The 144,179-nt window shown below is 48.9% G+C and overlaps 2 protein-coding genes across 6 annotated transcripts in view; both read right to left on the bottom strand.

Annotated features, from left to right (window-relative positions):
- Positions 1-10,878, bottom strand: part of LOC309826116 (F-actin-monooxygenase MICAL2-like) — a gene marked incomplete at its 5' end in the record, with an annotated part of 54,239 nt that extends 43,361 nt beyond the window's left edge. Inside the window, 2 exons of the mRNA XM_082660095.1 lie at positions 8,240-9,581; positions 10,771-10,878. Of these exons, the coding sequence (XP_082516221.1) occupies positions 8,240-9,581; positions 10,771-10,878 (1,450 nt within the window). The remainder of the gene's footprint in view (positions 1-8,239; positions 9,582-10,770) is intronic.
- A 20,226-nt stretch (positions 10,879-31,104) lies between these two features.
- MICAL2 (microtubule associated monooxygenase, calponin and LIM domain containing 2) lies at positions 31,105-119,454 on the bottom strand (the record flags this gene model as incomplete). Of its 5 annotated transcripts, XM_082660242.1 has the most annotated exons (26): positions 31,105-31,252; positions 32,248-32,305; positions 34,904-35,006; positions 36,454-36,542; positions 37,899-38,085; positions 39,100-39,207; positions 44,104-44,166; positions 49,021-49,146; positions 50,365-50,466; positions 50,680-50,898; positions 52,137-52,259; positions 53,694-53,837; positions 56,749-56,817; positions 64,159-64,265; positions 64,663-64,862; positions 65,913-66,060; positions 67,200-67,290; positions 67,932-68,058; positions 68,904-69,019; positions 70,190-70,447; positions 74,748-74,848; positions 78,389-78,544; positions 82,374-82,475; positions 83,855-83,971; positions 87,868-88,075; positions 119,191-119,454. In XM_082660242.1, 25 exons carry the CDS (start codon positions 119,452-119,454, stop codon positions 32,265-32,267), a joined length of 3,369 nt encoding a protein of 1,122 aa, XP_082516368.1. In that variant the 3' UTR covers positions 31,105-31,252; positions 32,248-32,264. The 5 variants fall into 5 exon arrangements, with proteins under 5 accessions (XP_082516368.1, XP_082516367.1, XP_082516369.1 ...); XM_082660241.1 differs by having other exon boundaries at positions 31,105-32,305; XM_082660243.1 differs by lacking the exon at positions 44,104-44,166 and having other exon boundaries at positions 31,105-32,305.
- Between the last annotated feature and the right edge of the window lie 24,725 nt (positions 119,455-144,179).

Genomic DNA, 144,179 nt, shown 5'->3' with positions numbered 1-144,179 from the left:
TGACAAAAGTGTCACTGCAATGAAGTGGGGGAAAGAGATGGCTTTTTAAATAAATGCTGCTGAATCAACTGGATAACAACATGGAAAAAAAATAAACACTCACCCTACCTCACAGAATATACAAAAATCTATCTTACATTGGTCATAGACTTAATTATGAAAGATAAAATAATAAAGCTTCTATAACAGTGTTGTACAATAGAAATCCAACATGAGCCATGTATGTCATTTATAATTTTCTAGTAGCCACATTAAAAAATGTAAAAACAGACAGATGAAATTAGTCTTAATCATATGTTTAGCTCAAATTTCAAAAATATTATCATTTCAATGTGTAATCAAATATAAAAATATTAATGAGATCTTTTACATTATTTCATTCAAACTAAGTCTTCAGAATCTGGTGCATATTTTATACTTACAGAACATCTTGTTTCTTGTTTTTTTTTTTTTCATATATAGCTCCTTTATTTGTGGAAAAGATTTGTGGAAAACAAGGTAAATTTTATAAAAATTACATGCACTCCCAAAATGAAACTCATCACTGGTGATAAATAAGTGACTGAAGTAATAACCAGTTTACCTGGGATGATTTGCCGGGATGCTAAAGGGGAGAGATTACTTGGTACAGCCCGCTATATGCACCAAAATAATAGTTACTGACCTTTGAAATTTATGGAAAGAACCATACAAATGGTTTTCAGATATAACTTTAATATTTTGGAAGTATTTGTATGGTTTTTTAAAATTTTAAAATATTTATTTATTTATTTTTGGCTGCGTTGGGTCTTTGTTGCTGTGCACGGGCTTTCTCTAGTTGCAGTGAGCAGGGCCTACTCTTTGTTGCGGTGAGTGGGCTTCTCATTGCGGTGGCTTTTCTTGTTACAGACCACGGGCTGCAGAGCACAGGCTTAGTAGTTGTGGTGCATGGGCTTAGCTGCTTCGCAGCATGTGGGATCTTCCCAGACCAGGGCTCAAACCCGTGTCCCCTGCATTGGCAGGTGGATTCTTAACCACTGTGCCACCAGGGAAGCCCTTGAATGGTTTTAAACATGGGCTTGAATTTGTAAACATCTACAACTTTCCCCCACAAGGACTCCCAGCCCAAGAGTAAGCTGTGGCTTAACCAAACGGGAATGTCTGTGCTGTTGAAGGCCAGTGCTACTTTCCACGGAGGGGAACATCAACCCTTTTCTGGCTTGTTAGAACTTTCAAGGCCCTTATGTCTTTGATGCTGAGCATCTGGCCAGGGGCATTTTGTGAACCAGACAATGAGAGCTTCTTGGAATGAGCACATCTTGGTTTAGACAATACATTTTCAATAATTAAAGTGAAATGTAATCCTATCAAAAGAGAAAAGTTGAGTTGAATAGAAAAATATTTTATACAGCTTCAGTTTTAAAATTTAAATCCATTAACATAAATAAAATTAAAAATTCAATTCCTTACTCACACTAGCCCTATCTCAAGTGTGAAATAGTGGCTACCCTATTGGGCAGTGCAATTCCAGAAGGTAACACACAACAGTATCTTTGTGACCTCAGGATAGGGAAGATCTCATAAACAGGATGCAAAAATCAACAACAATAAGGGAAAATATTGATAAATTTGGCTTTATTAAAATAAGTGCCTTTGTTTATCAAAAACACCTTTAGAGTGAAAAAGTTAGTGGAAGAGTGGGAGAAGATGTTTTATATATACATATATCTGACAAAGGACTTATATCCAGAATCTACACAGATTACAAACCAATAAGGAAAGCGCTGACTACATAATGAAAGTATGGACAAAAGACTTGAATAGAGATATCATACAAGAAAATATCTACATAAGCATGTGAACAGTAGTGCAACATCATTATCAGGTAAATGCCAATTAAAACCATAAGATACCACCACACGCCCATAAAAATGGTGACATCAACAAAACAAAACAAAACTGAAACTATGGAGTGTTCTCAAGGATGTAGGTCAAGGGGAGCTCTCGGTTCCTGCTGGAGGGTATACACATTGGCACAACCACTTTGGAAAACCATTTGACAGTACCTACTAAAGCAAACCAATCACGCCTAACCCCAGGACCTAGCAATTCACTCCCAGGTACGTACTGACAGAGATTCTCTCTTCGCCCATACTCTAGCCAAGCTCACCTGAGCCCCCTCGACTAGACCTCAAACTTGGCCCGTAGCAACTAGGCTCTCAACACAAATAGTTTAGCCCACCCTCTTCTTCCTACACTGAAAGACTTAAACACTGGCAGTTTCTAACAGTTCAAGGCCACATCCCTAGGATGACCCAGTCCCCCTTAAAGTACCTGCCTGAGAAAACTCAAGACTGACAAATGAATTTACTGTTTGTTTTAGCCAACACCTGTCTATAGGCTCCTGACCACACTTTCTTAGAGCCTTTACTAAAAAGGGCTTACAACTGTCAATGCTTCTTCCGTCCCTTTGAGATGTATATGTATCTCCTACCACTCAGGAGGACCAGAAAGCCAGTCCTTTCAAATGCAATCACCAGGAAGGATAGGGCCTCAGTCTCCCAGTTTCTGGGGGAGGATAGAATCCTAACTTCAATCACTGCCAGCTAACAGACCCAGCTGACCTAACCAGCATTTACACTAACCGACCGTGTAGAACTTTTCACTTCCCTGACTCTACTGAGACCCCACTCACCCCTCTCCCTATTCCCTCATTCTCCCGTTCAAACACCCAGCCACCTCTGGCAAAATCGAAGCTGAGTTCAGTTCATACTGAACTCTCTTACCTACTGTAACAATAAATTACTAATTAAACTCTGTCTTTACCACTTTAACTAGTATCTGGCTTTGTTTATCTTTGACAATACCCAACAGAAGCACTATGTATAAGGGTGCTGAAAGCAGCATTCTTCACAATAAAAACAACTGAAAACAACCTAAGTGCCCAGCGTCAGAATGCACCAGTAAAGAGTGTCATATTCATACAAGCGAATAAAATGAGGTGGTGGAAAAGAGGAAACCACTGCTACGCATATGGACGTGGATACATCCCCCTTAACGTTTAGTGAAAGAAGCCAGGCACAAAAGAGCACGTACTTGTATTAGTTTTCTATTGTTGTGGGAGCAGTGAACACCATAGCAGCTTACAATAGCACCTACTGATTATCTCATAGTCATGTAGGTCAGAAGTGCAGGCCTGGCTCCACTGGGTCCTCTGCTCAGTGTCTCCCAAAGCTGCAGTCAAGGTGTCCACTGGGTTGGGGTCTCATTTGCAGCTAAGGGTTCTCTTCCAGCTCATTCAGATTGTTGGCAGAATTCAGTTTCTAGTGGTTGTAGGACACGGGGTCCGTTTTCTTGCTGGCTGTCAGCTGGTTGTAGCTCCTAGAAGCCTCCTGCTCATAAGTTCTCTCACTGCATGACAGGTAACTCCTTTGAGGCCAGCAGGACCATGTTTTTCTCATGCTTTGAATTTCTGACTTCGGGAAGGGCCCAGTCCTTGTTAAGGGCTCACCCGATTACGTTAGGCCTACCCATTTCCCTTTTGATGAACTCAAACTCAGTTGTCTTGGAACTTAATTACAATTGCAAAACCCCATACCCTAAGCACAGGAGTGAGAGCCACCATATTCACATTCCACCATACTCAAGAGGACGAGAGTACACAGGGCAAGAACATGGGAGGCAGGCAGCATGGGGTCCTCTCAGAATTTTGCCTACCACAAGACTGAATGATTCAAATTTATAAAGTCAAAAAATTGCAAAAATAATCTAAGATGACAGAAGTCAGATGGTACGCACTTTTGTTGGGTGGCACATATATTTGGGAGGAAGCATGAGGGAGTCTTCTGAATGCTGGTAGTGTTCTATATCTTGATCTCCAAGGTGATTACACAAATGTGCACTTTGCAAAAATTCATCAGTTTTGTACTTAATATTTGTGCATGTATTTTATACTGCAATAAATATTTTACACAAAAATTTTAAAAGAGAGGTTCTCAGGGTGCTTTGTTTAACTACATAGAGGAGCAATAATTAGCATTAAAATTGTTGGTATAAAATTGGCACTGGTAAGTGCTTGAAGTCAGTTTATGCCCCCAAGTAAAAGACTCTGAGAAGTTTATGTTTACCAATAATTTACCTGGCAAGGTGTGTTGTAAAAATGAGAAAAATTAAATTTCAGCTGGCTCTTTATTCAAGTGATCATAAATCTGAGGTATTTCCATTTGAATAAATTTTGAAAGTTTCTCACTCTCCGTTTCAATACTGTTTTCTCTCTCCATTGCACGGAAGTGTGCAGGAAGTTAAGTGAGCTCTGTGTGTGTGTGTGTGTGTGTGTGTGTGTGTGTGTGTATTTGTGATTGGTAGGCTGGGCGAGGGCAGGGAAATACAAGGAAACTAATGGGCCTTATCTGATAGGGTAGGTAAAATCTTTACATTCTTAGGATACTGACTTAAGAACACCTCAGAAACACAAAGCTCTTCTATGCGATGGGTCCAGGTACTATTTTCAGAGCTGGTCAGCTTTAACCTAATTCCATTCTGCACTCCCATTCTGTTCCAAGCTAAGGAAGTCACACCACTTCCTAATGAATATAAATGAAGGCAGCCCTCCGTGGAAAATAAATCAGGAAAACACATTTACCCCAACTTATTCTAATCAGCACATACAGAAGTCATATAAATAGGATGTAAGTAAACTAAAGGCTAATCTCACTATGAATTTGATGCAAAAATCTTAAATAAAATATCAGCAAACAGAACAGAAAAGTATATTAAATAATAAGACACCATGACTGAGTGGTATTTATTTCAGCAATACAAGGATGGTTCAGTATCAGCGAATCCATTACACAATTCATACTATTAATTAAACTATGGAGCAAAAATCATGCAGTCATCTCAAACTGTGCTAACATTTAAAAAAATTCAACATCCATTCATGATTTAAAACAGGACTAGATGGGTATTTTCTCAAAATATATCTGGGTCAACCCAGAAGCCAGCACCATGCTTAAATGGGAAAACATTTAATGAGATGCATTCTCATTAAAGTTCAGAATACAATATAGAAACCATTATCACTACCTTAATATTGTTCTAGAGATGGTGGAAACCAAAGAAACTAGGAAACAAAATAAGTTAGTGCTACACAACTTAAAAACAAGAGGTAAAATTATCATTATTTGTAGATGTTATGACTGTATATTTGGGGAGGACCTAGGAGAAGTCATTGAAAAACATTTACAAGCAAAGAGAATTTAGTAAAAATGGATGGGTCAAAAATTACTATACAGAAATCAATAAATTTCATATACACAACAGTAGGAGGATAAAATGGAAAATATCTTATTTATAACAGCAACAAAAACAAACATATCTAGTAATAAACTTAACAATAAATATGCAAGATCTGTATGATATAAACTTTAGAATATTCCAGAGGGTCACAAAAAAAGATATGGGCAAATGGAAAGGCAATTCATATCATAAGGTTGTAAATTCTCACCGAGTTAGTTTGTAAACTTAATCCCATAAAAGTACTCACAGCATTTTGGGGGTACATAGGCAAGCTAATGCTAAGTCCATATAGAATATCAAAGAAGCAAGAAGAGCCAGGAAAGTTTTGAAAGAGAAGATCAATAATGAAATACTCTTCCTACCAGATGGTAAAATACAGAATTTTTTAAATATATAAAGGAAAATAATCAAAACAGTATGGAACTGATACATAACAGACAACTCAATAGAATATAATAGATGGTGTGGAAATCAGTCCAAGTACAGGAATCTGATCTATGATAAAGATGTCATCTCACATAAGAGAAGAAAAGATGAATATTCACTAAATTATTTTAGGATAACCAAAGAGACATCTAAAAAAAGAAGGTTGGATCCATAGCTCACATTTTATACTAGGGTAATTTCTTGATATAAACATATAAATGTAAAAAAATAAGAAACTTTGTCCATAAACTTAGAAAAAGTTCTTTCTGAATTATATTGTACAAAGCCCAGAAGCCATAAAATGGAAAATTGCTAAAACTATTATATAAAAGTAAAATTTTATGTGGCAAAAATCACCATAAACAAAGTTAAACGCAAACAAGAAGCTGGAAAAAGTATTTGTAATTTATATCACAAGAAAAAAGCTAAGTTTCCCTTTTACAAGAGTCCCTACATATTATCAAGAAAAATACCAACAACCCAACAGAAAACTAGATAAAGACAGAAACAACAGTTCACAGAAAAGGAAATACAAATGACTCTTCAATGTATGAAGAGATGCTCAATCTGTAATCAGGCTGGTAAAGATTTTTTTTTAAAGTTGGGTAGCGCACTGCAGTGTAGAAATAGCACTCTCATACTTTGCTGCTGGGGAGGGTGAAGCAGCACCACTTTGATGGAGGACCATTTGGCAATATCTATCAAAATTCTCAATTCACATGTACTGTGTTCCAGCACTTCCACTTCTAGGAATTTATCTCAGAGGTAAATTCACACATATGCCAAATGGCCCAAGTTCTTCATTATTGTAGCACTGTTTGCAATAACAAAATTTTGAAATACTTAAGCTTTCCATCACAGGGGACTGACTGGCTACGTAAATTATGGTACATCTGCACAATGGAATACCATGGAGCTATGAAATGAAGGAGAAAGTTCTTTATGTACTAACACAGAATGATCTCCAAAATAAAATTAAAAGTTCAAAAAAAGTATGTACAATATGCTAGCTTGTTATTATTTGTTCAAAAAAGAAAGAATATGATATGTAAATTTTCTCATATATTCATAAATTTTGTCTGGAAGAATGCCCAAGAACCTGATAATAGTATCTGTCATCAGGGATAGGACCTGGACGGCTCAGGGACAGACAGGGACAGGGATGGGAGATAGGACTATTCATTTTGTGCCTTTTGTACCCTTTTATTTTGAGCCATGTGAATGTATTATCTATCAAAAAATGCACAGCATGATTAAACTTTATGATGTAATAAAAAGGGTGTAGGTATACACCAGCCTGTCCATGCTAGTCCTGAATTGGCTGAAAATAAAGTCTCTCGTTAATCTGTATAGCTTTTTGAGTAAAGCACCAAAAGAGAGAAATAATTTTTTGCTTGAAAACTGAAGTTTCAAAATAAAAGTTAAATGTTTTTAAAGTTTAAAGAAATAAAGAAAAAGTTCTCAACAATAGGGATGGTAGAATCAGTTTGTTTAAAGCAATCAAACAAATAGCAACAACAAAAAAGTGTTTACACTGTCTCTAAGGATATGAGAGATTGTTACTTTTAAAAAATATTTCCTTATTGTTGAATTATTCTGATCTCTTGATATATTAATTAATTTTGTAATTTGAAAAATTATAATCGGATTTAAATATAAAAAAGCCTTAGGTCCCATTGGTAGCCAAATATACATACGTGTGTTTAACCTAGTAATAAAAAAAATACAAGTTTAAAAGAGACACCATTTTCTTGACTAGTAAAATAGCAACACTGAAAAAATATGATACTGAATGCAGGTAACAGTGTGGTGAAAAGGGTACTCTCATTAATGGTGAAATATAAACTGGTACCTTCCCCTTGTTTTAATTGAAATTTACAACACGCCGTTGTAAGAAATAACACAGAAAGAACCTATATAGTCTTTACCCGTACAATTCTCTTTTAAAAAACAATTTGTCAGTGTCAGTTAAGAATCTTAAAAAACTCACACTTTTCAACTAGTAATTCCATTTCTTAGAACCTATCCTAAAAAAATATAACTCAAAGAAGAGAAAAAGCTATATGCATAAAAATGTTCATTCAATACCATATATAAAATATAAATATATTCATATATATATGTGTTAAACGATAAGAAAATAGTTCATTAAATAATAACATAAACACTAGACAGAATATCCTACAGCCATTATATCACATTTCTGTAGACTATGAGGTAACTGGCTTAATAGCTATGATATAATGTTGCTTTAAAAGATAAAATTTTATGTATAATAGTGAAAAATATTCATATGGTCAATGAGTGGGAAAGTAGCGGAATTATGGTTGATTCTTTGCCTCTTCCAAAACTTTCTAGAACGTAATTTCACATTTAATTTTTTCAGACTTTTTTCAAATTTTCTAAATTCAAGTTTTCCTACTTTTGTCAGAATTTAATTTGAGAAGCAAAAAGAGATGAAAGATGCCTGCTTGTTAACCCAATAACTAATTGCCCGGCATGAACGGTAGACTTTTGTTAGGAGAGAGCCACTTACTTGCATCTTTCTCTGGAGAAGGAGGAGGGACCCCCTGCCCCAGACAGGTGCCATTGACCAGCTTCTCTGGGGGCTGGGCATTGCCCACGGGCGGCACCTTCCCCTTGGGGCTGCTGAAGAGGTCTTGCAGGTCCTTTCTTGGTCTGGATTCTCGGAGGAAACTCTCAAAAGATTTGTCTTTGAGTCTGAGGGAGGAAAAGAGTGAGGTCTTTTTCTTGGGATCCCTGGAAGCATCTGGGACGGTCTCTTGCAAACTCACTTTCTCCAGGAGGGTGGGGACATCTTCGATCTTGCTGCAGGGTGGGGACACGAGTGCAGGAAATGTCTTGGATGACTGGTTGGGCAAACTGTGGGTGCGGAGGGCAGGGTCAGGAGGGCTCGGGGCTGAGGGCTGGGCAGCCCTGGCGGCTGGGGGGCCCAGGGAGAAGAAGGCTGAGGCCCTGCTCGCTATGTCTCTCTTGGGGGACCGTTGGTCCCAGTCTTTACTGGAGCTGCTTTTCCGAAGGTTGAATGAGCGAGTGCAAGCGTGGGGTGGGCTGGTGGGCAAAGTCTTTGACTCTAGCTTGGCCCAGGCCTTTCTGCCATTGTCGGAATTGGGGAGGAGCGGCTCCAGGGACCTCCGGATGGCGTTGGCTATGAGCCGCAGCGGGGACTTGGGCGGGGCCACGCTTTGCTCCCTGGGAGTCCGTTCAGCTGGGGTCCTCATCTTCTCCTGAGCCTCTCTCTGGGCTGGTAAGGTCTCTCTCACTGCCCGAGGGAGCAGCAAGGGGCGGACTGGTTTCAGCACACCTCCTCCTCGGCCATTCTCGGGGCTTTTCTGGGAAAGTCGCACCCTGGCTTCCAGGCGCAAGCTCTTAGGGTTGGAGTCATTCCAATCTAGCAACCTAGTCTTCTGCTCCCGAGTGAGAAGCAGCTTCTTTAAGCCCGACTTCTTCTCCTCTGCCAGCTCTGACCTACCCTCCTCTCCCCTCCTGGGTCTGGTACTCCCTTCTCCAGGGTCCTCTCCAGCCCTGGGAGACAGCTGTTGGTCTGGCGAGCACCTGTCCTTCCCTCCAGTGGGGTGTGGGCCTCTGTGGGTGCTTCTGGTACCCACAGGAGGGGCCTCTGCTTCCTGACTCCCATCAGAAGCCATCTCTGCAGGGCCGGATGGCCTCGAGCTTTCGAGGCCGTCTCCACCAGGCCTCACCAGGCAGTATTCTGTCTGCTCCAGCACCTGGCCATGAGGGATATGCAGGGGGATTTCCTTGGGTGGTCCTTGGGTTCTGGCTTGCCTCAGAAAGCCTGGGGTGGAAGGACTGAAATGACCTCTCGAGACCTGAGAAGGAGGGTTGCAAACTGTCACCTGGAAGGGACAGGCAAAAAGGAGCAGTGATTTTTAGAAGTTCCCAGCATTTATTTATATGAGGAACGCACATCTCAGTCTATAGCCCCCTCCCTTCCTCTCTCGGATACCCAAAGTCAAAAAGAATTCTGCCTACGATGATTTCAGAGGGCCACTCTTCCTTCTAAGTGGCTGCCTTGGGATGGGCTGGAATTGGCCCAGAGCCCCCATATCACTGACCAGTCTTTCCTGAGCCTTAGATTAGGTGGGTAGGAAGCTAGAAAGGAAAGCAAAGTCACTGACAAGCTCCTGGGCCAGTGAGGGGACGGCTGGCCTGGTCCCTGTGGGTGGCCAGGCACGTAAGGAAGCTCAGCCATGGCCCCTACTAAAGGGCACATTCCACCCATAGGTATGTTCCTCCAACAACCGAGAAACCAAGGCTTCTTCTTTGGAGACCATTAAGGTAAGGTAGACAGCTACCCTTCTGGCTTGGAGCTGTGGTGGCAGGATAGCCTTTAGGATCTTCCAGTGACCCTTCAAAACCTGACTCATGCCTCTCACCACTGAGAAAGCAGCCATGTCTAGCATGCAGGAGCTTGGCCCTTGGCAAAGGGAGAATATAGAAGACTGGAGAAGCAGTGACTGTGCCCTGCCAAGAGCTCTGGTCATGGGAGCTTCACAAGAGTCTGTACTTTTCTGTCTTAGATCTTCTACTTCCCAGAGCCTAGAACAAGGTCTGGCAGGTAATAGAGGCTTGATAAACCCATATTGAAGGAAAGAGTCCAACCATGACTGTCTCGGTGATGCCATTTTCTATTCAAGGGGGTGTTGCTTCCAAGGTCCTCAGCTGCTACCAAAGGTACCCTGCGTTCTGTGCCTGCCATCCTACAGCTGCCAGCTCCTCTACCCCCTCTGTGAGGCCCTCAAGGGCAGAGCACAAGCCCTAGCAGCTCTCAGATCCCATGCCCTGTAAAGTCTGCTGAACGAGTGGGTGGCTGTGCCCTCCGTGGCTGAGAAGGAGCAGGGTGCACTTTCGTGGAATGGACGAGTGAAGAGGTGTGGGGTGGACTCCTGACAGAGCATCCCTCTGGCCCTGGCTGTGCACCTGGGGTGACCCAAGGGTGCTGGGAATCCAGAGCTCAGTGTGGAAGTGGGAGGAGTACAGGCAGCTTGTCGTCCTCCACCTGCGCAGGGCCCTGAGGGCACTTACCTGAGGCGGGGAGAAGCTATCCAGAGCGTGTGGGACGCCAGCTGAAGAAGAAGACGGCAGAGAAGGCGAAGGCGAAGGGGAAGGAGAAGCTTCCTTTGGAGGCGCCATAGGTCTTTTGTTGTTCACTGGTGTCATATCTACCAAGGACAGAACACGCTCTCCATTACAGACTTGTAGCTTCCTTATTTTATCAGGAAAAGAGGAGGTTTTCAGTGAAGCTCCTCTCTATAGAGTCAGAAGGAGGAAGATGCCAGAGACGGATTCAGAGGCCCCGGAGCCCACTGCTTGGGACTTGGAAGAACAGGCATAGGAGTGTTGAACAGGCTCCTGCGGGGGAAGTAGGTCCCAGGACGAAAAGTCCAAGAACCACTGTGTCTCACACACACGTGAGAATGTCCCCGAGAGTGAGAACAGGGGTCTCCAGGCTGTTTCCGGGAAACGGACATCTACCTCTAAGGTTTGCCCTAGAGCCATCGTGGTGGGGAGCTGGGGCTGCATTAAATCACTTAGTCGATAAACCACCTGAGGCCTCTTCCCGTAAGATGCACGCTGGACCATTCGCCACGGGCATAGACAGGAGAGGCAGTCACCGCCCAGGAAACGGGCTCTTCCTCCCACATGTGTATCACGGGGCTCTCAGACGAGATGGTTAGTTTGAGATTTTAAGAGAACACAAGGGAGGGAGGTTATAATCAAATCATTTGAAGCATATGGAGTGGAGTTCGTGCCAAGCTCCTGTGGGTCAGGGAACAAATGAGAGCCAGTGCATGTGCTGTCCTTCTCGACGGGAGAAAGGAGTGTGGCCAGGGCCGAGGACGAACCTCATCCTGAACTGTGGGAGCTGAACCCAATTAGTCTAGTTACAGCAGAATTCCGACAGATGTCGCCTATAAGATCAATCTCATTCCCTCTCTCATGAGTGCACACACACACGTGCGCACACAGGCCCCCCTAGTAACCTTAATCTAAACTCTCGAGCATTTTGTTTCCCTCTTGGACCGTTTCAATAATAGGTCCTCAAAGGGATTCAGGAGACACCATCCTCACTTCTGGATTTGCCCACTCAATGTCTGACCCTTCAGCCCAGCCAGCTCTCCTGTTAGCCTTCCTGGCACATAAAGGCTGTTCCACAGAGACTTCCCAGGACCACTGTCTCTAACGACCCACTCCTGTCAGACTTCCTGCTTCTGGCGGCTCAGCTGACCCACTTCCCTTTCCCTCCAAGGTGTCCAGCCTTCAGATTTCAGCTTGTCTCTAAACACAATCCCCTGGCCTCAGTTTCCCCAAAGCTTTGGCTGAGAGGTTCCTCCTCTGGGACCCACCCAGGCCAGGCTAAACCCAGGCCTCACTCCAAGAGGAGTTCCTTCCAGACCCGTGTGCACAGCGGAGCCACACAGGGGGTTGTCAGTACTCCGTCCTGCTTTCCTCTTACAAATGCAAGCACGTTAGAGCTTGCGTCCCAGGCCCGGGCTCTGAAAAGCTGGCCACACACACCATCGGCAAGCTCCCCAAGGGAAGCGCTCCAGGGGAAAAGGTAACTTGGGGGAACAGATCTGAGGGCGGCAGGAAGGAGCTGCTGGGGACAAAGGCTACTGGCTGCCAGGAGCTGACGCTGGGTGGGGGGTGGGGGCGGCTGGCCGGCCTGCCTGTCACCCGAACCCCCTTCTCAGCCCCCAATTAGATGGTTCGAGCCTAAAAAGGGAAAAGTTGTGAGCCAGTTGTTGCCTTGCTTCCTGTCCTCAGCTTGCCAAATTCCTGCTGAATTCCTTCTCCTCCTCTTCCTGGCCCCCTCATTCTCCTCTCTCTGCCACCTCCTGAATCAAACTCCTGAACTTGTCCCAAAGTCCCCTCAGCTCCACAGACTGCCTTTTTGTTCCCCCGAGGAGCGATCCGGGAACCCTGCGACACAGAGCCAGGACACCTTGGGAGCCAAGCTGATAGGAAAGCCTTGGGGTTCTCAAGGTCATGACCTGGGAGCTGCCCCCCTCTCCTGTGTCTAATCCCCAACCCCACCCAGCAAGTGGGATCTCTCTCCACACGTGAGCCTCAAGACTGTCTTCAGGATAGAAATTGGGGGCAGGGGGCTTGAGGAGGTGGGGGAAGCAAAACACCTGCCATTCAAGCCACTGCCTGGGAGGTGGGCAGTGCCTAGGAATGGAAGGGGAGGCCGGAGCCCAGCTGACAGGTGATGGGAAATTTCACCCACCTGAGGCCTTTGGCTTCCCTCAGAGGATGGTAAAGGGGAGCCTGGGACCCCCACCCCTGTCACACCCACACCAGCCACCTGACACATTGAGTTACGTAACCCCTCAGTTTCATCTGAAAAATGGGAACCCTAGTGCTGTTTCATGCGGAAGCTAAAGAAATAAAATGGGATAAAAAGAGGTGCCCAGTGCAAAGCACAAAGTAAATGCCACATGCTAGCTAAATATTCATTCCATCCCCTTCCTTTCCTCCCATGCACGTGAGTGGTGTCCAATAAAGGCACCGCTAAACGGCTGACCTGTTCCGGGGGGTAGGAGGTGCTGCACATCCACCCTGGCCAGGATTCCTCTAACTCACGGCCCACAGGCTTGGTTCTCATTGACCAACTCAGGTCCTTCTCGCCCTGTCTTGTTTTGCTTGAAACCTCAGCATGGTCCAGCCAGGTCTGCCCTGCCCTCTGCAGGAACCTCAGTCCTGGGTGCCACTGGCCCTTCCAGTCCCATTGTGCAAAGGAGGTCGATGAACAGATCAGGGTCTGGATTACAGCTCCTCCCATATCCCTCCTGGGTCAGCTGCCTCTTCTCTGGGCCCTCTGGCAATGGAGGCCTTTCCCTTGATCCTAGAGGTCATTCCGGTGAGTATGGTCAGCTGGGTGAGGGCGATAAGGGCAGGCACGCAGCCCCCTCCATCCTCTTGCCTGGGGCTGGGGCCAGAGCCAGCCTTAACAGGGCAGTGAAGGAATAGAGGAGTTGGTGTGCCCCAAGCTCTGCTCCCTCCCACAGGACCAGCCTTGCCCAATGGGTTTCCTTTTGGGCAAAATGAAGATGACCAAAAAGATGGCTCTGAGGGTTTTCACAAAGACTGGGATTCCAGGGTGCAGCTCCCCAGAACTTGGAGCTTAGGCAATACTCAAATCCTCCCAAAGTCTTGGAACACCCTCTAGGGGCTGCAGCCTGCTCAGGCCTAACCCACGTTCTCTATTTGTTCCTGCACTGAGTTCAACTCAGTTCAGCCAGCTTGGTTCCTGGTTCTTTAGTTTGTTCATTCATTTGTTCGTTCATTCATTCATGCATTCATTCATCCACTTATTCATTCGTTCTGCAAGCAAGGACTGGGTGCCCCTTCTGCACCAGGCTCATGCTAGGCACTAAGCCCATAGAAATGATTCAAACTCAAGGCCTGCCCTCATACCAGCTTTTACATGCACTTGAGAACCCACGCCTGATACTCCTGGGGTAACTAAAGACACAGCTGAGAAACCAGGCCGCTGGTTAGCAGCCCCCTCTCTCCTGTGCCTCCTCCAGCGCCCACACCCTGCTGTGAGGGTCCCCCGCCAGACTCCCTGCTCTCACTCCAGATCAGGAACTTCTTGAGGGCGGGGCTGGGCCCCTTGCACTGGTGGCACTCAGTGAAGTCGGCTGGAAGCACTGGATGGAATCTGCACCCAAATGGACCCATCCACAGAAGCAGAATTCCCATGACTGGGGAGGGGCTGAGGTGCGGAGTAAATGAGACGCGTGGGAAAGGCCTGCCCCAGGCCTTCGGGAAACGGTGATTCCCTCCTTCCCCTCGCCTTCGCTGCCTGGGATCACACAATGGTTCAAGAGTCATTTTAGGTGGTCCCCAGGTGAAGTGGCCGACTCAGGTGTGCCCTGGTCCTGTTCCAGAAGTGCCCATTGTCCCAGCCTGGCCCGAGTGAAAAGGGCCGCAGGTCTAGGGGTTGCAGAGAATGACTCACTGGCCAGGAGTCAGCGTTGACTCAGCAGGCAGGAGTCAACTAAATTAGCACGCTATTCCATCTCCAGTGTTTCTTTTAAGAAGCCTTCATCTAACCCCAGGTTTTCCTGGGTCTACCCCTCCTACAGCAAGGTCCGGAGAGGGAGCATGGGGGCAGGAGGAGGTGGAAGGCAGCGATGGACTTGGGATCAGATGAAGAGCCCCTGCCCCCTCTCAGGATTGGAGAGATGGAATCTCTGCTCTGTAACTGGGGCAGCGCCAGGAACATGCTGGCCCTGGGACGCTGCGCAACCGGGCACGCGGTCACTGCGCCCCCTAGTGGGAGTCCACTGCCTTGGCACCCGCCGCGGGCCCTGGTCCTCACCCACCTGCTCTTCCCTGGGATGCGGGACCATAACCTGCTCAGAAAAAGGAGCAGCGCGGTGTGTATTTGTGCGTTTGTGTATGTGCGTGTGTGCGATGTGTGTGTGTCTTCGGATTCCTTCACTGCTTTGCCCACTACTGCAGGAAGTCAAGCTGATGCCCCCAGCCCAACTCCAGTGTACTGAATCAAAGTGTATAGAGCCCTCAGGTCTCAGTTTCCTCATCTGCGTTTCAAGAAGATTGGAGCGGATGGCTGCTAAGGTCCCTTTCAAGTGCAATTGTAGAGTTCTAAGGCCCTGTGACTCCAGAGTGGGGAGCTGGGGAGGCAGCAGAAAAAGTAGCAAATCCCTTGGAAAGTGCCTCCTCTAGTGAGCAGTGGAAATAGTCCCACAGTACATTTCTTTCCTTGCCCCTCACATCCAGGAGGCCAGTTCAGAGAGGACATGTGAGGAGTGAGAGCAGCTGCCCCTGGGAATTCATCAGACAGCTCCTGCCCCCTCCCACCCCCCAGGGAGCTCATGACTCACTCGACTGGAATTTTCTTCTCCCGATCTGGTATTTGCTGGGAGTTGGAAACTGGAAGCTGTTGGCCCTCTGCAGAACTGTGGTGGGAAAAAGAAAGAGGGAGAGAAGATGGGGAGGGAGGAAGAGTCTGTTAAACGGGTAGGATAAACAGGGAGTTTTTTCTTATGGCCCAGTTACCAAAAGTTAGTAGACTAATGGTCATAATTGACTGAGCCCCTTCCTTTCCTCAGACCGAACCATCCTGTCCCTATGACACACACTTCCAACTTTTCATTCATTCACTCATCAAATTGTTTTGAGACCCTGCTATGGGCCAGGTACTGCCCTCTTTCAGAAAATATCTCAAATTATGAGCCATCATTCTAACTCACCCATTGTTAATAAGCATGTGTGCATGCATGTTTATATGCATACATGTATATACATATGTCCGTATATACACAAGCATATACGACACGTTCATTTTAAGCAGAGCAGCTCTTTGGAGCTGAAGTCTCCCATCAAAGCCCCAAATGTGTCATAGATGAACCAGAGCTGCTCTCATCGAAGCCTGGAAGCTTCAGAAAGCTCCACCCTCTCTCTACCCCCAGAGCCCCCAAAACCCTTTGGGAACAAGTTTTAACTGAACTCCTGGACACTCCATGGCCACAACCCCTCCTCTTGGCCTGCTTCCGATGGAAACACATTTGCAGGATGCCGTGGGCTGCGTTATGAAGACCCTTTGCCCAGCTGGGCCTTGAGAATCAGCTGAGCAAAATTAACATCACAGGCAGAAGAAATGGGTCTTAGCCATTTGGGACCTACGAGTGGGGTGTAAATGTACCCCGCTCCCACACTGGGCCCTCAGATTTGGCCTCAGGCTCCAGGTCTCCGTGGTGGTTCCATCACGGCCGGAGAGAAAGACGGGGCAAGGCACACCTGAACGGCTCCCACACGTGGGACCAGGAGGTGTGGAAGGAAAGGAAGCCCGCAGGACTGATGTGGGCGTGGAGAGTGGGTGGGGAAGCTTTGAACACAGCTGGCCCTGCCCGCCCTCTGTCTGCAGGAAGTCCTAGATTCCACTCCCCGCCAGGGCTCAGAGCTGCTGTCAGCTCTTACCAGCCAGGCTGTGGAGCACAGGCGTCCACCCGACCTGGGGGCTTCCTTTCCTCAGCAGGAGGTCGTTCAGCTCCTGAGCTCCTTGGCTCCCCTCCCTTATCAATTTGGAGAGCTTTGCTCCTGCTGTGTCTGGTCTGGCGGTTCCCCATCCCACAGGTCTGCAGTCATAATCAAGCTCACGGGTTTGAGGGGGAGGAGCCTATGTGGATAGGTGAGGGTGCCATCTCCCTGTCTCCCCACTGCAGCATGAACAGTCTACGTACAATGTAGGGCCACTTCCCCCTGCCAAGTGCAAGTCATGGATGTTTTACATAAGGAACAAGCACAGCTGATTCCTGCAGACCAGAGTTAACCTCTTCATCACCTAATGGAGAAATTACTCAAGAAACACAGAAGAGTGCCAGAAGCTCTTACTGCTTCTCCTCGGCTCTTAACTTTGTGGAATGGGATTTATTAGAAATGGTTAAAATTCATGAGAGGTTTTCCATCACTGGTGTTTATAGGGCGTCCATGCACACATTTTTACCACAATAGGAATAGAGTGGGTAGTCATGATTTGATCCGGTAATTTTGAGCAGAGTAAAGCAGGGCTGTTCCCTTCTTTTTAGTTTATAGTATATTTATTTAATGTGTTTATATTTGTTTTAAGGGAGTACTTTTGGAGATCTTAGTGTATGACTCTCTGCAAAAGGAGTAAGAGGGTAAGTATTGTGACACAGGGTGCTGATGACATCATTTTATTAACAATAAATGTCCTCCATAGGCCATTGGACCATCCTGTTATCAAATTATTGCCAGAAAAAAAACGGATAAATACCGATTTTTCTAAATCAGAATAATTTGAGGGCAGATTCCCTCCTAACTGTAACTGGTTTATGTCCAAGAACCCAGTGCACTAGATCAATTCGTTTAGTTGTTTAGGCGTGCATTTTATAACTAATGCATTCAAGCAGGCCTCTAGGAAGCTGCTCTTCTGCGATTCCCAAAGCGCAGGACGTGGCCCTCCTGCCTGGAGGCATCTGGGGTGCTTCCATAAACGCAGATACTGGTCCCCACTCTAGACCCAAGGCATCTGAATCTCTGAAGGAGGGAACCTAGGGATCTGCCTCTTAAGCAGGATTTTTACGAACCACTAAACTAGGTGTTTTAGGGGAGCATTACTGAACATTTTCTATGGCCTCTATTACACAGGGCTCAGTTTCTGTTTTAAACCATCATGGTGGGCATGCTCTATGCTAAAGAACTTTGAGGAGGGGATACGTTCCTTGATGAGCTGTGGCAGTCCCGGAGTCTTTTCAAAGGTGGTAAAACATATACAATATAAAAATCACCATTGTAACCACCTTTAAGTATAGGGTTGAATGGCATTAAGTACATTCACGTTGTTGTGCAAACAGTAATTCCATCCATCTCCGGAACTTCTTCATCCCACTGAAACTCTGTCCCCATTAAACAATAATCCCCATCCACTCTCTTCCCCCAGCCCCTGGTTATCACTTTTCTATACTTTCTGCCTCTGTGACTTTAACTATTCTGGGTGCCTCATAGAAGTGGGATCATACAATACTTGTCCTGGCTTAGTTCACAGTTCACTTAGCATAGTAACTTCAAGTTTCATCCATGTTGTAGCATGTGTCACAACTTCATTCCTTTTTAATGCTGAATAACATTCCATTGTGTGGATATAGCACAATTTGTTTATCCATTCACCTGTTGATGGACATTTGGGTCACTTCTCCTTTCGGCAATTGTGAAAAATGCTGTTATGAGCACGATGTACAAACCAGGCATCTTTTTAAAGCAACATCCTGGTCTTTTTCGGCATGCCCTCGGCTAAGCTCCGAGTCATTTATCCAGGTGAAAATAGTGATTAACAAAGCTCCGTGACACCCACAACATGATGTCAACCCTACACTATCTGGTAAAGTGATGGACTCACCACAACCAGCAACATGAAACACAGAGCTTAGACTATGCCAGCGATTGTAGCCTTACAATGTGGTCTGCTTGGCAGTGATGGAAATCATGATGGATAAAGACAAAACCAACAGAAGATTGCTTGAAAGTCGTGAGGTCTATTCACTTCTCTGTCTACTATGTTTCTTATTCTGGAATTAAACTGGACTGTGAAACAAAATGCTTTAGCCACACGGCCTTGATCTCTCTACCTAACCCCATCCTCCTGGGAGAAGTTCTCTAGCTGAGTCATGTTTTGCTGTCATGCTCTCACCTGCCAGCAAAGGATGCTGCACGAAACAGCCTTGGGAAAACTATTGCTGCATTTTCTGCAGACCCCATTGTTCAAGACACGACCAAACACACCTCTCAATATCATCTATTTGACATGAGCTGGAAGATTTCCATAGGGTGAAGCATTAGGAAAAGTGGTACCGGCTCTGAGACCTGCTGCAAACCAATGTATTTTTTTTCCTTGTGAACAGTCAGAAGTAATTGTCTGTTTCCATTTGAACTCTAGCTGCCAGAAAACTCAGAATCAAATTTATGATTCCACTAGAGCAACTGTTTAGGATCATGGTTTGCCTCTCTGAGGTCTATACCTCCTAAACTGGTTTTCCCTTTCATGTATATATCTTTAGGCTTTATCTTTCATATATATAGACACACAATTTTGTTTTATGTCTTTCTTGTAAGTTGCCTAAAATCCTCTGACAGTTTGAGGAGAAAGGAGAAATGGAGGGAAGGGATGAAAGGTGGGCAGTCTTCGTATCTATAAATGAGGAGGCTGGAGCCCAGGGTGATGGAGAGGCCAGCAGTACCCAAGACTCTGTACACTGCCTGTGCTAAGCCTCTCTGGACAGCACTACAAACGGTACTTAGCAAATGTGTTTTAATGGCAATTTGTCCTTTTTAAAACAGCTCACATGAGAGGGTAAATCCAGAGTTTACAGGATTCTGGCCCCAGCCCTGGTCTTCCTGTGAAACCATCACTCGTAAGAACATTTCTAGGTTCATGTGGCAGTTCTGCTCTCGGCCACCAGAGGGAAGCGCAGGACAAGTAGAGCTGCGGCTTTCCCCGGGCAGCTAAGGCCATTGGTCCTGATGATGGCAAGCTGCTATTAGCCTGTTTCTTCCCACCCACAGGTCACTAGTTGCCCTTGACTAAATCAAAACATTCAGTTCAAGGCCCTTTATTAAAACAAGCCGGAATGCTAAAGACAATGGCTTCTTTGGGTGTGCAGCATCCAGCACTGGGCCACACCACTTACTAAGCTGTGTGAGTCCTTGGGAAAACACTCAGTCCATTTGAACACCTGTAAAATGGGCTTCATGCTACTTACCTCACATGGTCATCCTGAGGATGAAATGGGGCCGTGTACAGGGAAAGCCCTGGCCAATACAGGCACTCAGTGATACGGCATTTGTTACTGCGCATTCCACAAGTCACCAAGCACTGGTAGTGGCCCTGTGCTGCCCCCTGGTGGCACTAGAGAAACTGTGCTGCTCAGAGAGGTGTGTGGTCCAACAGCAGCTGAGCCCACCTCCTTTTCCCTCACGGGCTATGGAATGCCAGAGGGCCCCTCACAGATATTCAGAGGACGCTGCTCCAGGAAAGAGGGTGCTGGGGCCCCCTTATCTCTGCCTGTGACACATAGCCAGCCAGCCCCCTCCGCCTCCTTCCCACTTGAGATTCCAAAGCTGCCCATGGAGAGGGAGGCTGGGCCTGGGTCCAGTCCCCTCACCCCCCCTTGTACCCCGGCCCCCAAAGGTCTCAGCTCCACTGCCTCTGAGCCTGAGGGCCAGGCCTACTGTCACGTGGTCCTCCATGAGGAAAAACCGTCCATGGGGGTCCCTGTCTCCCCTGCCCCCTTCCACCCCCATGTCCCAGGATCACGCAAGCCCGTCTGTCTGTCCCGCCCAGGCAGGCTCTCTGCTCACCACACACAGCTTCAGGCTCCTCGAGGCCACGTGGAGAGACTGCCCTGGGCAGGGCCTCCCTCAGGGAGCTGTGCTGGGCGAGGGGCTTCAGGAGGGGTGAGGGTCGGGGTCCCTGTCGCCGGGGTCTTTCGTCCCAGGGCTCTGCACTGGAGGCCTCACTGCCACCACGGTCTACCTCTTCGTCCGAGCTGGGAGGAGGAAGGAAAGAGCAGGTGAGCAAGGAAGCCTGCCATCCCGGCCGCACTGTGCCCTGCCCGTCGCTGCCCTCCAGCAGGCAAAGGGGTTCTAGGGCAAGGGCCACAGGTTAGTTACCTCTATGCCTGGCACCCAGTCTCTGGCTTTGTAAGGGCTGACCCATGCCCCGCCCCCCAAATTCACATGAAGTCCTAACGCCTAGTACCTCAGAATGTGACTGCTTTGAGAAACAGGGTCTTTAAAGAGGTAATTAGATTAAAACGAGGTCATTAGGGTGGGCGCTAATCCAATCTGACTGGTGTCCTTACAATTTTCCTTACAAGGAAATTTAGACACAGGCATACGTACGAGGAAAATGCCACATAAACGAGAAGACCACCATCTACAAGCTGAGGAGAGGGGCCTGGAACAGAATCTTCCCTCATGGTCCTCAGAAGGAACCAACCCTGCTGACACCTTGATCTTGAACTTCTAGAACCGTGAGAAAAGAAATCTCTGCTGTTTAAGCCACCCGTCTGTGGTTCTTCATGGCAGCCCTAGCACGCGAATGCAGGCAAGTTCAGATCAGAGCAGGTGAAAGAGGCCCAGAGATGTACAATGAAGTATTCATGCGAAGGCTGGTCCTCTCACCCTCACCGTCCCCGAGCAGGACTCCTGAGCTCTCTGGGGTAGAATGAGCTCATCATTAGGACTTGGGCCTAAAACGTCAGGCATTTAAATACTGCTTGCTTCCCTTGGGAACAGATGAGGGAATGGAAAAGACTACAGAAAAGAATGCGTGGGGGGATATTTAACCTGGGTCTGAAATAGCCATCAGGAATTCAGGTGGTGTGGGAGTGGAAGCGGGGTGTCCTAGGTAGTGGGGACAGCTCAGCACAGTCCTGGGGTGGGGAAGCACAGAACCTATTGGCTAGTGACATTTTCATGAATATGTATATTTCTCTCTCTTTCTCTCTCTTCCTCTCTATGTCCAGCATGCTTCTTTGTGTGAGGGCACTGCCCCTTGTCCATCTGTGAGCTTTGGTGGGCCATCTGTCCATCAGCCTGCCCAAGCCTGCCACTCACAACAGCACCCCGGGCCAGTTCATCGATTAGCCCTAATGTAATGTTAGTACCAGTTGGAGCCCAACCTTGAAATCTTGATATGTGGACATGAATCTGTGGATGTAGGCTGAGGCCCCCAGCAGCCAAGAGTTCCACATACGGGCCTCTCCGTGGATGGCTATAGATCCAACATATTTGCCTTTGTTACTTAAGCTTCTTTGGGTTGTTCTACACCCTTGACATGTTAATTCTTCGATCCTGACAACTCCCTACGGATTATCCCATCTTACAGATGGGGAAATGGAGGCACAGAGAGGTCACACTGCAAGTGAGTGGGGGTAAGACCAGTTCCCGAATGCTGTCCCCTTGCCCAACCCATCCTGCCCCCGTCCTGCAGCAGCAGGAACGTACCTGCTGTCGTCACTGGTGACCAGGACACGCACAGCCAGCACGTCCTGCCCAACCACTTCCTCCCCGGGGCTGATCCTCACTGACGTCCACTCAGAGGGCAGGGGGGAGGCGACTCCGCCAGCCACATCCCCGTGCTCGAGCTCCGGGACACTCTTGGGCTTCTTGGGGGAGGTTGGTTCATCTGTTGAGAGGAGAAGAGGGTCTAGAGAGATGGTGGGAATGGACCGCCCCAAAGGGCGCCTGCCCTTCCTCCAGAGGCTTGGGTGGACACTCTAAGATGGACCTCATCCACTGTGCCATCACTGGATCCCCACCACTTAGCCCACCGGACACCCCAGCATTTAGAGCACATGTCTTGGGTGCAGGGCACGAACGTACACGCTGTCTGACTTAAGAGTATAGGAGGGTCTGTAATGTCCATAGGTCCCACCCCAGGTCCACCAGCCTCTGCATTGCTGTTATCAGAATCACAATGTCCAATGTGTCACTAAACCCAGTGGTAACTTCTCATTTCTCATCTTACTTGACACACCAGAAGCCTCTGACCCCGCTGATCACTCCTTCCTTCTAGAAACAGCCCTTCTCTCAGCTTCCAGGACAGCACAACCTGGCTCCCTCCTCCCCACTGGCTACCTCCTTCTCCCTTTGTTTCTTTCACTGGTTGCCCCCGCCCCACCCCGTGACCTCTGAGCACTGGAAGGTCCCAGGACTGTCTTTGAACCTCTTCTCTTCTCATCTCCACTCATGTCCTTGATGATCTCATCTGGTTTCAGCCTTAAATAACCCTAGACAACAATGACTCACACATCTCTCTCTCCAGCCTGGACATTCCCCTGAATCTAGACGCGTATATGCCACCGCTTACTTGGCATCTCCAGGTGGATGTCCAGTAGACACATCACGCTCATGCCCATGGAATTCTCCATCTCTGCCTCTCCCCAAGCCTGCCTCCCGCATGGCCCTCCCATCTTGGTAAATGGCAACTTGGGCCTTCAGGTTGCTCCAGGCAACACTTCAGTGTTATCCTTGACTCCTTTAGTTCTTTCACTCTTCACTCAAGCTATCAGCAAATCCAGTTGGCTCTACCTTGAAAATACGTCAGGAATCCAGGCACCTGTCACCACCTCTTCTGCTGCCACCCTGGCCCCAGCCACCATCACCTCTTGTCTGGGTTACAGAAACGGCCTCTACTGGCCTCCCTGCTTTCCCTCTGGTCATGCTCCACCCCTCAGTCTATTCTCAACACAGCTGCCGAGTGCCTGTTCACATGTAAGTCAGATCACGCCACCCCCTGTCACAATCCTCCAGGGCCCCTGTGACCTCAACTCCCAGTGCTGTCCCCGGCTCTCTGCTCTGACCACGTGACCGCTGTGCTGTCCCGCCGCACGCAGCACGCCCCCCATCTCAGCCCCGGCTCAGAGGCTCTTGCCTCTTTCTTGGAGACACTGCCCCCAGAGGGCAGGGCTCGCTCACCCGCCTCCTTCAAACCTTTGTTGCCTTCTCAAGGAGGTGACCCTGACCGTCCTCCTGAAACTGCAACCCACACCCTCAGCACTTTCCTTTCCTCTTTATTTTTATTCATAGCACATCGCACCTTCTAATAAACTATACACTTTTCCCATTTATTTTGTTTGTTATTTCTCTCCCATGCCTAGAATAAAAGCAGTGATTTTCGCCTTTCATTTCTTGCTAGAATGGTGCCTGGTGAAGAGTAGATGCTCAATAATAAATACCTGTTAAATGAATCAATGAATCAATGAATGAATAAATGAGCAAGACAGGCAGCCCAAGTCCCAGATCCCTCTTGGCCACTAACTGGCTCCACGACCCCCTCTCTGGTCACAGCGGGGTAGGAGTCCTTTCTCCTCTCTAAGGCTGACATTGCACTTGAACTTGGCTCCTCCTACACCGCCCCTACACTGCCCCCCCCCCGCCCCCCTGCCCCGGTTAAGGACCATTATCTCCTCTTCCCTGTGTCATTAATTCTTTGTCTACTGGATCTTTTCCATCAGTATTAACATATGCTGAAACCTCTCTGGTTTTAAGAAGGCCATTTTTAATCCCAGTTCCCCCCTCCCCCCACTCCCCAGCCAACTCTTCTTCCCCCTTCCCAGCCAATCTTCTGGGAAGACTTTGCTGCACTTTCTCCACTTCCTCACCTCCCAGCACTCACTCCTCAATCCCCTATGATCCTGCCTATGCCTCCACTACCCGAACTGCCCCCAGCAAAGTCCCTAGTGCCCTCCCTGTTGTTGCTAAATCCAATTCACAAGGCTTTGGGGTCCTCCTGCAGCTCTTGCCCTCTGAGCCCTCCCTGCTCCCAGGGCGCTTACTCTCCCTGCCTAGCTGACCGTTCCATCTCAGCCATCCCGACTTCTAGCCAACGCTTAAGTCCCGGGTTCTTCATGCTTCTACCTGGGCCCTCTCATTTTTTTCACCACACACACTCTTTCTGGGAGATGTTATCTACTCTTTACTTATCATCTGCAAAGGTAACTCGAGAAATTTTGATTTTTATGTGCAATGCCTCACATTTTAAAATACTATACACACAGGTCCAACGCGACACGTCTACAGCCAGATGCAGCCAGTGGTTTGCCAGTTTGCAAGCCCTGGTACAGGGCATGCTTGCTGCGAGGACATGTATGCACCCTTCTGCACTGGGGCGGCTGTGGACAGAGGAGGAGCATCTGGGAGCAGGTATCATAACTGGATGCTTGACTGTGTCGTTATTATAATGGCAGCAGCTTACTTTTATCAAGGATTGTTTAAGTGTTTAACATGTAATAAGTCTATTAAATTCCACACAAGCTTCCGAGAAAAGTAGTATTATCCCCATTTTGTTGCTGAGGAAACAGGTGAACAGAGAGGTTAAGACACCAGCACTCGGTCGGACATTTCGTCAAAGGACGGGGACCAGTCTGTATGTCTGTGAGCACAACCAAGCCACAAATGGACAGCAGTGCACGTGGCCATGATTCTGGGAGTTTGGACTGGAAGACGTCCCCAGTTCTTCACTTCTTCCCCATAACAGAGTTGTGGTTTGTCCTATGACCTTGCGGTCCTTCCCACTGGAGTAGATGGGGTGAGCTTCCCTGCTCAGTTGACATGAGGCTTGGCCGTGAGACTTGCTTCGACCAGTGGAAATCAGTGGGTGTGACATGAGCAGCGGCTTTCAATGGCCTTGCTGTCTGGCTAGTCCACTCACACTCCTGCTCGCTGGCCATGAGAAGAGTTCGTCCCAGATGGCTGCTGCCCCTTCAGCAGCCTAGGTGCCCGACTGTGGGCACATGGAACAGATCTGGAGCCAACCTATGGTCTAGCCGATCCCATGAGAGCCCAGGTCACCCTTACACCTGCAGCCTGAAGCAGAGCCACTCAGCCAACCCACAGACCCACGAGCAAGAAAAATGATGTTACAAGCTACTAAGATTTGGGAGACTTGTTACACAGAATTGCTGTAGCAGAGACCCGGCTCTATACCTGGTTTATATCTGAGTATAGGCGTATGTGCCTGTGAGCTCTGTGCACAGATACTTATAGGGTCAGCAGAAGCTACTGTGCCCTCCTCTGATCCAGGCTTGTGCTGGAGATTTGGAGATAAATCAGCCATGGGTCTCCTTCTGCCTTCAAGGGTCTCTTTCTGCCCCACAGGGGAAAGAAGGTCTGTTGACAAATATCTGCATTAGAAGGTAGACCACAAAGAGTGAGGCCAGGACGAGGTGGGAGGGGAGGGAGATCTGACTTCCAAGCAATAAAGACTTTGGGTAGAAGGCACCGTTTTAATGGGGCTTGAGGATGCGTAGGATTTGAACAGGGAAGGGAGGTGGCAGACCCCTGGGAGCAAGAGCAAAGTGGGAAAGCACTGCCAACTGCATGGGAACAGAAAATAAGTCCATGCGACTGTACAGACAGGGGAAAACCAGTGGGAAACTGGTCAAACCAGTGGGAAATGATTGCTTTGACATCAAACCAGGAAGGGCCTTGAATGGAGCCCCATTTCTGCTGGTGAACTTGTTCCTGTTTTCTCCCCAAGTCCGGAGGCCCTTCCACTCTCCCCCAGAACCCAGGGAGACAACAAAACATGTTCTCCTATATACAGTTTTTAAGCCCATTTTACAGATGAGGAAACCGAAGCTCAGAGGTGTTATCTCACTTGTCCGGGGTCACACAGCTCCTAACTGCCAGAGCCACTTTTGCCTCTGGGCTTGGAAAAGCTCCCTCTGCTGTCTTGCCCACAGTTCTCTTGGAAGAAAACAGTTTAACAAGAGCAATGGAACTAAGTTTACCAGTCAGGAAAATAGAACCCAAGCCAGGGAGTTCAACAGAGTAAAGTTAATACAGGAAGCTAATAACGATGGTATTGGATGAGTTGAAAAGCCAAATGGGGAACGTGAGGCAACCCAGAGATGAGTAATGGCAGGAAGCCACTGGCTAGGGGGACACCGGAAGGAGCTGGTGCTATGAGTCCAGAGGCCAGGGCCATGCAGTAGGAGGCGGGTACCACAAAAAAGACACAGCACTGCCCAGGATGCAGAGGGACAGGAGGAATACCCTGGCTTCTCCCTCAATTCCACCCTGCACTCTCCCACTCGTGCGTCCTAATGGTCAAACTTAGTAGGAAACCAGTTCGCAAGACAGCTTGGGAAATGTCTTTTGCAAGGGTTACACCTCTCTAATACAGAGCGGAGCAGGGGAAGGGCAGGGAGTGTATCTGAGAGCAAATAGGCAGATGTCCAGGGTACTAAGCATAGTGCAGTCTCCTTGCCCTCTTTCAAGGTGGATGAGTGAGGGGACACTGACAAGCCCTCAGCAGGATGGAGGAGGGACCTGGGAAGGGGTCTGTGTCAGGTGTTCCCTCCACCTAATTGCTCTAGGAGGGACATAGGTCTATCCAGTACCAAGGTCCTTTGCAGTGCATGTCCCTTTAAAAGATAAAAGCACAGGTGCCTAAAGACAGCACAGTTGCCATCCCGGGGCTTCTGAGAGTGTACTACTGGGAATGCCAGTTTCTAGGGGGTCTTCAGGCGATGAGTAAATTGATAGGTAGCCCTGGGCCCCAGGCCTGCCTGCCATACTGGGGCATGGCTGTCCTGCCCGACTGCACTTACCAGGAGTCCCCACTGTATGCCTTTGGCTTTCACGCTAAGTGAGCTGGGGAGCTGCTGGAGTTTGGAGCAGAGGAGAGATCAGACTTAAGTTCTCACAAGATTCCTCTAGCTGTTGTGTTGAAAATAGGTTGAATGGAGTAAGGAGAACTCTCTAGAAGGAGAGCTTAGAGGAGGTTACCGGAATAACACAAGAAGAGATGACAGTGGCTGGGGCCAGGCGGTAGCATGGAGGTGGTGGGATGTGGACAGACTCTGGCTGTACTTAGAATTCACAGATGGACTGGACATGGGGCCAAGAAAAGAAGAGCCAAGAATGGCTCCAGCCAAGGCTCTGAGCTGAGCAACAAGAATGGAACTGCCGTGCCCAGAGACTGCAAAGGCCAAGGGCAGTGTCTGTCTCCGGGGAAGACCAGGAGTTGGGGGTGGACGTGTAAGTTGGAGCCTCTCAGTAGACAGCTAAGTGGAGATGGTGAGCAGGTAGCCCGAGCCAGAGCTCGAGGAGGCTCCCTGTGCTGAGACTCAGGCACTCACTACAGCAAAACTGAAGTGCTGCTAGCAGGTGGCAGGAGAGAAGGGGCTCAAGCTGAGGCCAGCGTGTCTAAAGGGAGATAACCAGTCACCTTCAAGAGAGCTGGGGGACCAGAAAACTAGAAAACAATAGATGTTGCCACTCCATGTGAATCGAGACCTGTTTAGTCCCCAACCAGAAGATGTCCCGTCAGACTCTGAGCCCCAGCTGACCTAGAATGCCTCCCTCAGGGCACTCGCTGCTGCACGAAACCAGGAAGGTACTCCCCAGAACTCAGCAAGAGCTCTTGCTGGGCACACTCGGCTCACTGACTCTGCCTTCCCCAAACCCTCTGCCAGAGGCACGGTTAGCCCCGTTCACAGAAGGGACTCGCCCGGTGCCTCTGAGTCAATACGATGTCCTGGGGCCAAAGCCGGTCTTCGGCCAAGTCCAGGGCCTTCCCCTGTGCCAAGAGTCTCCTGAGAGCAGCATCTGATTCCTGGCCTGGGCTCCTCAACAGTTGAAGATGCTGCTCTAGGTCACCTCTAGCATCAGTGAACTTTAATGTCAGTGCCAACTCAAGGTTGCCACCAGGAGGTGAAAAGCTAATGAGGGACCGCACAGAAAGCCTTTGGCCCCGTGGAAACAGTCGCCTTGGGGCAGTGAAAGTGGCAGTCACTTCTTTTACTTATTTAAGGGATGAAAGAAAAAGCTCTGAAAGTGAATGAGTTCTCAGAAATAGAGGAGAACGGCTCACCCCCACCCGCTTTGCTTGACCCCCTTACTCTACTCAATATTCAGGTTGCAGGGATTTCCTTTCTTTGGCTGGATTATTTCTTTAGGATCAGTTCCTGGGGTGTGATTACTGGGCCAAGGTCAGAATCCCTTTAATGGGTCATAATACTCGTTGCCATATTGCTTTCCAGAAAAGATGGTCCCCATGTAACTTTACACTTAATACTAGTGATTAAGTTCATATTTTTTCTTACAATCTACTTCACTATTCCTTTACTTATTCAGTGGGTGCAGCATAATTAATTTACATTCCTTTGAAAGCCAAGTTAGAACATTTTTGGAAATGCTGTTGTTTAAGTGTTTTCTTTTAAAATTTGCTTGAGTGTGAACAGTCCATGCATAACCTTTGCCCATTTATTATGGGGTCTTTAATCAACAAATATCATGTGCAAGGCACCTGAGACCATCGCTTTGCAGGAACCTTCTAAATGCCACAGCAATGAACATCTTTGTCATCACATCGAATTCAGATTTTTCCCCAGTCTGACTGCCTGTTGAATATTTTCATTTTTATTTTTATATGTTAAGTTTTAAAAATGTTTGTAAGTCAGATTTGGGCTATGTTTTTCCTCTGTAATTTTTTTCCATCAGAGGTTTTAAAGTTTAGAAAGTTACCACTCCATTATTTCACCAGTACTTAATTCTATTTAATACCTAATTCTATTATTTACATTTTTTATTTTAATTCTTCCATCCAGTGTTTTTGGATAAAGAATATTCTACCAAACTCTTAATGTAGAATGTAACATGCAAAACAAAAACTGCCCCTAAACAAACAAAAAACTCACTTCAAAGAGGTACGGGAAAGCCCACTTCAGCAAAGTTAATTAGGCTTCTTCACTGGAGGACTCCTCAGACTTCAATACGCTAATGAATCTTGTGGATCGCCAAGATTTGGGAGGACTGGCATGATTAGTATACAACACTTCTCAGACTCTGTGACCACAGAACCCTTTTTTCACAAAGCACCTCTTGAAGCTAGTGTTCCATTGTCACACTTTGGAAAATGTTGTTTTAACCCAACTTCAGATCAAAAATCAAAACCAAACTATAAGCTCCATGAGGATGAGGATTTTTGCCTGTTTCACTCCCTGCTATATTCCCAACATACTACTGCTCAGTACATATTAGGTGAGTAAACAAATGTGTACATGAACAAGTGAACAAATAAGTGCACGCACAGCTAAGCAAAACACATCAAGTCTAGGACAACACCGAGATGCGTGCAGGCTAGGATGCAGGGAGGGGCAGGAATTCTGTGTGGTTCACTGCTGCATCTCTAGGACCTAGAATATGCCTAGGGCATGGCAGGCATTCAACAAACACTTGAATAGATGAATGGATAAAGGAATGAGTCACTTGTCTAACCCAGCTCCTGACCTCAGTCCCTAACACCCTTCCTTTTAGGGAAGGGAAAGAGTATCTCACCTGGGTAGGAGTACAGACACTTCGTCATGACCACAGACAGCTCTGGAGGCAGTTCCAGGCACCAGCAACTGTGCTCAGAGGCCCAGGGCCTCAGAAGTGCCCCTTTAGAGATACAACGGCCCGCATGCAGTTCACAGATGAGTTTTCATGCCAGCATCAGAAGCTCAGCCACATCCAGCATGGCAAAGGGACGTATCCCACCCTAGGGAGGTTGAGGACCAGATTTCTTTGACACTGTCCAGACTAGTTGAGTGAAAACTTCAAATCCTTCCCTTAAAGACAAGTGGAATTTGGCCAGAGCCTGCCATGGTGCTGTCCTCAGACTGGCCCTGTGGGCAGAGCCTTGCAGCCTAAGACACTGAGTGACCTGAGTCTTTGGGGGCAAGGCAGGTCTCTTAGCATCACAAATGGCTCTGCATCTGGAGGAGCACACCTGCCACATTCACTGCCATCCTGAAACCAATGTCCAGTCCTTCCTCCTTACCTTTCACCCATCACTCAGCTAGACCAGCACAAAACTTTCAAGACCAACCTCTATCACATGGGAACCTAAGTCACAGCAAGGTTCCCAAGTAAAGCGCTCCTGCGGGTCCACTGCTTGGATGTGTGTGGGAAACGGCTGCAAGCAGCTGTCAATACAGCCTGTTCCTGACAGCCGAGGTGACTCTGACCTTCAGCCAGTCATGCCCAGCACCTACAGCGGGAGAGCACGACGAGTTTTCAAGGAACAGTCCCCAAAGCCTGGCCCCGGAGCATGGGTGATATTTTCCAAATATTACCCCTGGGTAATATTTCCTCTCAGAGTACCCAGCACAGCCCCAGAAAGTCCCATGTCACCACAAGTGAAGCCCCCCCCCACTCCGTTTAGGGAAGGCTGACCCCTTCAACCAACCCCTGTGTTTGAGGTTTGAGCAGCTTCCGTGGCAAAGAAGAGAGGAAACAATGAGCTTTATAAAGAACCATATTTATTTTCATTTACAGCATCAAATACCATAAATAAAGCTAAACATTGTCCGCCGTGTGCAAAATACAGCGTTCCATGTGGCACTGTAATGACTACCAAAGGTCACAAACATGCGTGGTGATGATATGGGGAGGCTAGCTAGGGAGGAGGCTGGAGGGAGGAGGGCACTCTTTGGTTGACATTCTAAAAAGGGGGGAGACTCTGCAAGAGAAGATAAGACAAGAAGGGTGACTTGGTCCTGGCTAGGATCTGCACCAACGAGGGAGCCATGCAGCATGCGGGGCTGTGCAGACAGGCGAGGGTCAGCATGGCTCTGGGCCGCATGCAGGACGCACACCACCTGCGGCCCGAGACTGCGAGGCCTGGCCTTCAGCAGCCCCACTGTACTTGGCGCGGTGTTTCTCTTTAAAAGCACTCTGAGCGTCCTGCTGCTCCAGCTAAAGGCTCGTGGGGGCATTGAAATGCGCTGCTCCAGACCTGGGGCCCAACTGAGTCATCTCTCAAAGGCTTCCCTGGTCTGTGACAATGACTGCTCTAGTTGAAGCTTCTGTATCATCCAGGGCTTTACGAGCCCAGAGCGATCAGAAGAGCCACAGCAAAGCCCTTGGAGGTAAAGTATGGGCTGCAGTGGAGAAAGGATTTGCTAGGAAAATTGTGATTGTGTGTTCAAGATACAGAGTCTGGGTCAAGCTTGTGATGAAGCCTGGGAGTATTTTTTTTTTAAAATCCTTCTGAAAAGAGTCACCTATGGTTTTCATCGATAACCTTTATACTAGAACCAACTGAAGATGCTGGTATGCATGTGCTTTTTCAGAGGCTGAGAGGTGAAAGAGTTCTTTTCAAAGGTGAAGCGCCCTCTCTATGGTACTGTCTCACATTCGGGGTTAACCCTCCCAGGAAGGTGAGGGGCTTTGTACGTGCAACCAGAAAAGCATGCACGCAGGCCGCAGAGGGGAGGCGGGGCAGGCACTTGGGGTGGACCAGGCAGCTGGCTCAGAGGGATGGAATCAGAAACGGCTTTCACTTTTGAGCTGAACACCACCCCATGCTGTTCACCAACCATGCCACTGAATGAGCGCATTAGTATGCAAGACACTCGCAGTTAGCTCAACCAAGGCCACGGCGGGGGCATGGGGTACGGAAAGCGGGTCAGGGGTTAGTACCACTCTCTGAAAATTGGCAAGAAAACCAGTCACCTCAGAGCAGAATTGTGTCAGCCAAGAAGTGGGTGTAGCACCGGAAGGCTGAAATGAACTGACGGCCACAGTGTAAGGTTGGAAAGAGAGAGACAGAAAAGAGAATTTACTTGCGGGGCACAAGGCAACACAAGAAGGCACGGGAATTGAAAACGAGGCAACCATTAAAAAAAGAGAAACTTCCCCAAACAAGTTACGGTTTGCTTAGGACGGATGAACCTTGCTGGCAGTGAGCAGCCACTTATCTGCAAGAGTGAATCCGTGCAATTGGCTGACACTCCTCTGTCCTCCACAGCCCTCCACATCCTCTCTGCCCCGATTTTACTCTCGAGCCCCACGTTCATTCTTGAATATGTTGTGGAGGCTTAGAGACATCCGCCCCCCCCTCCAGGACCCACCTTTGTGTTTTGGTGCTGCCCCACCAGGAAGGTTCAAAGTCTCAGAACATACAAACAACTCAGGCTTCTGACAGGCACGCCCTGTCTCGCCAGAGTAATTCAAACCAGTCTCCTTATGGCCAAAAGTGACATTCTCAGAGATCCTAACTGGCTTCACGGAGCATCCCACAAAGCATCTCGCCCTGCCCTGAGCTGACGGGAATAACAATGACAGCTGTGCATGTGTTTATGTCGTGACTTTCAGAATCAAACATAAAATGAATCAAGGGCTCCTCCCACCGTGCGGAACATTAAAATACCAGCAGAAATTTGGAAAAACACAATGCAAGTCATAGGACGAGAACAGTTCCAACAAGGACAGAGGCGCCAGTTCCCACGAACTTGGCCGCAGCCATGTCCCTGATTTGCCCAAGGACTTAGGGAAGTGTTTATAGAAATGCCTCCCCACTTCTTCCCACCCTAGAGAACTTGGCATCTCAAAGGCCTCAAGAGCTCTGGCTCCTAACCTACCGGGCTCCATCCTTATTTAACCTAGAGGATCTTTCTAGTGTAACACGCGGAGAGCCGTCTCTGGCCCAGCCACTCTAGATACACTGAACACACTGCAGAAGGCCTTTCTCTATCAGCCATCTCCACTGTTCAGCCAGACTCAGCAGCCGTGCATGTCCAGGCAAGTGGAGTCGGGAGAGCTGAGGCCTCTTCCAGATGCCCAGAGAGAAGAATGCAGGTGGGCCCAAGGCCTGTTTTGCCCTAAATAGGGTGTATTTCTTTTGCATGAGTCAGTAATAGCGTCCACTCCCAGCCTCCCCTGACAGTCAAGACACAGGGGAGCTTCCCCCTGGAGGTCAGACGCATTCCTTTGCTAGGACAGCGTGAAAATAAATGGCTTCTGACTGTTTGACCAAATATGCATGGCAGCCGAGCGGCTAAGAAGCCGGGACGTCTGCAAGCCACGCTCACGGGGCAGCCGCACTTCCCAGAAATAATACCCTGAGGTGCTAACAAATGCCCTCGGTCCCAAAGGACGTTATGCGAAAGGGCAATTTCTTCCCTCAGCCTCATGGCTGTGGACCCTGAGTGGCCTTGGCTCGGACTGCAGTCTGGGCTGGGGACCTCCTAAGGAGGGCTTAAAATGCCACCAGCGGACATAACTCCTCTTCAACACTGCAACAGTTTGATGGAGCTCCACGTGGTCGGGGCCAGTGGGCTTTCGCTGCCGCGCTCATTAGCGGGAAGGGAACGTGTATTTGTAGCAATCTGCTTGAGACCCTGTGGTTCTACATCATTTGGCTGTGATGGGGTTCTGAGCGAGGAACCTTTACGCTACTCGTTTACATCCAAACAAGCGAGCAAAACAGTCCTCTGCCCTCTGGGAGGACAGACAACAGGCGACTACACACTGCCACGTGCTTCTGTAGGTTTAATTCTCTTCTGCCCTTTCTATTTTTTTCTCCTAAAGTATTATGCTTTCATGTTACAAACAACTGTCCGTTGTTGAAAAGTGGTATCCAGGCACATAAATCAAAAGGCACTGGTTCTGGTTTACAGAGAAGCCCAAATCATTCATGTTGCAGGCAGCAGCGATTACAACTGACCACAACGTGGGAAGGGTTTGTAATACCAGTTACAAACGTCAAACCCGTGTCTAGAAAAACTGACACTCATAGAAAAAGATGCTTTCTCTTGGCTTATTAAAAGTTAAAAATTGAAATGTAAACCTAGAAATATGGCTCGCTTTGGTATAAAAGTACAAAGGTATAAAAACATATCCTTCATGTCGTGCTGGCCTGGGCACCGGGAGCAGATGTTCACTGCGACCAGGCCAGGTGCAGGTGGCCGACGGGAAACTCTTTGGCTTTGAACTAACTGGTTAAAGGGCGTGGGGCTCCCTGGCCAGCGCCTGGGCTGGCTGCACATGCTGCCATCTACACGGGAAATGTTAAGGCACTTTGGGGCTGGGCTTCAGTGCAGCTTGGCCGGGAAGCATCTGAGCAGCCAGTCGCGGATGCCCTCGAGGGACTCCTCGGTCTCCCGGTACATGGAAGCCAGGACCTCGGAGAACACCCAGAGCAGGGGCAGCCCGAGGCTCAGGAGCTCGTACGTGTAGCAGTAGTTGTAAGCATTGTCCCTGATATGCAGACTGGCAGCACGCAGCAGTCCCTGAATCCAGTTAAGCAGCCTCCGGGGAAGGTGAAGCAGGCCCCACGGCAGCCTGAGGGGCCAGCTTAGCACCTTCCTAAGGAAGGAATTGGGGGTACCTGGGGGGCTGCCTTCCGGCGTGCCGATGGCGGCGGCAGCGCAAGAACTTTCCGCGGGAGGGTCTCGCCTAGAGGCTTCTTGCTCTTTCCACATTCCCTCCTCCTGAGAAAGACATCAAGGTGAGGGCATTTAGTCCATGACGCTTAGAGACGACGCCTCCAATGAAGCAGAGGAAGAGAGCCAGTAAATAGAGAACGTGGCAGACCCTGCAATTTGCAACCAGTCCCCCTCCCCCAAATCTCCGCCCCCATGCACTGCTGAAGGGCAGGCTGAACATGGGCATGACTTTCCTGGGGGGTGGCAAACTGATCACAGGGGTCAGTTTTGTTTGGAGCCTTCAAAACATACCCGCCCTTTGACTCAGCAATCTCATTTCTCATGACTGATCCTAAGTAAACTATTTGAAATATGGAGAAAGATGTGGGTACAAAGACATTCACCGTAAAAATATTTATAAGGTAAAAATAGTAAACAACATAAATGTCCAACAATATAGGACGCAAATAAATTATCAACCATCTTTTACAGGCATCAAAAATTAGGCTCCAAAAGCATTTTTAATGTCATGGGAAACTGTTCTTAATATAGTGTTAGTGAGAAAAGACGACTATGAAACTGTAGACATGGGATTCCCACTGGGTTAGAACATGCAGTTGACCCTTGAACAATGCAGGTTTGAACTGCATGGGTCCACCTAAATGCAGAGTTTTTTCAATAGTAAATACTACAGTTCCACCCGATCCACGGTTGGTTGAATCTACGGATGTGGAGGAACCGCCGATACGGTGGGCTGACTATCAGTTATATGCGGATTTTCGACCCTGTGGAGAGTCAGAGCTCCTGACCTCCACACTGTTCAAGGATCAACTGTACTCATATAGAAAAAAGTCTGCAAGGAAATGTTCCAAAATGTTAATTATGATTTTCTCAGGATAGAGTGGGGATGGGTGATTTCACTTTCCTTCTTTATACACTTTTGTTTATTATATTTACCCGTTTTTCTATGTTGAGCCTATATTACTTGTATAATTAGAAAAAAGCTGAAGTTGTGGGTCTTGCTGGAGGTGGGTGATTAATCAAGCCATAGAGAAGGTACGAGGGGGCCCTATCATAAGCCATCCACAAATTCAGTGGGCCAGTCACTTTGCTGACATCCAAGAGCCTGGGGAAAGGACTTGGAAACCACAGAGGGTTGGCTCTATACCAGGCATCCCTGCTAACAGTGCCCCTGTGGTCATGGGGGCCCCAGGCACCGGGGGCTACATGGCTTTGCATGGCTAAGCATATAGCCCCATCCGTGGCACATGGGAAAGCTCTTCTGGGCTTCTCGTGAGAAGCAGCAGTCATTCCCCCGGGACAGGTCATAGCCCAGAGGCAAGCTGAACAGACTAAGGCAGAGGGACCCTCCATGCCAGGGAGCAGAGCCCTCTTCACCTGAGTTTCAATCCCCCAAAGCCAGAAACATTGGCTGAACTTGCAGGAACCCTTGAACACCTTCTCCTATCAGGGGCCTTCCCTGTTTCACCACCACTTTCAAGACAAAACGTACTTCTCTTTGTTGCTTCAACTCTGCCCGTCTCTTCCGTTGCTGACTGTTGGTTTTACAGTGAATGAAATGAGGCTTGCAGAAAAACTTGCCTGTAAAGAGACACACACACACACACACACACACACACAGAGAGAGAGAGAGAGAGAGAGAGAGAGAGAGAGAGAGAGAGAGAGAGAGAGAGAGAGTGAGAGAGGTTTTTCTCCTGTAAACCAGAACCACACAGCAGGACATGAGCCAAGTGCCTGCCACCATCTAGGTCAGAAAACGCTGCTACTGAAAACAAGGCCAGGAAGGCGCAAACTTGGGAAATGGTTTCCATCACCTGCCTTAAGGAAATGGCTCAGACGGGGGGGCAGGCTGCAGCAACAGGCGGGGCTCCCGGGATGGGGCTGAAACCCTCAGATAATCCCCCAGGCCAAGTCCCTTCCCAAGGCAAGTTGCCAGGCTGCAAAATGGACCGCCCAGAATAGCAGCTCTGTTTCTAGTTCCTCTTGCTTCTGGGACCCCTGGGGGTGGGAAAGGAGCAGAACAGGCTGTGGCAGTGTTGGAGAGGAAAACTCAGTGAGGCACACACTGGGCCACTGGCCACTGCCCAGGACTACCGGGTGCCTTCCAGAAAAGCCTTCTCTGCTCACTGTTACAATAGTGACAATAGTGATGGGAATAATGATAACAGCAGAAAAATCTTGTGTAGGACTCAATATACCAGACACTATCATCCCGGGAATTAACCCAGCAACCCTCATAACGACCTTATGAGCTAAGTAGTATCATCCTCATTTTATAAGTAAGGAAACGGAGGGACCAAGAGGTTACGTAACAGGCCCAAGGTTATATGGCTAGAAGTGGCATAGTCTGGATTTGAACCCAGGCAGTTAGTTTGAGGGTATGGAATCACAAGCGCTGTCATTACATGACCGTGCAAACATCAAGTGCTGGAAATTAGAAAATAATCACTCATTCCAATGAGTGCAATTCTTTCACTGATGACGCCGGCAGGCCACTTATCAGAGGGCATGTTGCGGTTACTGCCATTTTTACAATGCGTACTTTATACATAATAACACGAATATGCCATCATTTACTGAACCCCTATTACATGTCAGGTGTGGTGTCGAGCATGTGACATAGGTTATCAGGTTTGATTCTCTCAGCCACACAGGGGCAATTGAAGGTGGTGAGACTGAGTAAGAAAACATTCATAAGGCACTCGTCGCCTGGTAGGTGCCCCCCACGCTGATGCACCCCTGGTGCTGACAGCTCCCCTTCCCTCAGGACCCCTGCTCACCACAGGCGGCCTCTCTCTTTAGCAGGGGATCCCTGCTCCCTGAAGAGCTTTCCTGATGACACCAAAACTCCCTGGGAAGTGCTGCCTGTCCCAGAGCCTCCAAAGGGACTGAAGCCCAGGCCAGAGATGAGTGCTGCCCTGGCCCCTGGGGGTTTACCTTCGTCACTGTCGAAGGCATAGGCGGCCAGGCGCAAGGTGGTGGCACAGACGCTGCAGCGGAAACACTCCCGGTGAAAGAAGTGGCCCTCCGCGCTCAGCCGCTCCATCACGTACACGCGCTTCTTGCAGAAATAACAGGTGTCGCTGCCACCCAGGTTCAGGGGAAACGCCTTCCGTATGGACTCCTGGGAGACACAGGGCATCGGGAGAGAAGAGCAGTGTGTTAGGGCGTACACCGCACCTTCAGCTGTGAGGCTGGCCTTGTAGAGATGCCGGCCTGCATCGTGGGGCCTCACAGGCTAGGTGCTGCTTTTGTCACTGCAGGCGCTGACTGCGGGCACTTCAGCAGAGAATGAGGGTGGGAAGGTACACAGACCCCAGCCCTGCAAGGGCAGCTGTTAACTGTACTCCCAGGCAGGCTGGCCATTCTGGTTTCAGGGTGAGAGTGACATCTCCTGGTCTGATGGAGCGGGCATCCCTCACAAACATGCTGCCCAGCGATGCTGTCTCCAGGAATCTGACCCAGGGGTTACGTACTGCCTGCATCTAGAGTGAGGTCCCTGAAAGAATGTTTTACACATCCTTGTCTCCCTGCAGTGACCTAGGTCAGGCAGGGAAAGCTCATGGTAATAAAACTGTTCAAGAGAACTGCAGAGAAGGGGCAGTCCTTTTCTGTGTGTTGAAGTTGGCTGCCAGTCAACTTCCTAAATGCAAGAGGGGAGAGGAGAGGGCAAGGGCAAGGGCCAGGGCAGAAGGGGCACACCTGGGTGATTCCAGGGGAGTGTACCAAAAGGAAACCAAAATGAGCGGAGTCACTGGAGAAGGGGAGAATTCAGAGGAAAAGGGTGTTTTCTCCATTACTTAATTCTCAATCCAATCCAGATTGGATGCTAAACATTGGCAGTAAGTGTTGTCCACCTCTGCGGACGGCCCCTCCTGGACTTTGCACTGAGTTCTCTAGAGCCCCAGCCGGCAGGGAAGATGCTCTGCTTTGTGAAATGAGCCACAAGGGGGCTGAGTGAGGTTTGTCTAAAAGGAAGAACAGCCTCCCGCTAACCTCTGCTCTGATCCAGCCCGGTCTCAGCCCCTCTCGTCCCATGAGAAGAGGGGCCAGGCAATCCTCTCTGCGTCCCATGCACCCTCCCTGGGAGGCCAGAGCCAGTGTCTGTGGGTGAAGGCTGTGGGGTGTACATCCTTACCAGGTCTGGAGAGATGGCCTGAGTCTTAGGTCTGTGATCATTCATGTACAGATTGACCAGAACTTCAGCTGCAGCCCCTATTCCGCTGGACACTTTCCCTACTGTCAGCTACCCAAGAGCAGAGATAGAGTAGACAGAGACAAAGGTAGAGGCCAGTTAGCACCGAGAAGGAAGACACGAACAAGCTGGAGGTGGGAGAGGGCTCCACACCCACATGCAAACGGCACCCAACGTCCCAGGAGAGGCCTAACCAGCCCAGAGTAGGCAGTGGGCACTCTGCAGATGGAGAAAAGAGAGATGGAGGCCTGCAGGGTACATGGTCTTCAGGAGTTTGAGTTGCTTGGTTCACAGGTAGGGGGAATAAATACCAGAGGAAGGGATCTGTCCAAGCCCACTTAGAAAGAAATGCAAGAAGAGCCAGGACTCTGCTGTCTCTTGAGCCCAAGCCCGGGAGGCCTTCACAGTAAGAAAACAAGCCAGCTGCATTGCGGCCGCCCTCCCCAAGACCCCTCCTCTCTGGAGGGCCGGGAGCTACTGTTTAGTGAGAACTGCCCCAGACCCCCCACTCCCAGACCTGGAGGGTTAGGACCCTGCTCCACCACTAACCAGTTCTGAGATGGGGCGCCAAGTCCTCAACTTCTGAGCCCAGCATCCTCATTTAGTGAAATGGGGATAAACGGTGCCTGCCTCACGGAGCTGTGGCAGGAACTGAGTGAGAGAGCGTGTGTGTGAGTGCCTGGCACTTGGCAGGGCTGGACCAAGATGAACTTGACTCCACCCTCCCTTCTCCCTCTGAATTCATCTTGCCTTGCAGCTCCCGTGTCCCATAGGGAGCTATGGCTACGTCTAACCTGAGTCCTGTCAGGTCAGCATGCAGACCACCTTGCCGACAAAAACACGACCGAAATGGGAGTGAATGCTGGTCCCTACTGGGCAGGTACAGGGAGAAGGATGGGGAGCTCCAGGCGGCAGTGCCCAGGGCCCCAGAGATGGTGCTGGGCAAGTCAGCTCCACGCTGGCTCTGGGGATCACAGCCTGACAGGTTGTGGGTGTCTGTGCTCCCAAGGACATGATGGTCCATGCCTACCCATGAATGCATGGAACCCCACCGGCGTGTCATGGAGCTGCGGAAGGGGTGGGAGCTGACAGCCCAAGCAGACATAGCACAATCACACATACACCCCTGGGCAAACCCCGACTTGCTCCCTCTTTCCATACCAGCTCTGAAAGGCCAGCCTGGTAATACTGCAGTCTCCCCTGCAGGGGGACAAAAATGCACAATATGAGATTATATCTATAAACACTGTTCCTGATCCCAAGACCCTGGAGGGAGGGAGGCTCCAGACGCTCCCCCAGCCTCTGAATCCAGCTTCTGGGAGGTGTGGCCATGGAGAGCAACAATTTAGGCGGAAGGCCCTTGGACACAGGTTGATAGCCATCTTGATGGCGAGTAACAGTGACTCGTGCAGGGGCGAAGGAAGGCCCTCCATCGAAACCCAAGACCGCTCCTGGAAGGCCACATCGAATCTGCTGTGCAAGCCTCAAGTACCAAGCAGGAAGTTCAGGGGACAGCAAAGCAAGTGGCAGCTGGCGTCCCCAGCCCCCGACTCCTGGGAGCAGGGCCCACCCTCAGGACCTGAGGCTAGCACATCGGGTGCCCGCAAAGGCACAAGCACCAAGAGAGGATGAAGACAGAAGGGACGCCAAGCAGGCTGGGGAGAAAGGCAGGACCCGGGACACATATACACACGACCAAACGCAAGGCAGACAGCTAGTGGGCAGCAGCCGCATAGCACAGGGAGATCAGCTCCGTGCTTTGGGACCACCTGGAGGGGTGGGATAGGGAGGGTGGGAGGGAGGGAGCCGCAAGAGGGAAGAGATATGGGAACATATGTATATGTATAACTGATTCACTTTGTTACAAAGCAGAAACTAACACACCATTGTAAAGCAATTATACTCTAATAAAGATGTAAAAAAAAAAAAAGACCCAGGAGACGCCTGCCCCCTTTCTCATTGAGGAAGTCCCAACACCAGTAGCTACTCTGGATCAGTCACGCCAGACCACGTGCAGGGCTCTGGGGGACTATGGAAAATGTGGCCGGGGGCCTGCTGGGGTGTCTGATCCCAGGACTCAGACAGACAGGACCTCCTCAGACCTGACAAAGCTCACTCCTTCTCCGTGGCAGCAGCTGCCAGGCCAGTTATCCACCCCCCCCCCGCCCCGCAACCCAACATTGGCCCCACCTGGGAGAGATGAGGATTCTGCTTCCAAGCATACATTCTGCCATTTTCAGGATTTCACAAATGCCAAGAAACTTGGCTCCTGCTTCTAAGAGAGGTTCAGGTGCGCTGGCTCAGGACAATATGCCATTACTTGCCTAATGTTCCATCCCCTGCTGGGGCCCCCGACACAGGCCCCTCGGATAGGAGCTGTAGAATACCAGGTCCTTCCTGGGTTTACAGCAAAATAAAGAGGGGAGGTCAGATTTACCTCCCTGCGCACACTCCCCTTGTGTGGCTGCCTCCCCGACCCAGTGTGTGCACTGGCTCCGAGGCGCTCTCCCAGGAAGGCACCATGTGATGTCACAGACCCACGCGCAAGTATTGCCTCCCCTGAGCGAGCAGAGATTAAGACCGTACTTTCTGGGGCTTTAACTACAGGTCCCTGATGAGACCTTAGTAACCACTTAGCTAATAAGCACTTTGTGCCGCTGAGCTCCTGTGCAACCCTGACTTTGGGAGCAGTTACAGAAGAAGCAAGCAGAGGGCCCTGAGGTTGCTGGGGGTGCAGTCTCGGGCCGGCTCGGTTGTTCTATCAGCACAGGTCCCGGCCAGGGGATCCAAGCCTGGTCCTTCCTCTCATTATGGGCCCTTATTTACATAAGGCTCCTTTCTCCCAGGTGCATCCACATTGCCACCTGTGACAGAGGCTTTCTTACAACCGAATGGAAACCATGCCCAGGATCATCACCAAGACCAAGAGGTAGACCAGGACTTGTGGATGGTCACAAGGAGACCAGGTGATGAAGAGCTTGTCTCAAGGGGTGAGAGGGGGCCTTTGAAGCTCATCCCAAAGACTGGTGTGAAAGCGGACGTTGCCCTGGGGTCTTGGGTCATCTCCTCTTTCCTGACAGCAGGATGCCTCATTGGCTCCAAGACAGTGAGGACATGACCAGATGGATTGCTAACTCAAATTATCGGTGGCGAATGACCAGGTTTTGCTTTTTCCTTTTAAATCTCGAATCCACCGTGGCCTCATACTTCTGGATTCAATAAAATGAATTACTAGAAGTACGATCACCCGCTTGGATGTGTGGCAATGTCAAACTGCTCTACAAGTGTTTAATGCTTACTCCCACTTGCTGTGCTCCTTGGGTCACAAACCAGTGCCTGCCCGTGGACCACACCTCGGCATCCTGAGGAAGAAAGGAAACTCCGCTCATGGAGAAACCTCCAGAAAACTCATCCTGGTTTGACCTCAGAGTAAGAGCCAGAGGTTCTCAACAAGGAGATTATTGCACCGAAAGGCAAAAGCACGTATGCTCCTGGGGTGCTGGTCAAGAGGAGAGCTTACAATTTGGCTGGGAATCATTTGTCCAAATGCAAAGTTGGGCAATCCGATGATCTGGCCAGAAATACACTGGTCGCAGTCACTAGTGTTTTGAGAATTGGTAGTTTTGGAGGGCCATGGGACTGCTTTTGCAACCCTTTATGTATCTTCAATATTTATGTAACTTTTGAAGAACTGGGGTGTTTTTCACTACCTCTTTCCCCTTTGAATTCTAGTTATTTTCAGCTAGTTAATTAGAACAAGCTGGAACGGTTGGAGACTTCAGGTGGGCCATCATCTAACATTACATTAGATTAACCTCACAGACTTCATTTCCCTTCTGTGAGCCTCAGCTTCCTCATCTGTAAAATGGGGAGACCACTGCCATCCTCACAGGGCTGTGACAGAGTCATCAAAGAATCTGGGCTGCACGTCACGTGGTGCTGGGCTCCCAAGAACCGCCTGGCAGATGGTTTATGAGTCCAAAGCATCGCAATTGGTGCAGCTTCAAATTTCCACTTTCTGGAACTTCTTTCTTTTCTCCTCTTCTCGGTGGCCTTCACTCGGGGGGACTTGCAGTTGCTTGGGGTCCCTCCTCTGTGTTAGTATGGATAACGTGGCCCACACAGATGAAGACACTGGCTTCTCTCCCCCGAGTCAACTGAGATTCACACATGGTGACATGAGCTGTCGTCGCGAGCACCATCGCCAAGCATGGTCCCCATCTGGATGCTGGAGCCTTTCTCACCCTGCTCCATGCTGGGAGATCGGTCATCTCCCCTCCGGTTTGCACAGTCATGTCATGACTGTGTCTTTCTCATGGTTACGCTCCCAGCGCAGGGCAGATGCTCCCCTGAATGAAGGAGGAAGCAGGCTCTTGGGCCTGCTTGTGTCCAAACAATGGTGACATCCCCCCTTGGGCCTGGAACTCAGCCAGGAACACCAGGTGTCTGGCCTGTGCTTCCTCACAGAACTGGGCCTCCTGTGGCCACCTGGCCTGCTGTGGGGATAAGGAAGCCCATACAGGTCAGGCAGGGCTGGGAGCAGAGCTTCCAGGGCCTCGGGGCTGAGGGCTCGAGGGAAGGGGAAGTTTCGACGTAGGGCTAGAGGAAGTCGTCTCCTGGGCCCACTTGAGCAAATATATTCCTCACTGAGGAGTCCCTGGATGAGAAACATCAGAGGACAGGCTGGTGGGCCTGAGTCCTCAGCCATATATGCTCAGGGCAAGGATTGAAACTGCCTTATTTGAGGGGCTCTGGAAATGATACCCTCAGGGCTGAGATGCAGGCAAGTCTTTGGGGCTATGACCTCCCAGTGGACGGCCATGTCTGCACCTACGTCCCCTGGTGCCAGGCGCTGAGCTGTGTTGAACCCTCACAGCCTTGCGAGGTGGGTCTGATAATCTCCCTTTGAGGCCGGGGCAGCTGAGGTTCAGGGAGGCTCTAACTCACCTGAGGCCACAGCGCTCCTAAGTGGCTGGGATGGAAATGGAAGCCTGAAGGTGACTTCTTTGCCTTTAGAAAGAGAGGAATCAACATGCCTTTTAGGTAAGTGAGCTTTCTTCTGGAATTCTCCTCCACTGGGGAGAAAGCACATTTGCTGGATACTTGGGGCATTCGATATATGCTAGGTGTTTGCATTACTCCAGTCATCCTCAGGAGTAGCTGCTGTCACCACCATTTTTTTTTTTTTTTTTTGGTGGTACGCGGGCCTCTCACTGCTGTGGCCTCTCCCGTTGCGGAGCACAGGCTCCGGACGCGCAGGCTCAGCGGCCATGGCTCACGGGCCCAGCCGCTCCGTAGCATGTGGGATCTTCCCGAACAGGGGCACGAACCCGTGTCCCCTGCATCAGCAGGCAGACTCTCAACCACTGCGCCACCAGGGAAGCCCTGCCACCTCCATTTTATAGGTTAGGATAATGAGGTGCTGAGAGGTCCACTAGCTCATCCAAGGACACACAGCGAGTAATCAAGTAATCGGTGCTCTGAACCCAAGCGTGACTCCAAGCCTATACCCTTCTCACTACTGCACCCTGCTTCCCTGACACACCAGCATTCTGCCAGTTAAAATCCCCCAGGCTGGGATGCACACAGGTTACCTCCAAAGCACTGCCTAGCTCTAGCCCCAGAACAGAGAGAACAATGAGTTTGGAGCAGCCTTGAGATCTACCCTTGTATCAGATGAAACACTGGCAGATTGCCCAGCCAAGACTCACCCAGCTTCTCTCTAATATGCAAATCTCTAGAGTAAACCCTGCAAATCCAGTTTTAAAACAAACACCTCCAGGGGTAGAGAGAGCTCCTTTTGCAATGCACATTGCTCTTCTGACCCAGGAGGACTTAACCACAGCACCCAGCCCCGTGAGGCCCTCCCTCTGGCTCAGCTGTGCAAACACTCAGCTGCCTCTTGATCTTGCAAGAGCTCACCAGCCTTGGTAAATGGCTAGCAGCCATGCTAAAGGCTGAATTGGCAGTGGTCTCCTGCCTTGAAGAAAGAAGTTAGCTAAGGGTTGATGGGAGCTGATAGAGCTACCGGAGGGCTGGTTTGATGGGATGATCAGACTGGGCATGATCCCATAGCCCACGGTCTTAAAAGATAAGACTCCTATAAGAATTTGGGCCCTAAACGAGAGGGCCTCAAGGTTCCCTGTGACTATTCAGGCCAAAACCCCAGCTGCATCACTGAAATGTAAGGCAACATGCCAATCTGAGAGGGCAGGCAAGTGTAGTCTGAATGAAGGTAGAGCCCTGGCTACATCTCCTGGAACTGGTAACCCAAGTTTTCATCCCTGTCAGTAGCACGTGATCCTCATGACATGTTTGACTATGTCTGTTCCTCTGAGGAGGTGATTAACCCTGGATCCTCAGAATTAAGGTGTAGGGCTCCAGGGCAGGAAGAGAAACAGGCTGCCTGCCAGGAGGTTGCTAAGAACTCAGCATCAGTTTCCAAGCGCATCCTCCTTCCTCTGGCTCCCCTGAATGAGGCAAACTTGAGTCACTGGGCAATCAGAGCAGCCCATAATCTTCTGGGAAGAAGCATTAAGGCCCCAGGCTCTCTCCAGGGAAGAGGCTCTCAGAGCTCCACCAGGACTGAATGAAAATTGTTTGTCACCAGGCTGTCACCTACTTTAAGGGGCAGCTAATTCTCTCCTCAGAGGAGGCCATCACTCTCTCAGATTCTGCAATGTGCAAAGCCCAGTGTGGAATCAATGCTGGGGTGGGGTCCGGGAGAGGTAGGAAAGTTGCAGGTGGGGCAGGGGAGCAGTGCAGCTGGCAATATCCTTTCCAAAACTGCTTGAAGCTGGAAATTCACCACTCTGTGCTTAACTGCCTACAGTGGCTTCATGGTGAGATCTGGAGGGGTCTGGGGGTGTCAGGTCCAAGCTGGGTCCTTTTTACAAATGGAGAAACAAAGGCACAGACAGAGTAAGTGTCCTAGGGTGGCCTTTTCTGAGAGCTCCCCAATCATTCCCAGCCACACAGTGAAAAGCTCATCAGCCTGTAATTAGTAAGTCAGAAGCTATTAACATAGCCCAATTACACCATTATCTGATGGCCTAGGCTGGCTTGGGAGATGGGATTTAAAAAAAAAAAACAAAAAACAGGGAGCAATTGTTCTACCCCAACCTGGGAGAAACAAAGAACAAACCTGTAGCGGTGGGGACCAGAGGACCTGGGATTGGCCATCCTGAAGCCCACCCACCCCATTTGCAGCCCTCCTTGAGCCTGGGCTTGGGGCTCTACACACACATAACCTCTGGGCTGGTCCCCCGACGAGGCCTCCATTCATACTTGGCTGCTGTGGCACAGAGGAGAGAACATGGGCTGGAGTCAGGAGCCCTGGGAACTAGTCTCCTCCCTGGACCTTTGTCTTCCTCTCTGAGGCTCTGCTTCTGCTCAATTCTCTTTCCCAGGAAGAGCCCTCCTGCTACCCCATTGGAAACTGCTACCCTTCCCCAGCATGCCAGGTCCCTGCTACCTGCTCTAATTTTTCCAGGGGAAAAACTGCCTTCTGATATGTCATGTAATTTACCTATATATTATATTATTGCTGATTATTTACCTCCCTCTATTAGAATGCAAGCCTCATCAGGGCAGGAAGGTAACTACTGATCATTGATGTGTATCCCAAGAGTGAAGGGCCTGACACCAGCTGTCATTCAATAAATATTCATTGGATGAATGAATGCTCACTCAATGGCTTAATGAGTGACATTGGTTTAAAGCTGCTTGAAGAGCCCAGTGGAGAAGCAGCCAAGGGCTGCAGTGGAGTGTGATGATGATGTGACAGGATAGGCTCACGATGAGAAGTGTCTCTGCCAGGCCCCGGCAGCCCCACGTGTACCTGGGCAGGCTGCCTCTTGCCATCACCTAGAGAACTAATACCTATTGGAAACTAAGTCAGGGGACTTGGGATGTGTGGTGGCTTCTCTTGTCCCACCTCTGCTCTCAACTCTAGAGGGCAGTGACCAAGTCAGGACTTCCTAAGGACAAAAGAAAAGCAGAGGTGAGAGAGGGCATGCCCGGGGCTAGCCGGAAAGGGGCTGGGCCAGAGGGAAGCAAGGTGTGGGCCTGGCTGCCCAGCCAGGAGCACCAGCCACTGCCTGCCTATGCCCAGGTGCCCTTGCCCCTCCCATCAGCCTGTCAAGGGTGCCAGTGATCTTTTTCCACAGCAGGAAGTACCCCCCAGGGAAGGCTCTTCTCCCAAGCTGGACACAAAGGCTACTCTGAAGCTTTGGTGATGGTGATGACAAATATGCCAGTCTTCACCCACAGAGCTCACTATCACGTGAGCCAAGAATCACTCTCTTGTTGATGAGAAAATGGAGGCCCAGACAAGTCTCCCAAGGTCAATGTTTAAGGTCAAACGGCTAAGCAAAGCTGACCTGGAACAAGATGCCAGGCATGTCAGCCATGGCTGTGTTCAGTAGAGTTGAAGACGGGAGGTGTTTGTGCTTCCCCGCATCACCTCCTGCTGCCCTTCCAGGGATGCTTCTCATCCACACTGGGGACCCTGGAGCGGGCGGGGCTCCTAATATTCCTTGCTCCTTTCTTGGAGACCCTGCCTGCACTCCTCTCCCCACAGCAGTGGAGGTCAGTGGGGGTGGGACTCCCAGGAGGCAGCGCCTAACTTCTCCCTAATGCACCAGCAGGTGGCTGGTTTGTGCTTTGGTCTAACGGGGTGGAAACGAACAAGCAGTGACTCTGACAGGGGCACACTCAGCACCGCACGTGGAGACGGGCCCAGGTGGGAACAGACGGAACGGAGGTGTTCAGGGGAACACAGTCTTCCAGAAAGAGGCTCCAACCTACTCCCATGGTTGCAACAGCTAACCAAGCGGGCTTCACGTCCATTTTTAGGCTCATCCATTCCAGGGGCTAAGCTTCTCCGGAGACTGCCCGCCTCCTACACCAGCCTGGTAATGTTCTTGGCATATTAGGTAACAGCATGACAAGTAAAAAACATGAAAAGTGCTCCAGAACCCAAACTTAATCATTGCTCACGGATGCATTTCATCATCTACTCAACCAACGTCAGCTCCCCACCAACTCTCCACCCTCTACACTGCTACCTGCGCTATCCTCCTAGAACGCAGAGCAGATCCTTCCGTGCCTCTTTACAAGAGGGCAGAGTGAGTTCCCTTAACGCAAAAAGAGCGGGCTGGCTCTCACCTTCATTCTCTGCACTCCCATAAATACCTTTACCTGAAAATCAAGTTGCACCAGAAATGTCTTTTGATTCATGCAAGTCCTACCTGACTTCCTTACCACGTGCCAGATCCTTTCTAAAATGCCCTTCCCCTACACTTCTTTCTAGCCAAATCCCTCCATATAATCTTTAACACTCGGCTCCCATATTACCTCTGCTGTGAAGCCTTCCCAGGCTTCTCCCTTCTGGGTTCCTAGAATCTTGCCTCTTAAACCTCTCATAGAATTAATGAAGTTCACCACGTGAGACTGCCATTTTGTTAGGCCAAAACCAGCCAAATTTGGCAATATCGTATGGTAAAATGTGACACATTTCTATGCTGAGGTGCTGTTTGCCATCTACACCGTATAAGAGAACTGTACCTCCCTCCGCTTTGTTTTCTCAGTATCTGGCATGGTGGTTGGCGTATGGTGGGTGCCCAGCGAGGGCGTGCTGACAAGCAAGCACCATTTGATAAGGTTTTGTGTGCTGCCTCTTCTGCTTTGTTTCGTGCTCCAGCACAAAACCAAAACCAAACCCAGGACCGTTGTAAAGTATCTTATAAATTTTCCTCCCGGCCAAGCCAAGATTCAGATGGTTGTCTGTGTAGGTGGAGCAGAGCCGGAGAATATCTCAGAACATGCAGGGAGTGGGGGAAGCTAATTGTTCAGGACAACTACCTTTCTGGCTGGAGAAACAGAGTCAACACTCGATGGAGAGGAAGTAGCAGCTGAATCAGGAGATGGAAGGCAGGAGGGAGTAGACGGAGGATGAGTATGAGACAGGCTTTTAGAGAGTAGTTTATTCTGCACAGAACAGAAACAGAGGAAACTATGATTATCCCCAGGGAGATGCACAGTGAAGCTCGTCTCGATGATGCAGCCCCCAAGCCTACACATCCAAGGAGGGGAAAGGACATCCAGGCCCACGTCTCAGGACAAAAAGGTAGCCTGTGTCTTTGGAGCCCGGCAGGACCATCTGACTGCTGGTTACACTTCACTCTGCTACAACTTTTCTGGCTCCTTCGTCAAATCAAAATAGCTGGAGTAGAACCATCCTGCTCCTGCCTACGTCTGCTGCCGACACCAGCACTAACTCCTGAAGGCCTCACTCTGGAGCCTGGCATGAAGCAGTAGTTGCAAGCTTAGGAAAGGACAAGCCCAGGCTACCCTGGGGTAGATGCTCCAGCAGGGACCTCTGCAGCCACATGGAACCCTAAAAATGCACTGAAGGCAAAGTATCCTTCCCACGTCTATGACTTCTGCCAAGTAGCAGAGGACACGGGTCTGGAGGAGGCTGGGTGAAAGCAGCAGAGGCGGTATGTTCTAGAGACCAGGCTTGCTGTAGGCAAGGGAGCACCTTACACGTACAAGCGCCGTGGGGCCTCATCCTCAATTCTGTCATCTCCTTGTGAGCACACCCTCTTCTTCTCAGCAAGTTTCTAAATAAGTGCCTGGCCGGGGGTGGGGGCTGTGCTTTCTATCCTGAGGCAAGGCCATTCTTCTGGCTGGTGCTGCCTTTCACAAAAGCAGAGCACAGGTTACAGCACGTGGTTGACCTCGACATTCATGGTCTCTCTAATGATGGCCATGGGGGCATCTCTCCACCCTGTCCCCAGACTTCATGAGCAACTGGCTTGCTTTCACCTTAAAGGCACTGTGATGTGATTCCCGCAGTTGACCAGCTTTCCCTCTTTGTGTTGACCCCTAGGAAGCTCAGCCTACTCAGAAGCTGTCTAAGATCTGACAGCACACGTTTCTGTTCAGTAATGTTTTCCTATGACCTGAGCCCGCTTTTCTGCCTTGGTTTTCCCTTTGTCACGATTTGTCTAATTATTTTGAATCTTCTCATTTGGAGCTTTTTTAGACGCCAGTCCAAATCCTTTGGTGACTTAAAAAGTGAATAGCTTTTCAGGCTATAGAGGGAGAAGGAAGGAAGAAATGAATCTCCAGAGACTGATTCAAGTAACCTCCCTGGATGTCCAACACCTGGGTTCCTGGGGGCTCTGAAAGCCCCGCATTTACCTGCGGGAAATCCCCGTGTCCAAACATAGAGGCAAGGTGAGCCGCCTTCTCCTTAATGTTCTTTTTGTGAAATTCTCTGTTGGCCAAATTCTGAGCCCTTTTCTGCAGCCAAGGTGAGAAAGGAGAAAGAAAAAAGAGATAGAGACAGACACTGTGAGGGGAGAGGCGGGGAGGCAGCCAGGTGGGCTTGTGGCCCTCAGCACACACGGCAGGATGGGAGACGGCACCCGCCCTGGACAGGAGGAGGGAGGGGAGGAAAGGAAGGCACCCTAGACACAGGCAGGGCAGAGACAGGGCAAAGAGCAAGGCTTTCACCTGGAGAACCTTTTCTTCCACTTCCTGCAGCCGCCGCAGCACCCCGGAGAGGGCCAGCGCTCCCTGGCAGGTGGCAGGCAGGCCGGCGGGATTTTCTGGCCCGCCCAGCTGCAGGTCAGACTTGGCTCGGGCTCTCCAGGGCCTGCTCGGGCACTCGCCGCCAGCAGACACTTGCTTTAGCTCTCGGAGCACATGCCCCGTGACAACCACCAAGGGAAACTGGGGGAGAAGGAAAATCAAGCTTCCTTCCCAACTGTGGCCCTCCCATGGATGCCCCGCCACTGTGAGGAATCCCCATGAGGACCAGGGACAAGGGCACGCCAGATGCCACCTTGAGTCAGATTCCAAACTAACCTTGGGTGTTGACTTTCCACCAACTGCATCAGTATCACCTGACATCCTCCTTAACAATACCGTCTTGTTATTAACAACACTCCAGACCCACTGAATCAGAGCCTGTACCACCCTGGTTCCCAAAGTCTGGGCCCAATCCCCAGATATTCAGGTTTAATTGGTCAGGGGGTGGGTACCAGAGATTGATTTTTTTTTTTTTTGCGGTATGCAGGCTTCTCACTGTTGTGGCCTCTCCCGTTGCGGAGCACAGGCTCCAGACGCACAGGCTCAGCGGCCATGGCTCAAGGGCCCAGCCGCTCCGCGGCATGTGGGATCTTCCCGGACCGGGGCACGAACCCGTGTCCCCTGCATCGGCAGGCGGACTCTCAACCACTGTGCCACCAGGGAAGCCCGAGATTGCTATTTTTAATAAATCTCTCTAGATGATTCTTACACACACAGACATAGAATCACTGCAATATGTCCACACTGACCTCCTTTGACCTCCACTCCCCGAGAAGCAATACCAAATTTCTAATGCTGACCGGGCACTTTTGAGTGCTGTGGTCAATAATAGTGATTCTATTCAAATTCCAAACCCAGAGATATTAGCTGGAAAAAGCCTCAGCCCATGGCTCCTGGCTGCCTCCCTGCCCACTGGGCAGGTCCTCATCTGCTCAGACACCAGGGGAGGTCTAACCACATCCCAGTCTTACCCCTTCAATGGCATGCGGCCAGCTGGCCACCTGAGCCCATTCCACCATCACTGTCACTTCTCCACTGATTTTAGAAATCACCCTACTCAAGAGGTCTGCAAATAAGCTAAGTGTCCCAGGGGCATCACACAAAATACCCTGTGTGTTGTGGTCTGTTTTTCCCCAAGCAAATAAAGCACCAAGAGCCTGGTAGTTGGTCAGTCGATACCCCTGACTGGCATGTATTTTAAGATGCTGCATACTTGGTTATTCCTACCTATAAGGGTGGTAACCTCAAGTTGTGTTTGCCTTCCCAGAGAATCTACAATCAGCCCTATGTGGGCTGTAGAGACAGCCACGGACCCCACCCCTCTGGATCAAAGTTCCCTCTGGTTTCACCAAGACAGCATCCACTGGAAGGAGCCCTACCTGCCTTTTCAGAGTTGGTGATGGGCTGGGTGTGGGCTCCTCTGGCTTGGGACGGCGAGAGTTAACAGGAGGGTCAGAGGGAGAGCGCAGTATGGGCTTACCTATCCCTGAGACACGGTGCTCCTGGGAGGAGGAAGGTGAGTCCGAAAAAGCAGCCGCAGGAAATAGGAAGGAAAAGGCGAGTCAGACAGACACTTGGAGGGAGGAGAGGAGGAGAGTCAGGGAGAGAGAGTTTGCAGATGCTGAGCGAGCCCTGGGCTGAGCTCTGACAAGCTGGGCCCAGCTAGGAAACTTGAACCCCGGCCCTCTGTCCGTGTGAACAGCAAGTCCCATGGTCCCCTTCTCTTGGACAATGTGTGAATCCCCAGGAGGCTGTGCTTTTGGCTCAGACCCGGGGCACTGGGCAGGCACATACCAGGCCAGGGTGGCAAGTCCCAAAGTCCTTCCTGCCCACTAGATGAAAGGGATGCTACAGTCCTTCTGAAGGAAGAAAGCCCTCATCAATACCTGGGGGCTGCAAGGGGCCAAGCCTCCAGGAGGGACAGTTGAGAAAATAACTCAGACAGTTACAAGTCTTAGGAACATGGCCCCCTTATAATAAAACCTGGCTTCCTGGGGAAGGTCGGTTTGTCCAGGAGGGGCATGGTCTACATCAAGACTAGGAAGATGTCTATAACTGCCTCTAAACAGAATTAACCAATTGTTTGTCTTTCTCCTGAGAGGAGCCTAATTCTGTCATGTGACAGATGTTCTCCAAAGAAAAACTGAACCCCTTGTCCCAAGCTTTTGTAATGTGACAGTGGTGCCCCAAAGGAATTCGGGGGAGCAAATAAAACCATCCAAGTGCAGACTCCAAGTCAGAGTCCAAGAGAAGTCAGCCGGGTCTGCAGCCTGACCCACAGCATCCCACCTCCTTCAGCCTCACATGGACCCTGGTCAGACACAACAGCTCTGCCAGCCTGACCCAAGGGAACAAGGAGAGGGGGGCAGCAGGGGACACTCTCGAGGTTGGTCCCCATTCCTATGGGCCCACATGGAGCTAAGACCTTGGTTCGGACAGGTGTTCTCACCACGGACTGGGCAATCAGCATCTCTAAAGCTCCCTCCAGCTGCACCATCTCAAAGATGGCTGCAAAACAAGTCATGGTTGCAAAGCAAAACAAAATCGGGGCAAGGATTTCTTCCCCAGTGCAGAATAGGCATCAGCAAACTACAGTCCTCGGGCCAAATCCTGCCTGCTGCCTGTTTTTATAAATACGGTTTTATTGGCACACGGCCACGTGCATTTGTTTACAGATTGTCCATGGCTGCTTTCATGCTATAATGGCAGAATTGAGTCATTGCAAGAGACCGGATGGTCCCCAAAGTTTAAAATATTTGCTCTCCAGCCCCTTTTAGAAAAGTCTGACTCCAAATCTAGAAGAAGCTTGAGACTCCTTTTGAGCCAGGTCTGGCTGGCACACCTGAGATCCAGTGCTAGCCTGACATTGCTGCTGGCTTCTCAGAGGGTTCTGTTCACCAGGTAGGCAGGGTCAGTGAACATCTGACAGGACTCACCTGCCTCAGGAGTGAGGGGTTCCGAGAGTTCTCCTCGAACTTGGCCAGCAGCTGACTTGCCATGGACTTGACTTTGTTCTGATTTCCACCTTCTTTACAGCCCTCTTGATTGGAGCCCAAGCTCTGGCTAGGAAAGGCTGAAGGCTGCAAAAGCCAAATCAATGCATTGGTTGTTGGTTCTGGAACCCAGGTATCAAGGAGGGGGCCTGGGGGCTCAGGACAAGGACAGTTTCCTGAAGAAGGACACCCTCTGTGGTCTGAGGAAGTGAGGCAAAAGCAGGAGGCAATGCCCACTCTGGAGACAATGCTCACAGGTGGGACGAGTCTTCTCAAAGACGGGCACAGCTAGGCTTGGGAGCCAGACACTTAGTGTTTGAATTCTGACTCTTTCACCTCCCAGCCCAGTGACCTTGGCAATTTACTTCTCTGAAGTTTCCTAATCTATAAAATGCGAGCAATAACCCACCTTCATGTGACTGTTGAAAAAGTCAAATACAATAATGAAATGATGAGCGGAATAGTTTTCAAAATATATCATGTAGCTGACAAAGGGTGAAGAATTGGGGGGTGAAGGAAGCAAGAGGGGATGTCAATGAGGCAAGGCACAGGCTCTGGGCTTCCCTTCTCTCCTCTGCGCCCCACTCCCAGTGGCAACGAGTCCTGCTCTGTTGTTGCTATCTTTAAAAAAAAAATCATTTAATTTTGAGATAATTTTAGATTGACAGAAAACTTACAAAGACAGCACAGATAGTTCCTGCGTACCGTAGACCCAGCTGCACCTAACGTTAACATCTGGAATAATTATGACACTGTTATCAAAACTAAGAAATTAACACCGGCACAATACCATTAACAGAACTATAGACTTGATTCAGATCGGGCCAGTTTCCCACTAATGTCCTTTTAGGTTCCAGGACATAATCCAGGATCCCACATTGCATTTAGTCATCATGCCTCCTCAGCCTCCTCCCATCTGTAATGGTTTCTCCACCTTTCACTGTCTTTCATGACCTTGACAGTTCTGAAGGGGACTGGTCAGCTATTTTGTGCAAAGTCCCTCCATCTGGGTCGGGCTGATGTTTGCTCATGATTAGCCCAGAGTTAGGGATTTTGGAGAAGGATGTAACGGAGGTGAAGGGCCCTTCTCATTGCTTTGTTTCGGGACACGTGATATCGACACGACTTGTGACTGTTTAGATGTTGACCGTGACCAGTTGGTTATGCTGTTTTAGGAAATGGAATTCTATGTAAGATTTTCTTAGCTCATCTGCTCAAATAAAACTTTAAAAATGATGGGTGTCCAGTGAATGTCTGTTCCGCGGTACCACAGATCTGCTCCCATCAGCCTCAGAAATACAAATGGCATTGTCACCTCAAGAGGGTAGTCAGTTTTCCTGAGGAGACAATGAATTTCCCTCCCAGGAACAGATGTTCTCAAAACAAAGATATGTTCACTTAGAAGAAATTCATGGGAAGAGGCAAGCTGTAGTCAACTGTTTTTTGGGTTTTTTTAAGATTCTCTAAGAGTAGCAGCCCCACGGGAAACCTTGTATGCACAGCCACTCTGAAGAGTTGGACAAACACAAGCCAAAGAGTCACTCCCTACTTCAAAGTGGGAACTAACTCTGCATAGCAACCCAGGCTTGAGTGTGAATAGGGCAAGTTTGCTAGGCTGGTCACTGTTTGTACAGGCCAAAGTAGGCCAGGACAGTGGGTCGTGCAGAGCGGCCCTTTGCAGACATTCATGTGCACGTGAATCACTGGCGGGTCTCCTTCAAAACCAGATTTGGATTCAAGAGGTCTGGGGTAGGCCCTGAGAGTCCGCATTTCTAACCAGCTGCCAGGTGATACTGGTGCCCTTGTTCTTGGCCCACACTTTATGAGTAGCAAGAATTTAGAGAGAATCATTGCTTGGTTAAATCTGACTTAAGCAAAACAGCTGGCCCAGAAGACAGAGCCATTTCAGAAGGGGCAGGTGCAACCAGATTTCTTCCCACACTCTAAATCTTGTGCTGCCAACAACAGAAACAGCACAAACACCCCCTCAAATAAGCCACAGATGAAAGGCAGGAGAAGACTTCCCCGCAGGGATAAAATGTATCCAAGGGAAACTTCTTGGGAGGAGGCGGGAGCGAATCACAGGCACTTAAGGCAGAGCCAATACCCGTAACTGGGGAATGGGATGCTTCTCCAGCCCAGTTCATCAGCCACGGCTTCTTCCTCTCAACTGTCTCCCTGTTCACTGGCTTCTTGCTCATGCCAGAGCCAAGAGCAGCAGTTCTTCAACCATATAAGATAAAAGAAGTTTCTTTCTAAGTCCTATAAATGAAGTATGAATGCATCCTACAAATGATCCCCCTTGCTTCTATGTCATCATTTTGGTATCAGCCAGCAGGCTAGCTAAAGCTGATAGCCTACAGTTCACAGACAGTATCTAAGCTTGCTTTTGTGGAATTAGAATGGCTTTTTGGAATGAGCTATATATCTCAGGTCTCTTTACAGAGCTGCCTGGGGAAGCAAGAACTGATACTCTTTTTCTGATCAATTTTTTAGTAGCAGGAGAGAGACTCATGCTTGGCTTTGACAAAGTAGCCTGAAACTTTCTTCTCTCACCAGAAGGTGGCATTTGTGGGCGCTGGGACATCTGCTTTACAGAAAACACAAAAGGTAGAAACTAGGACTGGGAGAAAAGTGGGACTGCTGGTGCCTCTTTACTACTTACTATTAATAGTGATTATATCTTGATTACCCTAGGTGCCAAAGACCACGATTGGCATGTTATACACGTCCTCTTACTTAATCTTTAAAAATTCTGCAAAATGTCATCCATTGCAAATGCATCATCTGTGTTTTACAGATATAAGCCACACCCTGGGAGGGTGACATAGCTAGTGACCAGACCCAACTTTTTCCCATCAAGCCAAGCTTGGAACCCAGTGGTTCATGAGAGAGGAAAGAAAGAAGGGCAGGGCGACTGCCACGGTCAGGTGGGCGGGCTGTGGCCACTGGCTGTCAGGAAACGGGCTTTGTGTAAACCGACACTGAGCACACGCACCTCGTCCAGGTTGTTGAAGCCTTTCCGCCTCCGCTTGCTCATGTCATTCTCTTCGGTTCGGCTGTCCACCTGTGATGGCCAAGAAAGCATGGTGAGCTCAGGGCTGTCAAGGGCTGCGATGCCAGCACTGGGGATCCAGCCCTACCTACCACAGCTGCCGGCCCAGGAAACAGATGGGCAGAAATTACCCTGCACCGTGACACATGCTTTCGGCTCTGTTCAGGCACAGAGGAGGGAGCCTTCCCCAACCTCGGGAGCCAGGGCTTCTGTCAGAAGGGGGTGGGAACACAGCCCCCAAAATCATGTCAAAACATTCCGAAGCACAAAGAATCCCTATGACATGGGCAGGGAATGTCTCCTTGTCAATGACCTTGGACTCAGAGTGGTCCCAGCTGGGCCTGCTGATGCTGCCCCGTGGAGATCACCTCCTACGAAGAGGTGCCACTGGCTCCCCTCACAGGCGGGGATTCTCGGGACTTAGATCAGCTGTCCAGGAATTTGATGGCAAATTACGCCTGCCATTAAGCCACCACTGCAGCTACTGGTAAATGACATTATGTTAACTTCAAAGTAGCATCAGATATGGCCTGAAAACTATGGTGACCATACAGCCCAGTTTGCCCAGGACAGTTTGATGTATTGCTTTTTCTCCCAGCATAATTATGAATAGTGCCCCCTTTCATTTGCAAAAATATCCTGGTTTAGACAACAAATTGCATGGTTGTCCCATAGATAACCCCTTACAGCCTACTTTCTTCTTCCAAAATCTGGACATTTAAATCCAGAGAACCCTGCCCTACCTAAGCCCATTGCATGACCCTTGCAAAGGCCACCCAAGGGCGCACTTGTGGTCTGACTTATCTCCTCAAGGGAAGGAGGGGGACTGCACAGGTTGAGCTGATGCCACGAGCTGGGATGGGGCTGCAGGCTGGATTTAGTGCCTCGCCATGCACCCTGCTGGGTTAGCCTCTCCTTGACACTAGGGTTAGACCTCGAGCTGGGACCTTCCCCAAACGGCCAGCCCACTGAGGACCATGGAGCCGTCCCCACCGACTATGCGTGTCCCTCCCTGGGGGAGCCTCCGACACCCTCAGCGGGGCCCTCCATAGCAGGGCCAGATTAAATCCCAGCCTTTGTTCCACACTGGATGCAGCCGAAAGGGCTGCTGGCTACCCTCTCCTCTCAAACCCAGGCATGCTGCCCAGTCAGCCCCACACATTCTCACCTTGCCCCATCACAGAGGATCCTTCACCTCCTGGTTGTTCTAAATCAACAGTAATGCCCAAAGCCCCCAGCACGCAGTCTAGTGTGTATTCAACTTACTTCCACAGGCAAGCACCTGCTCCCCTGCACTTACACTCCCCATCACCCCACCCCTCCTCCTATTTACCAGCACCTTAAAAAAATTTTAAGACAAAATTAACGACAGTTTAGTCACTGATATTTGTTCAAAAATGTGACCCTTCCCTTGCTCAGGCAGCATAAAACAACAGATCAAAGGGCCTCGCCTTCCCTTCAACATTTTCCTCAGCTTCTAATAAATCATTATTCTGTGAATGGAAATGATTTCAACCCAAATGTTTGGGCAAACACCAAGAGAAACAGATGACCTTATTTACAGCATCGGGTCCTAGAGGCCCAGGCTGTCTGGGTGCCTGGCTCCACAGCCTGTGAGCCCTGCACTGGCCTGGAGACGTGCCTGTGAAAGTACAGGGTTTCCTCCCAACAAGAACACTTCATGCATCGTCTTGTTCTTCTTGTTTCCACCTTAAATGAGGACTTGGCTTTTCCCTCAAAGAGCAACACATCTTACTCTCTTGCATTCAGCAGCCCTGGCTGTGACTGGTCCAACTGAGCCTGCCTGGATCCAAACTCAGTACGTTAGCCGCAGGCTCACAGAAAACACTCCTGGGGGGAGGGTACCCAGCAGCAGCACCTAAGAAGACCCCCAAATCCTTGCGGGGAGGGGTGAAAGGAAGTGGGTGGGGCAACATCAGCTCCTCTGATTCAGCCGGACCCATGGGACAATAAAATGCAGTCTATGTGGTTAGCAACACACAAATCCACAGGGTCTCTGTTCTTCCTTCTGGATTTATCACGGAAGCACTGATTCTCAGATAAGAGCTAGGTTAAAACAAAAAGCTTGAGAAAACACAAATCTAGAGATTTATCTAATTTTTTTCTTGTCTGTATATCACTATTGGGCAGCCAAAAATGCCTCTGTAATGCCCTCTCCTTGGTCTCTGCTTAGCACTGTAGAGAACTGGGGTAGAAGGGCGAAGAAAATACTTATTGTGCCCCAAGAGAGTATGAGAATAAACAAATAACTCACTTTCTTATTAATTTTTCCTGCCCTTTCACCCTAAGATACTTTCTTGTCATTATTTCCCAATGATTTGAAAGATTCTATATACCAAAAGGCATTCATTAAACTACTTGGTGTTCTCCATTAAAAAAAAAATCAAAGACATATGTCTATCAATCTCATCATTTATTTGATCAGCACAAGATAATCACGTTCCCATACTGCCTGACTTAAGGTGATTTTAGCTCCAACTTTATATTTAGTTAGCTGGTGGAGAAATTCAGATCCAGGTCATAGGAAGAGAGGTTGGCCATTGTAGGCAGTGTCCTGAGAGTATACTGGCCACCATGATATTTAGAAAGATGGTCAGTGACACTGGCAAGAGAGCTCTTCCCTTCAATGGCAGAGCAGTATGGAGCCATGGGTTCGAGTTCTGACATGAATTACTTCCCGGCTAAGTGACCTTAGGAAAAATCACCCAACTCTTCTGACTTTAGTTTCCTCACTTCTAAGCTACTATACTACCTAGCTCATAAGTAAGTTATTGTAAGGATGAACAAATTCATGTATATAAGACACTTCTTCTCCTCTGAAGTGCTATATAAGTGTTAGACATTTTAAGTTAGGTTAGTGCTATTCACAGAATTAGAAAGTCTGAATTCTAGCTCTGGCTTTGACATTGACCACCTATACGGCACTGCATTATAATCTCCCTAAGACCAAGTTTCCCCATCTCTTAAACTGGGATGAGAACATGTCCCATGCCTTCCTCAAAATGTAACAAGAGGAGCAAATGCGCTATGACACTGTAAAATGCTGGATCCATCATGGTTGCAGTACGGAAGCCAGTGGTCAACCCAACTAGTTTTACCGTTTTCAGAAAAAGAGCATCTTCATTTAGTCAGTATGGGATGGGGACCGTCATTTACAGAGCCCCTTCCATGTGCCAGAGAAGGAGCTCAGACCTACAGCTCACACTTGTTCAATGTTGTCTTCGCAGCAATGCAATGTTTATGTTATTACGATATTTTGCAGACAAGCTGAGGAACTTTGAGAGGTTTGAACACGTGCTGAATCCCCACCAGACCCAAATACGTATTTGTCGTCTGGGCTTCAGCTTGCATCCCCATTCTATAAGTCAGCGCAGAATCCCAGGCTGCAGTTACACAGAGAACAGGAGAGCGATCACCCTCAGCAGCGACCTGCAGACCACAGGTGCCCAGGGTGGGATGGGGGTGGGCACGTTGCTTAAGCCCTGTGCTAACTGACCCGGGCAGCATCAGTACCTGGGATGACTCCCTAAGCCATCTTCAAGTCTCTGAAGACTCGTACTGAGAAGTACGAGAACCCTAGTGGGAGTTTTGGCTGCTGGGTGGGTGGTTCTGTGAAAAGAGCTGGAGAAGGGGAGTGAGAGGAACTCAGGAAGTCACACTGGAAGGTCAGCTCCCTCCAGCAGAGAACTTGGCCCTCTTTGTTCACTGCTGTGCCCCCAGCACTGAGAACTCAGCATAATACGGGGACTCAGTAAATCTGTGTTGAATGATTGGGTGAATGGAGGAAGCACTTTCTTATGTAACTGCCCCTGGATCTTTGGAAAGTGTCTGTGCAGGAGGGTCAAGGAGAAGAGCTGGGAGGGGGACCCTCCAGCTCAGACCAGACACTGATCTGAGTCATGCTTTGTGAACCCCACTCCACCAGGGTCAGCGCTAGAGGAGGACCTGGGTCAGAATCAGCCAGCCGAGCAGGATAAATCCTGGGGCCACCCACCTGTCTTCTAGGATGGGCTTTCCAGGGACAAATGACAACTTCTGTGTTGTGTTGTCCCTCAAGGAATGTGCCCAGAATGGGGAAAAGAAAGATCAGACACCTCGACCATGTATGTAATATAATATGTGTCATAACTGAAGTGGACATAAATCTAGGCATTACCCACGTGTGGTAAGATGAGGTGAGCACAGACAGGTTGTGTGTGTGTGTGTGTGTGTGTGTGTGTATGCACTCACATGCACACACAGGAGACAGAGACCACATATGTGTGATCAGATGTCACCTGTGAGCCTGGTGACAAGAGCTTTGGAGTCTCTAGGAACTGTCCCATGCTACAAGGCTTCTAGCTGCTGACTGGGACAGAGGCAGATCTGCAGCAGACCAAGGGCTTTTCTTTAAGAGGAAAACAGAATCCCTAAGCTCTTCTCCTCCTCCCCAGGCGTGGGCCATCCAGTCTTCAGAGATAACCAACCCCAGTAGGTTACCACTCACCAGAGGCACGACCCTCTTGGCGTGGAATGGGAAAGTCATTTTCTCTAAAATAAACAAGTTTCTGGATGGAGGAAGAGCCTTCAATTTTGCCCAAAGTTGTTCTCTTTTGCTGGAGTTTGGATGTTATCAGGAAAATAAGATTAGGGAGGAAAAAAGAATTTAACACCAACATCAAAAACCAGGAGGGAGAGAGACTGTAAGACTGGCTCAGGAGAGAAACAAGGAGCCCTCTTCAGATTAAGAGGCCACATGCGAACAAAGGTGGGCTGCTCAATCCCCGTATCAAGATGGTCCTCTGAAGTCAGTGAGGGGGAGGGAGGGGAATGGAGGGACGAGAGGAGGGGGCGAGGTCAAATACAGATGCACCTGTACATACAGATCGTGTGTCTGAGCTCTGGTGTACAAAATCACGCAAGCGCAGCCTAGCCTGCATCTCCAGTCCGTAGGGGCGCGTGAACCAGGGCAGTGAAAACTGCGTGTCTAATTGCATTGACATCTTCTTGTATAACTGCGGGGGAGCCCCGTGTACGTGTGCAGTTTTCAGTCTCCTGTGCAGACCTCCTCTGTGCGTGTCCAGGGGCAACCTGGAGTGGACTCAGGACTCTTTGGTCATGAGACATGTTAAGACCAAAGAGCATTGCAAACAGATTTCTCCAGACCAAAAAAGGATCCAGACATAAGAAGAAGACACATGATAGAAAGGGGAGAAGGTACTTTGCACGTGGTCGGACCATTGCACTGGTGATGCGTGGTGGACAGTATATGCTGGGGTGTTTTAGTGCCAGGGCAGAATGTTACCCAGTGGCCCTGCAAACCCACCAACCCACCAGTTTGAGGAAAAAGGGTGGGACAACGAATGCCCACACCAGGCACTTACTTCAATGACCTAATCTCTCTACCCATCCGAGAAGCAGGGCAAACTTTAGACATTAACTGGGGCCACGGGAGGGAATCAGCTCTGTGGATTTTAACCACTCTCAAGATGGGCAGCCAAGGAGCACACCCTGGAGGCGACGGGACGTGGGCCAAAGTCAGCCAGGGCTGGGCCGGGCAGAGCCCACGCATCCCCGCTGCATTTGCTAGCAGAGCCAGGACGAGGTGGAGTGCCGCTCCAGCGCCCTCAGAGGGCCTGGAGGGCCTGGCTGACGGCTGACTTTTGACCATTCCCACCTCCTGAGCCAGAGCTGGCCAGGCTGTTTCAATTCGGTCACTCTGTAAACAGAGGTGTGGTGAGTGAAAGGTTTAAACATGCCTCCCCAGTTCCCAGCTGTGGGCTAAGTGGTGGAAGGAAAGTGGGTGAACGGAGAAAAGTGATAAATGTTGGGCTCAGAGAGCTTCCAGAAAGGCTGCACTGGCTTGCCTGGGATGCAGTAGCCCAAAGCAGGGGTCCTCGGTCATCAGAGGAAAAGCAGCTGGGCTGAGGTGGGGCAAGCCGACGACTGGGCTCCGGAAGACAGCTTTCGCTCAGTGTGACCTACGGTGGGTCACGGCATCTCCCACAGAGGCTCTGAGTGGGGCAGCTCGGGGAGCAGAGGGGCACAGGGCAGTGGCGTTGCAGCTCAGCTTTTCAGCTGCTCTGCTTACACCCGAGCTGACCCGCACACCCGCCCTCCCCAGCCCCCGAGCCTGTCCCTTCCTAGAGACAGGGCGTGTAGAACACTAAGTACCGAGTTCCTAGAGTCAGCACAACCGGTGCTGCCTTCCAGGGAGCACAGCCCTCAGGGGAAAAAGTGACCACTGATCACATAGTCCAGGGAAAGAAAGGAGGCCATGGGGCCCCAGCCCCACCCTGGGCGAAGGGGTTGGCAGGACAAGTCATGACTGGCCAGCGGTTAAGAGCCTGTGGCAACCCAGAGACACTGAGACGCACGCAGAGGCCTGCAGCCCTCTGCCGAGTCAGTGGAGGGAAGGCAAGCTCTGTGCGAGCCCCTGCAGCCTAACATCTCTGGGCCTCCACTTTTTATCTGTAAAATGAGCGCATCAAGCAAGGCAACTTGTATTACACCTTCCATGGAGATGTCGTCATTCCTATTACCCTGTAATTTCTCATTAGGCCTGTGGTTTCCAAACTGCGTCCCAAGGCACCCCGTGGCACCAGAGTGAACTCAGAGAGGAGCCGCAGGAGAGTTTAGATTTTCTAGGGAAGCACGGTGATGTCTGTCACACACCTTGCAAAATTCCCCTACCAAGTTATTTGGATATAACTACTTAACAAATGAAAATTTTAGGCATTTCTTTTGATCTGGGGGCAGTGTGAAAAAGAATTACTAAGACACTAAAGGTGCCATAAGTTGGGAAAATTTGGGCATCTCTTTATTAGGTTCTGAGCTCCTCAAAGCCAAGGTCCAGATATTACTCACCTCTGTATATTTGCTCCCCTCATCAAAAACAAACAAAACACTCAGCCTTAAAGTTGGCATGAACAGGGCCCAGTAAACATTGTTGAATGAATGAATAAAAAAAATGAATGGAACAGAATATGTGAATGTAGCCTCATCATCCACTTCTGCTACTAAACGGCCATCGTGTTCTGGATCTAAATTGCTTAACGAAGTGAGATATCGTGTCCATCTCCCTGCTTAGGAGGCAGAGACAATCTGACTTACTTTTAAAAATACTCACCAGCATGTCCTCTTTGCTCTCTACCCTGCCCTTCCTATAACCACATTGAAGGCACTGAAGCTGGCTACATGGTGCAGGGGAACTTGACTGAGTTCTACTCATGTCTTCCTGAGCACTCGATCTGGGTAATTTATCAGCATAAACAGACCCAGCACGTGGCATCTCCCTTCCCCTCACCCATCCACGTGTAAGAAGAAATTAAACAAACCCAGGCCGAAACTTACTCGTGGAGTTCTCTTCCTTGGAAACGTGAGGTTGAGATAGTTATGAGAAATGGATGATTTGGCCATGCCAAGGTCAGCATTCTCTCCGTAGTTTTTGCGCCAAGCATCTGTTAGGAAATAAAAGTAAGACTGAGATCCAGATCCTTCCACTGCTCCCCCACAGCTCACGGGGTGTCACTGAGACAAGGCCCCTCCAAAATAATTCCCTCACCCCCAAGTGAAGCTGTCAGTGGCCTGCACAGAGGGCTGGTGCCACTCTGTCAGTGATCTCCCAGTGACAAGGGCAGATGCAGGCCAGCCCCATGTGGCACCTGCCACACAGGACCCACTTACATACATGGGTCTGGGTGCGTGGGGTCCACCCTTGTTTGGGCTCAAAGGCAAAGGGAGGGCAGGGGTCAGCCCCAGAACAGAGGACATCAGTGTGAAGAGCAGCCAGATGTGGGCACAGGGCAGAGACGGCTCAGGGGCTGGCAAAGCCTCATCCTGAAAGCAGGTCCTTACCCACGGGCCTCAGCGGGGTGCCCCGGAAGAGCTCATAGAACTTGGAGAGGTACATGACCATGCTGAGCTTGTCGGGCTGCGGGGCTGAGGCCATCTCTTTGCCCGTGGTCACTGGGGGGATGCCAAACTCACGCTCGGCCACGTCAAATGCCAGCTGGTTGTTCTCCACAGTGTCATCTTCATTCAAAGAGTCAAAGTTGCTGGAGAATCAGAACAAGGTGAAGTTTTCAGAGAGGATGCAGAGGGGTGAAGAGCTGAGCAAACTTAGCCATAAGGAGCACTGCAAGTGACAATGTCCTTGCTCCAATCCCTCCACCACTACCCCCCACCCCTCAGGGGGGCTCAGCCAGAAGACGCTAACCCTGTCCTCACTCAGGGTAGAACCAACCAGATCTGGGCCATGAAAATGTCATCTGCTACCTGGGATGAAAAAAATCAGAAAATAATTGGAAAATTTACGAACTACTTTACTTTTAAATAGTTCCCATTCGTTCTTTTCCTTTTAATTACAAAAGTGATATGGGCTTCTTGTAAATAAAAGAATCAAGTTATATAAAGTAAGAGGTGAGAGCCTCATCCCCTTCTCAAGGCAACCTCATTTCCTAAAGGTACCAGTTGATAAACTTTACTAGGTTTCCATCCAGCCTTCTGGATGGATTTGCTCCTGGGTGTGAGGTTACACTGCAGTTGATTTAAACACAACATAATAGATGTATTGTGCTTTCAACATCACAAAGCATTTCCACAAACAGAATCCAATCTTCCTAATGACCCTGCCATGATTCCTGATTTATAGATGAAGACGGCAAACTCAGAGAAGATATGGGGCTTGCCCAACAGTATACAGCTAACGGATCTGGGTCACAAATCTAATTCTTTTGGCTGTAAAACCCTCAAGCTGGTCCCCAGAATTAGATCTCGCCCATAAGTCCTCTCTTGAGGGTAGGGCTCCAAGGTGTGAACACTCAAATTTCCCAGATGAAAGGGGTTTGGTGTATGAGTGCAATCGATCACCGAGCCTGAGTCATTCTGCTCCTTACATAGAAGGAACGCAGATCCAACAAGTTGCTGGCAGAATAATCAGTGCAAAGGAAAAAGAACAAGTCAAAGCAAAAATTCAAAGTATGCAAAGAGAAATGCTGATCTACGTGCTGAAGATTCTGTATCTAGAACAGCCCTGGTCTCCCTTGTCTCCAGGGTACCCTTGGGCCATGAGGGGCTCGCCAGGTCCAGCTGGGCCCCAAACTCACATCAGCTCAGGCCGGAAGCGGTGGATGACGGCACACAGGGCCAGGCCACTCCGCCAGGACGTGGTCAGGTCTGTGACGTTGACATGCTGGTAGCCCTTGGTCTGCTGCTGGCACCAGGTTAAGAGCTTGCTGGGCCGGATGTCTGACTCTGCAGCAAGAGGAGATGGACAGTGGTGAAGCGCTCTACGGAAATCTCAGCAGCTCCCCTGGGGACCCGCTCTGTCGGCCACCACGGGTGGGGACCAGGAGGAACAGCACTGAGGCAGGGGCTGTGGGCACAGCTGCAGCCCCATGAGGGGGTCCTGTCGAGAGCATGCAGGAGGGCAGGATGTTGGGACAGGAAGCATGCTCTCCTGCAGGAAAGAGTTCCTGAGACGCCCTCTGGCCAGGTCCTGGTTAGAGGCTAGGAACAAAGAGGTGAGGGTGACATGGACTCTGCCAACAACATGCTTATCTTGTGGGGAAGACAGACACAGAAGTGGGTGACAATAACAGAGAAACCCAATGCCAGGGTAGCACATGAGTGGGTTTGCCAGAGTCTACCAGGGCAGGGGAACTCGCCAAAGAAAGGGTCATGGAGGAGGTGCATTTGACTGCTTCTAGAAGAGTGTCTAGGACACAAGGAGATCTCCAGGAAAGCAGAAAGGACTGTGCCGTGGCAAAGAATCTAGAGAAACCTGCCATGTTATGTGACATGGTTTATTAAAGGCCGGCAGCAGCAGGGCGTGTGGGTGTGGAAGGCAGGGAGGGGTGGCTGGTGAGGCTGAGTTTGCCCGATGGCGGGCAGGATGCAAAGTCTGGGCAGGCAGTGGAAGCCAGGTGTGTCTTTAAGCAGGATGGTGACCTGAGCACAGCCAGGTGGACGCTGGGAAGCTGGTCACTTAATCACCCCTTCCCTCCACACTGAGCACCAGCCTTGTGCACAGCACTGTGCCAGGCCCTGGAAGCCCAGGAAGCGTGAAGCACATGGAGCTTGTTATCCAGCTGGAGAGACAAGACTCCTCATGCTGGAAACAACAGGAGAAGAAAAGCAAGTCCCAGGGAAGTCAGTCCGGTTCACTTTAATGTGTCAAGCGCTCGCCTCTAACCCACTCAGTGATCCTATGGTTGGTATTGTCCTTGTCCCGGTTTTACAGATGAGGAAACTGAAGTGCAGAGAGCAGAGGCACCTGGCCAAGGTCATGCAGGTCACTGGATCAGAGCCAGGCTGGCTGCAGGGCCTGTGCCCCAGTGGCCACCCAGCAGGCATCCTCCTTGCAAAGCTGGGGTCCCAGGAGGGCCACTTACCCCGCCTGGAGAGGCCAACGGATCTCCTCACTGAGCCCAGCCTCTCAAGAGGGCACTGGTGCAACTCTTTAGTGATGTACAATTGCTTCACCTAGGAGTGAGAGAGGACACACAGCTGTCTGCTAGTTTTCCCCCAAACCCTAGTCGTTGCAGGGCCGCTGAACCCACCCCACCCTCTCATCGACAATGGCTGCCCTTTTCCTCTCTCGCCGAAGGACATGACCTTCAGCAAGGGAACCAGCAACTTGAGACAGAGCTGTGGATCTGTCATCCACCCAAACGTGGGGGAACTCAAGTGTGAATATATGTAATTGGCTGATTTTTAAAATTCACACTATTCTTTGTGCTATTGACTGAAGAGGTCAGAGCTTGTGTGACTCTTAAGTCGATGGGAGAAAAAATAGACTCTAGGACCTCGGATGGAAAGAACTTGATATTTGATCAAGTAGATTATTTGAGAGAGGTATGCTCAGCAATGCATATGCTCAGTGACAAATAAACATACGTAAATACAGGTACATATGTGGACACACACTTACATGTGTTCTAGTTCTCTCCTGTTGGCTAGAGAGATGCTGACTCTACTCTGTGGCTTTCCCAGAGAGAGGAACTGGCCTCACCTTTGGGCCAAGAGGCAATGGGTCCCAAAGATGTGCCAAGATTTTAGGTGACCCCCCACTTCTCACCGCTCAGTGCCTGGTGACCCACACAGGACTCCAGGCAAGGCCTTACCTGATGGGGCCTGACGCAGTTTGAGTTGAGGTTTGGGTACCGCGTCCCCGGGTCCAACGTGTACTGCTCAAAGTTCTTGTTGATGTTCTCTGGGGTCGTTTGAGGTAACAGCCGGTAAAGACTTTCTCTGGAGGAAGGCAGAGCAGGGAGGTCAAGGATTGCTCTTGCAGCCTCCGGTCTTCTCTCCACTCCTCCCCTCCACCCACCTTCCCCTGCTCCCAAGAGCTTCTTAGATCTGTGTTTGCATAACCCTTCCCAGCAATGCCTGGCCCTCCTGGTTCTCGAGATCTGCAAAGCGGGGGAGGGTCAACACGGTCAAGGGGAAGCAGGAGGGACCCTGGGAGATGGTGAGGCTGGCCTCCTCCCCAGGGCAGAGGGCAGGGACTCAGAGCTGGCAGCCCAGAGACCTGCGGTTTTGCTATAACTGCCACTCAGCCACCCTGCCTCCTGTGGCTGGTCCCCCATGACCACAGGTCTCCACACCCAAGACCAGCAGAGGCCCGTCCGCACCCGCCAGCCCTGACTTATCCTGGTCCACCAGCTGTCACAGCCACGTGGCCAGCAGCAGGAGTCTGGGAGGAAGCCCAGGATCTCAGCAGCAGAAGAGGCCTGGGAGGCGAGAGCACCCAGCCCCCAACAGAGTGGGACTCAGTGCTGCAATGGAAGCTTCCCCTAAACCTCTTCTGGTTCCTCAGTGTCCGAGCAGTGCCAAGAACCCCAACTTCAGGGCCGCCCTGATGATTTCTCTTTGGCATCAGGGCTTAAGGGCCTGGCCCCCACGGAAAGTCACTGGGGGAGGGAGATCATGACAGAGAACGCTTCCTTGGGGACTCCAATGATGAAATCAGGCCACATGTGGGAAGGCAGATGAGAGGGGGCAGAGGCTCCAGGTTCATCCAGCCTCACTCCCTCTCCTGCCTGAGTTTTGACCCGGCCCTGCCTCCAGCTGAGGGGCCTGCTGTTAATATTCACCTTTCAGCCAGCAGCTCCAGGGGAGGAGTGCCCTGGTCCCAGCTCTTCACCATCCACGCCGTGTCAAAGGCTGCCAGGAAGCCGCGGGCACAGCCGGTGCCCATCGGCCAGAACGGCTGCAAAGGACACATGCAAAGTTCTAGTTGATTCCAGTGATCCCCAGAATGCCATCCCATTCTATCCAGCACTTGGTGTTTGCCAGGCCTGTGCGAGGCACTGGGGGGACAGAGAGGTGACAGGCAGTCCACTGGGACTCACCACAAACACCAATAGCTGTAGCACAAAGTCATATGCAAGAGTGCTATGACACGGGAACAGCAAAATTGCTTTGGGGGCTCAAAAAGGCAGAGGCAAAACCACCCTGAGGGAGGGAGATAGAAATCAAGGAATGCTTCAGGGAAGAGTTGCATTCGTGCTGATTTTAAAGTATGAAAAGGATTCTGATCTTGATCCGTTCAGAACAGTGTGGGCGAAGACTTGGTGGCGGGAAAATGACAGAGCTGGATGGAAAAACAGCCCGTCTGGTTTGGGTGCAGCAGAGAGCACGGGTGGGAAGTACCGGGAGAGAGAAAGCTGGGAGGGAGGATTGGGACAGAAGCAGGGGAGGTGCTGAGTGCTTAAGCAAGGAGCTTAGGTTAGAGTCCGCACACAGTGGTGAGCAAGCATCGATTCACCAAGCTAAGTTCTAACTAAACTGTTCCACGTGCACCCAAAGCGTGGTTTGAAATTTGATGCTAACTTCGGATAAATACATCAACATTTTTTGGTCAGTGCTTACATTAAGGTAAGAATTTACCCTTTCTGAAATCATTCATTTAATGTAAGAATCCTAGCATCTGCACATTTTCTGGGAAGAATTTTGAGCAGGGAGGCCACGGACTTTGGGGCCCCCACTCCTTTCTTGCTCCTATTCGAACTCGATGCTGACAGGCTACAGAAATCCACCCAGAGGAGGAAGAAGTCTCCAACCAGCTGCGGATCTGCATGCTCTGGGAAGGATGGCCTGACCCGGGCCGCTTAATTTTGTACTTCAACCGAGAAGTCAGCCCAGAAAAACCCAGAGGGGCAAGAGAAAGTGTTCCTGCCTGTATACAGGCAGAACTGACCCCTCTAAATTTCGTCAAAGGTCAGGCTCTGAGGCCAGGACGGGCTCGGCAGAGTCCTGCCAGTTGGCTGAGAGCCTGTCCTTCCGTTGGGCTGCAGGACAGCAGATGCTGCCAGTTAGAATAGCAATGTGGGGATCTGTCTTCCAGCAGGAATGAGGGGGCTCCAAAAGCAGGCGGTACCTCAAGCAAGCTGTCGCCCACCAGGGCCACGAGCAGCTGGTGTGACTGTCGCTCGCGCACCAGGGCTGCATTCTCGGAGGCGTACATGGAGGTGAAATCGAACATGGCCACGTCGGGTTGTCCGTAATGGTTCATGGCAAAGTCTAAAGACGGCAGCTGGTAATTGGTGGCGAAGTCTGCAGCTTCGCGTGCATAGGAAAGCAGGTTGTCCTGGTTCACGTTCTCTGCACACAGCAGCATCTCTGTGTCGATATAGTCCTGGGAGAAAGAACAAGAGCACAGTGTAACAACCTGCCCCTCAAAAGGGCAAGGAGTCATACCTACTTCTTTGTAAAAGGACACGGAATGGATTTGCAGAGAGGTGAATCAAAACAGAAATAGAAAATGGGGGCCGAGGGAATAAAGAGGAACCAAATCAGCCATCTGTGAACATTAACAGAGTTATGATTAAGCATCAAATTTGGCTTTGAGCTTCCTGGCATCCAAGGCAAGAGGGAAATGTGATATATTACAGGGCTTTCCTTATCAGAAAGAAGGAAGCATAGAAATTCCTAGGGGAGGAAATTTTTTCCTGGCACTAAATTCTAAAAGAACTGTCGGACATAGGAATTTTGACAGAGAACATGGTGTTGTCATGAACAGTCTACTCAGTAATGATCCCGCAGCAAACACAGAAGCATGTTTCATATGGCTGGTTCTTGTGATAACTTTCAGTGAAACTAAAAGACAAAAGAGCAAATGAGTAAGATTGATTTTATAATGGACGAAGCTAAGCTAATGTGGTCCAGAAATGCTGCAGCTAGCGGTCAGACAAGCCTGAAAAAGAAGTGGGTAATTGGCATAACTCTCAAACTTTCTCTCCAAGATCAGTTACCCCTTTTCTCAACAGGCTGAGGGCTCCTCGGGGCTCTGCTTTGCTGTTACAGTGTTAATTGTTACATTTCCCTGCTGGGAGGTAGAGAACCCTGAGCTTAGAGGACTAGTGTATCCACCCTGGAGGGACACTGGCAGTGAACTATAGGATGTCTCCCAGAGTCCAATCTGCTCATTGTGTGGCTACAGAAACTAAAAGACTATCTTTCTCTGAAGGTGACACAGAAAATGCAAGTCCCTTGGGGCAGGGGGCAGGGCCTAGTGTATAAGACCAACAGGCCTTGGGTCAGTGAGATCAACAGGTCAAATTCCATCTCTGTTCACTGACTGCATAAATTTGGGCAAGTTATTGAACTTTTCTGAGTCTCCATATTCTCACTTGTAAAGTGTGAATTTGTAAAATGAGACTAACAAAATCTACTCCCTATATAGGACCATGTGAGGACTGAATGAGACCGTGGACATGACTCGCTAGCCCAAAGCCTAGGAATTGGGAAGTTCTCAATGATTGGGAATTCCTGTCCCTAATAAATCAGGATGACACAAACCACACCATATGGTGAAGTGATCCCAGACCCACCGAGTGCAGCAGCAAGGGCATTTAGAAAGGTCTAAGAAGGCACATCCTCAACTACAAACAGTGACCTACTGTGGCAATTTTCCCAACAGCCACGATTTCCCAGAAATTCTAATATTTCCACATCCAAGCCACGTCAACTAAATGGAACCCAGCGCTGGCCCAAGAGCCCTTTGTCAGGTCGTGGCGTCCAGGCTGGAGCTCCTATTATTCGCTTTCCTTTCTCTTACCTATTCTTACATCACATAATCACTCTCCTTCTTGAAGGTGTGGAAGAGTGAATGGAGAGATCTCAAAAATACCCCCTCTTCAAAACATGCCACAACAACCCCTGCGGAGGACCGGGTGACGGATGAATGTGGACACTGTATGATGAAGGCGGCACCTGGTGCTGAAACCACACGCAGCACTGTGGGTACCTGGCCAAGGGGCAGACCCCCCGGCTGTGCCGGGATGACAGGCACCTGGCCCAGGGCTGCTGGGAGGAGCCATAGGGCCTTGCAAGGCAGGAGGTCCCAGGTGAGCAGGCGGATGGCAGAACAGACTTGTAGAGAACAGATGAAAGCAAGGATGAGAGAGAAAAAGTGGGAACGGGGCTGTAATAAAGTGGGCAGAGCTGAGGAAGGAGCGCTAAATGAAGATAAAGGCAGGGGGTGAATTTGGACCAGGCCCAGTTCTGGACAGAGGTGGGGAAGGAGAGAGGGAAGCAGTAAACATGAGAGAAGGGTGGGGAATCCAACAGGAAGACTAGTCACCCCAAGTGACAAGCTGGAAAGAAGCGGTAGACCAGAAGAGAAGGTCAGACAATGTCTGTTCACTGCTTCAAATGAGGGTGGACTCGGCATTGAGAGACCAGCTGTGATGTGTATACGTCCACCTCACACACCTGGCAACCAAGCTCCCTCCTACTGCGGTAAGACCAAGCCTGTGTGTGCATGGACCAGCAGAGGCAGGGGCCAGGAAGGACGGACACAGCTGGGAGCCCAGAGGCAGGGTTTCCAGAGGAGAAAATTTACTCTCCCTTAAGTAGTCATAGAAAGAGGCCCAGAGATCAGCAGGAATAGATGGGGAAGCAGGTCAGTCAGTCATTCAACAAACATTCACTCAGCACCTTGTGCGTCTCGAGGAAGACACTGACCCATACAGGGACAGGAAAACAGGGGACTTGCCGTTCCTCTGGGAGCGAGAGAAGAATGGTAATTTAAGTAGCTCGGGGTAGACGGGTCAGCTCCCAGCTTATGCAAATGCTATAGAGCTTGGCTCGACACCTGGAGGCTCAAGCCAGGGCTCCTGAACCAAATGGTGTCCAGTTCTCCCACGTCCAGCCATGGCCTCCAATTTCTAGAGTTCATGTCTTATACCTAGAGGGCCCTCTGCACCAGCTCAGCTGATACTCCCAGATTCTCTGAGGGAGAAGGAAGGCCTTGATGAGGACAACTGTGGGCCTGGGATCTGCTCCCAGCTCCTGCAATAATTATCGGACCACAGCGAGGAGCTCCCACCCACCTGTGCCATGACACAGAGCCTGAGAGGGGAGCATGGAGGGGCTTTGACAACTGCCAAAAAATCAAGTCACCATGAGCAACATGTTGTGGCCAGGACAAATACCCTGGGATGACCTGGGGGAACCTTAGCATCTCAGCAGGCCGGAGTACTCAGCCAGTGAAATAGGAACCCCAAGTCAAACTTGGCCTGACTTTCCAGGGGTGGGATAAACAAGAGTCTCCCTAGACCCTCCCCTGCAAAGGTACCCTCTGCGCCTGCACCCTGGACCTCAAATAGTCCTTCACTATCTGACACAGGCATCTCAATAGGGGAGGTAACTTTGGGAGGGACACCTGTGGAACAGAGGGAAAATGGGGACATGGCCTCACCTCCCCCAGACCAGATCAGCAGTGGGGCACCAGACGTTGAAACGCACTGCTCGCACATCTGCTGACTGTGCTAAGTAGGCTTCATTCAACCCCACCCTCGCTCCCCCCCACTCCCCTGCCAATTCCCAGCCTTCTGTCCAGCAGCTCGGGCTCTCAGCAAAGCCCTGAGCTGATGTGGAGGAGGCCCAGGGGAGGGCTGGGTTACTAAAGCTGTCCAGCCGGCTGCCAGCACAAGCTGGCGTGAGGATAGGCACATTCTTCTCTGACAAGCAGCAATGAATGGTCACCGTGCTGCCTGGGCTACAGGCCGACACCCCAAGAGCAGGCTGACCTTGGACTGCATGATCCTTATCTTAAGGGTACAGCAGCAGCGGCAGCTGCAGGAACAGGGTCTCTGGAGGGGTTGAAACCTGACCAAAGAAGGTGCCAGCCTGGTGCTGGCCACTCCATGTGCTCCTTCCTTGCAGCCCTGCTCTCTGTATAAGCATGAAGGTGCAAAGGTAGGAAGCAGGGGCCAGGAAGCCAGCAGGACAAAAAAGCAAGTGTCCAAACCAGGCAGAGAAGTTATGGAGGGAATCTACCAACTTGCTACATGCCAAGCGCTCTGTATACATTTTAAAATTTATTCCTCTGAACAATCATTTTAGATAGAAACTATTATTCCTATTCTGCAGACAAGAAGACTGAGGTTCAGAGAAGGCAAACAGCTTAGTCACAGTCCTGAGTTAATACGTGGCAGAGCGAAGATTCAACTGGAGTCTTCTTGACTGCAATAGGGCTTTCCCCCATACCATGACAAGGGGGCCGCAGCGTGAAACTCACTAGTGAAACTGCCTGGATCCCACTAGGACTAGGAGCCCCCATCTGCCTCCAAAGTATGTGTGTGACCTCCCAGAGAAGGAGGCAGGGATGAGACACTTGAAAGGAAAAGACTCAGCTGATCTCTCAGTGGTTAAGAACCCACACTAACACCTGGGTAAGAATTTCAGCATTTCCCCCTCCCGCACCAGCCCAGCTCGCTGCAGAAACACCTCTGCCTCTATTGTTCGTGTGGGCTCCTCCACCCAACACACTCACGCACCACCAAGGAGAAGGGCGTGGTGGATGGTGGTCCCTTCCCTCTTCCCCCCATTACTCAGTTTGTGGCAGGATGACATATGCTCCCGCACTCGCTGATGCTGCCAGCCCAGGTCACAAAGGGAAAGACAGGACATCGTGGCCAAGCGATACGTACATTAATGATGACACCTTTGTCAAGCAAGCTCTGCTTCTTGGCAGTCATGACAAAATAGTGGGTGCAGTCCTTGTAGTAAACAATGTTCTCAAGATCAATCCCTGAAAAGAGAAGGTTCATGGACTCAGTATTATTTCCTCAGCGCCTACTGTGTGTCAGGAGCCCTGCTTTGCCTCATTACAGGTCTCACTATTTACCTGCAGAATACTGGCGTTAGACAAGTTTTTAAGACATACAGGGCGAGCAAAGATAAGATCAAGTTCCAGAATTTACCCTAGTCACCACAGTCCCACAAAGATACTATTTCTTTTCTTTTTAAATTGAGATATAACATTGTGTAAGTTTGTGTACAACATGTTGATTTGACACATTTATTAAAAAAAAATTTTTATACTAATTTTTTTTTATTTTTGGCTGCGTTGGGTCTTCGTTGCCACGAGCAGGCTTTCTCTAGTTGCGGCGAGCAGAGGCTGCTCTTTGTTGCTGTGCGCAGGCTTCTCATTGTGGTGGCTTCTCTTGTTGCGGGGCACGGGCTCTAGGCATGCGGGCTCAGTAGTTGTGGCGCATGGGCTTCGTTGCTCCGCGGTATGTGGGATCTTCCCGGGCCAGGGCTCGAACCCGTGTCACCGGCATTGGCAGGCGGATTCTTAACCACTGCGCTATATTGCAATATGATTAAGCCACTGTTTTTCTTTTCTTTTTTTTTAAATAAATTTATTTATCTATTTAATTATTTTTGGCTGCATTGGGTCTTATGCACAGACTTCTCACTGCGGTGGCTTCTCTTGTTGCGCAGCAGGGCTCTAGGCCACGTGGGCTTCAGCAGTTGTGGTTCATGGGCTCTAGGGCACAGGCTCAGTAGCTGTAGCGCACGGATTTAGTTGCTCCGCGGCATGTGGGATCTTCCTGGACCAGGGCCCGAACCTGTGTCCACTGCATTGGCAGGCGGATTCTTAACCACCTCGCCACCAGGGAAGTCCCCTAGACAGTTTCTTTTAGAACTCATAAAGCCCTTTGGGGCTGTAGACCAGTATTTCCAAGTCACAGCTGAGTACGTGCTGCAGGAAGGCACAGTGCTGTCTGTGGCATGGCAGCTAAGTGGCAACAGAACCAGGATTTGAACCCCAGCCTGTCTGATTCCAAGTCCCATCCACCATTTCCTCCATGTGACCAGAGATGTAAAGAGCTGTGTGAATTCTCCAAAGACTGCTAAGGGACATTTCTACCATCCCCCTGTTATGTGTGAAAACCCAGGTGCCCTGGTAGAAAAACTCAGTCAGAGGACTGGGTTGTATCTTTCTGTGCTTTCCACCAATTGCAAAAGACTTTATAGACTAGGTTTCTGCCTTTAAAACAAATGCCGTAAAATGACAGCTTAGCTCAGTGTTTCTCAAAGTAGGATCCCTAGCCAGCAGCGCCAGCAGCATCACCTGAGGACTTATTAGAAATGCAAATAACTGGAGCCCAACCCCAGGCCTACAGAATGGGAAACTCTGGGGGTCTGGCCAGCAATCTGTGCTCGAACAGGCCGTACAGGTGATTCTGATTCACACTCAAGTTTGATAACCACTGGTTTGGTTTCTTTGAAGGGAGAGAAAGGAAAAGAGGCAAGGCAACTTATCAGCAGTTATCACAGAGGCTGCTGGGTAACCATGGAAACCCCTTTATGACCGTTAAATAGGAAACAGCCATCAATGCACAGGGCCCCCCAGAGGATCCGAGGAAATACATCCCTCTCATTCTGTGAAGGGCATTGTTGTCGAACAATGGCCAAAGGTGATGACCTTTGCAAAGTGCAAAGGAAGCTCATTGAAACATTTGGAAAAACAGACTTGATGTCCTGTCATAATTTATATTTGGTGGTTTATTTAAACATTTATTTTCTTGGTTTTTGAGGTGAAGAGAGGGCTGGAGAATTCTTAAATCGTTCAAAAGGACATAATATGCTGGAAGGAAATACTTTTTTTTTTATATAAAATAATGCCACCATAGTGACACTCAGAGGGTCATGCAGTGGACACACATTGCTGTGGCCAGTAAGAAGCAGAGTCTGGCTCAATAACTAATCCCATTCCTAGAAAGCTATCTTACGGAAATATAATCCAAAGGAAGTAGTTTTATTGGTAACAGTAAATAACTGAAAGGTTTAAATCAGAAGTCTGCAAACTTTTTCGTAAAGGGCCAGAGAGTAAACATTTTGGGCTTTGTGGGCCATCCAGTCTGTGTCGAAAGCCCTCATGGCAATAAGGTAAACAAACCGGCCTGGCTGCGTTCTAATAAACCTCTATTTATGGACTATAAAATCTGAATTTCATAAATTTTCAATTTGTCCCCAAAATTTCTTCTTTTGATTTTTCTGCAGCCATTCAAAATATATTAAAAACCATCCTTAGCTTGAAGGCAATACAAAAACACATGGTAAGTTTGCCAACCCCTGGTTTAAATGCTTCAGCAGTGGGTGACAATATATCCACTTCAAGAGCTATTCCGACAAACCTGACCATCAGTAGGACTGGGCACAATGGACAGTATTTAAAATGTGAGGCTGAATGAGAAATGGAGACTAACGGGATTGACACTATGGTAAAAGCTCTAGCCATGTAAAAAGGAAGGATGCAGGTGGAGAATTACCGTAAAGGACTACATGAAAATGAGGACTGTTCCTGTGCTAGGTGGTGCTGGGTGTTAATGATTTATTTTTAGTACAAAACTTCTATTTAACATTGTTACATTGCCTTTTCAATGAGAAATATATATATTTCCAAATCAGGTTAAAAAGAAAGGGAAAAAATCTTAAATTTACTTAATTGGGAGCAGGAATTTCATCCCTCTTCGCCCTCACCCTGCTTTATTTTTTCTCCACTATCCTTATAGACCACCTGACATGTTATTTGATTATTTTTGGTCCCTCCGCAACCCATAGAATATAAGCTCCAAGAGAGGGGGTTTGCTTGTTTTGTCCACTGCTCTATCTCACGCCCTTGAACAGCATTTGGCACATAGTAGGTGTTCAATAAATATCTGTTGAGTAAATGAATGAATCCCTTCTTTCTTCAAGTCCCATGGTTTGGGGACAACTGATGCCCCTGGGTGAGTGTCGTGCCCCACCCCCGCCCTGGCATCTGTGACTGTTCCTGAGGGAAAGGGCAGCGGGTGCACTGATAAAAGCACCTATGCTTCTTCAGGGACCACCCACAGGTTACTGGCTCCCCCTCAGAGCACTCCGGGATCTCCACATTGGCGTCGGGCCTAGATTCACCAGCCTGCATTAGGATGGTTTCCGTGGCTGTCCCTCCCTAGACAAGGAGCCACTATTGGGAGGGTACCGTGTCAACCTCGACTGTGTATCCCATGACATTGAGTGCGGGCATTCAATGGGCACTCAGTAAATGTCTCCTGAGTAAATAAATGTTTATCTATTTTCATGTACAACATCTAGAACTTTCCCTCAAGAATCCCTCTTGTCCCCGAAGGAATCCTGCCCATTATTAATCCTAAAGAGAAATCCCTGCTTCCACTTTATCAGCGTGAGTCTCCCGTTCCCAAGAGCTGGGAAAGCTGAGTGCCCTCCTCCCCCAAGCCCTGTACGCTACAGAGAAGCATGGACGATGGCCTGGTTTGGAGAAAGGTGAGGGTCCCACCTGTTTCTTCTTTAAGATCCTGAAAAAATTTCTGATTGAAGATGAAAGCCACGCCGCTAATCTCTTCCACCTTGGCCTCAGCTGTGCTGTTTCTGTTTATGAAGTTGGCGGTGATCGCAATAGCCAGCTTCCCACGGAATTCTTTTCTTCTGAACCCTGTGGGAGGAAAATGGGAAAAGTGGGTCTTTCTTCTGGATTTGGTGTGAAAACTGGAAAAGATTACTGAGAAAGCTATTCTCAGATGGCTGACAGGCCAGTGAAACCAGAACTTTGGATCTAGAGAACAGGCGGCAGGCAGAAATGCTGAGGTTTGTCCCCGAGGAGAAAACCCGTTGGAGGCCTTTCAAAGTCTGTGGGACTTTTTCCTTTTCTAAAATCTATAGGACCAATTATCCTGGTTAGGCTTCCACAAACAAAAGGCTAAACTGTGCTTCTCCCATGGGCAATCACAGGGCTCATCCTTTAGAGGATGTGTTAGGCATTGCTGCAAGGAAGTCTCATGAAAGACTCATCTGCACTTTAAACTTATACAATTGAAACTACGTTGTCAGCATTTCTCACGGTTTCTTTTTTTCCCCCTTTAAACAGTAGAATTATGAGATTGAATTCCTGTGCAACAGAGATTTTAACAAATTTTCTTTCTACCTCCAGTCCATAGTGACTGGCACTTAGTACACAGTCAATAAATGTACAATGAATAGATGGAACTCTAACTTGCAATTATTTTAGTTCAGTGATTAATCGAGGCTCTTACAGTTTTCAACGGTATACATTGAAATCGCTTTTTAATGGCCGTAAGAATTCTGCACCCAATTATAATGTGGGGTTTTTTTTCCTCCCACGCCGACAGGCAATTCCAGGACAGCGGCTGGGTGTCCTACACTTCAACTCAATTCTGACACATCTACTCAGAGATGGCATCAGATCCCACAGGTTAAGGGCTCAGTCCCACCAGATTGCCCCCCACTTCAGATGCCAATTATAAGCCCATGTTGTCACCTGTGCTTCTGACTAACCAGCTATAGATTGTAGGTTCAAGGACTCCCTCCTTGGATTTGATTAATTTTCTAGAGTGGCTCTCAGAACTCAGAGAACATTTTACTTCCTAAACAACTCGGGAACAGCCAGCTGGAAGAGATGCTTAGAACAAGTTATGGGGAAAGGGCATGGAGCTTTCACGCCCTCTCCAAACAACGTGTTCACCAACCCGGAAACTCTCCACACCATCTCCTTTGGGTTTTTGTGGAGGCTTCATTACAGATGTCGGATTGATTAAATCACTGGCCATTGGTGACTGAACTCAATCTCCAGCCCCTCTCCCCTCCCAGGAGGTCAGAGGGTGGGACTGAAAGTTCCAACCCTCTAATCACTTGTTTGGCGCCCCTGGCAACCAGTCCCCTCCCTTCCTTAGGTGCTTTCCAAAACTCTCTTCATTAACATAAACTCGGTGTGAAAAGAAGCTTGTTATGAATAACAAGACACCCATTTCACCCTTATGGCTCTGAACTGATTTCAGGAACCACGGACAAGAGGCCAAATATCATAACAAAAAATGCTCCTATTTGCCCTTATCGCTCAGGAAATTCCAAGGGTTTGGGTAGCTGTGCCAGAAAGGGGACGAAGACCAAATATAATTGCCTTATTATAAACCACACTATCACAGGCAGTTGCCCAGAGGATCACAAGCAGGTGGTCCCATTTCAGTGGACCACCTCCTCCGAATCCCTTTTCTTTTTAGCATCTGTCTTTTCCTGTAGCCCTGAACTTCCCCTCCATCCCAGGTACTGCTGTTTACTTTGCTTAATGCAAGGCATTTGTCTTGCTAGCAGACAGAACCATTGGCTTCAGCACCTGTGGGAATTCCCCTCACATTGGCTTACCAGACACTGAAGCCTCTTGGCGATTCCCACACTTCTTTGTCAAAAATCCCTTTGACTAAAAAACTTGGGTTGGGATTCCCTGGTGGCGCAGTGGTTAAGAATCCGTCTGCCAGTGCAGGGTACACGGTTTCGAGCCCTGGTCCGGGAAGATCCCACATGCCGCGGAGCAACTAAGCCCGTGCGCCACAACTACTGAGCCTGCGCTCTAGAGCCCATCAGCCACAATTACTGACCCTGTGTGCCACAAGTGCCAAAGCCCGCGTGCTTAGAGCCCATGCTCCGCAACAAGAAGCCACCGCTATGAGAAGCCCGCACACCGAAACGGAGAGTAGCCCCCGCTCGCCATGACTAGAGAAAGCCCGCGCGCAGCAACGAAGATCCAACACAGCCAAAAATAAAATAAATTAATTTAAAAAAATAACCTTGGGTTTCTATACATTACTCCCTCATTTTGGTTCTTCATTAGACCTTTGTGGAAATGGTCAAAATGGCCACTAGTCTCTAGTATCTAACTGGGGTGATTCTGCCCCCCAGGGGCATTTGGCCAAGTGTGGAAATGGTTCTGGTCGCCACAACTGAGGGTGCCGCTAAGCATCCTACAACGCACAGGACAGTCCCCACCACAAAAACTGGCCCCCAATTGCCAATAGCGCCCATTGAGAACCCTGCTCTAGTCTGCTTACCTGGTCCTCAGTTGCTCAAGTGGTTCTCCCCCTTCCTGCCCTGCTTTTCATGTTCACAAAATATCAAACCATCCCTCAAGGTGATCATGGATCCTGGATTTTTATATTCACACTTACAGTTTTCTCAAACCATCAGAATGGGCTCAAAAATTCTAATAGTACAGCATTCAGGTTGGCAGCTTAAAAGTTTTGTTTGATATCCGTTATTGATTGCTTGGGGCGAGGGAGTGGGTATGGAAGTGAAGAAAGAGGAAAGGAGCAGCGGGTGTATAGCAGGTGGGAAGTGCCTCAGCTAGGCAGACTACGTATGCATCCTGAGTTCTGTGAGATCAGCCCTAGTTTAGGGAGGGTGTTCTGTCCTCAGAGAAGGTGCCCTCCCCAGCAGACATCTGCAGCCTGCAGCCCTTGAGCAGGACAAGCTCAAAATGCAGACCTGTCGGGCTTCCCTGGTGGCACAGTGGTTGAGAGTCCGCCTGCCGATGCAGGGGACACGGGTTCGTGCCCCGGTCCGGGAAGATCCCACATGCCGCGGAGTGGCTGGGCCCGTGAGCCATGGCCACTGGGCCTGCGTGTCCAGAGCCTGTGCTCCGCAGCAGGAGAGGCCACAACAGTGAGAGGCCCGAATACCGGGAAAAAAAAAAAAAAAAAAAGCACACCTGTCCCCAGCGCAAGAGATGCCATGTGGGACCACTTTGTCCTCAACCCAGGGTCTTAAATTAGTACAGCTGGTGCAAGTTAGTATAACCTGTGCACCAATTAACCTTGGGGCTGGGGTGGAGGTGATTGAAGGCATTTCTCCACAATGGCATTTCTTCCTCTCTCAGCCGGAATAGATTCTTCCCTAAAAACATGTTAACACTTCCAAATTTAGAAGTAGAGAGGCACTGTTTTGTTCTTTGACAGTTTGGGCAAAACTTATCTTACTGCCCAGCAGTGAGCATGCTTTAAAGTTATGAGAAGAGATGGGGTTCTCCTTCTGGGGTATTATACTTCACAGTAAACCAGAACCATGAAGAGTATGAAAATGGTTCTCTTAGTTGGAAGAAGTAAGTATGAAAGCGCTTAGCACCATGGCTTTCACACTGGCAGATGCTTAGTAAATGTATGTTGATTTTTTCTTTTAATTTCCGTGGTGCTTTTCTTTTATAAAACATTTTTACATTTTCCCAGCCCTTATAGCAATCTTCTGAGAGGTTCTATTATCCATATTTTATAGTTGGGAAAACAGAGGTTCAGAAAGTATTAAATGGCTGTTCTCTAAACACGCAGCCTCACGCACAGCAGGGCAGTCTGGCCTTCTATCAAGACCCCCATCAGCTTTGGCACCTGCCATCTTGCCCCCCTTCTCCACACCCTTCCTGATATACCCTTTCCCACTCCCATCCCTCCATCCTCAGCCCCAGGAAGAAGAAGAGTCTTCACCTTCCAGCGTGTTCCTGCGGCCATCAGCTCCAATGATGACATCAAACTCAAACTCTGACAGAGAGTGGTCTCCAGGGAGAAATTCTGCCCGCCAGCCAATTTCTGCCAGGACAGAAAAATGAGATGAGTTGGCAGTGAGAGATGGCAGGACAGAGTGATTACATGCCCTCTGTGTTGGTCGTGAGAAATGGATAACGCCACAGGTACGGGCACCCCAGACAGAGGCTCCAGCGGAAAGACCCAAGCTGTCCAGATTCACACTTGAATTTGGAGTCCTTCTGGCTTTAGCTTCAGTTCAATTCAGGACAAGGTAAACCAGCAGTGCTAACTCCACGCCTGGTTTTACTGGTTTCTATAAAGGGTGGGAGTCTATCCTAACGATCCTCACACCAGTCTCACTTGCACCTTATTTATCTCAACAGATTCTACCATGTTCTCTCTGTATCCCCCCATTCCTTGGTCCCCTCCCATTGCTAAACAGAACTAAAAGCTTGTGCAGGGTATAATGAAACCAGCGTGAATTACTACTTTATTATGCTCAAACGTTCTTGTTGGGCAATACACAGTCTTTTATGAAACCATTTTCAGGTGCAATCTTGCTGGTTACCCATAATTAGGATTTAACACCCACTAGGGGTCTGGGAAAGGTTAAGAGCACACAGGTCTCAAAGTTAAATTACAGCTGCTGTCCTGCCGCAAAAGCCAACTAACATCTCCCCTAAATTCTCAATATTCTGGGCAGAGGATGGGAGAAATCAGAGTTGTAACCTGCATGTGAAACTATGAGGTCCCTGACATGAAGCTGGACCAAAAACTGAAAGCCCGGCCCAGCAGCAGAAGAGTTTGATAGTAAGCAAGATACAGAGGCATCATGAACAAGCTCTCTCACCATGATGTATATAAAAGATCAGAATTTATATAAATATACTAATAGGAACAAGAGATGAATTACTAAATAAGACATACCTACAATGGGTGAATTTTGTGGTTTGTAAATTATTCTTCAATAAAGCTCAAAAATATTATATACTAAATAATATTTTGAACATTTATTTCATATTTGCTCTAGAAACTTCACTTTCTTTACTGGATTTTAAAATATCATGTGGGTATAATAAGTGTATCCACATATCTATGTGTGTATACGCACAGCTTGAAGAGTATGCGAATGAACTTTACCAGACAACCGAATCTGTGTCTTTTTCCTACTTACTACTTAGACTTCATCTGTCAAACTACCGCCTCGTAGTGACAGGGTAACCAAATTATATGTTAAATACTTAATAATAAATCCCCTGGGAGCTGAAGAGCAAAGCTCAAGTGACAGCAATGGTCCACAAAGGTAAAAGATCCTTTGATGAAATTATGCCAAACGGCTCTCAGTAAGAATAACCTTAACAGGAACGTCCTCTAGGAGCTGCAAATATGATTTCCGTTTTGCAATATCTGATTTCTAGACCAAAAGGAAAATTATACTGTACTTTGATTTTCTTGATCTTCAGGAGGCTCTAGGACCTTCACGAACTCCACATTCACATGGATTTCAACCCCCAATATCAAGGCCACCTTGAACAGGATGAGCTGCAACTGACGAATACCTGAGGGGAAGAGATGAACTGTCAGTAGCAATGTCTGAGTGCCTCCTGTATACAGAACACTGTATTATCACTGTCAGTGATTTCTGAGCATAGCAATATAGAGGCATGCCTCCTTTTATTGCACTTTGCTTTATTGCACTTCCCAGATATTACATTTTTTACAAATCGAAGGTTTAAGGCAACCCTGCATCAAAGCAAGTACTCCCGGTGTCATTTTGCCAACAGCATTTGCTCATTTTGTATCTCTGTGTCACGTTTTGGCAATTCTAGCAATATTTCAAACTTTTTCATTATTATTATGCTTGTTATGGTGATCTGTTATCAGTGATCTTTGATGTTACTATTACAAGAAGATTACAACTCACTGAAGGCTCAGATGATGGTTCGCATTTTTTAGCAATAAAGCATTTTAAAGTTAAGGTATTTACATTGTTTTTTAGACATAATTCTGTTATGTGTATATACTGAAAAGACTATAGTATAGTGTAAATATCACTTTTATATGCACTGTAATTCATGTAACTCACTTTATTGGGATATTCGCTTTATTGCGATGGTCTAGAACTGAACCTGCAATTTCTCCAAGGTATGCCTGTACCAATAACGATCATTACTGAGCACTGATTATGTGCTAAGCACTCTGTGTTCTCTCATTTAACCCTTACAGTGCTTTCTCATTTAACCCTTACAGTGGCCCTTCGGAGTAATTATTCTCGTTTTATTTTTTTTCTAATGAAAAAAAAATTTTTTTTTTTTGGCTTGCCGGATCTTAGTTCCCCAATCAGGGATTGAACCCGGGCCCTTAGCAGTGAAAACGTGGAGTCCTAACCACTGGTCACCAGGGAATTCTCTATTCTCATTTTAGAGGTGAGAAATTAAGGCTCAACAAGCCTAAGTGACTTGCTCAAGCTCACACAGGAACAAAACTGGAATGTGGACCCAGATCTGTTTCCGAGACTGTGCTCTAGCTGTTAGGTAATCCTCTAATGATGGTGGCTCTCTCTTTCCTGCCTCCTTCCTGAACCGGGCTGTGGGTGTGATAAAGTGAAGATGGAAAGAGGCGTAAACAGAGAGACAGCAAAGAGCCAATACGTAAAGTCAGAGAGCAAACGGCTCACCCTGTGGGGGACTCTACCTAAGCTCTCAGCCATCCAGGGTAAGGGGTGGGGTGGTGACTCCTCCCCACAAAGCTGGGCTCATGGTTTCCCACCTCCTACCCACTCTCCTAAACTCCCCCAAGGAGTGGCTCCTTGTTTCTCTATTTTGTTCCTGCCATTGAGCACAAATGGGCATGCCTTCAAATACATTTCTGAGAGCATAAAGTTTCAAATTATCTGTGGGTCCCTCTGTATTTTGTGGGCTTCGCTCATTTAACATTTATTGAACAGCTACCATGTGTCGGGTGCCATGCTAGGCCCAGGAGACATGGAACACTGTCTAACAGAGGAAACATGTGTAAACAGAATGGGGCAGGGCTTGGGGGCTGGGGGCAAGGTGGGTTGCAGAACAGGCCCTGAGCTGCAGTCCTGAAAGCCAAGGGAGGAGGGACCAAGATACCAGATCCCATGGAGAGATTAAGAAAATGAAGACTACAGGAGGCCAGGGCACGGGAGGTTGGGAAGCGTCTGGAATTTCTTTAGCACAGTGGCGGGAAGAAATCAGACCGCAATGGAAGGTGGCATGAGTAGAAAGTATAGGCAAAGTCTATGTCGCCTCTTTCTAGAATAAACACTTTGAGATGAAGAAAAGTAATGGGCTCTATCAGAGGACTGGAGGGCAGTGTGAGGTAAGGGCAGGTGAAAGGAGGGAAGGAAAGCAAGAGGGCCTAGAGTTGGAGAGGAAGTGGCCAGCTCGGCCTCTGACCTCAGGGTGGGAGGAAGGAATGGGTACTGGGGAGAGGCGAGGGCAGGAGGAAGGAGAGGGGGCTGGGATGGGGAGTGCCCGTCAGCACTGGGAACTGGAGGAGGATGCCGACACAGGACAAGTGGGGAATTGCGGAGCAGTGCCGAGGACCAGGTCACAGCTGGGGCTGGAGACCATGGGTCAGTCTGAAAGGAAGCCGATCAGCTGGGGCTTAAAGAACCCAACCCACCTCCTGCCTGGAAACAGGCCGTGGGGGAGGCCTGGCCTCCCTTCATAGTTTCAACGTTCTTCGTCTGTCTGGTTTTGGCACCCAGTAGGTGCTCAATAAATTCTCCCTGCCTCTCTTCTCACAGGTATTAGAGCTGCCCTTGACAATGATCACTCTGAACGTTCCAGTCTCCGTTCCAGTCCTGCCAGTGCTTCTGCATGCTGGCATATTTCCAAGGACTAGGGGTTAAATGGGGCCCCCATTAATGAGGCAGTGAGGGGCTCCCGGCCGTCAAGGCAGCCTGGCAGCCTGGGACCTCCCAAGACCTCCTGATGCCCGGCTCTGCCTCTCAGCAAGGCTCGATGGGAAAGTGGTGCATAATGCTGTCATTCTAGATTGGTACCAATATACATTCTTCTGTGGGTGGTAAGGAATATCTGGAAAGCTGACACTGCAGCTTTCTGGGCAAATCCAAATTTCTTTCCAACGGACTCTTGGAATTTTCTCATCCCGGAGTGGGAACAAACCCTGGGCCACTGCTGGTAAGTTCTCCTGTATCTGACTGAATCACACCCTGTCTGGCTGATAATTCCCTCCAGTTGTTCCCGCCCTAACCCTACACCCTTTTCCCATCAGTGCCTGTGCTCATAAGAACATGGCTCTCAGGGTTCTCCTTCCACTCACTGGTTGAGAGATTGCAGCTCTGAATTAATTCTGGTTTAGGGATCCCGACTGCTTCTTGCTCACTGTACCCCATTGAATGCAAAGCACTTCCTGAGCACCTACGACCTGCCAGGCACAGACACAGCACATTTCACACGTGACCTCATTTAATCCTCTCGGCCCTCCTGGTAGGCAGGCATCAATCACATTTAGGGGAGACAAAACTGGGGCTGGGAGAAGATAAAGAATCTGAGCCAAGTCACACAGAAAACGGACAAGACAGATTTTGGACCCAAATCTGTTCAAATGCTTGAACTCTCTTTAACTTCCCTTTTATGAGTCATGATTGCTGTATATAAAATGGCTCAAGACCTCCTCCCTGCAGAGCATGAGGAGGGAGGCTGCTCTTCCAAAGCCTGTCTGCACAGATCTTGCCTCGAGAGACCCAGGCCTAAGTAACGTCAGAGCGGGAGGCCTCGGTGCTCACCTTGCCCCACCTAAGCATTCAGGGATGGCCCGGGACCTGAAATCCACGCTCCCAATTCCCTTTCTTTTCTGGGTGAACCCCCATCACGATGGCCTCTCTCTTTTTAAAGTTCAAGGAAACCTGGTACAGGATCTGTCAATGGTGGCATTCCTCTGTTCTAAAACCTGCCCTGGTTCCCCAAACAGGCAACACGGTGTCCCAACTCCTTTACCCAAGAGGTCACTGACAACCTGGCCCACTGAATGGTTTTACGTGGCTCCCTCTTCTGAGCTCCTTTAGCAAGTCTGACTGCTCTGTTAAAGCACATTTTATTATTGACAGAATCTCAGTGAGTTCTCTGAGGGTGCAGACTCTGTTACTTACCTCTGCCTCTGTTTCCCATATTTCATTCATTCATTCAACAGAAGTCTATTGAGCATCTACTATGTGTTAAGTACTCTTTTATGCCCTGGAGATACTCTGGTGAATGAGACATACCATGATCCCTGGCCTCATGGTGCTTCCAGCCTAGTGGGGCACAGCACAGGGCCTGGAATTAAATGTCTGCCAGTTGGATGTGTGGAGCCCCCAGAGACCTGCAAGATGAAATATCCTGGGGTCTCCACAATGTGGAGATATACCCCACCCAGGGTCAGCCCCCTCCCCACATGGGGTATCACCAGTGGCTCCACTCACTGATATGGTCGATGGAGCCGGCACAGAACTTCCCATAGAACTTCTTGGCTCCCAGGCCTCGCAGGTCATGGATGGTGAAAGGCCAGAGGTGCAGCACGTTATTCCGGGAGAAGGTGTCCCTCTTCTCCACCACGACCACTTTGGCCCCCAGGTAGGCAAGTTCAATGGCAGTGCGCAAACCACATGGTCCTCCTCCAATGATGAGACACTGCAGAGGGGAGAGAGGAGAAAGGCACTCAGCAACCTCTAGCCTTGCAGACACAAGCCTCTAGTCAGCAGTGTAACTGGGGAGCAAACCCCCATCCACCCAAATCAACCAGTGAGTGCAAACCGAGCACCTGTTAGGACCCGCCATTCATCCATCCGATGTACATTACCTGTGGGCCTACCACACACCAGGCACTGTGCCAGACCCCGTGAGGGACACAGAGGTAAAAGGATTCGGGGGAGGCACAGTAAGATACACGTGAGGTTCAGAGTTAAACTGAACTGGGCTTAAATTCCAGCTCTGGCATTTAACCTCTTAGTTCAAGGTGGATGGAGAAAAGGACACTTTGGGGGAAAGGAGGGAAAGGAGAGAAAAGAGACAAGGGTTGGTCTGGAACTAGACGGCGAGAGTCTGAAGTGTCAAGTGAAAGAGTATATGGTCTTGGCCCTGTAGGCAATGGGGCCATGTGGGCAGAGGTGACAAAACAGGACTCTGTTCAAGTCCCATGCTAGGTCTCAACGGACCCTGTCACGCTGAACAAGACAAGAGTCCTTCCCCAAGGAAGCTACAGCCACTTAGGAAAGAAGGGAAGACACATAATGACCTACCGAACTAGTTATGCTGGGCAAAAGTCCTTCCATTCAAATAAAGTCTTATGTGCAGCACCAATCCAATAAAAACGGGAAAAGGGTGACATTCTGGCTGAGAGACATCCCCATGCAGCAGCCTGCCCTACTCCCAGGCAATTCCTGAACCACCTTCAAGAGGCAGGAGTTCAACTGGGGGGTCTAACTAACTGGGGATACCCCAGCAAAGTCACAGGGAAGGAGATCTGCATCCACACCCCACTGCTTGACATTGCACAGGCATCTGGAAACATCCCTTCTGCTTGGGATCAAAACTTATCTTAAAAAAATGCATTCCCCTTCCCCTAGCTATATTCCATCATCCAGTTGTCACTCATCTGGGGCCTCCAGACTCCCAAAGGGGAACTGCAAATAAGCATATCAGAAGCTCCCACACCACAATCAGTGTGGCTTACTTGTTGGAACCTCCCAGAGAGCTGGTGGAAACTCTGTTAGGGGAAATGAAGTCACCGCTGAGATACAATTCACTCCAGAGACAGGGAGCGGGTATGCAAATCCTTTTGCTTCCTTTCTGGTTGGAGCTGACTGCAGAGAACCAACTCCCCCAAGCACAGCTTCCCTCTTTATCTCACACCCCAAACAGCTCCTCTGGCTCAGACATCGCCAGACCATGACGGGCATTTCAAAGCAAGACTCCAAACCCCGACACTCTGAGGTTGGCTTCGGGGTTAAGTCTAGATTCACTGCATTTCTTTGCAGTTAGCGCATCTTTTCCTGTTTGCTGAGTTCTGTCACTCCCGGGCCAGGGATGGAGTGGGGTGGGAGGATGTGGGGTGAAGAAGGGCAGGAAGGGCAGGAGGGCAGGAGGGGAGCCCTCCTGCATCCTTCTATCATCCACCAGGCCTGACCCAGCACCGCTCCCGGGGCCAGGCAGGGGATCCCATTCCCACCAGTTGGGGGTCTGCTGTACATTTCTCACGCAAACAGTAGCTGGCGTACCATTTCTGACCCTCCCAGCTAAACCTGAAATCCCACTGATGAAAGCTCAGTTTTCCCACCACCCTGGGCGCCAGCTCATACTTCGGGCCTGAAATTTCAGAGACGCCAGTCATACCCAAAGCAAATACCAATGGGCCTAATTACATAAAGGGAGAAAATTCGGTACAGATGTTATCAAGACAGGAGAGAAGGCTTGTTGGCCGAGGCCAGGCCCGTTCCTCTAGGAGCACACTTGTTATGATTAACATGGGAACTCGGAGTTCTGACAAGAAGCCGAAAACCGCGGCTGCTACGTGCCTGGGCAGAGGAGCGGGCAAGAAGAGGGCTCCCCTGGCCTGCCCATGGTTGACGCTCTGGATGGCGAGCATAGTGCAAACAGACCACGAACGCAAAGCATTGCGATAACTCAATCCAGAGGAACTCTCCACCTTTCCCAGACGCATCCGGGCTTCACTGCTAAGGACTCGGTGCCAAGGAACAAAAATTTTTCATTAAAACTCAGCCTTGAGGCCGAGCCCCAAATTAGATTATACATTCCTCCCACAGGCTCTGTCCTTAGTGCTACCCCAGAACTAAGCTCCACGTGTTATAATTATCTGCATCTGATTCCCAGGCCAGTGCAAAAGCTCCTCAAAAGCTGTCCTCATGTCCAGTACAGGGCCTGGCACACAGGAGGCCTCAATAAAGAACTGATGGATGAAGGAACGTCCCACACCCTCACGGCCCACCCAGTTCTTGCTGTCCGACTGTAACAAGGATGTTCGGTTCACGTCAGCTAGGGTTTATGTCTGCATTTCCCACCCAGGCTGGGGGAGCTGGAGTCTGCCAAGGCCACCAGGATCACGGATGTCAGCAGATCTGTGTGCTCAGGCGACATAAATTTATTACGCAGTGGGGAGCAGGGCAGATCCAACACCAGCAGGAAGTCCACTGTATAGATAAGCTTGGCAGTGCTTAGACCTCCACATTCGTGGAGAGAGACAAACACCACATGGAAAGATCATCTCTTTATTTATCAAAGGGTGGGAAGAGGGGATGAGGGGCCTCACCCACTGTCAAGGCACAGGGCTGGGGCAGCCCCATCTCACACAGGACCCCTGTGCTCTCCCAGGGGAGCCCTACAAGCACTACCCACTTCTTGGTGACACGGTGCATCTTCCAACCCCTAAATGGGTAGGTGTGCTGGGACTGGTGCCAGGAATTCTAGAAGGATCGGTCCCCGGAGGGAGCCGCTGAGTGGAGCAGGGGCTAAGCCAGGGTTAGCCGTCCGGAGGCTTGATTTCCACTTCTGAATTCTGCCTCCAGTTTCCTTGGGGGCTCCGTGTGCAGACAGCCCAGTGGGGTGGGGCAGAGAAAGCCAGCAAGCACTTGCAGGCAGCTGGCAGACCAGGGTCTGCCATTCACAAGCTCACTCACCCAGGCTCTGCCCCTCACTGAAAAGGATGATTATAGGATCTAAACTATACCACACTCAGCATTTTCTACTTGCGAGGCACTGTCCTAATCATTTCATGTATTTCATCCTTCCAACTGCCCTATCTGTGAGATAACTGTCATCACCGTCTCCACTTTGTACGTGAGGATACTGAGGCATCGAAAAGTTAAGCAACTTGCTCCAGGTACTGTTATTACCCCCATATTTGAGCTAAGAAATGGAGGCAAAAGAGGGTCAGAAATTGCTCTAAGGTGGGTCACCTAATGAGGAAGTGGTCAAGTTTGGACACGAACCCAGGCAGTGTGGGTCCAAAGCCTGTGCTCTGAACTGCTTGTCTAACCAGGAGGATGGACCACAGAGGGTGCGGTCAGGATGAAGGGAGGCCAGTTTTCGCTCCTTCCCTGCACCCAGCACACGTGGGCCTCCTGAATGGAGCTGTGTTCAGTCTGAGTGCACAGGGCCTCTGCATGGAAGGCCTGAGCCTGCGTCTGAGCTGAGCTTCCCTGGGATGGAAATTTATAGGCTGGACGAAGCTAGAGCCCCTGCAAGTCCTCGGAAGCCACTCAGGCAGGTGCCACAGCAGTGGTGGTTTGGGCATGGACAGTGGCAGCCTCTCTAGTGCCTCCGGAGACCTGGAAGCGAGCTGAGTGACACAAGGTCACGTGTGGTGTCGTCTCCCTGGTAGCGGCAGCCCTCCTGGCATGCTGACCCACAGGCCAGCTCCCCGGGCAGTGCTCTGGTTCCAGGGACGTGCCCTCGCGTTTCCTGGCGTGGCTTCGCAGGCTCACCAGCTCTTAGGGCAGGCCACTTATCTAAACCCAGGCAGGAAGGCCCTGACTATTACTGGGTTACCACAAGTAAAAACAGCTCATTCAGAATCGCAGGACAGAGAGTCATCAGGTCCTAGGTGCCTTCCACATGCTAATCCGGGGGCCTGGCCTCACAGCCTCACAGTGCTAAGTAAGGAGGGCTTAAGAGAGATGCAGCCCACTTGCGGCTCGAGCCGAGGATGGAGAAATCTCTGTGACCTGACTCTTCACAGCAACTTCAAGGGCCACTCTGGTGAGGAGCCAACCCTCATCTGACTTGACACGGCCCTGCCCCTGCCCTGGTCTGACTCTCCTGTATCTGGGTCACACCCAGTTATTTCTGGGTAACAATTACCACCACTTACTAACCTCAGAAATTTACAGAGAGGAAATGAAGAAAGATATCCTGTCCTCCCTGCCTGCTCTCAAAACAATAATATGAATTGCTCTGAGAAACATTCCATTCCTCTCTGTCCCTCCCTTTCAGCCTGAGCCGGTGCTCTAACCCTTGTATGAGCAACTATAACCAGTGACCACGGGGTCTGGATTTTCAGGGACAGTTTCATTTGCAAACGTCCTGTCCCTGGGCCTTGTGAGTACACTCAGATTGGACCCCCTGTTTGGGAATCAGAAGTACAATCATCAAGGCTGTGCTTCCTGCCTCTGGGTGCTGTTCATACCTCCTGTATCTCCCCCCCATCTAAGGCATGAGTTCCCAGGAATTTCCCCCACCAACGGAAGAGATCAGCAGCCCACGACTCCTTTCATTTCAGATGCCAAAGTGTGTCATCAACAGTGCCAACTCTGTCCCACCTTTGCACGTGCCTGGCCATCCCATATTGGGAAGAGAAAGAGTAGTGACAGTATTGATAATAGCAATAATAAAACTCAGAGCTCCCACTTACTGCCTGCTTCTACTGTGCAAGAACTGTGCTAAGCACTTTGTAACACAGGCACCTCATTTCCTTCCTACAATAACCCTGAACCGGGCATAATTCGTCACCATTTGGCAGATGAGAAAATTGGAGTCTAGGAAGGTTAAATGACTTAACCGTGGTCACAGGACTAGGTTGACAACTAACCTCGGATCCCAGAGTTTGTACTTGAAATCACAATCCTATATAAATTCTTCCAGGTTACCTTGGGCCTTGTGTGGTAGTGTTAGCATGTTCCCTCCTCAACTAGATAGGTAAGACCATTGAGACCGCTCTGTGGGATGGCAGAGGATGCAAGAGAAGGTTCCCAAACCTCAGGAGGCTGTCTGGTTGGGAACTAGAGAAAGAGAAACAGAGACCGAGAATGCTAGATGGTTTGGGACCACCTGTGACTACTGGAGACATTTGTGGAAGGGACAGATTTGGTCAAGAAAGGGTCCCTCCAGGACACAGCCCATGAGACAACCAACCGCAATGAGAAGCCCGCGCACCGCAACGAAGAGTAGCCCCCACTCGCCGCAACCAGAGAAAAGCCCGCGTGCAGCAACGAAGACCCAACACAGCCAAAAATAAAATAAATAAATTTATTTAAAAAAAAGACCCTACGTGACACTGCCCTCCAATTTCCCTTCTGTTCAGCTCCTACCCACCGCCCTCCCTCTCTGCACTCCAGCCGTAAAGGTCTCCCTAAGCACACACAGGGTCTTTTCGCTTGCTTTGCACTCTGCCTGCGACATTCATATATATATATGGCTATTTTATAATACAAAAAAGGGAATATATTGCAGAAAATATATAGGACTAGTTTTATTTTTCTTCATATTAACATCCAGCCTTCCAGCATTTTAAACGTTTGTAAATATTCCAAGCATCTACTTGTATATTTTTCCATGATGGATTTTTTTTCCCTGTTTTCAATCAAGTAGCTTTACAATATTTTTTGCAATATCTTATTATAAAAATTTTCAAATAAATAGAAAAGTTGAAAGCATTTTAGTGCACACCCAAATACCCACCACCTAGATTCTATGATTAGATTTTAGTCTCCTTGGTTTATCATATATCTATTCATCCATCCACCTCTCTACCCATTCATCAATTTAGCTTATTTTTTGGTGCATTTCAATGAAATTGCTGAATCAGTACATTCCTTCCCGAATACTTCAGGATACAAATCGAATTAACTAGAGTTCAATAATTATTAAAGTTCTTCACACCCTCTCAACATACACAAAAATACACTCAGAATGGTTTAAAGACTTAAACATAAGACATGGCACCATAAAACTCCTAAAAGAGAACATAGGCAAAACATTCTCTGACATAAATCATACCAACGTTTTCATAGGTCAGTCTCCCAAGAAAATAGAAATGAAAATGAAAATAAACAAATGGGACCTAATCAAACTTACAAGCTTTTGCACAGCAAAGGAAACCATAAACAAAACAAAAAGACAACCTACAGAATGGGAAAAAATATTGCAAATGATGCAACTGACAGGGCTTAATTTCCAAGATATACAAAATAGTTCATGCAACTCAACAACTAAAAAACAATCCAACTGAAAAATGGTCAGAAGACCTAAAGAGACACTTCTCCAAAGAAGACATACAGATGGTCAATGGGCACATGAAAAGATGCTCAACTTCACTAGTTATTAGGGAAATTAAAATCAAAACTACAGTGAGCTACCACCTCACACTGGTCAGAATGGCCATCATTAAAAAGTCTACAGGGCTTCCCTGGTGGCGCAGTGGTTGAGAGTCCGCCTGCCGATACAGGGGACACGGGTTCGTGCCCTGGTCTGGGAAGATCCCACATGCCGCGGAGCGGCTAGGCCCGTAAGCCATGGCCGCTGGGCCTGCGCGTCCGGAACCTGTGCTCCGCAATGGGAGAGGCCACAACAGTGAGAGGACTGCGTACCGCAAAAAAAAAAAAAAAAAAAAAGTCTACAAATAACAAATGCTGGAGAAGGTGTGGAGAAAAGGGAACCCTCCTACAGTGTTGGTGGGAATGTAAATTGGTGCATCCATTATGGAAAACAGTATGGAGGTTCCCCCCAAAAATAAAAATAGAGCTACCATATGATCCAGCAGTCCCACTCCTGGGCATATATGCAGACCAAACTATAATTCAAAAAGATACATGCACCCCTATGTTCATAGCAGCACTATTCACGATAGCCAAGACATAGAAACGACCTAAATGTCCATTGACAGATGAATGGATAGAGAAGATGTGGTACATGTATACAATGGAATATTACTCAGCCATAAAAAAGAATGAAATAATACCATTTGTAGCAACATGGATGCAACTAGAGATTATCATACTAAGTGAAGTAAGTCAGAAAGAGAAAGACAAATACCATATGATATCACTTGTATGTGGAATCTAAAATATGACACAAACCTATCTATGAAACAGAAACAGAATCAGGGACATAGAGAATAGTCTGGTGGTTGCCAAGGGGAGGGGGATGAGAGAGGGATGGATTGGGAGTTTGAGCTTAGCAGATGCAAACTGGTATATATAGAATGGATAAACAACAAGGTCCTACTGTACAGCACAGGAAACTATATTCAATACCTTGTGATAAACCATAATGGAAAAGAATATGAAAAAGAATGTATTGGGTTGGCCCAAAAGTTCGTTCGGGTTTTTCCATAAGATGTTATAGCAAAACCCAAACGAACTTTTGGGCCAACCCAATATATATATATGTATAACTGAGTCACTTTGCTGTACAGCAGTAATTAACACAACATTGTAAATCAACTATACTTCAATAAAAAATAAAAAAGGAATACATTATTCAAGTTTTTTCTTTTCAGGTAAAATTTACATACAAAAAATGTACACATCTAAACATACCATTTGCTGTGACAACATACGATACGTGTTGCTTCTTATAGCATCGGTTTTCTCCCCATCAATGGTCTTTCTTTAGTGGACCTGGTGAGTTCTTGTCCCTGGGCTCTGGTGCTGACATTTTGGTGTACACTGTTATCAGCAAGGAGCTTCTAGTCACAGGGGAGGGCTTGACCAGCCAGCTGCCTTGACTCCCTTTCCTCCCTTTGGGAGAGCAGAAGCCACAGGCCCTTCTAAGACGCACCCCCCCGCCCCGCCCCGAAAAAAGGGTGTGGAGGAATCTCACATTCCTTTAGGAGAAATAAGGGAAAGAGACTTCTGAGACGGGCTGAGTCTAGATATATTCAAAGTTAAAACTCTAGGGCCAAAGCGAGACAGTGGCATGGACATATATACACTACCAAACGTAAAATAGCTAGCTAGTGGGAAGCAGCCACATAGCACAGGGAGATCAGCTTGGTGCTTTGTGTCCACCTAGAGGGGTGGGAAAGGGAGGGTGAGAGGGAGGGAGACGCAAGAGGGAAGAGATATGGGGACACATGTATATGTATAAACTGATTCACTTTGTTATAAAGCAGAAACTAACACACCATTGTAAAGCAATTATACTCCAATAAAGATGTAAAAAAAAAAACAAAATAAAAAACCTCTAGGTTTTTTAATCCATATGTAGAGAAAAAAGTAGAGCTAAGATACACAAACAATCTAGCCTCCAGAAAGATACACAAGTTCATATTTATCACTTTCTCTCTTTCTTTTCAGTTACTTAGTGAGCTTTTGCTTTTAAACATTACAATGATAATAGCCAGCACTCAAAGTCCTTTATTCTCAACAACGCACACCCATCCTGCCAATTTCCCAGCTGTAACTTTTAAGTGCTGGAGCCAGAATTCAAACCCAGGTGCCTGGCTCCAGGAATCCTTCCTGCCTTTAACCACTGCTCTAGAGACCATTGCAGGGAGTTAGGGAGAGGGAGGTGGCAAGTGAGGAATCCCCACACCCTCCATTGCTCCATTTCTTAGTGATTTTTAATTCTTTTTCAAGTGTGTCTATCTGACCTCCTGTAACCTCTTCAAAAGTAGAGGTATGTCTGGCTCATTTTTGCATCCCAAGCAACTAGCCTGACCCAGGTTAAGTGTTCAGTGATGATTAGAAAAAAGGGAGGTGAGAGTACTCAGCAAGGCCCTGGGTGGACCAGTCTGGTGTGGTGGCAGTGACAGCAGCAGGCACTGGCAGGATCCAGTAGGAAAACTACAGCAATGGCAAGACACCCCTTCCCATCCAGGACTTAGTTACTTCTGAAAGGGGCCAACGTCATGGGTAACTCAATCCAATGAGAAAGGAGAACACAGGCTGAGTACCCACCTACACTTTCCCAGCCCAGAGAACCCAGCCAGGGCTGTGACCAGCAGCTGTCAAAATCCATCCAATGTCAAACATTTCCACTCAACAAGTGCCAAGACTGGGGGCCACTTAATGTCAGGAGAAGCATCTCCCGAGTATCTCACGTATGCCAGACCTGCAGCAGATGCTTTCTTTAAATCAACCAGCTCATTTCCATAGTGAAAGTGGCATTGCTTTTCCCGGTATATAGTTAAGAAACTGAGACTCAGAGGTGCTGTGACTGAGTAAAGCTGGCATTTGTTGAAGCCTAACTCTGTATCAAGTACTGACCTGAGTGCTTCAGATGTATTAACTTACTCAAACCTCACAATAACCCAAGATTAAGAAACCGAGGCACATAATGGTTAACTGGAGTGCCCAAGGTCACGTCGCAGGTAGGAAGGAGGAACTGGCATTCAGACGCAGGCTTCTAGCTCCGGAGCACAAACTCAGATCCACAGTGTTACACTGGCCTAAGATCACAGGGCTAATAAAAGGCAGAGCCAGGACTCACTACCAGATCCTCGTGACTCTGGCATTTGGCTCTTTCTTTTACATTGCCCTCGCTGCCACTTTTCTCCCAAGCGTTAGCGCCCGCTGCCCCTTTCTGGCCCCTCTTCTCTCCCTGGTGAGACTCCTCCACTGGTGCCACCTCATCCTATGACCACTCATGGCCACAGGCAAGGCTGACCCTATCGGGGGCAGCAGCCTTGTCCCAGGCTGGCCTCTACAGAAAGGCCACTGTGGGCCTGGTAACGGATCTGCATGAGAAGAGGCCAGGTGTTCGTTCCACGTTCACCGACTCCTATTGCTCTGAGGTCAGCAAAGGAGAGACTGTTTACCTGAGCCCAGCAGCTGTTTCTGCAGCCAGCTCAGAGCTGGGCTGAGAGTCCGAGGAGCACAAGGCCACCCCTGCCACTCCACAGCCATATCGGGACCAGCTAACCACCCCTCCAAGAGCCCTGGCATATTCCCCAAGAAGGAGGCAGCAGGTAAGAATACACTTATGAATATGCTGTAAGGATGTGCTGGCCTCCTTCTTATTCTCCTTTTGTAGGGTCTCTAGCCCCATAGGTAGGTGCTGAATGAATATGGCTGAGGGGTCTAAGCATGCCCTAGTTCAGGCATGCAAACAGGTCAAGACTTACCAGCCCTTGGATGGAACACCACCGAGAAACAGCATATATGGGTAGCGAAGTAAGGGACAGGTTCTGAAGCTGGCAGGCCATTTGCCAGCTGTGTGCCTTCGAGCACAGCAGCTTACTACACTCATTTCTCTTGACCTCAGTTTCCTCAACCCTAAAAGAGGAATAGGGTATTGCCTACCAACTACAGTTGTTATGGGGATGGAATTAGTAAACTGTAGAATTGTTCACAAAAGAGCCTAGCCTAGCACAGGAGAAGCAGTCAATAAACAATAGCAGTGGCTGACAGCTCCTCTCCTCCCTCCCTTCTTCCTGAGGAGCAGTCCTAGAATGAAATCAGCACTTGGATCCCTAAGAGATGTGGTCCAGTCCATCCAGGGATACGGATGCTGCGATCCCACCAGTTCAAAGGTTGGGAGTGGTTTGCATCCCTTGGGGCAGGCATACTGCCTTTATCAGGGCATCTTCAGCAAGTGGATGAACCTCACTTGTAGCCTGGGCACCCAAGAGGCAGCCGGGCTGCTGTCCCCTGCACTGGCGAGTTGCCCTGTGCCCCCTGAGCTCACAGGTACGTGCACCGTCTGACCTGGAAGGGACTTTAGATCACAAGTCAGTGCACTTTCTCTGTAATGAGCCAGATAGTAAATATTTTAGACATTTTTGTCAACCGCTGGCTTAGATCATCCTGTCTGACACTTCCTTCCCTACCGCTGCCTTCCCCTTAGGGGGCCCAAGAAAATATTCATGAGAGCCCAGAGGCCATTTTCAGATGGGTTCCCCTTGCCACTCCTGGGATGCCCTCCCGAAGATCTCTGCGTTCAGGTCTCAGCCCTAACATCACATTCCTCGGTAATACCTTCCCAGCCCCACCTCGTTTAATCCAACACATCTCCCTGTTTATTTTCTGCACAGTGCTTATCACAACCCTAAAGCTCTTTTTTATTTATTAACTAGTTCATTGTGTGTCTCTCCCTCTGGAATGTAAGCTCCACCAAAGCAGGGGCCTTTTCTCCCTCACTCATGCTGTATCCACAGGGGCCAGAATAGTCCCTGACCCATAGGAGGTGCCATGAAATATTTGCCAAATGAAGAAATGCATCAAATCATGCCTTTACCCCAAATCAGGATGCACACAGAGGCTAACGGAAGTGTCATAGCCAATATTTACTGAGACACTGTCTCAGGGGCTTTACATATAGTATCTTATTAAATGAGTCAGAAACTAACTTATGAGACAGCAACTATTTTCTCTCCCCATTTCTGATGAAGCTAAGGTCCCACGGCTCAAAGGCATGTATCTGGTAAGAGGCAAAGCTAAATTTCAAACCAAGGGGTCCAACTTTCAAATCTGGGGCCCAAACTATTAACTACCACCATTGCTTATTTTACCTGGGATTATATCAAGTTAGTATGTACACAGATTGTCTGCAGCTGATTAGACACGCTAATGGGCAGTGAAGTGTCTTTCGACTTGTCAAAAGTGGAGGGAAGACATTATTATCTAATATATGCAGTATATGGGACTTTTCTCATATTTACCGATGAAATAGCTAGGCTCAGATAGAGGGAACAACGTCAGATGTGACAAAGCTAGAGGTGACAGCAAATCTTAACATTTCCCAAGGGAAAATCCATCTGGTCAGTCGCACCTTGATCCACCTCCTGGAGGTGGGATATACGTCTGGTACCCAACCCACAGAAGACGGCTATACAGAAAAGTCCCATATCCCAATGTGGATCACCAGCTCCAGGAGACAAACCCTAGTGTATTTACGTTTAGAAGGCTATAGCATCTCACACGCCTTCCAGTCCAGGGAACCCCTTCTCACCAGTGTAATACAGTTTCGACTCCGTTTGCAACTGCTACAAAAGAAGTGAGCAGACTTACTCAGAGGCTCTTGACAGCTTCCAAGTGGGTCACTTTACAGTATAAAGTGGCTTGTAATTAAAGTGTTTTCAAAACTGTGAATAGATCACAGTGTCTAGACATTGGGAGACTCCAATGTTACTTACACCATCCTGCCCACCCATGTCTACAACCTGCCAAAGAACACACTATGTTTTCTTTATCAGAGCATCTTTAAGGACATGTTTCTGGAAAGCCTCTCCTCTCAGCCTGCTGGGAGCTGCTTGGGAATTCTTTCTGCCACCAAAAGGAAGGCATGCCTGGGCATCTAGGGCACCTGCTCTCTGGAGGCAGGCCTGGACCAGTGGAAGGACTGTGGCATCACCCCTCAGGGTGGCTGAGGAAGTCCACATATGGAAGGTGGGATTTCCGGGATCCGGATGTACTGTGTCATGGCTGTAACCCTCCAGGTAGAACAAACAAAGTGCTTCCCCAGCTTAAACACTGGGTGGGTGGGGTGGGGTAGAGGGGGAGCAAAGAGGTAGATGAGGTCATGGGTTACGCTCTGCTGAACTATTAAAAGGAAAATAAGGCATTTGGAAACCACTCTCCTAGCTCCCTGTAGTACCTGATCCTATCAAGAATAAACCAAGGAGAAAAGGATATCTATCATACATTTGGTCATTCATTCATTCAGAAAACACTCAAGGAACACCTTTTCTTAGGCGTCACGTTGGGTACTAAGGAAATGGGCTAGGAGATGGGCATGTCACATTTCCTGCCCACAGGTACTCCCACTTCAGCAAAAACAAAACAAAACAACAAACCACTGAGGGTTTCTGAGCAAGATGGAGTTCACTAACCACACACAGAGGGAAGAGGAAAGAGCAGAGGCAGGACCTAGAAGGCAGCCACTCTCAGGCTGGGTGAAGAGGTCCTGCTAGGTGGGATCGGAGAGGTGGGGTGGAGGAGACAAACCTACCCCAGAGAGGTTAACAAATTATAAATTCAGGTTTGAGGGGGTAGAAGGAGGAAGTGAAACTGACTCAGATTCTAAGACTGGGAGGGTGGTGCCAGTGTGAACTAAGACTGAAAGTCAGAAAGAAGAATACATTTAGGGAGTGGGAGGGAAGAGGAAGAGTGAAATTATGAATTTAGTTTCCAAGTTGTTGAGTGTCAGGTATCATAGAAAAATCCAGGCGGCATGGAGAAATCCCCATAGTTGATCCAGAGAGTAAAAGATACAGGTTTTTTAATAATAGTAACTTCTATTTAGTGGCGGTTTACTATGTAACAGGTATGGTACATGTCAATCTCATTTAATCCTAGCTGGAAACCTGTAAAGTGGGTATTATTATTATGCTCATTTTACAGATGAGGAAATGGAGGCTCTGAAATGTTAACTAACCTGCCCATGGTTGCAGGTATCTGACACCGGCCATTTATGCTCTTTCTACTATGCCTAGGGCCTCTGATTTTGGAGTCATTGCCCATAAGACAAGACTACATCATCCAAAGTAAGAGTGTCCAATAGAACCGAGTTTCTCAACTTTGGCACGATGGACATTTTGGGCTGCATCATTTTTTATAGTTGGGGGTGGGGACTGTCCTGTGAATTGCAGGGTGCTTAGCAGCAACCCTGGCCTTTCCCAACTAGATCACCTTCTCCCCCGAGCATGGCAATCAGAACCGTCTCTAAATATTGCCAAGTGTCCCTGGGGAGGCAAAATCACCACCAGTTAAGAACCACTGCAACAGAAATATAATGTGAGCCACACATTTAATTTTAAATTATCAGGTAGCCACAGTAAAATTAATTTTAATAATGTAATTTATTTAGTTCAATATATCTAAAATATTATTATTGCAACATGTAATCCATATGAAAAGTACTAATAAGCTATTATTATGCAACCTTTTTTTCATACTAAGTCTTTGAAATCAGGTGTGTATTTTACACTTACAGCACATCTCAGTTTGGACTTGTCACATGTCACATGTCCAAGCCACGTGGCTAGTGGCACCTATACTGGACAGCACAGATCTAGAGGAAAGAAGAAGGGGCTCACTAACCCACATTTATGAACGGTGGAGACAGAGGGACAAAAGGCAACACTGAACAACGGTCAGAGGGCAGAAAAGACAACTTCTGGGGATGCTGGCAGCTCAAGCTTTTCCTTTCCCTTTCGAGAACAGTCCCTGCCCACCAGCAACCCATCTACCCCATGGGATGGCGTGGGGCAAGTGGGGAGAGTGGAGGCAGGTACCTGGTAAAGAGAGATGGAGGGAAAACAGAGAGAGACCAGGGGAGGGGGCCCTGGGAAGCCCACCCACGCGGACAGTGGGAATCATTGAGGCTTTCAGGGAGGCAGCCACCGGAGGAGCAAGACAGAGACAGACAACTCATCCACAATCGGGAGACACCTAGTCACCTCTACCAGCAGCTGCTGACCCAGGGCTGATTCCAGCCCAAGTAACTCCTGAAACAAAGCCCTCAAAACCACAGCATCTGAGTCAATCTTGAGTCAGATACAGAAAAACCAAGACCCTCGCCTGGGACCACTCAGTAACGATCAACACATCTTTGGGGTAATTCAAATGGAAGGGCTGGGGGCTTGCCACTGTCTGGACTTCATTTATTCACTCAGTAAGCCACTACTACCCTCTGAGGGGCATTACTGTCCCCACTGTACAGATGGAGACACAAGACCACACTGCTGGAGAGGGCCAGGGCCAGGATGTGTCACTAATTATTTAAAGGAAAAAAAAAAAAAAAAACTGAAGCACATAATTCAAAAATAAAATTTAGAGATGGTCCCCGCTTGAATTTGAAATCAGTTAACTCATCAATGTTTTATACAGGGAACAAGAAACAAAAAACCCTTTACAATTAAAAAGAAAACAGCTCCATGGGATTAAAGAGAGGAAGGAAGAAGATAAATGGAACAGGAGTAAGACAGAGGAAAACAAACAAAGGAACAAGAGGACCTGGATCCCCCCAGCGGAGGAGAGCAGAGGGGGACGGCAGAGATGATGCTCTTGGGCGGAGAGCAGGGAAGCGCCGTCCACCTCTGCTCTCTGAGTCTGGGTTCTGCATAAGTCATCACTGCTCTCTCCCATTCTCTGAGGAGAAACACTACTCATCCCTCAGAGACTCTACCTGATGAGGAGTAGCATGGTGGTGGAGCAGCGACCCCATCAGATCACCTTGAGGACAGGTTGAGAGGGCAGCCTGGGTACAGTGCCCACGGGCCTTGGGGCCTAAGCCTCTCCTACCCGCCTCCAAGAAAAGGCAAATCCCCCCTTCTGAGTCAGTGGCTCCAGAAGAGAACCTCCCCTTAGCTCATGCCCAGGGTTCCCACCACCTGCAGCGGGCACCCCTGAACTGCCCAGCACTCTCAGAGCCAATCAGCTCCTGCTCTCCACACTCCTACGCGGCACCGAGCCAGCGATAGTCACATCCCTGTACCATCTCTCCCAGTCAGGGATCCCCCAATCATCTCATTTTGCAGATGGGTAAACTGAGGCCCAGAAACTGCAAGCCAGCCCGGGTTCTTTCCACTATGTGACAGACAGAATGAAGAGAGGTGTGTGTGTGTGTGTGTGTGTGTGTGTTCAATAACATTAAATGGGAAGGTTACATATAGTATTTACACACACATACAGTGCATGTAAAAAGGGCTTTATAAATTATAAAGCGTTTTTACAAATGATAGTTGTTACCATAAATCTACTCAATACGGAGTGCATATTGTTCTCTAGACAAGCTTATGGACCTGCTTACAGAGTTCCTTCTAGTCTGTTATTCAGCTAAGCCCCACCCCACCCCCAAAAAAGCCACGTCTAACCTCTGCTTCATCCCTGTGTAGGCAAGGTTTGTTTTTCAAAACCCACTTTGTAAGCACTTGAGAGCTTTTCACGCTTCCCACAGTTTCCAGCAAAAGTGCAGGTCCCAGTTAATCCCATAAAGGAGAGCCTCCCCCTGCCGCTGGCTAGAGGGCCTCCACCTCCCTCCCAAGTAAAGAAGAAAGGAAGCCCTTAACGGCGCCAGGAACCGTGGCCCCAGTCAGAACCGCTGGGCCCACCTTCTAGTTCCAGGGCAGCTGTGCTAAGCACCCACTATGTGCCTGGCAGGCATCCGGGTTAGGCTGAAGGAGGTACAGAATTTCCACGTCTTTGGTGGTGGTGTGGAAATGTGACCGCAGGCGGGGTTGGGCTTCAATGTGAATCCTGCCAGGGTACAGGGGTGTCAGCCCAGTTTCACCCAGGCTTCCAGAGGTCTTACAGCTTCTCCTTTCACACTTTATATGGGCTGGGCCATCCTCGTAGCCTCCCCGTGGAGAGCTGAGCATGGCCATGCAGTCAAGGAACACTAAGAACTGGCACTGAGACTGGCAGGGCTCCTGCACTTGGGGGCCCTGGTCTCCTCTGGCCTCAATGTGCTCATCCATTGAATTGGTACCTATGACATCTGCACATGTCAGAGAGCTGCCGGGAGGCTCAGACTCCACCCTCTACCACCACCACAGCAGGGGGAGGCTCGGAGATGGCCAGACTGTCATCTGGACTGAAAGGAAGCATGAGAAGCTTAGAACAAGGGGAAGGGATGTGGGCAAGGAGGGCCTTCTGTGTGGAAAAGGGCTCTAGAACCGGGGAAGTGAGGCATATTTCTTCCCTATGCCCTCCAGCACTAGATAATAGCAATGGTTTTTATTCTAGCGGCAATCATTTCTGGAGTGCTCACTGCTTTATCCCCAGCCTCTAGAACACCGCCATCATGACACAAAATATATGTATGTGTTGAACTGAAGCTAATCATTGCTGTGAGCCCAGCACCTCAAATAAATAGGAGGAATCTTGGGGGTTGTAGGTGAGGAGCCCCTCCTGTGGCCGTCAGCTTTTTGATGACTTTCTAGGCCACGTGAAGCCTCACTTCCTCCCCTCCAGCTCTGCGAACTCCTAAGGCAGGAAGATTCAGGAGACTCAGCTAACTGGAGAGATTCTGAGCACCTAGGGGCTGAGAGATGGAGATAACCTCATCAGTCCCTAAGGCTTGAAGGCGGAAATGAAAACAACAGGGCCCACTAAGGGTTAGTTACCACTGTTGCTATTAACCACCAAAGTGAACCCCACCCCAATCCCCCTCCCCCAGAAGACTGAAGAGAGGGATCCCAGAAATTATTGCCCCAAGCTCATTCTTGTCTTAGTAAAAATACAGAAAGGCCTGGTTTACTACAATGTCTGGAATCTATTTGTGAAACCTCTCAGGGAGGCCAGACAATTTCATCACAAAACCCAAATGTCAGACATTCTCTGGGACAGATAAAAGGGCAGGACATTCAGGAGTTAGGTGCCCTGCCGACAGACTGGAGGCTGGCGCTGTCCCCAGTTCACCTCTCCTGGGCTGGAGCTTCAGAGAAGCCGGGAGCACCAACTCTGCAGCCTCCATGGGCAGTAAGTCCAGTGGTTAGAGTCCGTAGTGGAGCCCTCCCTCCTCTGGGAAACAGACACCCAAACTTAATCCCTGGGGGAAAGGAGAACAAGGAACAGCTCCCAAGAAGGGAGGCAGCCAGGGATAAAGATCCTCACTGTTCAGATCCCGTTCACCCTGACAAACAGTAATAATCACCAAGGCAATAACTTATTCTGTGTCTGACACTGTTTTAAGTGCTCTACATATATTAATTTATGTAGGTCTCATAGTCACCCTGTGAGCTGAGTACTATTATCCCCAGTTTACAAGTGAGGAAATGGAGGCCCAGAGAGGTTAAGTAAGATGCCAGAGGTCACACAGCTAAAAATGAGATGTAAACCCAGGTTGGTCTGAACCCAAAGACCATGCTCTCAGGCACAGCACCACACCCACACCACTCTCACTTCTTGGCATGAAGAAGTGAGAGCCTAGAGGGCCGTCTATCTCAGTGGAGCCCCTGGTGTACCTAACTCTCCTACGTGCTGGGGCAGGAAGGCCCCTCTCACCTCAACAGTCCCCAGCCAGCATCTTCCCAGTGGTATTTAAGAGACAAGACACACCATCAGCCCCTCCTGGCTCAGCTCAGTCTCAGAAACTCCGTCACACTCAATTCTCCTGCAGGCTTATGGCGAGCAGAGGTGGTTAGTTCTGGGCTCTGAGCTGGAGTGGAGGTTCCACATCTAGTCTGCAACAGGGAGGAGGACATGTAGAGTATGGGTGATGGTCCTCCCCTGCTGTGCTCCAAGTGGGTGCCCACTGGTGCCCATCTAGCAATCATTCTAACGAATAGAGCAGCGCTCAGCTGGGCACACCATACATTTTCACCTACTCTGAAAACTGGGTCTGATTAGAACATGGTTCCAAGGCCCAGGACAGTTCAACAACCGAAAAACAAAACCACAATACGTGTCATCTGAACCCAGTGACCATAAAGCCTTTTTTGATTCAGAGCCTAATTAAGAAAAAAAAAGGAGCAGGATACGGTTCCATGATGGCATCGAGCCACCTTCCCCACATACTCCTCACTTCCTGTACAGAGAAGCGTTTTGTCACTTTAGCACCTTCTCACCAAGGCAACAATAGGCTACATTTTTTCCATCTAAGAACAGTCAGCTTGAAACAACAGATGGAGAAGCAGGGAGAGTGGTCGTGGGTCTGCTGAGCCACTGAGGATGATGATTAATGGGTTTCCCAGGTCTGCTATCAGCGGTCCCAGACATGAAGTGGAGAGAATGCTCTTAGAACATGTTCCACCATCGGCCCTCTCTCAGGCGCTCAGGGAGCAGCTCGGCCTATGCATTCTTAACCCATGAGCTCAGCCTGGAGGGGAGCCAGGGAAAGCCAAGGTGGACAGCGGAAGGGCCGGGAAAGGTCTGAGGACGCTGGTTCTCCCTGCTGCTCCAGGAAAGGAGACTAGCAATGCCATGGGGCATGAAGACACCAGCTCTGACTCCACAGCAATGGACTATCTGGTTTGGCCTCGATAACAAGAAAGACGCAGGATCACAACAAACTTAAGAGAGACCTTAGAGAGGCCTTCTACTAAGACCTCTCACGTCACACAAGAGGAAACAGAGCAGAGAGGAAGGGAGAGGGTAATTTATGTTTCTGAAGACTTCCTATGTGCTAGAAATGATTCTTTATATGTGTGTCAAAGCCGGTAAGGTATGTTTTAATATTGCTGCTTTACAGATAAGGAATTTGGGGCTCAAACCACTCAAGTAACTGGCCCAGGATTGTAAACTAATAAGTGAAGGAGCACAGATTTGACCCAGGTCCCTCCCAGGCTCTTCCCAGCATTCCACCACCCCCTGCTGCACACAGGCAGGCCCTACACAGCTCTTGGTCCCTAGTTCCCAAGTCTGTGACATCAGACCAGGGGTCCTTGACCATTTCTATGCCCTGGGTCACTCTGGCAACCCAGGGAAGCTTATGGACACTTTCTCAGAATAATACCTTTAAATGCATAAGATAAAATGTTAACACATTTAACATATCTAATAATATATTAAATGATGAGATCTAGCTGCAGGTCTAAGGCCTAATATAATTTCCAAATAGTAATAAGTGTAAACCAGAGATTGAGAAATCTACAACTGCAAGGATAAGTGAAAATATCTGTGATTTCTATTGGTGACAAATCACAGGCACTCCTAAGGTAGATTTGCTGCCAGATTCATGATTGGGGGAAATGCTACATTTCAGTTAGAGGTTAGTGAAAATAAAGATTTTGCCCCCCTATCCAAGTTCACAGACTCTTAAAGATTAAAAAACCTTGTATCAGGCTTCCTGGTGGTGCAGTGGTTAAGAATCCACCTGCCAATGCCGGGCACACGGATTCGATCCCTGGCCCGGGAAGATTCCACATGCTGCGGAGCAACTAAGCCCATGCGCCACAACTACTGAGCCTGTCTTTGACTCCTTTTTCTTCTGCTGGATGTGCTTTCTGGGGGAAATCTCAGCTACACTCAGCTGTCACTGCTCCCCTTGGCCATGAAGACGACTCTCTACTTTTGTATCTGTGGCCCCTACCTGTCTCTTGAGCTCTGGACACGCAGGCTCAGCGGCCATGGCTCCTGGGCCCAGCTGCTCCGCGGCATGTGGGATCTTCCCGGACCAGGGCACAAACCCGTGTCCCCTGCATCGGCAGGCGGACTCTCAACCACTGCGCCACCAGGGAAGCCCCAGGGATTGCAATTTTAAAAATAAGAGTAAGTGGAAACAGTTTGGTGGTTCCTCAAAAAGTTAAACACAGAATTACCATATAACTTAGCAATTCCACTCCTAGGTATACGCCCCTAAGAACTGAAAACAGGAACTTGAGCTGATACTCTATACCAAGGTTCATGGCAGCATTATTCACAAAAGCCAAAAGGAGGAAACAACCCAAGTGTCCAGAGAGGGATGAATGGATAAACAAAATGTGGTATGTACATACAGCAAAATATTATTCAGCCTTGAAAAGGAAGGAAATTCTGACACATGCTACAACATGGATGAACCTTGATGACATTATGCTAAGTCAAATAAACCAGTCACAAAAGGACAAATATGTATGATTCCACTTATATAAGGTACCTAGAGTAGCCAAATTCACAGAGACAGAAAGTAGAATTGTGCTTGCCAGGGGTTCAGGGGAGGGGAGAGTAGGAAATTATTGTTTAATGGGTAGAGTTTCAGTTTGGATGATGAAAAAAGTCTGGGAGGTGGATGGTGTGTTGGCTGCACAACAGTGTAAATGTACACTGAACTGCATACTGAAAAATGCTTAAAATGGTAAATTTAATGTTATATATTTTACCACAATTAAAAAATAAACCCAGACTCAATTCAGTTAGTGGGAAACTAAGTATGACTGAAATAAGTTGGACACGTAAATCTACTTTTTTAACTGTAAATATTATGAAATCTAAATACAGATTAAGTATTTCTGATTAAAATTTAGCATCCAAATTGAGATGTACTAACAGGGTAAATATACACCAGATTTCGAAGTCTTAGTACAAAAATCTAAAATATCCTATTAATAACTTTTATAGTGATTCCATATCAAAATATTTTTGATAAACTGAGTTAAATAAACATATTACTAAAATTGGAAAAAAGAAAGGAATAAAGTTCTGATACTTGCTACCACTTGGATGAACCGTGAAAACACTATGCTAAGTGAAATAAACCAGATACAAAAAGACAAATATTATATGATCCCACTTACATGAAATATCTAGAATAGGAAAATTTATAGAGACAGAAACTAGATCAGAGGTTACCAGGGGCTAGGGAGAAGGGGGCGGGAACTGGAGAGTTATTGCTTTGGGTACAGAGGTTCTATCTGGGACAGTGAAAAATTTTGGAAATAGAAAATGGTGACGGTTGTATAACATTGAGAATGTAATTAATGCCACTGATTTATATACTTTAAAATGGTTAAAATGGCAAATTTTATGTCATACATATTTTACCACAGTAAAAAAAGGGAAACATTAGGAATACCAAAGAAAGAAACAGAGACAGAGGCAGAGAGAGGGAAAAAGAGAGAGGGAGAAAATGGAAAAGATGGCTTCCTTAAAGCAGAGAGAACAACGCACAGCTGCATGGTAAACACTGGCATGCCAACTAGAAGGGGTAAAGGAACTTCCCTGGACTTCTGCAGATTTGGACATAAAAGAATTTTCCCAGGTATGTTCCTTAGATTTAGACAGCTCTCTCCGAAGAAAGGATCCGAGAATAAAAATCTTCCCACTGCTGAATTCCCATTGATGAACCTTTGGTGATAGCTCGCTACCCTATATCTCTTAAGACCACGACGCATAAGAGGAGGTGTGGGATATGCCAGGTGGCAGTGAAATACGTTCCATACAGCTGAAGGCTCTGAAGTTAAAACACGTTCGGGTTTTCTTCCCAAGAAGCTGCATAGAAGTTTAAGGTAAATAGTTTTTTATGTAATATAATTTAATATATAATAAAAGAATTTGTGTATATACTATTAAATTTACAACTTACTCCCCTTAAATATACATGTCTATAACTATACATGTTCTATAATACACTATCTATAACTATACATGTTCTACAATACACTGTTTGCATTGGTGTATATGTTAAACGTGTTATAGAGAGAGCTGGTAGCTCACAGCTGATCACCCTATATCAGCTGAGGTCTGTGTGGCCTCCCACCCCTGTCTCTTGCAAAACTCACTGGCTAAAAGGCCAAGCAGGAAAAGACTCAGCTGCTTGAACCCACAGGCATCTGGTTCTCTTTTACATAGTTTGACTTCTTCTGCCCATTCCTGCTTCTCTCCCCCATTCCTTTCACAGGTATTGATTACTAATGAACATATTGCACCCCAAACACCTTCTAAGCATCTACTTCTGAAGAACTCAACCCGTGACAAATATGTCCTATTCGTTAGTTAGTTACTATTCTAGGGGCTGGAAAATCAGCAGAGACTATAAGGACAAAAACTCCTGCCCCCAAGGAGCTTATATTTTAATGGGGTTTCTGGAAACACTTTTGTGTATGTGATAAAGCAATGTATGTAGCTTAAGCAGCCCCTTCTACCTTCTTCCTGCCTCAAAACCAGACATGATGGCTGGAGCTGCAGCAGCCATCTTGTGACTACAAGGTGACAAGTATGAGGAAAAGCCTAGAGCTGCACTATCCAATTCAACAGTCATTAGTCACATGAGGCTACTGAGGATTTCAAATGTGGCTAATCTGAATTGAGCTGAGCTGTTAAACACATAGAATTTCAGAGACAATACCAAAAAAAGAAGACTGTAAAATAGCTCAGTAATAATTTTATATATTGACTACATGCTGAAATAATAATATTGTGGGTATATTATGTTAAATGAAAAATATTATTAAAATCAATTTCACCATTTCTTTGTACTTTTTAAACTGTGGGTACTAGAAAATTTTTACTTACATATGTAGCTCACCTTATAATTCTATTGGACAGCACTGGCCCAGAGAATCACAGAGAACATAGCCATTGAATTTCCAGTCACCACCTTTCTCCTGACATCTGTTTAAAAAATAAGCCCCTATTTGTTTAAGTCTCTGAAGTTGAGTTTTCAGTTACCTGCAGCTGAGTGCAATCCTTTCTGATTCAGAGGGGAGAACAAACTAAGTGCTGGGCCCAGTGAATTGCCGAGGAGCTTCCCTGTGGCAGGAAGGCCGAACTCAGCCTGGTACCCCACCTGGTTGATAGGAGATAGATATATTCACACTAAGTGGAAAAATCCTCTGCCATGGAATATACTGATCTCCAAGATATTTTTTATTATGAAAAAAAAGCAAAGCCCAGCAAGAGCCTCCAATGAGCAGGAGGAGGGAAGCCAAGAGACCTTCCAGTCTGGGAAGCAGAGCATGATACTGCTTCATGGTTTCCTCTTGCCCTGCCCAGTGGTACACATCAATTTGCATAATCCTGGCCAGAGATTCCCTAAGGCCTTCTGCAACCCTGGGTGGGCCAGGAACTGTGAGAGGTTTTTCTTTTTTCGCCAAGAAAAAGGAGGCCCAGCCCTTCAGCCTCACAGGCCTACAGGCCCAGTTTCCCTGTCCCCCTTGAAAGCTCCATGAACAGCCCGATGTTAGTCAAGGCACAGACAAGGCTGTGGTCCTCATCCCACACCACAGGGAGAGGGAGAGGATGCCCACAAGCAATGGTCAGATGCAAATCTGCACAGATGTTTGAATAAGGAAATAAGGGGCTGGCTGGTCCCGGCTTCTGTAAACCCACTATCAGGGCTTGGAAACACCAGGGCTCACCCAGTACAGCTCCAGAAAGAACGACATATGTTAATAGTATGCTATTTGTATTCCTCCAGAAAGAAGCCTCTTGAGCTACACAGTTCATTTAGTCCCTGAGCACCGTCCCTGTGTCAAGCCCTGTGCTGGGTGCTTCAGACCCAAAGGTGAGCCAGACATGGTCCCTGTCCTCAGGGAGTTCACGATGAGTGGGAAAGTGGCCAAAAAAGCAGTAAATGAGGGATACCGATCAGCAAGGTAGTGGTAGGACCAGAGTCTGAGAGCCCATGGGGGCACCAAACCCAACTGGGGGTGAAATAAGAGAAGGGGGATGTAGAAAGGCTGTCAGGGTAGGCTCCCTGGAGGAGGTGATACTAGTTTAAATTGAATCATAAAGAGAACAAGTTAGCTAGGTCAGGAAGGTACCCCTGTTCAGCACAAAGAGTACAGATCCTCCATGGGCCAGGGCTCTAAAAGCTCCCACTATTAGATGACGTTTTGAAGAGGAAAGCATACACTTGTATTTGCTCTTCTTTTAAAGAGCATTCACCTTTTACAGAGAAAGCAAACTTCTTAATGAAACCATGTATGTGAAACTATAAGGCACTATGCAAATGTTGGGCAGTAACACTAATGACATAGTTGTGATTGTGATTATTACAGGGGCAGCAGCGGTCCCTACCATATTGCTACCAAACTGCTCTTTACTCAGTGGCCCCATTCAAGGCCACCCAGCCCAGACTCCAGGACTCAGAGGGTGTCCATCCCAATGCCCACTCGGCCAAGCTAAGGAAATCCAAGAAGGCAACATCCCAGGGCTCTTCTTATCACTCTCCCGCACTATTTTTGGGAGTGTCTACTGCAAGAACCTCCACGAACGAGAACTTGACAATGCCTATAACATTGTCAATGCAACACACACACCCTTGGACTTCGAAATTTTCACGATGTATCCCGTACACATGTTTTCATGTGCATACAAAGTGTGTATGAGGAAGTGTACTGCAGTACTGTTTAAGACAGCAATAGACTGGAAACAACCTAAGCAGTTAAATAAATTGTGATGGAACCATAAAATATCAAGCCTTAAAAAGCCATGAAAATAATAAAAGGGTTAGATTCCCCATGTACTGATATAAAACAATCCCCAAGATATATTTTTCAGTGAAAAAAAGGTGTACAACAAATATGTAAAAATTTTTCCCATTAAATAAGAGAAAGGGGGATGCACACATTCATATGCTTGCATGCACACATGCACACACACGCAAGCACACACGTGTAAAGACTTTCAGGAAGGGCACACAGGAAATGGCACAGTGGATGCCTCTAGGGAGGAAACTTGGTGGCCTGGGCAAAGGCACTTCCTTTCACAGTATATTTTCTTCTCCTACTTGAATTATTGTTTTTTATCATGAGCATGCATTTCTTTTTTAATTAAAGAAAACAAATTAGTTTGTTCTTAAAAAGACAAAGGAGTCTTTATTTATAAATGTACTTGTAAAATGAACCACAGTGAACCCGGATTAATCACGTCCTATGAAGACAGCCAAAAAAGAATTTTTTCATCTCGGTTTAATATTGTTGGGAATGGATTTCCTCAAGCTCACATGGCATGTTCAATGCACGCACTCACGCAAACCCTATACACTTTGCGTGGAGCTGTGGTGACAAGTGTAGTGATTCACACAACCCAGTTGGTAATGTAGGCTTGCAGATGTGCCTAGTGTAACAGCGCCCAAGTCCACTGTCAGGTAAGCGGACAGATCCAGAGTTTATGGCAGCTTTTTTTTTTAATTATTTATTTTATTTTATTTTATTTATTTTTGGCTGCATTGGGTCTTTGTTGCTGTGCGTGGGCTTTCTCTAGTTGCAGCGAGCAGGGGCTACTCTTCGTTGCGGTGCACGGGCCTCTCATTGAGGTGGCTTCTCTTGTTGTGGAGCACGGGCTCTAGGCACGCGGGCTTCAGTAGCTGCGGCACACGGGCTTCAGTAGTTGTGGCTCATGGGCTCTAGAGTGCAGGCTCAGAAGTTGTGGCGCATGGGCTTAGTTGCTCCGTGGTATGTGAGATCTTCCCGGGTCAGGGTTCGAACCCATGTCCCCTCCACTGGCAGGTGGATTCTTAACCACTGCGCCACCAGGGAAGTCCTATGGCAGCTTTTTGTTCAACTAGTACAGAAGGTCACACCACAGGGACCATCCTCTACTCTGTCGGTTATGCCTGCAACTGTCCGTATTAGGCAAAGTGGTGCTAGACATTTCCCAGCCAGTGTAGCACAGCCTGGCTTTGAGGGCCCTGGTGGGTGATTTCAGAGGTGGGGAATGTCAGATAGGTTTATCTAGGCTGGGAGATAGCGGCCTTCCCTCCCAGCTTCACCCCTCCCTCCCTCCCTCCCTCCCTCCCTCCCTCCCTCCCTCCCTCCTTGCTCCTGCTGTGCTCTGCTCATGAAGCTCGGGAACCACGTAATGAGTTGGGCTGCAAGCATTACCAGGGCCTGGGTTACCCACCACTGGGGAGCCAGTGCAGACACAAAGGCAGGCAAAGGTCACGTTCAAGTGCAAAAGGTGTGGCGTGACCCTGCTGGATGTTCACAAAACACAGACATTTCCTTCTCACAGGATAACGCAAGAGTTTTCATTATATAGGCTGGTCCCATAGCTGCTGGTGACAGAAGCCCATGAGTCATTTCCTGCAAGCAGGTTTTTATGGCAATGATGTACAAATGCCTTCTGGTCTGAACTGGTTACCTGTGATTCCTGAGCCGCCCCCTGGAGGGTGGGAGAAAGAACCCTGGATTGAGAATCGGGGGCTCATCCTCAATGACCCTCCAGGTCCTCTGTTTGACCGAGGGATCCTCTCTTCACAGTCTGGTCCCAGGAGGCCTTTCTGGTCTCCTGCCATTCATCCATTCTGTTCTCTCTGGTTCTCACGCTCTCCCTGCTTCCCTCTCTCCACAGGTACCTTCATTCCCATTCCATGAGTAATGTACTCTTACCAAAATATGTTTCTCTGCCTTATGTTCCCTCTAGCTGTTCCTTCAGTAAAGCAAGGCAAACTCCTACTCGTCTCTCAAGCCCCAAATCATACCTCCTCTTGCAGGAAGCATTCCCAGACTACCCCAGTCGCTCTTCTGTACTCCTGCAGAACAGTATATACAACTCTCTCATAGCACTTAGGATATTAATGATAATAATAGCTAAACATTTACTGATCACTTATTATGTACTAGGCAGCATTCTAAACACTTTACAAAGATTACCTTATTTAATCCTCACAGTAACTCCATGAAGGAAGTACCATTATTATCCTCATTTTACAGAGATGTCTACTGAGGATCAGGGATTTCGGTAACTTGCCTAAGGCCGCAGAGCTATTAAGTGGCTGTCTTGTGCCTAGACAAGTGCCTGGCACATAGTAGCTGCTCAATAATCATTCACCCCATAAATGATTAACTGAATAAATACAGAAATGATGACACTTCTGTCCTCTCTATAGAAAGCTCAAGTGAGAACCACTTCTTATTAATCTTTCAAACCATTTCCTCTGTCAAATACCTACTCAGGTATTAGGGTATTTGAAATACCTAATGAATGAATGAACGAAACACTGTATGAGGAAACCAATAAACAGAATCCAAATCTTGGCAATGCTCCCCGCTAGCTTCAACCAAATGGCTTCAGGTTCCTGGGCCCCCTGGTTGTCATCTGTCAAATGCAGAGATTGTACACAACGTTCTTTCAAGTTTCTCCTAGCATTAAAGGTACATATAAAATAAACGAGCAGTCTCCATGCCTTTGTGATGATGGTAATTCCCAGGCCAAATTATGTATTGCATTTTCTTCAGGGCTGTTTTCCCCAGGAACATTACACAATTGGATGTGGCATTTGATCCGGGTACTGCCCTAATTCAGAGCCAATATCAGTCCTGAAAGAGTTTCTTTGGCTTGCTCGTTGGTTCACTCCTTTCTTATGCAAACAGATCACACCCAGGGAAAGAATTATTAAGTGCCTGGCAAAACCCTCATACATAATAATCAATAATGAACACTGATCTCAAGTTAGATTATGCAGCTGGCACCTAGACCACTGCTCTAGGGACCTTGTAGGTCCTCCTCCCTGTCCCCTGGCACCTGTACCAGAGGTCATCTTCTCCAAATAGATCCCGGTCACCAATCTCCCGCTGCCATCACCACTAACACACACACACACACACACACACACACACACACACACACACACAGTCCTGCTGGCATGAGGGAGCAGACAGGGCTCATAGCGCCTGGAAGGGGCTAATTAATGTTTGTGAATAGCTGAGGCCCAGATCCACTCCAGATGGTGCCGAGAGGCATCCACATCAGGGCGAAGGTGGGAGTTCTGGCTGCATTTCATTCATTCCCATTCTACCTGTGGCTAAGCAGGAGCTTGGCTATAGGCCTGGTACCTGACACGCCTTTGCTACACGGCTTAGCGTTAATGATGAACCACGTGCACAGTAATGCCCAGCACTTCTCGTTTGGCTAATGCTTGACGACGTAAACTAGTATACCAAAGGATAAACCTAAGTGAGGTGTGTGAGCAAGACAGTGTCTGTTCATGTCGGAAAAGAGGGAGGACTGCGTTCTGTTTTGCTTGACTCACAACCAGGAGCGCCAGGCTCTTAGAGTGAGCACTACACAGCCACGTGACTCCAACATGGCGAGGCCTGTTCCATAACCAGAAAGCAAACAAGCAGTCACCTGTCAGGTAGAGGACACCTGCTGTTTGTCTATCTCCCACCTCCACATCCCTGGGGACCTGTTCCTCCCTCATGTCAATCACGTGATGTTTAAAAGGGCTGCCAAAGACAGTGGTCAGCTCCTCTGGCTTTGGCCACAATAACTGGCCCAGGGGTGAGCCAGTTGAAATCCTTCCCTGAGATTTTTTTCCATACCGAGCAGGAAGAGAAAGATTCTGGTCTTTTGGGTCACAGAGCTACAAAGATATGAACGAGAGGCTAGCATCATGAAGAAAATCTGTTTGCAGGAGGGAAGAATGAAGCCAAAACAGAGCAAAACATCTAAGAGAGATGGAAGGAGAGAGGATGGGAAAGACTGTGAGTGTCTGGACCTTCCTGTTTATACGAGTTAATCACTTCCCTCATTTCCCTGTTTTGTTTAGGTTAGTTTGAGTTTCTGAAACATGAGGATAAAGTAGCCTAGCACAGTCATAACCATCCGTAGAGTGCATTTTCAAATGTATCTTCTACACTTTAGGATCCAAGTAGTTTTTATGGGATGGGTTACCACATTTCAAATGTCTTTGCTCCTCCTCCTGAGAAAGGCGTATAAATTCCTGGGCAAGAACCACTCTTACCCAGCTTCACTAACTAAAGACAGTCCTTTTCCTTTATATCTTAGGCATCAACGATGACCTGCCAACCACAGGATGTAAGGACTCTTCCACTTCAAGCCATCATAGCTTATAAAATAGGGGCTGGCCAGACAGACCAGGCAACCAGCTAGTGATTTTTGAAAGGACATCTTCATGGTGGTCAATTCTCCATTCCATCCCTCCGCTGGCCGACTCCCTCCGAAGGTCTGTCTTCAGATCACCAAGAGAGTCCCTCAGCAGCTAGAAACTGTTGGGTGTATGGGGCAATGCATTTTCTGATACAATAAGAGCTCTGAAAATCTTCCTTGAGAAAACATATTGCACCCCAGCCGCCTGACTTCTATGGGTCATTTTAAAAGAAAATCACCATATACAATTACGGAAAAGGGTGAAGCTTTGAAAGTTAAAAGCTTCCCCCTCCTGGAACTCTGAAGAGCTGCCCAGTGAACCACGAACCGTGAAGTTACAACAACTAGGAAAGGAGGTACTGGGCAGGGGTGGCACTTAGGATACTGGCCCCACCTCCCACCCCCCGTTATTCTTTAACGCTTCCCTCTCCTCTGTGTAAGGCCAAAGCTTGGCAGGTTACAGGCAGGCCCTTCCTGGATGGCTAATATGCTCTGGGCTAAGGCGACTGGGCTGCTTCAGCCTGATGGAATGCTTGCCTGTGCTCCAAACGGTCTGTGCGTCCCAGGCTCAGAGGAGCCTGGCAGCTGTCTCCCCCGGGGCAAGGGAAAGCGGCGTATCCCACGGTGGACTCAACGGGCTCCACATCACCAAAACAAAAACACAACAGTCCTGATCTCTATGGAGAGTTCAATCCTCTTGTCTAGGATTGGCACTGACTAGAATTCCAAGGGCTCTGGCTGAGCTACCTCCTGTGAGGTCTAAATACAGCTCGCTCGCTGCTTTTAACCTAAACATGCAGCCTGGAACAGTGCCCAGGGCTGACAGCCCCCAGGGAAGTCTTGACTTCTGGCTGCCCATTTGGGGATGGGTGGTGCAGAGCTATCAGAGATGTGATGCGCTGGGCAGCCCCACGTTCACCGATGTCGCCTACGGCCACTCAGTGGGGAAAGTGACCAGCTTGTGGAGGGTTAGCTGTGAGTGGGATCCTGAGCAGAGGAAGGGGATGGGGAGGTGGAGAATGCGGAGATGTGAAGAGGAAGAGAGAGAGAGGGAAGAAAAGACAGTAAAGACCAAAGACCTATTTCTTTTTTTTTTTTTTTTGCGCGGTACACGGCCCTCTCACTGTTGTGGCCTCTCCCGTTGCAGAGCACAGGCTCCGGACGCGCAGGCTCAGTGGCCATGGCTCACGGGCCCAGCCGCTCCGCGGCATGTGGGACCTTCCCGGACCGGGGCACGAAGCCGCGTCCCCCGCATCGGCAGGCAGACGCTCAACGACTGCGCCACCAGGGAAGCCCCAAAGATCTATTTCTTACCCAACTAAAGTCAGGGAGCTTTCTAAAATGTTTGCTCCCAGGGCGACACAACTCTAATTATGCCTCTCTAGGGAATTTAGGGCCTAAGCCCTAGAATCAGAGAGATCGAGGTTGCCTTCTTATTATGTAACTTTGGGCAAGGTAACTGCCTTCTCAGATTTCATATCTCTTAAATGATCCAAAGGACTACTGTGCTGTTCAACAAGACCACGTACAGAATGCACCTGGCCCAAAGAAGCTACCTGGTAAACAGTAGCTACTAGAAGAAGTAGTGGTAGTAGTAATAGTAGAAACAGGATAGCATCAAGCATGCCTTCATCTTCTCCGCCTTGGGAAGGACACAAGAAGAGCTGCTGAGGCCACCATGAGACAGAAGCCCCCAACCAGGATAAGCTGTTCATATACAGACAAAGGCAACCTTCAGCTGAGCCAAACAATAAAACACATCCACACCCACTAAGAACCTTACAATGGCAAAATGGCAACAGTTTCCTAACCTCCCGACAAGCCAACCCACATGGCCCACAGGGTGAGAAGCATCCACGCTGGAGTTTCCCTTACCTTGGTGTTCATACAGGACTTCCCTCGCTTATACTCCTTGTGGGACCCACGCTTGTCCAGTTTGTACCACAGGGCCTTGGCCTTCCAGGTGGTCACCTTGGACTTGAGCTTGGAATAAAAGTTTCTGTGGTCCAGAGGGTCTAGATCCAGGTGCCGTGTGAGGATGTTGAAGGCCTGGAGGGTGCCTTTGCACGTGGAAGCCTGGACAAAGTTCTCGAAAACCTGCCCGGCCTGGGCCTGCTTCTCGTCCTCGTTTTCCCCCATGTTTCAGGAGCCACGTAGAGCAGTGGTGTGGAGAGGATGGAGGAGAACACCATGAAGTACCTGGAGAAACGTCACACCTGCAAAGGTAGGCAGAGGCAGAGGTGAGCTTCCTGGATGAGGGTAGAGTGGGGAGAAGGTGTGGAGAGGCAAAAATACAATTCCTTTAAGACACTAACATACTAAACATAACACTCAATACTAAACATACATAATGCATAGGACCGGTATAATCATACCTTCTAACCTGGCAATGCTGCCTTGCTGGCACTCTCTCTCCCCAACTCTCCACTCCCCCGGCTGGCTGAAAAGAACCACACATTGCCAAAGATCTATCCTGGCTGACGTCAATGTTACCTGGTCAATCTTGCTATGAGCAGTGGTTCTGGAAGTACTAACTAGCAAAAGGAAAACAAACAAAACCCAGAAGGGCACACCAGATTTAGCACTGTTGGAAACCTATAATTCCTGGTGCCAATGTTAACGTAACCCAATCACATGACATGAGTGCACAGCCCCCAAAAAGCAAAGCACATGCCTCCCTAGATTTCATGACCACCATCCCACCTATCCTTAGACACCACACTTTTAAGTCTTCCTTCGTTAGTTACCAGAAGGCGGGTCTTTCCCTTCTACAGACGGCAAATGGCAACTTCTCAAAATTCCTCTCCATTCCTAGTATCTGCTAGAAGCACAGCATCCACCTCAGTCAGACATACAGAAAGAGAGAGAGACACGTGGGGTTCCTCCTGATGCACAAAAGGAGCCTGTGCTTTGTAAGCCCAAGCTGGGAGCTATTTGGAACAAGTGCTTAGTCTGAAGGAAGGAAAAACCGCGATGGAGGTTCATTCACATCACAAAAATAGCTTGCCTGGGTTTTGGCCATCGTCCTTTCTTCTCTGCACCACTCTAACCTCAGGCATTTTCTTAGGAAAGTCATTTAAGTTTCAAAGGAACAAAAATAAATTAGAGCTGATTTTCCAAAGCACCAGCTATTTTTCCAGAATCTAAAGCTAGTGCAAGAAGATAAGTGTGAAGGAGCTGGGGCTGGCCCAGCTGCCAGGAGGGCTTGAGGGGTCTGCAAACGCATATCAAGCCCCCCCCCCCACCCCCGACAGAGGCCTGGCAGGGGGAGGTCAGCAAACAGAGACAAAGCCCTCGGGCTGGGCAGCTTCCCACTCTCCAGACCGAAATGCCACAGTGGGTGCATTTAGATTGCGGGCTGGCTTTATAAAACTGAAAGCAGAGAATGGTGTTTATCTTCTTCCTTCATCTTTTACTCATTCATTCAGCAATAACTACTGGTGCCTTAGCAAGGGCCACGCATCACCCTAGATGTTGGGGATACAAAGACGGAGCCTAGTGAGGAAGGCAGGCCCGTAAATAGTTGATTACAAGACAACCAGGCCAGCACTTGTAAAAAATGAACACAGCACACGGAAGCCCAAAGAAGATGTTAAACAGAGCCTGGAGGAGTCCAGAGGAGGCACAAGAGGGAAATGCCAAAACGATACAATTTTAGGAACAAGGTGGTTTTCACTAGAAGACCGGGGAATGGACCATATGAAGGCATGAGTCTGGAAAGAGCCAGCACAGCTGCAGAATGACAGCAAGTTCAAGGTGTCGGGAGTTCAGGACTGGTGACCAGGTGTGATGGGGTGTCTGGGGCAGGCCGTAGGGGGGGCCTGGCTTCTCCAGAGGGCCGTGGGGCTCAGGAGACAGAGCAGCGGGGTGAGACGAGTCTTTGGGAAGATGGCCGGGGTGGACTGGAGAAGGAGGCAGCTGAGGGGCTGCCCAGCACAATGAGGAGAAGCTGGGAAGCAGGAGAAAGCTGGGACAGCAGGAGAAAGAAAAACACACACATGCATGTTATGTGGCCTGGCTGGACACCACCTGTGAGGGGCCGCCTGCTGGGGGCCGACAAGCTCTCCAGGCAGCCAGATACTGATGGGTGCAGTGGCACGGGATACAGTGTAGGACCCATCTCTCCCATCTCTCTTCCCCCAAGAGCTTCCAACGGGCCTGGCACCAGGCTCGGCCGAAGGGAGAACAGTACATTCCCTGCTCCAGGCCCAGCCAAGCTCCACTCTGCAGACGGGACTCTGTACTCTAGTCCCCTCAACTCAACAAATTCAACCAACTTGGAAAGCTGGCACCAAAAGACATGATCAGTCGGCTCCTTTAATGTCTGCAGCGCTCACGTTGGCGTCACTCACATAAACTTTGCCTCTTGCACATGGGGAAAGTCTCAACTTTCCCCATGTGCAAGACTCACCACCCAGAGAGCATAAACAGAGAACAAGGCTCGTTCGCTTTTCAGAGCATATGAACATCCTCTGTCTTTATCTATCTTTGGAACCACTTCTATGTCCGGGATTGAACAAGGGCTGCAGTAGCTGATTGACAACTGCAAAGCTACCTGAGTTCCACTGGAATCCTCCAGTCCTTTCTGACGATGGGCAGGTGGTGCAGAGAAAAACCACAGGCTTTGGGCCTCTTGAAACCTGGGTCCAAAGCTCAGCTTGGCCCCTCACTGCCCACCTGGCTTCACCTAAGCCATGTAAGCTCTGAGCCTCAGCTGCTTCTTTTGTATGAGAGCTTGCAGAGTTGCTGTGGAGTGAGAGATTCCTGAGTGATGGCAGAGCCTGGCCCTAGGAGCACCAGCGTGATGTGATGTATGCTGAAGCCATCACCTGGGGCAGATTTGAAGCTGGGGAGGCACTAGTTTGAAAAAAGAGTTTTGTAAATCAATTCTCCAAGTCGCCAACTCCGCCTTGTCTAAAATGGTGAACTGTTTTGAGTTACCAAGCCAGACCCGACTCCCAGAGAATAATTTATAAACTGGAAGAACCTGACTCCTCCCAACCCCCCCAGCCGCCTCCCCTCCTCCCACAAAAGAAAAATGAACAGCTTAATTTTAGGGCCCCAAGGGAAAGAGACAAAGTGGTGCTGAGGGCCCTGGGTGGGTGTGAGAGCTCCAGGAACTAGCTCTTATCTGGAGTGAGATACGGGAAGGTGGAGGGAGATGGCTGGACAGAAGAAGATAAGCCCTGCCTGGGACTGTGTCCGCGCAGCCCGTGCCAGGCTCGGCCCTGCCTCCCTGCCGTCTAAAGGGTTTAGTCTCAACCTTTAAAACCGCTTTGCAATTGAAGTCAGAGACCTGAGAAATAACTCTGACACCCATGCGGAGTAGGTCTCCTCCCAGAAAAGCATCCAGATATTCGGAGTGTGGCAAACCTGGGTGTGAGTCTGGTCTCACGCACTCGCTAGCCGTGTGACCCTCGGCATTTTATCTAGTCTGTCTCAGCCTGTCTTCTCATCTGATCAGTGGGGATACCAATACTCGAGTCACAGGGGGGTAAGGAATGAATTCAATCACGTGGGTAATGTATTTAGCACCTAGTGACTCCATGATGACCAGCACTCATGACTATTTGTCAGATGGCTCAAACGTCATCAGACCAAAAGGAAGAGAAGAAGGAACATAATTATGACCGCTGGTACTAGCTTCCCAGGTCAAGCAATTATATATACTTTACAATTAGAGGCCATGGGCTTTCTATACAGAAGATCTGGTGTCAAATCCACTTCCTAACTGTGTAGCCTTGGACAACTCCGCTTCCAAGTTTTAAGTTCCTCATAAGAAAAGTGGGGAACCTCATATGAGGAAATTTGGGTAATGAACTGAAAACATCCATGGTACAAGGTAGTTCTGTGAGTGAACTAGAAAGGCTGATTTAGAAGGGTTCCCCTGAGTCTGAGTCCCAGCTTCCAGAAACTGGAGTGCAGTATTTTGCTGGATACCCCTCTCTTTCCTTAAAAGAAGAAGATCAAGGTTTAGTTAAATCAGAGGATCCTGGGTAATAGCTCTCGTTAGCCTTCCTTGCCAATCACCACCCAGCTGTTGCCTTTTTGGAGTTTGATATGAAATATAAATAAAACCAACTACTCAGAAATATGAAAGGTTTCTGCATTTTCCGGGAAGAAACAAGACGTGATGCTTTAGTTTCTAAGAATAGCCTTGAAACAATTTGGTCTTTGCCAACTGGAGTCCCTTATTTGTGGTTCTGCCTATGTGACTTTATGAGTCACAAAGCAATTCCCTGTCCCTGCCTCTGGCTGTTACAAATTAGAACCCAGGGCCTCAGATCCTAGCACTGGTAATGGGCTCTTAGCCCATGACAACTGGGAGACAAGTTCAAGGTTTATGCAGAGGCCCTGAGTAGCTCTCAAAATGAGAGATGAGCCTCCTTGGCCCAAGAGCTGCCAATGCACTCACATGTGGGGACTCCCACCCCCTGCCTTTCCTGGGCCTCATCACCTGCCAAATGGCATCAAAGAGTGTGACCAGGCAGTGGATAAAACGGAGTTCTATAAAAACTTAAGGAGGGCTGGGAGGGACACCGGGCAGAACCTTCCCTCAAAGCAGCATGAGGTAAGCACAGCCCTCAACCCTACCCTGAAGGCTCACAGACATGTTTCAAGGTAAATGCAATCTAAAAACCAAACCCTCTCCTCATTTCCACTGCCAAGCCCCCCATTCAAACTTACCATCTCCCAGGTTAACCTCCCCAAAGGGCCATGGGGCAGGGCCCAGTTTCCACGGCAGTGAAATGGGGGTCTTCACCCCTGTGCACCCGCAGGTGGTTGGAAAGACTAGAAGCCCCCGGCTCTGTGCCTCGCACTCGGAAGACCCTGGGTCATGGCTACTTGGATCTGACATCTGAGATGAGGCAGGAGGCAGCCAGGGCCAAGGCGGTGGGAAACGCCTCCCACGCTGCCTCTCTGCAGGGCCCAGCATGGGCAGAACACCTGGTTTACAGGTGGTGTCTGCAGGCATCACCCTCTCACCTGGCCCAGGGAGGCCTGGCTTTCCATCTACCAGGGCACGTGACACCAACTTGAACCTAAAGGGGCAACTCCCAGCGTTGGGAAGGGACCGAAAGGGCCACTTTGAATCTCCTTCCAGCCAGGGGTCCCAGCCTTCCCTCGGTCAACTCCCCGAGTGGAGCACGCACCACTTCCTGGGGCAGCCTGCCCCACCCTTGCCTCCTCTGGCTGGAAGAGAGCCTCGGTGAGATGATTCCTGTTAGCTGCTCTCCAGGGAGATCAATGCTGTCTCTCCAATAGCTCCTCCCCACTCCTGGTTCTAGCCCTTGAGATCACCCACAGGAAGTCAAAGCCCCTTCCATGCAGGCTGAACTCACACACGCAGTCTACTTACACATGCCATCCGGAGCCCCGACTGGAAAGGCTAATGAAAACGCACCCAAGAGATGTACTGTGAAAGCCCACCCAAGCGCCCAGCCTGCAGCAGGGCCTGGACACTGCCCTCTGTCTACACCGGCCCAGGGTGGGGAGCTCGGAAAAGAGACTCCAGGGGCACTGCAGGCCCTGGCCTTCTGTGCTGCTCCTCCTGTGAGAGGCCAAGGCCATGTGATCTTGCTCTTCCATCCCCAGCCCTCCCCTCACTCCTTTTCAATAGCGACTTGACTCCACTGCTCTGGCTTGAAATGACCTCACACATTCCCACCTCCTCGCCTCAGTCCATTTCCTTGTGGAATGACTCACAGTAACAGATCCCAGGATGACCTGAGATTGACCCCCCAACCCCGAACCCATGAGCCAGTGACCCATATGCTGACCGGTCACAGTGCCAGGAAGGAGGCCAACATCACCAGGGGCCACGGCAGCCAGGCTCTTTCACAGTATCCTATGGGGTCCTCACAAGAAGTCTGTGGGGTAGGGTGCTTCTCTCTCTCTCTCTGTTTCTACTCTGTAAGAAGCAAGGACTTTGGGGGTAGGGGGTAATTCCAGAACTTGCTCATCTCACTTTCCTTAAGCAAGTATAAATTTGCCATGTGTGGCTGCTACGTGTGTGTGCGTGTGTTCACGTACATGTATGCATATATATGAGTATGTGTGTAAATGTATGTCTATGTGTGTATGGATTGCATATATGCATGCTTGTATGCATGTGTGTACACAAACACACACGTACAAATTTTTTAATTTTTCCACCATGATTTCTGGCCAGTGTCCCACATCTCTGCTTGTACTGCTAAGCCTGTTTTTAAGAACTCTCTAGGAGAAGCAAAGCCTTTGAGGCGGGCAGAACTCGGGCCTGGGCATGAGGAGACTGAGCCTCATCTGAACAGCGACAACCACACTGCTCAGCTGCTCACGGGTGCCAGACCCTGTCCCAGGTCCTTTACATCCATGATTTCATTCAACCATCCTTATTTGACTGAAGAGAAGGCAGATTCAGAGGGGCAAGCAACCCCCCCCCATTTGCCAAGGTACCGAGTGGACATGCTGTAAAATGAGCCCAGTTCCATCTCACTTCAAAATCCACGCGCTTCGTCACCGATTGATATGAGCCATGGAGACGGAAATAATACGACCTGCTTTTACTGAAGCCGCCGTGTCAATTAAATGGGTTAAGTTCTGTAGTCCCTGAAGTTCTTTCAGGCTCCTAGAGACTGCAAACGTCAACAACGGGGTGTGGCTTCATAAGTTACGGAGCAACCAAACAATAAAGGATTAGGCAGTCCTTTAAAATAATATTTATAAAGACATTTAATCCTTCTGGAAAATGCGTATGCCCTAAATCAGAGTGAAAAGAGCAGGATACAAATTCAAGTACTCGATATGATTCCAACTCCTTAGAGTAATATCTAAAGGAGAAAGGAAACAAGCCAAAAGTGAACAGTGGTCGTGTGTGTGATGGTATTTCAGATGATTTATGTTTAGGTTTATACTTTTCTTTATTTCCAGATTTTCTACTGGAAGCACACACAGCTTTTATAACTCCCTCCTCTATACGTTCCAAGTCCTGGAGTCTTCTCTCCCTGACTAGACTATCTTGGTCTCATGTATCTTCTCTTCCTCAGGCCTGTACGGCTCCAGCCACACTAGCAATGCCATTCTTCTCCAGAAAAGAAAGGGCCATCCTGTAAGAAGCCCTGACACTGCTAATCTAATGAACGGGCTTACATTCCAACAGGTGAGGGATGAGGTCCCCAAGACTGCATTCCTGCCACACCTCTGCTCACTGGACCACAGACTTGAAAGTGGGGAAGATAATACCCCTGACATGATCTCAGCTATGCCCACAGACCCCCTGCCAGTCAACCCCACAAGAAGGACACCTGCCTACCTGGTTATAGGCTAGGACCTGACAAAATAACATTCATCTCAGCACACACACCAAGCCCATCTCACCACTAAAAACTCAGCAGCCTATTCTGCATATGCCCTAAATCACCTTCATGACCCATTGGCTGCCTGGGAGTACTGTGAACTCCAAATTCCAATTTCCAGGAGGCCACCCTATCTCAAAACTAATGGGAGGGATACCTAGAATAAGCAAATTCATAGAGACAGAAAGTAGAAATTCATAAAGACAGAAAGACAGGGGCTGGGGGAAGAGGGAAATGGGAGTTATTGTTTAATGGGTACAGATTTTCAATTTGGGATGATGAAAAAGTTCTGGAGATCAATGGTGGTGATGGTTGCACAACCATGTGAATATACTTAATGCCACTGAATTCGAACATTTAAAAACGGTCATAATAGCAAATTTTGTCATGCATATTTTCCCACAATAAAAAAAATATAATAAAATGCATTAAAAAAACAAACCATCGCCACCTTACAGTAGGAGCTGTCCAAGGCCAGAGGACAGAATTTGTGGCCTAATTAACAATGAAGCAAATTATCTAAAATACTTTTGAGTTAAAGTGTAATAAAATAAATAGTGAAAGAATCCTGCTGTTTTTTTATTTGGCTCAATGGCATAATTTCTTGGTTTTTGTTTTTGTTTTTGTTTTTTTTGTAAGTCATCTGGGCTCCTCTCAGTCTTCCTTCCAAATCTCATTTGACTCCAGGAAGCCTTTGGAAGCTCAGCCCTGCCAAATTCCAATTTTTATCTCTTATTCTGCCTTCCCCAGGCCACCACCACCAATGCCGCCCCTCCCTCACCCAGCACCTGTAAAATCTGCTTCAACATCCACAGGGAAGGTTGGGTAGGGGCTCCCTGCTCTTAGCTTTCAGCGCCTACCATCCCTTGCCTGGGGAGAACACTCCTGTGTTCTGACAGTCCCTAGACAGTGCAGCCAGCAGACTGCAGTTCCCTGAAAGCAGGGAGCATTCTTCCCTGCAGTGTACAGATTCCCTAAAAACTCCCCAAGGGCAGGTCCAGATCAGCCCAGATCTGTTGCACATGCCATCAGACTCCAACGAGGAGAAACAATGGCCGTGTCAATAGATAAGACTTCTGTCTCTCAAAATCAGAGCTTCGCATATTTTTCATTGACTAACATCAATTTCAGGGACACCGGGTATGAATCCTGTTCACGTTAGGAGAATCCTGCTGCGAGGCAAAGAAGCTTGCCCGTTTGAAAAAACAGTAAGTCTGACATATCATATACCATACTTACTGTTTTTTTTTTTGCGGTACTACGCAGGCCTCTCACTGTTGTGGCCTCTCCCGCTGCGGAGCACAGGTTCCGGACGCGCTGGCTCAGCAGCCACGGCTCACAGGCCCAGCCGCTCCACGGCATGTGGGATCTTCCAGGACCGGGGCACAAACCCGTGTTCCCTGCATCAGCAGGCGGACTCTCAACCACTGCGCCACCAGGGAAGCCCCATACTTACCGTTCTTAAGCACAGCACATGGATGTGAACAAATCCTTTTACCCCACTAACTCCTAGTCTTCCTTCAAAGCTCTTCTCCTCTAGACACTCTCCACCTCCCTGTCGCCAACCCCTTTCCAAAATGCGTTGGATCTGTCCCACAGGATCTGTACTTACCTCGGTTACAGTAAGTCCTGTGCTGAAATTAATTTTTGACTTCCCTACTCCCAGTTCCTAGCACAAGGCCCTCTCTATACAGTATGTGCTAAATGAATGAATGAATGCTCAGACCTTGGGAACATAATAATCCTTGACATTTAACGAGCATCTATGAAGTCTTGAGCAGCAAGGTAAAAAGCTTTCTATGTATTAAAGAAGTTAATCATTGTAACAAACCAAGGCATCATTAGATACTGTTATCTAATGATAATGGTATCCCCACTTTTCAAAGAATTAGAAAAGTTGGCAACTTGGCAAGGGCACATGGCCAGAAGTAAGGAACTTGTGACTTGACATCCTAGAGCCAGAGTTCAGAGCCCACATCTGTAACCACCATCCCATACAGCTCCCACACAAAGTGGATGGAGGGATCCGAGTGCTGCCTCATACACCACATCAGGTACGTGGTCTCTGCTCTAGACCCTTTGGTTCATGATACTCCCCTTCTTTCATCAAACTCCAAAATGCCAGGATCTGGCACAAGGAGATCTCGATGCAATCGTGGATAACTGTGGCGAATATACCAATAACAAGTCAGCTGAGGGGTGGGTGACTTTCTAGCCCGGGTGGGTACGGCAGAGGCAGGCCAGCTGATCGCCAGACACATTGCTCCTTCCTCCTGGGCCCTTCCTTGCAGCTGTGTGAGCCCACGTGACCAGTTCCAGGCAATGGAATGTGAGCAGAAGTGACACACGCAACTTCTAGGACCAACCCATGAGAACCTCCCGTGGCAATCCTCCAGGCTCTTTCCACTTCCGCCAGAGCATAGCAGCCACGGAAATCACATGTGCGAGACGGCAAAGCCATGAGAAGGAAGGAGCTGGGCTCCCTGATGCCCACTTGGAGGAAAGCAGTCTATGACCAGGAACATTTGGACTTCACATATGTGAGAAATAAACCTGAAGTATGTGAAGACACTGAGAATCAAGGGTTTATCTGTGAGGCAGGAAATATCAATTAATCCAGTAGGTAAACCATAGCATGGTAGGAATGCCCGATTTGTCACTGGAGGTTAACCCCCAGAAATATGCCTGACCACCCCTCATTCAGGAACCTCCCCACACACATATACACCCTCTGGTGAATATACCTTATTATATACCCTATAATAAGACAAGAGAATGGGACAGATAGGCTAGTCGTTTCCTTGGTTTCAATAACCCCTGAGCCCTCAGGAAGCCCCTGGAAGCCTATGTGGTGTGGTGGAAAGAATGTGGACTTCCGAGTCCCCAGCATTCCCTTGAGCAAGTCACAAACAACACAGAGTCCCTGTGAAAATTAGATGAAGGTGCCTCTCGTGGGGCGGGCTCAGGATGTGCTTTTCCAGCGTCCTTCCAGCCCACTGCCCTGGGGATAACACCCACCACCCGAGGTAGCCCAAGCCAAACCACAGCAGAAATAGGGGCATTTTCACATAGATGGTAAGGGCGATCATCTCCCCTTATCTACCTTAAGCTGAGATGGGACAGTTAAAGCATATTTTCCACCGAGTCTTTGCCCAGCACACCCTTAAAGTCACCCCCCAGGTGAGCCTTTGTGTCTGGATGGCTGAGCTCAGGCCTCAGGGACTGCAACCCTAGTAATCAGTCTGGAGGATAGAGAAGGATGCTGGGGAGGAGGCATAAACGTCATGGAAAAGTGAACTTGAAAAGGATTTCTCAACAACGCCTGCTCGCTCTGCACACACCATACCCAGGAGCCCAGGACAACCACAGAGCAGTCCCTGCCCCAGAAGCTCACAGCCCAACCGTGTCTCATGGAGTCTGTCCTCCAAAGGCTCCCCCATTTTGAAGAATTGTGCCAAGTAACTACATTTTTTCAAACCAAAAAAAAAAAAAAAAGAACTCATTGCCTAACAAAAGTGTTTTTTGTTCTTTTTTGGATGTGTGAATTTAACAATGTGAAATCAGTCTCAAAAATGTGCACAAATTCAACCACAGTTAGATCTACATTTGCTCTTAATAATGGCACTCTCCCTCCTTCCCCTCACCGTCTAGGTTCCCAGTAGGAAAGTCCAGCCTGGCAATGTCCACTTCCTCACTTCCACTCACCCTCTAATCTACCACAGTCTCATTCCCCCTCCCACACACAGCCCACATAGGCATCATGCCCAAGGCCACCGCCAACTCTGTGGCTACAGCTAACTGTCACTTAGTGGACCTTATCTTGCCCAGGGTCTCTCCCATCTTCAGTCTGTGCAGACACATCTCTCTCTGAATGCCCCTGAAATTCCCCCAGATTCTGATCTGCACACTCCTCCCGTTTTCAAGGACCTCAACACATCCACAGATCAACCAATATCTACATCCCAATGACCCATCAAGCTATCCCTCTGTCGTGAACCTCCAGCTGCTTTCCAGACCTGTATTCAACTGCCAATTACACTCTTCCCCTGACTGTCTTGCAGAGACCTGACACGCGGTCAGTTTACCTTCCGCCTTCACCTCCCTGGCACCCCCAGCCTCAGTGAACAGCACCATCTGTACCCAGACTCTCACGCCACACCCCTGGAGTCACCTCCTCTGCCCCCTTTCCCTCACCTCGAGGAGCCAGCCAGTCACCAAGCACTGCCTCCACAATAGCCCCAGTCACTGCCTCCTGTCCAGCCTCCCCTCTCGTTTAACTCTCAATACCTCCTCATAAATGCCCTTCCTGCTTGCTCCCTCCAGTCCACCAGCCTCTCTCTGGAGCTGCTGCCAGAGAGATCTTTCCACCAGAAATGCACACTTGGTCAGGTTCTGTTCCTGTTTCAAACCCTTCAGCAGCTCCCTGAGCAACTTCAGGGTGAGAGCCAAACATCTCAGCAGAGCAAGACAAAACCCACCTTCCTGCTTCGCCCCTTGCCTGCTCTCCAGCCTGCCACCTCACCATTTCCCTGACCCCACGACCAGACCTACTGAGCCATCTGCATCTGTAGCTCCCTAACAAACTGAACTCTTCCAGGCCTCCCTCCCTGTGCCTCTGCTTATGCTGGTCCCTCCATCTAGAAGGCCCATCCAGACTCCGTTCCCTTGGTAAAAACCCAGTCGGCTTTAGGGCTGAAACATCAAAGGCAGCAGAGTGTCAGGGGTCCCAGTGTGGGCTCTGGAGTCAGGCAGACTTGTTACAAACCTGACCCACCACTTACTAGGTGTGTGAGCCTAGATGAGTCACCTAATTTCTTTGAACCTCAGTTTCCTCATCCATAAAATGGAGATAATAACAGTCCTGACCCCACCGGGTTACATGAGGAGGAAACTCTGACGCCAGGCTAGGCGGTATCCTTGGCTGCAACTCTTCTTTGAAGTCTTACCTTGGTCTCCCCACACCCCCTTCTCCTACACTGTACTCCGTGGAGGTTCCAGTGCTGGTTGCATACAGACTATCGCATGAACTACTTTTGGGCCTGCCCGCCTCCCTGGACCGTGAGCTCTCTGACGCCAGGTGCTGCATATCCAGGGCCTCTGGCAATGGCACATGTCCAATAACCACTGCTTGTTGGTAAAATCCAATCAAGAGCAGCCACAAAATTCAGGCTGTGTGGCGGCGTGAACTGTGACTGCCCTTCCTCTTTGACCACCACCAGAATGACCCCGGGAGCCTCCTCACTCGTCTCCAGTTCGCGTCTTCCCCTTCCCGTCTTGTCTGCACCACCCCACACGGCTCATACAGCCCTCAGGGCTCCCTAAGCCCCACTGTATAAGTCCCAACTCCCATGATGGGCTCGTCAGCCCCCTCCACGCAGCCCCCATTTCCTTGTTAGGCTCAATTCCTAAAGGCCTTAGGGCTCCCCTGTGGCTGCATCAGACAGACTGGCCCATTTAATGCTCCACATCTGGTCTCTGCCTTCCTCCTCCCATCCCTGCTCAAATCTTACCCATCCTCTGAAGCAAAGTCAGGCCCTGAAGTACTAATTGAAGACCTACTATGTGCTGACATCACAGTCTATTCAGGGAAGCAATTTTAAATAATTATAGTTAAGAGCTGCAGTAGAGGTGGGTACCAAGACGTGTGGACACAGAGATGGGAGATGGAGTGACCCACAGCCTGGAGAGAGGCTCAAAGAAGCAGCGCCAGAGCTGGATCTTAAGGGATGAGCCGGAGTTTTCAGGCACAAAAGTCTCCCCATCCCATACTGACCCTTCTTTCACATGCATTCTTCTTACTCTCAGAGTCTGTGCCAGAGGTCACCAAACCTGGTTCTACACCACACGATTCACTAGGAAGTGTCCAAAAATACAGCTTCCTGGGCCTACTCCCACACAGAATCTCTGCAGCCTGAGGTCCAAGGGGGAAACTGCTAGGCACTCTGGATACCAGGGGAACAAGCTCTGTCTTCCCAGCTTCTGAGAAACTACCATCTAGTAGTAATTCCTAGAGACATACAGTTATAACACACATGGGGTCATATGAGACACAGAACCGGCCATTTGGCACTTCATTTAGCCTTGAACCCAACACAGGTTTGTGCATTATGCCTGTCTGGACAATATAGTGTATAAACTTCTTAAGGAAAAGGCCAGTGTCTTTTGTTTCTGTTCTATTTCCCAGAATATTCAGCTCAGTTCTAAGTATGCAGTTGGCATTCAATCAATATTTAATCAAATAATTCAACTTTTTGTATCATGTCCCTTTGGACTAATTCACCCATTAACGAATTGTCTACTGATTTTTAGCTTTGTAATTTTGGTGCCAGTGTGGTGTCGGCTCCTAGTAGGTAATTAGTACATGTTTGTTGAATGAATGAACATTTACCGGTAAAAATTTATTTCAGGAGGAATGGAACAGCGCTCACTGTACCACCTTTAGAGTTCACTTAAAAGACTTAAAACATTTTTCATTTGAATTATAGGCCTTTAATTTCAGGATTAATTTCCTGATATGCAATTAGACATGCTTTGTTGTTTGTATTATAATTAATGTTATTAGCAATGTAAATAATACCTCCCTGGATCTCGGAGGTCAGCTGGTCTCTGTGCAGGTATGCCCGGGGCCTGGGAAGGGGAGATGCTTGCCTGTTTCTTCCAGTGAGGTGTCCACCCAGCCGGCAGTTCAGCTGGGCACACCCATTACCCCAGTCTCCACACAACGGCCTATCAACTGCATTCAACCTTTCCGAGCAGGTGTGTGCACATGCACGGGCAGGTGAGCCCTGCCTGAGTCAGAAAAGCCTAATGGGCTGTTCGAAACCTACTGACATGTCAACACACTTGGGAAGCTGGGATCTGTGATTTAAATGTGAAAAGCCCTGTGCTGCAGAAAAGCAGTCTGACAAAACAAGGATACGCGTCGGGAGGCTCCTGGGAGACACGTCCAAGCATGGGATTCTCAGCCAAGCGGGGACGGACTGGGCAAGCAGGGGTCGCCAGCAGGATGGACTCTGCCTGGCTTGCGCCGGGGCCCACATTCCCATGCTTTGTTGCTGTTACTGTTCTTTGTTTGTATGTTAGGCTTGTTTTAAGCCTTGAAAGTAGGACTCATAGTCTTGAGTGGGGGAATTTCTGGATGTGGATGAAAGTTCTTCTGGCCCTCCCTCCAGGCCCAAACCAGGAGATAGGAGAGTCTGTAATTCCTTTCGTGCCCGGGACCAGAGGGATCTTTCCTGGAGTGCGTGCTGGATCGTGGACAGCACTTGGGCAATTCAACTCAGCCTGAGAGATATTCAGTCCTTTTTGCTTCTGCTGGAAAATGGGAGGGTTTACTTGCTGGTTATGTGTTTGTTCCTATATTCATCCCACAGATACCAATTACCTTGTGCCGGGCAATGTGCTAAGTGAACACAGCTTAATGGTTCTCAGATGCAGCCTCTGCGGGGTGAGCAGGCCAGAGACTGACAGGGCGAGACAGCCCTGAGCAATGCTGTCTTCCCTTCACCGGACCCGCCCAAGGGGCTCTGTGCCCACGTCAAATGTGCCGTTACCAGGGGGCTGGTTCAGGCGTCTGAGCAGAAGGGGGAGAGAAAGACTGTCTGGGCCACATCCTTACTATGCAGAGGAACTGAAGTCTCCTATGAACTGTTTTCACAAAAGCTCTTTAAAACCATGCAAGGTTTCAGACAGTAAATACAGAAAGGCCTCTCTGATTAGGGCAGAACCAGTCCCTAAGATACACTCAGCTGCTGACCCCACTTCTGAGATGATTAGCTTGACAGGTTGGTAACAGCTGTTACCAACAACAAAGGCTGACCTGGAGGGTGATGTGAGCCTGTGTGAGGGGGGCCACAGAGCTGTGAGGGGAGGGACACCTGGCTCTCCAGGTGACACTCAAAGGCCACGTTCCTGTGAGCTCAGAGATGCTGAGACAAGCACTCCAGGACCAGCGACTGCCTTGGCCATTCCTCACTCGGTGGGTCAAAACGCCCCTCCCTGACCCACACCCCAACAGAGAGCAGCCCCAGGGAGGACCACAGAAGATGTGACTGAGCCAGTGAATTTTCTGTCAAGGTTCGGGAGACAGTTTCCTGCCATCCCGATGTAAGACATTTGGGTTGGCTGAATGAAGGCGCTGGACACTTCTCTAGGTGTTTGGGCTTATGTTCTGAAAAACACATTCACTAAAGCAGCCACCATCCCAGAAAGGATTTCCTCTTTCCTTGTAAAGAAACGAAACCCAGGGGGCCACAAAAGATGGACTGTGATACGAGACCAGGAAGACCTGGACTCCAGATCGCTCTCCAGGTGTTTGCTCCCCTCCCCTCCGTGAAGGGTACGTCAGGCTCAAAGTTCTGCTTCCAGAATAGGTTTCCTGGGGCAGACCTCGGCAAGGAGTTCATTAGAGAGGAGAGAGGCACGAGTTCCTGAAAGGCTCGCTCTCTTCCCCAAGACCCTTCTCACTCTAAAGGGTTGGGATTTTTAAAAGATTCTGGCTCACCCTCAGGGCAAATGATCACTTCCTAGATACTTTTGCCTTGTAAATATTGTCCTTAAAAACAGCAATATATTTTCGCTGATCTTTAAGTAGCCTTCTCACCCCACACCCCCAGCTGCTGCAGAATTACTGTGTGGCTTTGTCTGGAATGCAAAACAATCCCTGGAGAGACAGGCTGTACATGAACCCACAAGGGTGTCTGCTATCAGCTTATTTGGCAAGAGGAATCTGAGACATTTTAAATATGAACTGTCAGTGTGGCCCATCCCACCCCAATGCCCTAGCGCCATCAATAAACACCTCCACTGGTTCGGGAGACACAAAATGTAGAAAATGGACACAAACTGTCTGAACACAAGTCCCACAAACATTTCTACAGGGAAAGGTACTTCAGACGCCTGGAGAATTCATATCTGGAGAATCTCTGCTGGTCTGATGTTTCTTTCAACGACTCACATAATTAGCAAGTGTTTTACAAAGCCCTTAACGGTCTGGTCCCAAACCCCTCCTCCCCCAGCTTATCTCCCAACTGAAAGTTCCACTCCTTCTACGTCAGCTGAGAAAATATGCCCATGACTCCTCACTTCCAAGTACCGAATCAAGCCTTCATACCGCCACATCTTTCACTTGGAAAACTCTCTGCCTCCTTCTCTGCCTGGCAATCTCCTACTTACCCCTCAATACCCAAGTCCCAGAGCACATGCTTGGTGCCAGTTTCCCTGCGCGTTGCTCTCTTCTCAGTGCTTTCAGAGCACTTGGTGTGTGACTCATTATGACACTGCTTAGAGCAGTGGCTGTGACTCTATACACATCTGTCCTGCCACCAGGTCAGGCCATGAACTCCTGGGAATAAAGGGACCAGGTCTTACTCACCTTTGCATCCCCACAACCAAGCCAGAGCCCGGCACTCAGAAGTCCCATCATAAATGCTTGATGCCTCAGTCAATGCCCGGCCCACTTGGCCCAGCTCTCCCTTCTCCATGCAAAAAGAGGCCGTGTGAAATGTGGAGCGAGGAAAGGCTTTAAGATCGGACCCCCTGCATCTGAGCCCTGGCCCCTGTGGGACGTGGGCTAGTTATTTAACCTGGATCTGCCCATTTTCTCCTCGATATAACAAACAGCCATGCTCACCTCTCAGAGGGCCGCAGGGAGGAAAAACAAGGTAAAATATGTAAACCCAGCGCCTGCTCAATGGAAAGAGCTCACGATACATTTCCTTGAGCTCAGCAGGAAGTGCTGAGCCAAATGGAGCCCTCGAGAAAAAAATCAATGGCTTCTGTTCTGGTTTACGTGCCAGCAACACAGCGATGGGGCGGACAGCCTCTAACCCAAAGCGCCCCCTCTCAGAGCAAGGGATGGTGCAGGCTGCACTTGATTCATGCCCTCAGCTCCAGAGTCTCAGAAAGAGGCATGATTAGCAACAAAGCTGATTTCTGTCTGAATGATAAACCCACGAGAGTCCACTATTGCTGAGGCTGGGCCATCAGATCCTTCATTTCCTGTCTTGCATTAATCTTTCACCCCAAGCCACACCATAAAACAGAATACTGCTGACCCAACAGTGTTAAATCCCTGAGTACAAGTCAAACAGCCCACATGTGAGAGAAGCCTCAACCTCGTGGTGATGTCACACCCAGGTTTTATTAGGCCTCGATAAACAAGGAGGTTATTGTGGGCCCTGATAACACCTTGGACAATCAAGCCCAGGGTCAAGGAGAGGAGTGGAAAGGGCAGTGGCTGAACCCACGGAAAGGAGGCAATATGGCACTGGGGAAATAGCCACTTTGTATCAGGTTTGTGATTCCAAGGCTGGGAATCAGGAGACCTGGCTTGCATCTCGGGTTCCACCTCTAGCTTGCTTTATGCGTCTGGTTAAGTCACGTCTCTGGGCTTTGGTTTCTTTACCCATAAAACTGGAGAAATAAATCAGATGATCTGTAGGCTCTTTCCAGCTTTCACGCCCCAAGATCATGAGTCTTAGAGACAGATCCACCCTCCTCAACCCTTGCCCTTTGTGTGTTAGTTGTTTGTCTGAGACATCTCTTAGCTCCCCCTGAGCAGCTTTCCACCAACACCACAATCATTATTGCTCCAGAGTGCCTGGTCACCCCTGGCCACAGAGCCTGGCCAGGGAAGAAGATGGTAAACTTGGGGCCATGTGTTTAAGAACGTATCTAATATCCTTTGGTCAAACAACTGGACAGAGTCCAGGCACCTCAGGACATGAAGATCTTGGATATCCCAACAACCCCTAAGAACCTGGGCTGGTTTCTTTCCACTCACAGGTTAATCCCACTCCCCTCCTATACCAACCTGTACCTCCTAGGTCCCCAATGCACTTTCAAATCATTAGACTTTTTTTTTCCAGGCTGCTTGGCAGGAGACTACGGCAGCAACAGGCAGTTTTTATCTGCACTCTGGCATATCTAGGGGTGGGGCAGGGGAGAGGCAACGCTACAAAGTCCAGGAGAAAATGCCTACAGAAGCAAGCAGAGGAGGTGGCGACCTGGAGGAGAAGACGGTGCTGATCACGAGGACAGGCAGAGTGGGCACTGGGAGTCTAGGAGGCCCCTTTAAGATGCCACAACCCTCTGTGCCTCCCTTACTTCCTTAATAAGAAATCTGAGGGCAGGTGAAATTCTGCAACTGGCCCATGGCCATGCCATGCCGATGAGCTGTGAACAACCAGCACCAGATCGTGGGTCTTTTCACCTCAGCCTACTCTTTTTTCCACTCTACTCTGCTGACCTCGAGATCTAATTAGGTTGCTCTAACGAGGCCAGCTGGATCCCCTGCAGACTCTAAGCAACATGACCCAAGTATCACTCAGGGAAAGAGCAGGCCCAGCAGGTATTTTGATAACTGCCTCCCCAGCCCCATGCATCCCTTCCCAACCTGACATGGTCTGCTGCTCTTTCTCCAGCCCTTGCCACAAAATCTTAAGGAGTTCAGAGGGGGAGTGAGAAAGGAGAGGTGGGCCTTCCTGTCCCTACAGAACCCTAAATACCTAAGATAACCCACAAAGATCTCTCTCCTTTGCTCTAGGGGAGATTGATGGGGATGAGTGGCAGGAGGGAACTGAATTAAGCTGCTGGAAGTCTGACCTGATTAGGCCAAGAGTATTCCCTGTGAGCAATGAGATGGGTCATCTGAAGGTGTATGATGACAAACAATAGGATCTGTCTCTGCCAGGGACCTTTCAAGACCAATGTTGGTCAGATCACCTCAGCATCAGGAGTTAAAGACTCAAGGAATTAATTATTCAGTGTGCGTGACCCAGTTCCCGGAGGTGAGGCTGGGTGAGAAGAGAACTCACTAGTTCCTTATCGTGGAAAGAAATTCAAATACTTCACAGGGTAGTGTTCCCTTTGCTGCCAAAAAGGATCCATTCATGGGTAAGAGTGACCCCACCCCACCCCCCCAAAAAAAGGAAAAAAATAGCCAAAGTTCACTCATTCAACAAATATTTATTGAGCTCCTCTTATGTCCTGGGCCCTTCAGAAATTTGCATATGGGTGAAGCTTAGTAGGGTATAAAGATGAGAGAATTTATAAACAGGAGGCCTGGGCTGTGGCCCAGCTCAGCCCATAGACAGCTACATTAACGCTGGGCAGGTCACAGCCTAAGTCAAACTCCTCATCTGTGAAATGGGAGTAAATGAAGATTTACTTATTATGAAGATGAACTGATCTTGATGAAATGTAGAGTGTAACGTAAGCCAAAGGTGTAAAAACAATAGTGATGTGACACTGCACACTTTCCCTGCAGAAGTTTATAACCTGGTCATGTGTTGGAAAACAACTCAAGGTCAAGGTACCTATTTGGCAAAATTCACATTCTCTGTAATTTGGGCAAAGTGTATGTTTCAACCTGCCAGTGGAGATAGAGCCTGCAGTCAGTACCAGGATCCCAGTCTGTGTGTCTAGGAAGTTGCAAGAAGAGGCAGGGTGAAACTGGAAAAAGCACGACCAACCTGGTCCTGTATCATGTCTGGACGGAATGAATGTTTCAGGAGAGCCCTAAGATTGAGATGGGGGAAAAGACCATCTGGAAGTGTGGTCAATCAGAAACAAAACAAAATTCATTTGAGCACAATAGAGGTGAGCCGGCCAGCAATGCACACACTTCCCTCCCCATACACATTTCAGACAACGATGGAATTGTCTATCGTTCAACCCTCCTCTATGCACGCACTCCACTTTCTGTGTTTCTCCGGGAAACGGGAGGGATTTTCAGGCCCCAGCAGGCTGGCTGATCAGGACCTCTTTGCCCAGACACTAAGAACCAGAACTACGAAAGCAGCTTTCCCCTAGATCCCGCCAACCCCTTTCTCACGCTGCTGCTCAGCATCTCAACACGGACTCCTCACCCTCTCCAGCCTCCCTCCACCGGGGATCCTCAGTGCCCACGAGGCCAGCCTCTGAATCCCCAGCCATGCCTGCCGGCTGCCCTTCCTCTGGGGCCTGTTCCCTGCCCTAGCCTCACCCTCCCCTCCTTCCCCCCTCCACTGGGCTCTGCAGCCCCCACCCACCACCCACCCCTGGTCTCACACCTCCAGGGAAGCTCCTGAGGCAGGGTCAGTTTTATTCTACCTTCCCTCTGACTCAGGGCATTCTGTAAGTTCTTCACCCTCCTGTAAATGCAGACAGATGGTCCCCAAATGGACTCTGACGGCTGTATACAGAAGGGAGGCAGAGGAGGAGAGAAGGGGTGTGGAAAGAAAGTTAGACTGGAAATCTAGGCCCTGCCTTCCAAATCTCCACTGGACAGCAGTGGGTCATGCAACCTTGAGAAAATATCCTCAGGCCAGGCCTCAGTTTCCCTATCAGGTAATGAGGGGTTTGCTCTAAATAACCTCTTGGGTTCTCTCTAATTATAAAATTTGGTTATAGAAACCAGAACTAGAACTAGCCTGGTTCACAGGAGATGTGGGTCTTGGACCTTAACAGCCTATAGTCTGAGAGCTCAGACCTCAGCCTCCATGTCTGTAAAATAAATGGGGATGACTTGACTACCCCTCCCCAGGTACGAGGCCCGCACGAGACAGAAGATAGGACTTCGTGAGCCATAAAGCCCTGAAGAAACCTCAGGGCTTGAACTCCTTGAGCCAACAAACACTGTTGCTCCCCTGCCATGTGCCCAGCCCTGGTGCTGCCCGGCTCAGACAGGGAGGCTGGAAGACGGATCCTTGCCTTCCAGGCTTCCACAGCTGGTGGGGGAGACGGACGAGTGGACAAAACTCGACTCAGCCAGTGACACACCTGAGATCTGAACAAAGCGCTAGGGGAGTGGAGAGGAGGAGGCCCCAACTTTGCTGGGAGAGTGAGGGAAGCTTCTCAGAGGGAACACGTGTCCTGGATGTGGAGATCTGTTCCAGGAGCTGTGGGACTGGAGCTGGGGTGGAAAGGAGAGGAAATTTTCAACTCTTGGACAAATGGTCTAGAAAGTCACTGGAGGGGGCCCTTGAAGGCCAGTGGGAGAGTGACAGGCAGACATGTCTTTGAGGAAGGTCTCTGGCAGCATTGAAGAGGACAGAGTAGGGCCAGGAGAGCAGTGGGAAGGCTCTTACATAGTTCATGAGGGTGATGATGCCATACAAGTCATTGATTTTTCACCTACACGGAGTCTTCCAGACCCTACGCCTCCATGCCCCTGCTGAATTTATGGAAAGATACGAACAGGTTTGCTCTGCTTACAATGGAACCCAAGCAGAGGAAGATGCTGTGATCATATTTGCAACTCTAGGACAAACGGTCTACCATGCTTGGAAGTCACTCCCTGAAGAAGCTACCTGGCCAGATTCCTGTCTTGGCACAGACCTGGGCCAGCAGGAGACGGAAACAGCATCAGAGCTGGGAGTGGAATCAGGACAGCTGAGAGGAAGAGGGACAGAGATTCCATCCACTCAAAGCCCACTGAGTCACACAGGTCTTTCATGTCCCCAAACACATCTCAGTCTCAATCCCTGCCACACTCCCTTCTCTGACAGCGTGGGAGGGCTGTGCGGCCTTGGAGGTGGTAGGCAAAGACAGAGGGCTTTCGCCAGCCACTGTTTCTTCATAGGGGTCACATTCACTCGGGCTTGAAGGAAGAGTGCAAGCACCCCTATCCTTTCCAAAGCCTGAAGCCAGCCCCCCAGGAGCGATTCAATGGCAGAAAAGAGATCCACCACTGTGACTTACTTACTTGATTCTTAGGCATCACAATGACTGAAGTCAGCTCCTCCCAGGACAAGCCATGCACAGGTTGCCATATTCCTTTAAAAACAAGAGCCCAACAAGGAATGTCAGGTAGATTATCTTACATTACCGCCGCCTCTCTTCTCCCCACCAAGAGGTTCCACATGCTGTGCACTTTGTCCCGTAGTAACACTTTACCCAACAAGAGGAAATGGACAGAGAATGTCTCTTCGTGCTCCAAGTGTTTCATGTGAAGAAAGGAATTATGAGACGCGTAAACACATTCCTTTGTCTGCCACTGGCTGGGTACCCTAAGGCTTATCACACCTCTACACAAAGGCTTGCAGAGAAAGTGAGATGGATATGGAAAAGAACGCTTCATTCGTTGCTCCAGTAAAAATTAAAAATGCCAGAATTTCTAAGCTTAGGACATGAGGAAAGTAAAATCAAGCTGGTGTAAAAACTTGGTAACAAGTCACCAATGTAAAATTTGTCATATTTCCAAGGTGGAAAGGTCCAAAATGCTGAATAAATTAGGAAGTCATAAGCGTGGACTATCTGATTATGGCTGAGTTTCCTAAACAAATTATGATTTTGGTTTCCAATGACCACCCTAGTGATCTGGTTACATCCCACTTCTTTTGCAGAAAATGCTTCTACACCTGTTTGGAAAATGGAGCCTAGAGTTACAAAAATTTTAAGGATTTACTTTCACAATTCCAATTTTCTAAAAGGTGGCCTCAAAAGGACAAAACTTAAGACATGTAAGAAAAAAAAAGAAAAAGAAAAAGACATGTAAGATTTGAGATCGCCAAGAGGCAATCGCCATACTCCGTGGACTTGCGCTCACTTTGCTCGGCAAGGTGGCAGGGCTATTGCCCACAGAAACACGTACGTATTCTCTCTAGTACACAGAAGGCTGCATTTAGAGCCCAGGAGTTGGGACTCACTGTTCAGAATCCTCAGACTATTAATGGGAGAAAAGCAACTATTTACTGAGCACTGGCCATGCATGGAACGAGCACTGTTAGCGACCAGACATGCTTTGTCTCAGTGGCTCCTCACAGACAGGAGTAGGGGCTTAGAGGGCAGAAGGCACTTGTCAAGGCCCCAGGGAGTGGCAGGACTCAAGCCCGGGCCTGGCTGACTCAGTGCTCACGGTCTCTCCCACCACGCTGAGGTGAGAGGTGTCCCAGCACCGCTGCGATGGGCCCGCACGCCCCACGGCAGCCACCTGGGCGGAAGCTGCAGTCATCTCCATCCCCATCATCATTATCAAGCCACACCTCTCCAGCCTGCGGCAGCTGACCAACAGGCTGGCCTGCCTTGGCCACATTCTACCAGCCTGAGCTAGAGGCTCTGTGCTGCTGCCTTGAGCCAGAAGTCAGAGAGTCAGGAGGTCTCCACCCATCTGCCTCCCTGCTTTTCAAGGGAAGCTTCTGGGTGCAGTGGGTCGGGGAGCTGGACATTCTGGTGTAGAATTCCACTATCGGTCTAGCCAGGTATGAGAACCAGGGGCCGCCCCTGCTCCCGAGATGTCAGGAATGGAAGCCCCTACCAACCCTGGGATGTTACTGAGACCAACAGTAGGGAACAGGGGCTCTCTGAGGTTCTGCCTGGGCTGTTGCATAGTTGGATGGAGGTGGGCATCTCGGGACCAGTCTACAAGGGCTAACCACCAGTCAAATTCCCACATAGGCCTGCGCACACGTTGCGATCCAGCCACTCCAAGGGCCAACCTGTACCCTCCATCTGACCTACAGCCAAACATGCTTCAAGCTCCCTTTAACTCCACTAAACCAGAAGGTCCTAAGGCCAAGCACCTTCCTTCCCCTCGAGGGGCCTCAGTTTCCTCAACTGCAAAATGAGGAGCTTGAACTAATTGGTGATATCCTCACCAAGGACCCCTTCTAACTGCCCCCATCCACAGGCCCTGACTTTTAGAGACGCCCACGAAGCTAGCCTATTGTTAAAAGGAGGGAGAGGGATTAACCCGCATGCAGGCATTACGACAGGTGGTTAGCATGTGCTATCCCAGATAATCCTCCCAGCAACCCAGTGAGGCAGGCAGTACAGCCACGTCACAGAGAGCAGAACTGAGGCACGGCCCAGCCTCAATCCATACTGACCACAGCAGCCTGGGACTCACAGCGGAGCTGGCCGGGGGGTCCATGCCCACGCTTGCTCCCTGACACGCTGCCCTTTGTCGTCAATCGGAATGAGGAAACAATCTCTGCTCTCAGATTTGCCATCATGCCAATCCCAAGCAAAGACGTATGAGGTCTCCAGGTCCCTGTAGGCCTGACTTAGGTGGTGCAGGAAAGGTTTCCTGTGAGCTTGAGTGACCTCATGGATCCCGAGGGAGGTGAGAGGAACTCTGGGGGCCTTCCTACTTCCATAGAGTCAGAGACTCACTGAGGAACCCCAAGCCCTTGGAACAGGGCCTGGCACCCACTAGGCACTCCATCAGTATTTGTTGAATGGTGGAATGAAGAAATCCAGAGCTTAGATGCACTGAGGGCTTGTTCATGAAGCGTTAGGCATGAGTTAGTGTGAGACACACCAAATCCAGCTCAGAACCACAAAGCCAGCCCCTCAGCAGTGTGTGCCAAGCAGAGCTCTCCACGCCCAGCCCTCGGCACAGAGGATGAAGGCTCAGATGCTGAGCCAGGACCGCTCTTCATCCCGATTGCCAGGGGAGCACCTGAGAGAGCAAGAGGAATGTCTGAATACAAAGGCTACCCAGCAAAGTGTTCACCAGCACAGGCCCCAGAATCAGGCGTACCTGGGTTCCTGTCTGGGCTCTGTCACTTTAAATTAGTCAGGTGGCCCCAGGCAAGTCACATA

This window comes from Grampus griseus (assembly GCF_964374135.1).
Source record: "Grampus griseus genome assembly, chromosome: 8".
Classification (NCBI taxonomy): Eukaryota; Metazoa; Chordata; class Mammalia; order Artiodactyla; family Delphinidae; genus Grampus; species Grampus griseus.
This window is presented reverse-complemented; position numbering and strand designations above follow the sequence as displayed.